At 51.6% G+C, this 130682-nt stretch overlaps 1 protein-coding gene across 1 annotated transcript; it reads left to right on the top strand.

Moving 5' to 3' along the window:
- Positions 1 to 29573: 29573 nt before the first annotated feature.
- On the top strand, positions 29574 to 111816 carry LOC140110384 (tubby protein homolog). Its single transcript, XM_072132206.1, has 11 exons — positions 29574 to 29633; positions 31249 to 31411; positions 74212 to 74352; positions 85116 to 85283; positions 97722 to 97843; positions 97945 to 98136; positions 100506 to 100618; positions 100692 to 100806; positions 102033 to 102131; positions 102341 to 102512; positions 110777 to 111816. Exons 2-11 carry the CDS (start codon positions 31297 to 31299, stop codon positions 110908 to 110910), a joined length of 1371 nt encoding a protein of 456 aa, XP_071988307.1. The 5' UTR covers positions 29574 to 29633; positions 31249 to 31296; the 3' UTR covers positions 110911 to 111816.
- The last annotated feature ends 18866 nt before the right edge of the window (positions 111817 to 130682 follow it).

Below are 130682 nucleotides of genomic sequence, written 5' to 3' on the forward strand. Positions count from 1 at the left end.
TTATGATAATGTATATGTTTTGGGGTAGATTTAGGGCTGGGGGTATGTTAGGGTCAGTGTTATGATAAGTATATGTTTTGGGGTAGATTTAGGGCTGGGGTATTGTTAGGGTCAGTGTTATGATAAGTATATGTTTTGGGGTAGATTTAGGGCTTGGGGGTATTGTTAGGGTCAGTGTTATGATAAGTATATGTTTTGGGGTAGATTTAGGGCTGGGTGTATTGTTCAGTGTTATGATAAGTATATGTTTTGGGTAGATTTAGGGCTGGGGGTATTGTTAGGGTCAGTGTTATGATAAGTTATATGTTTTGGGGTAGATTTAGGGCTGGGGGTATTGTTAGGGTCAGTGTTATGATAAGTATATGTTTTGGGGTAGATTTAGGGCTGGGGGTATTGTTAGGGTCAGTGTTATGATAAGTATATGTTTTGGGGTAGATTTAGGGCTGGGGGTATTGTTAGGGTCAGTGTTATGATAAGTATATGTTTTGGGGTAGATTTAGGGCTGGGGGTATTGTTAGGGTCAGTGTTATGATAAGTATATGTTTTGGGGTAGATTTAGGGCTGGGGGTATTGTTGGGTCAGTGTTATGATAAGTATATGTTTTGGGGTAGATTTAGGGCTGGGGGTATTGTTAGGGTCAGTGTTATGATAAGTATATGTTTTGGGGTAGATTTAGGGCTGGGGGTATTGTTAGGGTCAGTGTTATGATAAGTATATGTTTTGGGGTAGATTTAGGGCTGGGGTATGTTAGGGGTCAGTGTTATGATAAGTATATGTTTTGGGGTAGATTTAGGGCTGGGGGTATTGTTAGGGTCAGTGTTATGATAAGTATATGTTTTGGGTAGATTTAGGGCTGGGGGTATTGTTAGGGTCAGTGTTATGATAAGTATATGTTTTGGGGTAGATTTAGGGCTGGGGGTATTGTTAGGGTCAGTGTTATGATAAGTATATGTTTTGGGGTAGATTTAGGGCTGGGGTATTGTTAGGGTCAGTGTTATGATAAGTATATGTTTTGGGGTAGATTTAGGGCTGGGGGTATTGTTAGGGTCAGTGTTATGATAAGTATATGTTTTGGGGTAGATTTAGGGCTGGGGGTATTGTTAGGGTCAGTGTTATGATAAGTATATGTTTTGGGGTAGATTTAGGGCTGGGGTATTGTTAGGGGTCAGTGTTATGATAAGTATATGTTTTGGGGTAGATTTAGGGCTGGGGTATTGTTAGGGTCAGTGTTATGATAAGTATATGTTTTGGGGTAGATTTAGGGCTGGGGGTATTGTTAGGGTCAGTGTTATGATAAGTATATGTTTTGGGGTAGATTTAGGGCTGGGGGTATTGTTAGGGTCAGTGTTATGATAAGTATATGTTTTGGGGTAGATTTAGGGCTGGGGGTATTGTTAGGGGTCAGTGTTATGATAAGTATATGTTTTGGGGTAGATTTAGGGCTGGGGGTATTGTTAGGGTCAGTGTTATGATAAGTATATGTTTTGGGGTAGATTTAGGGCTGGGGGTATTGTTAGGGTCAGTGTTATGATAAGTATATGTTTTGGGGTAGATTTAGGGCTGGGGTATTGTTGGGGTCAGTGTTATGATAAGTATATGTTTTGGGGTAGATTTAGGGCTGGGGGTATTGTTAGGGTCAGTGTTATGATAAGTATATGTTTTGGGGTAGATTTAGGCTGGGGGTATTGTTAGGGGTCAGTGTTATGATAAGTATATGTTTTGGGGTAGATTTAGGGCTGGGGGTATTGTTGGGGTCAGTGTTATGATAAGTATATGTTTTGGGGTAGATTTAGGGCTGGGGGTATTGTTGGGGTCAGTGTTATGATAAGTATATGTTTTGGGGTAGATTTAGGGCTGGGGGTATTGTTGGGGTCAGTGTTATGATAAGTATATGTTTTGGGGTAGATTTAGGGCTGGGGGTATTGTTAGGGGTCAGTGTTATGATAAGTATATGTTTTGGGGTAGATTTAGGGCTGGGGGTATTGTTGGGGTCAGTGTTATGATAAGTATATGTTTTGGGGTAGATTTAGGGCTGGGGGTATTGTTAGGGGTCAGTGTTATGATAAGTATATGTTTTGGGGTAGATTTAGGGCTGGGGGTATTGTTGGGGTCAGTGTTATGATAAGTATATGTTTTGGGGTAGATTTAGGGCTGGGGGTATTGTTGGGGTCAGTGTTATGATAAGTATATGTTTTGGGGTAGATTTAGGGCTGGGGGTATTGTTGGGGTCAGTGTTATGATAAGTATATGTTTTGGGGTAGATTTAGGGCTGGGGGTATTGTTAGGGTCAGTGTTATGATAAGTATATGTTTTGGGGTAGATTTAGGGCTGGGGGTATTGTTGGGGTCAGTGTTATGATAAGTATATGTTTTGGGGGTAGATTTAGGGCTGGGGGTATTGTTGGGGTCAGTGTTATGATAAGTATATGTTTTGGGGTAGATTTAGGGCTGGGGGTATTGTTGGGGTCAGTGTTATGATAAGTATATGTTTTGGGGTAGATTTAGGGCTGGGGGTATTGTTGGGGTCAGTGTTATGATAAGTATATGTTTTGGGGTAGATTTAGGGCTGGGGGTATTGTTGGGGTCAGTGTTATGATAAGTATATGTTTTGGGGTTAGATTTAGGGCTGGGGGTATTGTTAGGGGTCAGTGTTATGATAAGTATATGTTTTGGGGTAGATTTAGGGCTGGGGGTATTGTTGGGGTCAGTGTTATGATAAGTATATGTTTTGGGGTAGATTTAGGGCTGGGGGTATTGTTGGGGTCAGTGTTATGATAAGTATATGTTTTGGGGTAGATTTAGGGCTGGGGGTATTGTTGGGGTCAGTGTTATGATAAGTATATGTTTTGGGGTAGATTTAGGGCTGGGGGTATTGTTAGGGTCAGTGTTATGATAAGTATATGTTTTGGGGTAGATTTAGGGCTGGGGTATTGTTGGGGTCAGTGTTATGATAAGTATATGTTTTGGGGGTAGATTTAGGGCTGGGGGTATTGTTAGGGTCAGTGTTATGATAAGTATATGTTTTGGGGTAGATTTAGGGCTGGGGGTATTGTTGGGGTCAGTGTTATGATAAGTATATGTTTTGGGGTAGATTTAGGGCTGGGGGTATTGTTAGGGTCAGTGTTATGATAAGTATATGTTTTGGGGTAGATTTAGGGCTGGGGGTATTGTTGGGGTCAGTGTTATGATAAGTATATGTTTTGGGGTAGATTTAGGGCTGGGGGTATTGTTGGGGTCAGTGTTATGATAAGTATATGTTTTGGGGTAGATTTAGGGCTGGGGGTATTGTTAGGGTCAGTGTTATGATAAGTATATGTTTTGGGGTAGATTTAGGGCTGGGGGTATTGTTGGGGTCAGTGTTATGATAAGTATATGTTTTGGGGTAGATTTAGGGCTGGGGGTATTGTTAGGGGTCAGTGTTATGATAAGTATATGTTTTGGGGTAGATTTAGGGCTGGGGGTATTGTTAGGGTCAGTGTTATGATAAGTATATATTTTGGGGGTAGATTTAGGGCTGGGGGTATTGTTGGGGTTAGTGTTATGATAAGTATATGTTTTGGGGTAGATTTAGGGCTGGGGGTATTGTTGGGGTCAGTGTTATGATAAGTATATGTTTTGGGGTAGATTTAGGGCTGGGGGTATTGTTGGGGTCAGTGTTATGATAAGTATATGTTTTGGGGTAGATTTAGGGCTGGGGGTATTGTTAGGGTCAGTGTTATGATAAGTAAATGTTTTGGGGTAGATTTAGGGCTGGGGTATTGTTAGGGTCAGTGTTATGATAAGTATATGTTTTGGGGTAGATTTAGGGCTGGGGGTATTGTTGGGGTCAGTGTTATGATAAGTATATGTTTTGGGGTAGATTTAGGGCTGGGGGTATTGTTAGGGTCAGTGTTATGATAAGTATATGTTTTGGGGTAGATTTAGGGCTGGGGTATTGTTAGGGTCAGTGTTATGATAAGTATTTGTTTTGGGGTTAGATTTAGGGCTGGGGGTATTGTTAGGGTCAGTGTTATGATAAGTATATGTTTTGGGGTAGATTTAGGGCTGGGGGTATTGTTAGGGTCAGTGTTATGATAAGTATATGTTTTGGGGTAGATTTAGGGCTGGGGGTATTGTTAGGGTCAGTGTTATGATAAGTATATGTTTTGGGGTAGATTTAGGGCTGGGGGTATTGTTGGGGTCAGTGTTATGATAAGTATATGTTTTGGGGTAGATTTAGGGCTGGGGTATTGTTGGGATCAGTGTTATGATAAGTATATGTTTTGGGGTAGATTTAGGGCTGGGGTATTGTTAGGGTCAGTGTTATGATAAGTATATGTTTTGGGGTAGATTTAGGGCTGGGGGTATTGTTAGGGTCAGTGTTATGATAAGTATATGTTTTGGGGTAGATTTAGGGCTGGGGTATTGTTGGGGTCAGTGTTATGATAAGTATATGTTTTGGGGTTAGTATTAGGGCTGGGGGTATTGTTGGGGTCAGTGCTTATGATAAGTATATGTTTTGGGGTAGATTTAGGGCTGGGGGTATTGTTAGGGTCAGTGTTATGATAAGTATATGTTTTGGGGTAGATTTAGGGCTGGGGGTATTGTTAGGGTCAGTGTTATGATAAGTATATGTTTTGGGGTAGATTTAGGGCTGGGGTATTGTTGGGGTCAGTGTTATGATAAGTATATGTTTTGGGGTAGATTTAGGGCTGGGGGTATTGTTGGGATCAGTGTTATGATAAGTATATGTTTTGGGGTAGATTTAGGGCTGGGGGTATTGTTGGGATCAGTGTTATGATAAGTATATGTTTTGGGGTAGATTTAGGGCTGGGGGTATTGTTAGGGTCAGTGTTATGATAAGTATATGTTTTGGGGTAGATTTAGGGCTGGGGGTATTGTTGGGATCAGTGTTATGATAAGTATATGTTTTGGGGTAGATTTAGGGCTGGGGGTATTGTTGGGATCAGTGTTATGATAAGTATATGTTTTGGGGTAGATTTAGGGCTGGGGGTATTGTTAGGGTCAGTGTTATGATAAGTATATGTTTTGGGGTAGATTTAGGGCTGGGGGTATTGTTGGGATCAGTGTTATGATAAGTATATGTTTTGGGGTAGATTTAGGGCTGGGGGTATTGTTGGGGTCAGTGTTATGATAAGTATATGTTTTGGGGTAGATTTAGGGCTGGGGGTATTGTTAGGGTCAGTGTTATGATAAGTATATGTTTTGGGGTAGATTTAGGGCTGGGGGTATTGTTAGGGTCAGTGTTATGATAAGTATATGTTTTGGGGTAGATTTAGGGCTGGGGGGTATTGTTAGGGTCATGAAATTTGTGTATGATAAGTATATGTTTTGGGCTTAGATTTAGGGCTGGGGGTATTGTTAGGGTCAGTGTTATGATAAGTATATGTTTTGGGGTAGATTTAGGGCTGGGGGTATTGTTAGGGTCAGTGTTATGATAAGTATATGTTTTGGGGTAGATTTAGGGCTGGGGGTATTGTTAGGGTCAGTGTTATGATAAGTATATGTTTTGGGGTAGATTTAGGGCTGGGGGTATTGTTAGGGTCAGTGTTATGATAAGTAAATGTTTTGGGGTAGATTTAGGGCTGGGGGTATTGTTAGGGTCAGTGTTATGATAAGTATATGTTTTGGGGTAGATTTAGGGCTGGGGTATTGTTGGGGTCAGTGTTATGATAAGTATATGTTTTGGGGTAGATTTAGGGCTGGGGGTATTGTTAGGGTCAGTGTTATGATAAGTATATGTTTTGGGGTAGATTTAGGGCTGGGGGTATTGTTAGGGTCAGTGTTATGATAAGTATATGTTTTGGGGTAGATTTAGGGCTGGGGTATTGTTGGGGTCAGTGTTATGATAAGTATATGTTTTGGGGTAGATTTAGGGCTGGGGTATTGTTAGGGTCAGTGTTATGATAAGTATATGTTTTGGGGTAGATTTAGGGCTGGGGGTATTGTTAGGGTCAGTGTTATGATAAGTATATGTTTTGGGGTAGATTTAGGGCTGGGGTATTGTTAGGGTCAGTGTTATGATAAGTATATGTTTTGGGGTAGATTTAGGGCTGGGGGTATTGTTAGGGTCAGTGTTATGATAAGTATATGTTTTGGGGTAGATTTAGGGCTGGGGGTATTGTTAGGGTCAGTGTTATGATAAGTATATGTTTTGGGGTAGATTTAGGGCTGGGGGTATTGTTGGGGTCAGTGTTATGATAAGTATATGTTTTGGGGTAGATTTAGGGCTGGGGGTATTGTTAGGGTCAGTGTTATGATAAGTATATGTTTTGGGGTAGATTTAGGGCTGGGGTATTGTTGGGGTCAGTGTTATGATAAGTATATGTTTTGGGGTAGATTTAGGGCTGGGGGTATTGTTGGGGTCAGTGTTATGATAAGTATATGTTTTGGGGTAGATTTAGGGCTGGGGGTATTGTTAGGGTCAGTGTTATGATAAGTATATGTTTTGGGGTAGATTTAGGGCTGGGGGTATTGTTGGGGTCAGTGTTATGATAAGTATATGTTTTGGGGTAGATTTAGGGCTGGGGGTATTGTTAGGGTCAGTGTTATGATAAGTATATGTTTTGGGGTAGATTTAGGGCTGGGGTATTGTTAGGGTCAGTGTTATGATAAGTATATGTTTTGGGGTAGATTTAGGGCTGGGGGTATTGTTGGGGTCAGTGTTATGATAAGTATATGTTTTGGGGTAGATTTAGGGCTGGGGGTATTGTTGGGGTCAGTGTTATGATAAGTATATGTTTTGGGGTAGATTTAGGGCTGGGGGTATTGTTGGGGTCAGTGTTATGATAAGTATATGTTTTGGGGTAGATTTAGGGCTGGGGTATTGTTGGGGTCAGTGTTATGATAAGTATATGTTTTGGGGTAGATTTAGGGCTGGGGGTATTGTTGGGGTCAGTGTTATGATAAGTATATGTTTTGGGGTAGATTTAGGGCTGGGGGTATTGTTGGGGTCAGTGTTATGATAAGTATATGTTTTGGGGTTAGATTTAGGGCTGGGGTATTGTTGGGGTCAGTGTTATGATAAGTATATGTTTTGGGGTTAGATTTAGGGCTGGGGGTATTGTTGGGGTCAGTGTTATGATAAGTATATGTTTTGGGGTAGATTTAGGGCTGGGGTATTGTTGGGGTCAGTGTTATGATAAGTATATGTTTTGGGGTAGATTTAGGGCTGGGGTATTGTTAGGGTCAGTGTTATGATAAGTATATGTTTTGGGGTAGATTTGGGGCTGGGGGTATTGTTAGGGTTAGTGTTATGATAAGTATATGTTTTGGGGTAGATTTAGGGCTGGGGTATTGTTGGGGTCAGTGTTATGATAAGTATATGTTTTGGGGTAGATTTAGGGCTGGGGTATTGTTGGGGTCAGTGTTATGATAAGTATATGTTTTGGGGTAGATTTAGGGCTGGGGTATTGTTAGGGTCAGTGTTATGATAAGTATATGTTTTGGGGTAGATTTAGGGCTGGGGGTATTGTTGGGGTCAGTGTTATGATAAGTATATGTTTTGGGGTAGATTTAGGGCTGGGGGTATTGTTAGGGTCAGTGTTATGATAAGTATATGTTTTGGGGTAGATTTAGGGCTGGGGTATTGTTGGGGTCAGTGTTATGATAAGTATATGTTTTGGGGTAGATTTAGGGCTGGGGGTATTGTTGGGGTCAGTGTTATGATAAGTATATGTTTTGGGGTAGATTTAGGGCTGGGGATATTGTTAGGGTCAGTGTTATGATAAGTATATGTTTTGGGGTAGATTTAGGGCTGGGGATATTGTTAGGGTCAGTGTTATGATAAGTATATGTTTTGGGGTAGATTTAGGGCTGGGGTATTGTTGGGGTCAGTGTTATGATAAGTATATGTTTTGGGGTAGATTTAGGGCTGGGGGTATTGTTGGGGTCAGTGTTATGATAAGTATATGTTTTGGGGTAGATTTAGGCTGGGGTATTGTTGGGGTCAGTGTTATGATAAGTATATGTTTTGGGGCTTAGATTTAGGGCTGGGGTATTGTTAGGGTCAGTGTTATGATAAGTATATGTTTTGGGGTAGATTTAGGGCTGGGGTATTGTTAGGGTCAGTGTTATGATAAGTATATGTTTTGGGTTAGATTTAGGGCTGGGGTATTGTTAGGGTCAGTGTTATGATAAGTATATGTTTTGGGGTAGATTTAGGGCTGGGGGTATTGTTAGGGTCAGTGTTATGATAAGTATATGTTTTGGGCTTAGATTTAGGGCTGGGGGTATTGTTAGGGTCAGTGTTATGATAAGTATATGTTTTGGGGTAGATTTAGGGCTGGGGGTATTGTTAGGGTCAGTGTTATGATAAGTAAATGTTTTGGGGTAGATTTAGGGCTGGGGGTATTGTTGGGGTCAGTGTTATGATAAGTATATGTTTTGGGGTAGATTTAGGGCTGGGGGTATTGTTAGGGTCAGTGTTATGATAAGTATATGTTTTGGGGTAGATTTAGGGCTGGGGTATTGTTAGGGGTCAGTGTTATGATAAGTATATGTTTTGGGGTAGATTTAGGGCTGGGGGTATTGTTGGGGTCAGTGTTATGATAAGTATATGTTTTGGGGTAGATTTAGGGGCTGGGGGTATTGTTAGGGTCAGTGTTATGATAAGTATATGTTTTGGGGTTAGATTTAGGGCTGGGGTATTGTTGGGGTCAGTGTTATGATAAGTATATGTTTTGGGGTTAGTATTAGGGCTGGGGGTATTGTTAGGGTCAGTGTTATGATAAGTATATGTTTTGGGGTAGATTTAGGGCTGGGGTATTGTTAGGGTCAGTGTTATGATAAGTATATGTTTTGGGGTAGATTTAGGGCTGGGGGTATTGTTGGGGTCAGTGTTATGATAAGTATATGTTTTGGGGGTAGATTTAGGGCTGGGGGTATTGTTAGGGTCAGTGTTATGATAAGTATATGTTTTGGGGTAGATTTAGGGCTGGGGGTATTGTTGGGGTCAGTGTTATGATAAGTATATGTTTTGGGGTAGATTTAGGGCTGGGGGTATTGTTGGGGTCAGTGTTATGATAAGTATATGTTTTGGGGTTAGATTTAGGGCTGGGGGTATTGTTAGGGTCAGTGTTATGATAAGTATATGTTTTGGGGTAGATTTAGGGCTGGGGGTATTGTTGGGTCAGTGTTATGATAAGTATATGTTTTGGGGTAGATTCTAGGGCTGGGGGTATTGTTGGGGTCAGTGTTATGATAAGTATATGTTTTGGGTAGATTAGGGCTGGGGGTATTGTTAGGGTCAGTGTTATGATAAGTATATGTTTTGGGGTAGATTTAGGGCTGGGGGTATTGTTGGGGTCAGTGTTATGATAAGTATATGTTTTGGGGTAGATTTAGGGCTGGGGGTATTGTTGGGGTCAGTGTTATGATAAGTATATGTTTTGGGGTAGATTTAGGGCTGGGGGTATTGTTAGGGTCAGTGTTATGATAAGTATATGTTTTGGGGTAGATTTAGGGCTGGGGTATTGTTAGGGTCAGTGTTATGATAAGTATATGTTTTGGGGTAGATTTAGGGCTGGGGGTATTGTTGGGGTCAGTGTTATGATAAGTATATGTTTTGGGGTAGATTTAGGGCTGGGGGTATTGTTGGGGTCAGTGTTATGATAAGTATATGTTTTGGGGTAGATTTAGGGCTGGGGTATTGTTAGGGTCAGTGTTATGATAAGTATATGTTTTGGGGTAGATTTAGGGCTGGGGGTATTGTTGGGGTCAGTGTTATGATAAGTATATGTTTTGGGGTAGATTTAGGGCTGGGGGTATTGTTAGGGTCAGTGTTATGATAAGTATATGTTTTGGGGTAGATTTAGGGCTGGGGTATTGTTAGGGTCAGTGTTATGATAAGTATATGTTTTGGGGTAGATTTAGGGCTGGGGATATTGTTAGGGTCAGTGTTATGATAAGTATATGTTTTGGGGTAGATTTAGGGCTGGGGGTATTGTTGGGGTCAGTGTTATGATAAGTATATGTTTTGGGGTAGATTTAGGGCTGGGGGTATTGTTAGGGTCAGTGTTATGATAAGTATATGTTTTGGGGTAGATTTAGGGCTGGGGTATTGTTGGGGTCAGTGTTATGATAAGTATATGTTTTGGGGTAGATTTAGGGCTGGGGTATTGTTGGGGTCAGTGTTATGATAAGTATATGTTTTGGGGTAGATTTAGGGCTGGGGATATTGTTGGGGTCAGTGTTATGATAAGTATATGTTTTGGGGTAGATTTAGGGCTGGGGGTATTGTTGGGGTCAGTGTTATGATAAGTATATGTTTTGGGGTAGATTTAGGGCTGGGGATATTGTTGGGGTCAGTGTTATGATAAGTATATGTTTTGGGGTAGATTTAGGGCTGGGGGTATTGTTGGGGTCAGTGTTATGATAAGTATATGTTTTGGGGTAGATTTAGGGCTGGGGTATTGTTGGGGTCAGTGTTATGATAAGTATATGTTTTGGGGTAGATTTAGGGCTGGGGTATTGTTAGGGTCAGTGTTATGATAAGTATATGTTTTGGGGTAGATTTAGGGCTGGGGGTATTGTTAGGGTCAGTGTTATGATAAGTATATGTTTTGGGGTAGATTTAGGGCTGGGGTATTGTTAGGGTCAGTGTTATGATAAGTATATGTTTTGGGGTAGATTTAGGGCTGGGGGTATTGTTGGGGTCAGTGTTATGATAAGTATATGTTTTGGGGTAGATTTAGGGCTGGGGGTATTGTTAGGGTCAGTGTTATGATAAGTATATGTTTTGGGGTAGATTTAGGGCTGGGGGTATTGTTGGGGTCAGTGTTATGATAAGTATATGTTTTGGGGTAGATTTAGGGCTGGGGTATTGTTAGGGTCAGTGTTATGATAAGTATATGTTTTGGGGTAGATTTAGGGCTGGGGGTATTGTTGGGGTCAGTGTTATGATAAGTATATGTTTTGGGGTAGATTTAGGGCTGGGGGTATTGTTAGGGTCAGTGTTATGATAAGTATATGTTTTGGGGTAGATTTAGGGCTGGGGGTATTGTTGGGGTCAGTGTTATGATAAGTATATGTTTTGGGGTAGATTTAGGGCTGGGGTATTGTTAGGGTCAGTGTTATGATAAGTATATGTTTTGGGGTAGATTTAGGGCTGGGGGTATTGTTAGGGTCAGTGTTATGATAAGTAAATGTTTTGGGGTAGATTTAGGGCTGGGGGTATTGTTAGGGTCAGTGTTATGATAAGTATATGTTTTGGGGTAGATTTAGGGCTGGGGGTATTGTTGGGGTCAGTGTTATGATAAGTATATGTTTTGGGGTAGATTTAGGGCTGGGGGTATTGTTGGGGTCAGTGTTATGATAAGTATATGTTTTGGGGTAGATTTAGGGCTGGGGGTATTGTTAGGGTCAGTGTTATGATAAGTATATGTTTTGGGGTAGATTTAGGGCTGGGGGTATTGTTAGGGTCAGTGTTATGATAAGTATATGTTTTGGGGTAGATTTAGGGCTGGGGGTATTGTTGGGGTCAGTGTTATGATAAGTATATGTTTTGGGGTAGATTTAGGGCTGGGGGTATTGTTAGGGTCAGTGTTATGATAAGTATATGTTTTGGGGTAGATTTAGGGCTGGGGTATTGTTGGGGTCAGTGTTATGATAAGTATATGTTTTGGGGTAGATTTAGGGCTGGGGTATTGTTGGGGTCAGTGTTATGATAAGTATATGTTTTGGGGTAGATTTAGGGCTGGGGTATTGTTAGGGTCAGTGTTATGATAAGTATATGTTTTGGGGTAGATTTAGGGCTGGGGTATTGTTAGGGTCAGTGTTATGATAAGTATATGTTTTGGGGTAGATTTAGGGCTGGGGTATTGTTAGGGTCAGTGTTATGATAAGTATATGTTTTGGGGTAGATTTAGGGCTGGGGGTATTGTTAGGGTCAGTGTTATGATAAGTATATGTTTTGGGGTAGATTTAGGGCTATCGTGGGGTTGAGGTTTGTGTTATCCCCAGGATTGTTTTCAGAGTTAGTTTTGGGTCTGGGATTAGGATTATTTTTAGGATTGGTGTTGGGGTTAGTTTTCGGGCCTGTGTTATTTGGAGTTTCTTATGACGACTATCCCATAGTGAGGCCTTGGAGCAGCTCCGGTCACTGGAGGTTTGGTGTCAGATTTGAGGGGCTGCTGTTGGACCCATGGCCATTCCCACACTATTCCCTATGTAAATTCCCTTTGTATCCTGAGCCTCCATTGTCTTTATGCTCTGGTGCGATCGGTGGATTTGGTGTTTTATTTGTCGTTCTCAGTGTGAAGGGTTAATCCTGGCCGGTCGCTGGGGATAATATTTGGGGTTCGGGGCTGCTCCTCATATACATCCACTTCCTTGGGAAGGATCTTCCTGCGGTTTCCAGGGTGATCCGCGCGTCGCTATATATAATCTGTAATATAATCAGAATAATCCGACACCTTGATATTCCCAGGAATCACCGCTATTAACCCTACATGTGCTGTGGGGGGGGGGGGGGGGACTTGATGCTAGTGATGGTCTGGGGTCCAGCACATTATAACTGCTGGCATCGGTTCTGTAGGTTTGTTCTTAAGTTGAATTTGTATGTAAGTCGAAACTGTAAAAAATTGTAAATCCAGAAAAATTTTTTTTTTTGCCCCAGTGACAATTGAAATTTCAAAATTATTTGCTGTAATTGGACCAAGGATGATCAACAAACCCTGATTATTGCAGCCTGGGACTATAGTAACTGTCGCGGGTGTTCCTGCGACCCATATCGCGGGTCCTGGGCTCACCCGTGCCCCTCGCTGCCCACAGGCAAAGTGCCAGCGCCTCCCACCTGTCCCCGCTCCCGAGTCCTGTCCCCGCTCCCGAGTCCTAGGGCGTGCACACCGGCTTTGGGAAGTTTAAAGGGCCAGCGCACCATTAATTGGCGCTGGTCATTTTCCCAGAGGGCTATATAAACCTGCCCCTCCCATCACACCCGGCCGGATCATTGTGCCTCAAAACAGCTCCCTAGTGATTCGGCTAGTAGCACCTCCCGCGGAGGTCCAGTGGATCCACGAATCCCGGATCCTGACAGTGACATCCAGAGACTTCACCAGAGGTCACAGGGGGCAGAGACCTCCTCCATCAGCGCCCCTCCCTGGTGGCTGTCACTATCCTCACCCGGGCCGGCAGAACCGCAGCCAGATGACATAGCCGCTTGTCCTGCAGGGGGCCCACTGTACGGCACCGGACTTTCCTCCTCCGTCTGACTCTCAGGCTGAAGCCCCATCAGCCGCCTCTGCTTCTCCTTCTCCATCTCCCGGAACCGCTCATCATTAAGGATCTTTTCTTTAAATGGACCGCTCCTCTCTAGCAGATACGCCTTCCTCTCCTCCAAGGCCTGGATGTCAGTCTGGAGCCTGGATATCTCTGCCAGAATCTGCTCCTTCTTCCTCTTTGGGGCAGAGCTTGCCCTGGCATGGGCGCACCTGAGCTCCTCCCGCAGTCTCCTCACCGTCTTGCTGGCTTCTTCGTACTCAGAGAGGTGGCCCAGAGCCCGGGAGGCATAGCTGGAAATAGACTCCCAGGTCCTCAGCATTCCCCAGCCCTCTTCACTGAGGTCAGCCTCACCTCTCTGAGCACTCAGCTTTTCCGTGGTATCCAGCTTTCCAGAGGTCTTGCTGCTTTTAGGAGCCTTGGGAGTTGGAGCAGCATTGCTGCTGTTCTTTGCGGATCTTCTCACCCCTTCCACAGTGCTGGTCGGTAGCTGGGTAGCCGTGCCCAGCCTCTCATACTCCAGAGAGCGCACCTTCACCAGGAGGAGAGGACAGACTAAGGGACACTAAGGAGAGAGGCCCTCCCCGTGCCCAGCCTCTCATACTCCAGAGAGCGCACCTTCACCAGGAGGGGAGAGGACAGACTAAGGGACACTAAGGAGAGAGGTCCTCCCCGTGCCCAGCCTCTCATACTCCAGAGAGCGCACCTTCACCAGGAGGGGAGAGGACAGACTAAGGGACACTAAGGAGAGAGGCCCTCCCCGTGCCCAGCCTCTCATACTCCAGAGAGCGCACCTTCACCAGGAGGGAGAGGACAGACTAAGGGACACTAAGGAGAGAGGCCCTCCCCGTGCCCAGCCTCTCATACTCCAGAGAGAGCACCTTCACCAGGAGGGAGAGGACAGACTAAGGGACACTAAGGAGAGAGGCCCTCCCCGTGCCCAGCCTCTCATACTCCAGAGAGCCCACCTTCACCAGGAGGGAGAGGACAGACTAAGGGACACTAAGGAGAGAGGCTCTCCCCGTGCCCAGCCTCTCATACTCCAGAGAGAGCACCTTCACCAGGAGGGAGAGGACAGACTAAGGGACACTAAGCAGAGAGGCTCTCCCCGTGCCCAGCCTCTCATACTCCAGAGAGAGCACCTTCACCAGGAGGGAGAGGACAGACTAAGGGACACTAAGGAGAGAGGCCCTCCCCGTGCCCAGCCTCTCATACTCCAGAGAGCGCAGCTTCACCAGGAGGGAGAGGACAGACTAAGGGACACTAAGGAGAGAGGCCCTCCCCGTGCCCAGCCTCTCATACTCCAGAGAGCGCACCTTCACCAGGAGGGAGAGGACAGACTAAGGGACACTAAGCAGAGAGGCTCTCCCCGTGCCCAGCCTCTCATACTCCAGAGAGAGCACCTTCACCAGGAGGGAGAGGACAGACTAAGGGACACTAAGGAGAGAGGCCCTCCCCGTGCCCAGCCTCTCATACTCCAGAGAGCGCAGCTTCACCAGGAGGGAGAGGACAGACTAAGGGACACTAAGGAGAGAGGCCCTCCCCGTGCCCAGCCACTCATACTTCAGAGAGCGCACCTTCACCAGGAGGGGGGAGAGGACAGACTAAGGGACACTAAGGAGAGAGACCCTCCCCGTGCCCAGCCTCTCATACTCCAGAGAGCGCACCTTCACCAGGAGGGGAGAGGACAGACTAAGGGACACTAAGGAGAGAGGCCCTCCCCGTGCCCAGCCTCTCATACTCCAGAGAGCGCACCTTCACCAGGAGGGGGGAGAGGACAGACTAAGGGACACTAAGGAGAGAGGCCCTCCCCGTGCCCAGCCTCTCATACTCCAGAGAGCGCACCTTCACCAGGAGGGGAGAGGACAGACTAAGGGACACTAAGGAGAGAGGCCCTCCCCGTGCCCAGCCTCTCATACTCCAGAGAGAGCACCTTCACCAGGAGGGAGAGGACAGACTAAGGGACACTAAGGAGAGAGGCCCTCCCCGTGCCCAGCCTCTCATACTCCAGAGAGCGCACCTTCACCAGGGGGGAGAGGACAGACTAAGGGACACTAAGGAGAGAGGTCCTCCCCGTGCCCAGCCTCTCATACTCCAGAGAGAGCACCTTCACCAGGAGGGAGAGGACAGACTAAGGGACACTAAGGAGAGAGGCCCTCCCCGTGCCCAGCCTCTCATACTCCAGAGAGCGCACCTTCACCAGGAGGGGAGAGGACAGACTAAGGGACACTAAGGAGAGAGGCCCTCCCCGTGCCCAGCCTCTCATACTCCAGAGAGCGCACCTTCACCAGGAGGGAGAGGACAGACTAAGGGACACTAAGGAGAGAGGCCCATCCCCGTGCCCAGCCTCTCATACTCCAGAGAGCGCACCTTCACCAGGGGGGAAAGGACAGACTAAGGGACACTAAGGAGAGAGGCCCTCCCCGTGCCCAGCCTCATACTCCAGAGAGTGCACCTTCACCAGGAGGGGAGAGGACAGACTAAGGGACACTAAGGAGAGAGGTCCTCCCCGTGCCCAGCCTCTCATACTCCAGAGAGCGCACCTTCACCAGGAGGGGGGAGAGAACAGACTAAGGGACACTAAGGAGAGAGGCCCTCCCTGTGCCCAGCCTCTCATACTCCAGAGAGCGCACCTTTACCAGGAGGGGAGAGGACAGACTAAGGGACACTAAGGAGAGAGGTCCTCCCCGTGCCCAGCCTCTCATACTCCAGAGAGCGCACCTTCACCAGGAGGGAGAGGACAGACTAAGGGACACTAAGGAGAGAGGCCCTCCCCGTGCCCAGCCTCTCATACTCCAGAGAGCGCACCTTCACCAGGAGGGGAGAGGACAGACTAAGGGACACTAAGGAGAGAGGTCCTCCCCGTGCCCAGCCTCTCATACTCCAGAGAGCGCACCTTCACCAGGAGGGAGAGGACAGACTAAGGGACACTAAGGAGAGAGGCCCTCCCCGTGCCCAGCCTCTCATACTCCAGAGAGCGCACCTTCACCAGGAGGGAGAGGACAGACTAAGGGACACTAAGGAGAGAGGCCCTCCCCGTGCCCAGCCTCTCATACTCCAGAGAGCGCACCTTCACCAGGAGGGGAGAGGACAGACTAAGGGACACTAAGGAGAGAGGCCCTCCCCGTGCCCAGCCTCTCATACTCCAGAGAGCGCACCTTCACCAGGAGGGAGAGGACAGACTAAGGGACACTAAGGAGAGAGGCCCTCCCCGTGCCCAGCCTCTCATACTCCAGAGAGCGCACCTTCACCAGGTCACCCAGAATGTTCCTAACCACCTCATCCACCGGGAGGATTTTACGCTGCGTCGATACTAAGCACCGTGCGTTCCACGTGTGGTACCTGACCACTAGACTGACTAGGAATAACGTGCAGCGGTCCCGGGCACCCAGGCCTCTGAATGCTCCATAGGCCCACTCCGCATAGGAGAGACCGGCCAACCCGGGCCAATGTTTGGAAGCGCCCACCCGGTTGTACACCTCTGTGTTATAGGGGCACTGAAGCAGGAAGTGGTCCATGCTCTCCAGCAGGCCACCGCACTCCTCCCGGGGACAACCCCTTTCCTCAGAGCTCCTACACTTCAGATTGTCCCTCACACACAGCTTACCATGGAAGCAGCGCCAAGTCACGTCCCAAAACTTCAAGGGGATCCTGATGGAATTCAAAAGACCTAAACCCACCCCCAGATCCCGACTTGGGCAATCCCTGAGGGCCAGAGGCTTCTGGAAACGGGCAAACAGAACCCTCTTGTCAAGGACTTTCCTCGACAAGGTCCTGATCTCCTTCAGAACCGGGATAGCTGAAGCCAGAAGATGCCCATGCGGCGTGTGGAGATCCTTCACTCTCCCTCCTGTATCTCATTCCTGGAACAAGGGCCGAAACCATCACAAAGTTATTCACTAGGAACACCACAGGGTTGACCATACACAACCCTCCTTGTCTCCTCGTGCGGTAAGTAACCTCCCTCTTGATTAGGTTCAGCCTATTCCCCCATAACAGCTGGAAGAACAGACTGTAGACCCGAGTCCAGAGGGGTTCTGGCAACATGCACACACTGCCCAGATATATCAGCAATGGGAGCATGTAGGTTCTGATCAGGTTAACCCTTTCCCTGAGGGTCAAAGACCAACCCTTCCACTGGTCCACCTTCTGAGCGGCGATCTTAAGCCTGCCGTCCCAGTTTTGCATGGGGTAATCACCCTGGCCAAATTCGATGCCGAGAACTTTGGCAGAGTCCTGGGGCCCTGGAAGAGTGTCCGGGAGATCAAAGCCTGGATCCCCCTCTCCCAGCCAGAGACTCTCACACTTATCCCGGTTGATCTTGGACCCAGAAGCCTCTGAGTAGCGGTCAACCTCTGACATCACCCATTGCGCCTCCCCTCCCGAGGACACGAAAATGGTGACATCATCGGCATACGCTACCACCCTTAGAGTGGCTTCCGGTGCTGCCCGGTCCATCCCGACTCCCACCAACGGCCCACGATCAACCCTCCTAAGGAATGGGTCAATCGCGAACACGTATAAAAGTGGGCTCAGAGGACAACCCTGGCGAACACCAGACCCGACCTCAAAAGAGCGGCCAATCCAACCGTTCACAAGCGGGAAACTCTCTGCCCCTGCGTACAAAACTTTCAGCCAATTGACAAACTCCCCCGGCAGGCCATACCTCAGAAGGACAGACCAGAGGTACTCGTGGTTAACCCGATCAAACGCTTCTTGCTCCAGCGGTGACTGCTGCATGCTGTGCGGAAGTCACTGCCCCAAACCCACCTCCTCATGAATACGCCGGACCGCTTAGAGCATGGTCCGGCGGTTGTTCTGTACAGCGCAGTGGTGTTAGTTAGCGTTATTGGAAGTCTCTGATAACCCTAACAGTGTAACGCTGCGGCGTTTGTTTTAGCACCAGGAGCTGCGCACTTTAGTAACATCTCCTAGTGCAGTTTCTCGGGGTGACAGCTCCTCTTTAAACGGTCCACTGTTCTTGCAAATGAAGGTCTTTCTGGTATTCATCTTATCAATCTCTGCCTTCAGGCGATTAATCTCTCCTTTAACTTCCGTCTTGCGCTTCTTTGGCGCTGTGTTTGCCCTGGCGCGGGCACATCGCAGCTCCTCCCGGAGCCTCCGGATGGTCTTAGTCGCCTCTTCGTACTCACAGAGGTGGCTCTGGACCCGGGAGGCATAGGTGGACAAAGACTCCCGGGGCCCCTGCACCGCCCAGCCTCCCCCCGCATGGTCAGCCTTACCTCTGTGAGCACTCCGCTTCATGGCTCCAGCCCCGGAAGGAGCGCTGTCACCCGCACCATCATGGACATCAAGCTTCTGGGTTCTCCGCTTCTCAGGGGGAGTAGGAGCCGCATTGCTGCGACTCCGGGTGGAACGTCTCACCCCTGAGTCCTCCATAGCGCTGGCCGGTAGCTGGCTACCCCTGCCCCCCGCCGGCCTGGCTCGGGAAGCAGGAGCCTAGGAGTCGGCTCCCTCGCTCATCCCCAGGAACCTAACTCCCTCCCTGGGAGAAGAGAGAGCAGGCCCTGGGTGGTAGATGGAACTTGCTTGGAGCTCACACACCCAGGATCAGAGCTGCACTCACTATTCTGCTGCTGGTGCAGTCACCGTGTACGGCTGTATTATGTGCATAGATGCTTTCCTGCAGCAGATGGAGTTTCTGGGTGCAGGTATCGGAGCTGTGCTGTCGTTACAGTGTTGCTGTGTGGGCATAAAGCAGCTTTTATTCTCACTACAATAGAACTTTTTTCCAAATGTGAGTCGTGACGCCTCAGTCGGTGGTTAATCACCCGGCACTCGTGTCCTGCGCTCTGCACATCCTCACCACCTATAGTAACATCGCTCTGGGAATAGACGCGGAGGGGGGCAGATACATGGACCCCAGTTATCCTACGCCGGGCTCCATCTGACGGCTGGTGACACGTGCAGCGGGGGAGGAGCCATTAATAACTGGGGTGAAGCTCCTGGAGTCCGAGCAGCAGGTGATACGTGTATCCGAGTCCTGCCACAGAGGATGGAAAATGTAGCAACTGTCCAGGCCACGCCCTCTCCACATGCTCATTTCCCGCCCCTTTTTTGGCACAATGCTGGGGTGCACCTTTAGTCATGAGTTGAGATGATAGGAGTGTGATAGGAGATTAGATTGTGAGCTCTCGGTGTCAGGGATGATGGGAGTAATACATGTGTGTGATAGGAGATTAGATTGTGAGCTCTCGGTGTCAGGGATGATAGGAGTAATACATGTGTGTGATAGGAGATTAGATTGTGAGCTCCTGGGGTCAGGGATGATAGGAGTAATACATGTGTGTGATAGGAGATTAGATTGTGAGCTCTCGGTGTCAGGGATGATGGGAGTAATACATGTGTGTGATAGGAGATTAGATTGTGAGCTCCTGGGGTCAGGGATGATGGGAGTGATACATGTGTGTGATAGGAGATTAGATTGTGAGCTCCTGGGGTCAGGGATGATGGGAGTAATACATGTGTGTGATAGGAGATTAGATTGTGAGCTCCTGGGGTCAGGGATGATGGGAGTAATACATGTGTGTGATAGGAGATTAGATTGTGAGCTCTCGGTGTCAGGGATGATGGGAGTAATACATGTGTGTGATAGGAGATTAGATTGTGAGCTCCTGGGGTCAGGGATGATGGGAGTAATACATGTGTGTGATAGGAGATTAGATTGTGAGCTCCTGGGGTCAGGGATGATGGGAGTAATACATGTGTGTGATAGGAGATTAGATTGTGAGCTCTCGGTGTCAGGGATGATAGGAGTAATACATGTGTGTGATAGGAGATTAGATTGTGAGCTCCTGGGGTCAGGGATGATGGGAGTGATACATGTGTGTGATAGGAGATTAGATTGTGAGCTCCTGGGGTCAGGGATGATAGGAGTAATACATGTGTGTGATAGGAGATTAGATTGTGAGCTCTCGGTGTCAGGGATGATGGGAGTAATACATGTGTGTGATAGGAGATTAGATTGTGAGCTCCTGGGGTCAGGGATGATGGGAGTAATACATGTGTGTGATAGGAGATTAGATTGTGAGCTCTCGGTGTCAGGGATGATGGGAGTAATACATGTGTGTGATAGGAGATTAGATTGTGAGCTCCTGGGGTCAGGGATGATAGGAGTAATACATGTGTGTGATAGGAGATTAGATTGTGAGCTCCTGGGGTCAGGGATGATGGGAGTGATACATGTGTGTGATAGGAGATTAGATTGTGAGCTCTCGGTGTCAGGGATGATGGGAGTGATACATGTGTGTGATAGGAGATTAGATTGTGAGCTCTCGGTGTCAGGGATGATGGGAGTAATACATGTTTGTGATAGGAGATTAGATTGTGAGCTCCTGGGGTCAGGGATGATGGGAGTGATACATGTGTGTGATAGGAGATTAGATTGTGAGCTCCTGGGGTCAGGGATGATAGGAGTAATACATGTGTGTGATAGGAGATTAGATTGTGAGCTCTCGGTGTCAGGGATGATGGGAGTAATACATGTGTGTGATAGGAGATTAGATTGTGAGCTCCTGGGGTCAGGGATGATAGGAGTAATACATGTGTGTGATAGGAGATTAGATTGTGAGCTCCTGGGGTCAGGGATGATGGGAGTGATACATGTGTGTGATAGGAGATTAGATTGTGAGCTCCTGGGGTCAGGGATGATGGGAGTAATACATGTGTGTGATAGGAGATTAGATTGTGAGCTCCTGGGGTCAGGGATGATAGGAGTAATACATGTGTGTGATAGGAGATTAGATTGTGAGCTCCTGGGGTCAGGGATGATGGGAGTGATACATGTGTGTGATAGGAGATTAGATTGTGAGCTCTCGGTGTCAGGGATGATGGGAGTAATACATGTGTGTGATAGGAGATTAGATTGTGAGCTCTCGGTGTCAGGGATGATGGGAGTGATACATGTGTGTGATAGGAGATTAGATTGTGAGCTCCTGGGGTCAGGGATGATGGGAGTAATACATGTGTGTGATAGGAGATTAGATTGTGAGCTCCTGGGGTCAGGGATGATGGGAGTGATACATGTGTGTGATAGGAGATTAGATTGTGAGCTCCTGGGGTCAGGGATGATGGGAGTGATACATGTGTGTGATAGGAGATTAGATTGTGAGCTCCTGGGGTCAGGGATGATGGGAGTAATACATGTGTGTGATAGGAGATTAGATTGTGAGCTCCTGGGGTCAGGGATGATGGGAGTAATACATGTGTGTGATAGGAGATTAGATTGTGAGCTCCTGGGGTCAGGGATGATAGGAGTAATACATGTGTGTGATAGGAGATTAGATTGTGAGCTCCTGGGGTCAGGGATGATGGGAGTGATACATGTGTGTGATAGGAGATTAGATTGTGAGCTCCTGGGGTCAGGGATGATGGGAGTAATACATGTGTGTGATAGGAGATTAGATTGTGAGCTCCTGGGGTCAGGGATGATGGGAGTAATACATGTGTGTGATAGGAGATTAGATTGTGAGCTCCTGGGGTCAGGGATGATGGGAGTGATACATGTGTGTGATAGGAGATTAGATTGTGAGCTCCTGGGGTCAGGGATGATGGGAGTGATACATGTGTGTGATAGGAGATTAGATTGTGAGCTCCTGGGGTCAGGGATGATGGGAGTAATACATGTGTGTGATAGGAGATTAGATTGTGAGCTCCTGGGGTCAGGGATGATAGGAGTAATACATGTGTGTGATAGGAGATTAGATTGTGAGCTCCTGGGGTCAGGGATGATAGGAGTAATACATGTGTGTGATAGGAGATTAGATTGTGAGCTCCTGGGGTCAGGGATGATGGGAGTGATACATGTGTGTGATAGGAGATTAGATTGTGAGCTCCTGGGGTCAGGGATGATGGGAGTGATACATTGGGGCACATGTACTTACCCGTCCGCTGGTCACAGTGCATTGTCTTAAAACTGTTCCATAAACTGCTGGGCCCTTCTCACTTTATGGATCCCCATATCAGGGGGACTTTCATTACAGCCAAGGACCCCTCGCTGAGTTGGATACATATGTGCACCTCTCATGGAGTTACTAGCACAGACCTAACGTTTATTATTATTATTATTATTATGATGTGTAATATGGAATTTACCAACCATCAACACGCACGGCTGTATGCTCAATGAGATCGACCATGCTTATCCTATAAAAGGTAGAAAAACTACAGACCCTTAGTAAATGTATCACTCCCATCATCCCTAACCCTAGGAGATGACAATCTAATCTCCTCTCACACACAATGGGGCTTATTTACTAACGGTCCGTGGCTGCACTTTCACTGGTTTTTCTAACGTTTTCGGGATTAGCGCCACTGGGACAGGTATTTAACTAGAGATTGTGTTGCACACGATCGGATTGTGGCGCACCTGTGCTGCCTCCATGTGACAGAAATCATGGGGGGTGGCCGCTGGATGATCCGACTGATTTGGACTGAGCGCGAGATTTAACTTGTATATTGGGTCGCAAGCCCAAGCACTTACATGCACCAGGAAGAAGAAGGTGAACTCCGGGGACCTGAGCGGGGAAGGGACACATGCAGGATATCAGGTGCAGGATCTTAGTGACTCACCGCACATCGTATTATACACGGACAATGCACTTACATGCACCAGGAAGAAGAAGGTGAACTCCGGGGACCTGAGCGGGGAAGCGACACATGCAGGATATCGGGCGCACGATCTTAGTGACTCCCCGCACAGCGCATTATACACGGACAATGCACTTACATGCACCAGGAAGAAGAAGGAGAACTCCGGGGACCTGAGCGGGGAAGCGACACATGCAGGATATCGGGTGCAGGATCTTAGTGACTCCCCGCACAGCGCATTATACACGGACAATGCACTTACATGTACCAGGAAGAAGAAGGTGAACTCCTGGGACCTGAGCGGGGAAGCGACACATGCAGGATATCGGGTGCAGGATCTTAGTGACTCCCCGCACAGCACATTATACACGGACAATGCACTTACATGCACCAGGAAGAAGAAGGTGAACTCCAGGGACCTGAGCGGGGAAGCGACACATGCAGGATATTGGGCGCAGGATCTTAGTGACTCCCCGCACAGCGCATTATACACGGACAATGCACTTACATGCACCAGGAAGAAGAAGGTGAACTCCAGGGACCTGAGCGGGGAAGCGACACATGCAGGATATCGGGTGCAGGATCTTAGTGACTCCCCGCACAGCGCATTATACACGGACAATGCACTTACATGCACCAGGAAGAAGAAGGTGAACTCCAGGGACCTGAGCGGGGAAGCAACACATGCAGGATATCGGGTGCAGAATCTTAGTGACCCCCCGCACAGCGCATTATACACGGACAATGCACTTACATGCACCAGGAAGAAGAAGGTGAACTCCTGGGACCTGAGCGGGGGAAGTGACACATGCAGGATATCAGGAGCAGGATCTTAGTGACTCCCCGCACAGCGCATTATACACGGACAATGCACTTACATGCACCAGGAAGAAGAAGGTGAACTCCGGGGACCTGAGCGGGGAAGTGACACATGCAGGATATCGGGTGCAGGATCTTAGTGACTCCCTGCACAGCACATTATACACGGACAATGCACTTACATGCACCAGGAAGAAGAAGGTGAACTCCGGGGACCTGAGCGGGGAAGTGACACATGCAGGATATCGGGTGCAGGATCTTAGTGACTCCCCGCACAGCGCATTATACACGGACAATGCACTTACATGCACCAGGAAGAAGAAGGTGAACTCCTGGGACCTGAGCGGGGGAAGCGACACATGCAGGATATCAGGAGCAGGATCTTAGTGACTCCCCGCACAACGCATTATACACGGACAATGCACTTACATGCACCAGGAAGAAGAAGGTGAACTCCAGGGACCTGAGCGGGGAAGCGACACATGCAGGATATCGGGCGCAGGATCTTAGTGACTTCCCGCACAGCGCATTATACACGGACAATGCACTTACATGCACCAGGAAGAAGGTGAACTCCAGGGACCTGAGCGGGGAAGCGACACATGCAGGATATCGGGTGCAGGATCTTAGTGACTCCCCGCACAGCGCATTATACACGGACAATGCACTTACATGCACCAGGAAGAAGAAGGTGAACTCCTGGGACCTGAGCGGGGGAAGCGACACATGCAGGATATCAGGAGCAGGATCTTAGTGACTCCCCGCACAGCGCATTATACACGGACAATGCACTTACATGCACCAGGAAGAAGAAGGTGAACTCCGGGGACCTGAGCGGGGAAGCGACACATGCAGGATATCGGGTGCAGGATCTTAGTGACTCCCTGCACAGCACATTATACACGGACAATGCACTTACATGCACCAGGAAGAAGAAGGTGAACTCCGGGGACCTGAGCGGGGAAGTGACACATGCAGGATATCGGGTGCAGGATCTTAGTGACTCCCCGCACAGCGCATTATACACGGACAATGCACTTACATGCACCAGGAAGAAGAAGGTGAACTCCTGGGACCTGAGCGGGGGAAGCGACACATGCAGGATATCAGAAGCAGGATCTTAGTGACTCCCCGCACAACGCATTATACACGGACAATGCACTTACATGCACCAGGAAGAAGAAGGTGAACTCCAGGGACCTGAGCGGGGAAGCGACACATGCAGGATATCGGGCGCAGGATCTTAGTGACTCCCCGCACAGCGCATTATACACGGACAATGCACTTACATGCACCAGGAAGAAGAAGGTGAACTCCGGGGACCTGAGCGGGGAAGCGACACATGCAGGATATCGGGTGCAGGATCTTAGTGACTCCCCGCACAGCGCATTATACACAGACAATGCACTTACATGCACCAGGAAGAAGAAGGTGAACTCCAGGGACCTGAGCGGGGAAGCGACACATGCAGGATATCGGGCGCAGGATCTTAGTGACTCCCCGCACAGCGCATTATACACGGACAATGCACTTACATGCACCAGGAAGAAGAAGGTGAACTCCAGGGACCTGAGCGGGGAAGCGACACATGCAGGATATCGGGTGCAGGATCTTAGTGACTCCCCGCACAGCGCATTATACACGGACAATGCACTTACATGCACCAGGAAGAAGAAGGTGAACTCCGGGGACCTGAGCGGGGAAGCGACACATGCAGGATATCGGGTGCAGGATCTTAGTGACTCCCCGCACAGCGCATTATACACGGACATTGGGGCAGATTTACTTACCCGTTCCCGTTGTCCGACGAGGATTCGGGTCTGCCGCAATTCCCTAAGATCGTGCGGCCGAGTTCCTGCATCCGCCGGAATTCACCTGCTTCTTCCCAGTTAAATGTGGCGCAAAACGGACAAAGTCGGGAAACCTGCCAAAAATGCGGTCCGCGGACCCTTAGTAAATGTGCCAAAGTGTGTCATAGGAGATTAGATTGTCAGCTCCTGGGGCCGGGATGCTGGGGGTGATAGGATATTAGATTGTCAGCTCCTGGGGTCGGGGATGATGGGGGTGATAGGAGATTAGATTGTCAGCTCCTGGGGCCGGGGATGATGGGGGTGATAGGATATTAGATTGTCAGCTCCTGGGGCCGGGGATGATGGGGGTGATAGGATATTAGATTGTCAGCTCCTGGGGCCGGGGATGATGGGGGTGATAGGATATTAGAGTGTTAGCTCCTGGGGCCCGGGATGCTGGGGGTGATAGGAGATTAGATTGTTAGCTCCTGGGGCCGGGGATGATGGGGGTGATAGGATATTAGATTGTCAGCTCCTGGGGCTGGGGGTGATAGGATATTAGATTGTTAGCTCCTGGGGCCGGGGATGATGGGGGTGATAGGATATTAGATTGTCAGCTCCTGGGGCCGGGGATGATGGGGGTGATAGGATATTAGAGTGTTAGCTCCTGGGGCCGGGGATGCTGGGGGTGATAGGAGATTAGATTGTTAGCTCCTGGGGCCGGGGATGATGGGGGTGATATGAGATTAGATTGTCAGCTCCTAGGCCCGGGGATGATGGGGGTGATATGAGATTAGATTGTCAGCTCCTGGTGCCGGGGATGCTGGGGGTGATAGGATATTAGAGTGTTAGCTCCTGGGGCCGGGGATGATGGGGGTGATATGAGATTAGATTGTCAGCTCCTGGGGCCATGGATGATGGGGGTGATATGAGATTAGATTGTCAGCTCCTGGGGCCGGGGATGATGGGGGTGATAGGAGATTAGATTGTCAGCTCCTGGGGCCGGGGATGATGGGGGTGATAGGATATTAGAGTGTCAGCTCCTGGGGCCGGGGATGATGGGGGTGATAGGATATTAGATTGTCAGCTCCTGGGGCCGGGGATGATGGGGGTGATAGGATATTAGAGTGTTAGCTCCTGGGGCCGGGGATGCTGGGGGTGATAGGATATTAGAGTGTTAGCTCCTGGGGCCGGGGATAATGGGAGTGATAGGAGATTAGATTGTCAGCTCCTGGGGCCGGGGATGCTGGGGGTGATAGGATATTAGAGTGTCAGCTCCTGGGGCCGGGGATGATGGGGGTGATAGGATATTAGAGTGTTAGCTCCTGGGGCCGGGGATGCTGGGGGTGATAGGATATTAGATTGTCAGCTCCTGGGCCCGGGGATGCTGGGGGTGATAGGATATTAGAGTGTCAGCTCCTGGGGCCGGGGATGATGGGGGTGATAGGATATTAGATTGTCAGCTCCTGGGGCCGGGGATGATGGGGGTGATAGGATATTAGAGTGTCAGCTCCTGGGCCGGGGATGCTGGGGGTGATAGGATATTAGATTGTCAGCTCCTGGGCCCGGGGATGCTGGGGGTGATAGGATATTAGAGTGTCAGCTCCTGGGGCCGGGGATGATGGGGGTGATAGGATATTAGAGTGTCAGCTCCTGGGGCCGGGGATGATGGGGGTGATAGGATATTAGATTGTCAGCTCCTGGGGCCGGGGATGATGGGGGTGATAGGATATTAGAGTGTCAGCTCCTGGGCCGGGGATGCTGGGGGTGATAGGATATTAGATTGTCAGCTCCTGGGCCCGGGGATGCTGGGGGTGATAGGATATTAGAGTGTTAGCTCCTGGGCCCGGGGATGCTGGGGGTGATACACTGAGTCTCGCTATCAATGGCCTCCTTCATGCTGCAGTCAGTGACTGGGGGTCTGTTCCCGCTCCCCCCCCCGGTGCTGCTCATGAATGTTCAGTATTGAGGGTCCGGATTTCTCTTGGATCAGATCCTTAAGGCGTTTGTGTGGCGGCAGGTGCAGAGGAAGGGGAGAGGATTGTGGCCCCCCAGACCCGGAGACATGAATGGGGGCCACATGAGGTAATGCGCTTCCTTCCTGGGGGCGTCTTATGTCCAGGAACACAAGGAAGTGTTGTATCCGAGAAAGCCCCCCAGCCAGCAGGAAGCCCCCCCCCACCAGCTATGGGGGCGGCCCCAACCCCCTGGGGTGTAATGATGGGTCTGCTGTACAGAATTGCCATTCAGCCCCTGGAAAAGCTGGGTCAATCCCTGCTCTGTATCCTGATCAGTCATTCGGATCTGTGTATTATTCATACTTGTACTAATATAAGAACAGGATGGGACCCCCAGAGCCCCCCACATGGAGCACAAGGCGGGGGGGGGGGGGGGGGGGGTCACATGATACATTGTTTATTACAGCTGAGTCTTTGTAGCTTTGTGTCCTTCTTCAGCCTCAGGATCCCAGAGATCCGCGGGGCCCCCGATACGTGATGTCTGCTGCGCTGCATAAAGTAAGTGCCCCCCAATAGATAAGGAATCCCCGGAAAATTGTGGCTTTCCAGGACTTCTATTAATGCAGTAGAATTGGGGCCCCCGGTTTTCCTCTAGCGCCCCCTGTAGAGCAGGTGCTGGATGATTGCAAAACACACATGAATGCAAATGAGTTCAGGCCCCGCCCCCGCGGAGCTGGAGATTGGTTTTCCTGCTTACAGGTCACTTCTGCTGCCCCTAGTGGCCGCTGCGTGTTTGACTCGTTCAGGTCCCTTCCTTCTTGGCTGCTGGTACTTGTAGTCCTCCGGCATCAGACATGGAGGGGTTAATGTTCGGGCGCTCGGTATTCTCCAGGGTCTCTGTCTTCTCTCTCGCTGACACGTTGCAGACCCTCCGTATCATCTAATGCACAAAGATCTAATAATCCACAAGACGAGATCTCTGAGCGCCCAATTATCTGCCAGCCCATTATACAGATAACAATCAGTCTGTCCGGGCCCCGGGCCCTCAGGGGGAGGGGCCACCGCGCTGACATTCACCTCCCTACATAATGGATCCGATGAAATGACAGAACCAAGGGGGGTCCAGCACAGAACCAAGAGGGGTCCAACACAGAACCAAGGGGGGTCCAGCACAGAACCAAGGGGGGTCCAGCACAGAACCAAGAGGGGCCCAACACAGAACCAAGGGGGGTCCAGCACAGAACCAAGAGGGGTCCAGCACAGAACCAAGAGGGGCCCAACACAGAACCAAGAGGGGTCCAGCACAGAACCAAGAGGGGCCCAACACAGAACCAAGAGGGGTCCAGCACAGAACCAAGAGGGGTCCAGCACAGAACCAAGAGGGGCCCAACACAGAACCAAGGGGGGTCCAGCACAGAACCAAGAGGGGTCCAGCACAGAACCAAGAGGGGCCCAACACAGAACCAAGGGGGGTCCAGCACAGAACCAAGGGGGTCCAGCACAGAACCAAGGGGGAGGTCCAGCACAGAACCAAGAGGGGTCCAGCACAGAACCAAGGGGGGTCCAACACAGAACCAAGAGGGGTCCAGCACAGAACCAAGAGGGGCCCAACACAGAACCAAGGGGGGTCCAGCACAGAACCAAGGGGGGTCCAGCACAGAACCAAGGGGGAGGTCCAGCACAGAACCAAGGGGGTCCAGCACAGAACCAAGGGGGAGGTCCAGCACAGAACCAAGGGGGCCCAGCACAGAACCAAGGGGGTCCAGCACAGAACCAAGGGGGGTCCAGCACAGAACCAAGGGGGAGGTCCAGCACAGAACCAAGGGGGAGGTCCAGCACAGAACCAAGGGGGTCCAGCACAGAACCAAGGGAGGTCCAGCACAGAACCAAGGGGGTCCAGCACAGAACCAAGGGGGGTCCTACACAGAACCAAGAGGGGTCCAACACAGAACCAAGGGGGGGTCCAGCATAGAACCAACAGGGGTCCAGCACAGAACCAAGAGGGGTCCAACACAGAACCAAGGGGGTCCAGCACAGAACAGATCACGGGGGCCCCGCATATTCTGGGGTGTCGTGTCGGATTTGTTTGCTCCTGGTTGTAATGTGACATCGATGTGACATCATCCGTGCTCTGATACTTCCTAATATTATAATTATCCGAAAATGCATCTTGTGTTTGTATTTACAGCGTTCTGGATGATGAGAGCAGTAGTCTACGGCAGCAGAAGCTCGACAGGCAGGTGAGTCCCACGACAACATGGACTGATCAATAACAAGTCTGAAGTATAGAATGTTATCATTAGGGATGTCATGAGCAGGGGCGGGGCTGTGACCACCTCTCAGGCAGGGGGCGGGGCTGTGACCACCTCTCAGGCAGGGGGTGGGTCTGTGACCACCTCTCAGGCAGGGGGCGGGGCTGCGACCACCTCTCAGGCAGGGGGCGGGGCTGTGACCACCTCTCAGGCAGGGGGCGGGTCTGTGACCACCTCTCAGGCAGGGGGCGGGGCTGTGACCACCTCTCAGGCAGGGGGCGGGTCTGTGACCACCTCTCATGCAGGGGGCGGGGCTGTGACCACCTCTCAGGCAGGGGGTGGGTCTGTGACCACCTCTCAGGCAGGGGGCGGGGCTGCGACCACCTCTCAGGCAGGGGGCGGGGCTGTGACCACCTCTCAGGCAGGGGGCGGGTCTGTGACCACCTCTCAGGCAGGGGGCGGGGCTGTGACCACCTCTCAGGCAGGGGGCGGGTCTGTGACCACCTCTCATGCAGGGGGCGGGGCTGTGACCACCTCTCAGGCAGGGGGCGGGGCTGCGACCACCTCTCAGGCAGGGGGCGGGGCTGTGACCAACTTTCAGGCAGGGGGCGGGGCTGTGACCACTCAGGCAGGGGGCGGGGCTGTGACCACCTCTCAGGCAGGGGGCGGGTCTGTGACCACCTCTCAGGCAGGGGGCGGGGCTGTGACCACCTCTCAGGCAGGGGGCGGGTTTGTGACCACCTCTCATGCAGGGGGCGGGGCTGTGACCACCTCTCAGGCAGGGGGCGGGTCTGTGACCACCTCTCAGGCAGGGGGCGGGTCTGTGACCACCTCTCAGGCAGGGGGCGGGGCTGTGACCACCTCTCAGGCAGGGGGCGGGGCTGTGACCACCTCTCATGCAGGGGGCGGGGCTGTGTCCACCTCTCAGGCAGGGGGCGGGTCTGTGACCACCTCTCAGGCAGGGGGCGGGGCTGTGACCACCTCTCAGGCAGGGGGCAGGGCTGTGACCTCCTCTCAGGCAGGGGGCGGGGCTGTGACCACCTCTCAGGCAGGGGGCGGGTCTGTGACCACCTCTCAGGCAGGGGGCGGGGCTGTGACCACCTCTCAGGCAGGGGGCGGGGCTGTGACCACCTCTCAGGCAGGGGGCGGGGCTGTGACCACCTCTCAGGCAGGGGGCGGGGCTGTGACCACCTCTCAGGCAGGGGGCGGGGCTGTGACCACCTCTCAGGCAGGGGGTGGGTCTGTGACCACCTCTCAGGCAGGGGGCGGGGCTGCGACCACCTCTCAGGCAGGGGGCGGGGCTGTGACCACCTCTCAGGCAGGGGGCGGGGCTGTGACCACCTCTCAGGCAGGGTGCGGGGCTATGACTACCTCACGGGCAGGGGGCAGGGCTATTACTACCTCACGGGCAGGGAAGGGGCTGTGACCACCTCACAGGCAGGGGGCGGGGCTGTGACCACCTCTCAGGCAGGGGGCGGGGCTGTGACCACCTCACAGGCAGGGGGCGGGGCTGTGACCACCTCTCAGGCAGGGGGCGGGGCTGTGACCACCTCTCATGCAGGGGGCGGGGCTGTGACTACCTCTCTCTTCTCCCCTCTTGCAGCGCGCTCTTTTAGAACAGAAGCAGAAGAAGAAGCGTCAGGAGCCGCTGATGGTTCAGTCTAACGTGGACGGGCGGACGCGGACTCGCAGGATGAAGCAGTCGGAGGAGCAGGCGCCGCTGGTGGAGTCCTACCACAGCAGTAACAGCAGCACCATCTATCATGGTGAGTCCCCAATGTGTCCATCACCACCGCTGCTACAGCTCCACAGTATGGCGCCCCCTACCGGACCCCCTGGACGCATTTGGACTATATTACAATAAGACCACGCCCCCATTCCTCAAGACCACGCCCCCACCCCTCTTTGTTGGATGAGTCGCTGTGGGACAATAAAAGGTGTAAAAGGCTTTAGGAATGTGATTGTCCCCCATTATATCTACATTCAGTCATTTATAGATGTCACATTATCCACACTCATAATAATACAATATCTGGGAAATGATTATAATCAGGATTTAGGATTTGTATATGGAAGTACCATCATCTGGCAAGATCAATAAACAGCAGGATCAGTAATCAGCAAGTTCAGTATCTGTCATGATCAGTAATCAGTAGGATCAGTAACCAGCAGGATCAGTAACCAGCAGGATCAGTAATCAGCAGGATCAGTAACCAGCAGGATCAGTAATCAGCAGGATCAGTAACCAGCAGGATCAGTAACCAGCAGGATTAGTAACCACCAGGACTAGTAACCAGCAGGATCAGTAACCAGCAGGATCAGTAACCACCAGGACTAGTAACCAGCAGGATCAGTAACCAGCAGGATTAGTAACCACCAGGACTAGTAACCAGCAGGATCAGTAATCAGCAGGATCAGTAACCAGCAGATTCAGTAATCACCAGGATCAGTAATCAGCAGGATCAGTAACCAGCAGGATCAGTAATCAGCAGGATCAGTAATCAGCAGGATCAGTAACCAGCAGGATCAGTAACCAGTAGGATCAGTAACCAGCAGGATCAGTAACCAGCAGGATCAGTAATCAACAGGATCAGTAACCAGCAGGATCAGTAATCAGCAGGATCAGTAACCAGTAGGATCAGTAACCAGCAGGATTAGTAACCAGCAGGATCAGTAACCAGCAGGATCAGTAATCAGTAGGATCAGTATCTGTCAGGATCAGTAATCAGCAGGATCAGTAACCAGCAGGATCAGTAATCAGCAGGATCAGTAACCAGCAGGATCAGTAATCAGCAGGATCAGTAACCAGTAGGATCAGTAACCAGCAGGATTAGTAACCAGCAGGATCAGTAACCAGTAGGATCAGTAACCAGCAGGATCAGTAATCAGCAGGATTAGTAACCAGCAGGATTAGTAACCAGCAGGATCAGTAACCAGCAGGATTAGTAACCAGTACGATCAGTAACCAGCAGGATCAGTAACCAGCAGGATCAGTAACCAGCAGGATTAGTAACCAGCAGGATCAGTAACCAGCAGGATCAGTAATCAGCAGGATCAGTAACCAGCAGGATCAGTAACCAGCAGGATTAGTAACCAGCAGGATCAGTAACCAGCAGGATCAGTAATCAGCAGGATCAGTAACCAGCAGGATCAGTAACCAGCAGGATTAGTAACCAGCAGGATCAGTAACCAGCAGGATCAGTAACCAGCAGGATTAGTAACCACCAGGATTAGTAACCAGCAGGATCAGTAACCAGCAGGATCAGTAACCAGTAGGATCAGTAACCAGCAGGATTAGTAACCACCAGGATTAGTAACCAGCAGGATCAGTAACCAGTAGGATCAGTAACCAGCAGGATCAGTAACCAGCAGGATCAGTAATCAGCAGGATCAGTAACCAGCAGGATCAGTAACCATCAGGATCAGTAACCAGTAGGATTAGTAACCAGCAGGATTAGTAACCAGCAGGATCAGTAACCATCAGGATTAGTAACCAGCAGGATCAGTAACCAGCAGGATCAGTAACCAGCAGGTTCAGTATCTGTCAGGATCAGTAACCAGCAGGATCAGTAATCAGCAGGATCAGTAACCAGCAGGATCAGTAATCAGCAGGATCAGTAACCAGCAGGATCAGTAACCAGCAGGTTCGGTATCTGTCAGGATCAGTAACCTGCAAGATCAGTAATCAGCAGGATCAGTAACCAGCAGGATCAGTAACCAGCAGGATCAGTAACCAGCAGGATCAGTAATCAGCAGGATCAGTAACCAGTAGGATCAGTAACCAGCAGGATTAGTAACCAGCAGGATCAGTAACCAGCAGGATCAGTAATCAGTAGGATCAGTATCTGTCAGGATCAGTAATCAGCAGGATCAGTAACCAGCAGGATCAGTAATCAGCAGGATCAGTAACCAGCAGGATCAGTAATCAGCAGGATCAGTAACCAGTAGGATCAGTAACCAGCAGGATTAGTAACCAGCAGGATCAGTAACCAGTAGGATCAGTAACCAGCAGGATCAGTAATCAGCAGGATTAGTAACCAGCAGGATCAGTAACCAGCAGGATCAGTAATCAGCAGGATCAGTAACCAGTACGATCAGTAACCAGCAGGATCAGTAACCAGCAGGATCAGTAACCAGCAGGATTAGTAACCAGCAGGATCAGTAACCAGCAGGATCAGTAATCAGCAGGATCAGTAACCAGCAGGATCAGTAACCAGCAGGATTAGTAACCAGCAGGATCAGTAACCAGCAGGATCAGTAATCAGCAGGATCAGTAACCAGCAGGATCAGTAACCAGCAGGATTAGTAACCAGCAGGATCAGTAACCAGCAGGATCAGTAACCAGCAGGATTAGTAACCACCAGGATTAGTAACCAGCAGGATCAGTAACCAGCAGGATCAGTAACCAGCAGGATTAGTAACCACCAGGATTAGTAACCAGCAGGATCAGTAACCAGTAGGATTAGTAACCAGCAGGATCAGTAACCAGCAGGATCAGTAACCAGCAGGATCAGTAACCATCAGGATTAGTAACCAGCAGGATCAGTAACCATCAGGATTAGTAACCAGCAGGATCAGTAACCAGCAGGATCAGTAACCAGCAGGTTCAGTATCTGTCAGGATCAGTAACCAGCAGGATCAGTAATCAGCAGGATCAGTAACCAGCAGGATCAGTAATCAGCAGGATCAGTAACCAGCAGGATCAGTAACCAGCAGGTTCGGTATCTGTCAGGATCAGTAACCTGCAAGATCAGTAATCAGCAGGATCAGTAACCAGCAGGATCAGTAACCAGCAGGTTCAGTATCTGTCAGGATCAGTAACCAGCAGGATCAGTAACCAGCAGGATCAGTAATCAGCAGGATCAGTAACCAGCAGGATCAGTAACCAGCAGGATCAGTAATCAGCAGGATCAGTAACCAGCAGAATCACTAACCAGCAGGATCAGTAATCAGCAGGATCAGTAACCAGCAGGATCAGTAATCAGCAGGATCAGTAACCAGCAGGATCAGTAATCAGCAATGTACATACGAGCAGTACCAGTAAGCAGCCGGTTATGGAGTTGGTCTAGTTACATGGTGGTCACCCAGTTGTAATAGTGGTTCTCTGGTTATAGTCATAGCCGTTCTTCAGCTGTAGTAATGGTGGTATTCCAGTTGTTGTCTTGAAGGTCCTCTGGTTGTAGTCATGTATGGTTCTCTGGTTACACATCTATGTGCCTGGAGAGATGTGTAATCAGAACTCACACTGCTGTGCTCTGCGCTCTCTGCAGCCAGTGTTATGTATTGTGCCTGGAGAGATGTGTAATCAGAACTCACACTGCTGTGCTCTGTGCTCTCTGCAGCCAGTGTTATGTATTGTCCCTGGAGAGATGTGTAATCAGACCTCACACTGCTGTGCTCTGTGCTCTCTGCAGCCTGTGTTATGTATTGTCCCTGGAGAGATGTGTAATCAGACCTCACACTGCTGTGCTCTGTGCTCTCTGCAGCCAGTGTTATGTACTGTCCCTGGAGAGATGTGTAATCAGACCTCACACTGCTGTGCTCTGTGCTCTCTGCAGCCAGTGTTATGTACTGTCCCTGGAGAGATGTGTAATCAGACCTCACACTGCTGTGCTCTGTGCTCTCTGCAACCAGTGTTATGTATTGTCCCTGGAGAGATGTGTAATCAGACCTCACACTGCTGTGCTCTGTGCTCTCTGCAGCCAGTGTTATGTATTGTCCCTGGAGAGATGTGTAATCAGACCTCACACCGCTGTGCTCTGTGCTCTCTGCAGCCAGTGTTATGTACTGTCCCTGGAGAGATGTGTAATCAGACCTCACACCGCTGTGCTCTGTGCTCTCTGCAGCCAGTGTTATGTATTGTCCCTGGAGAGATGTGTAATCAGACCTCACACTGCTGTGCTCTGTGCTCTCTGCAGCCAGTGTTATGTATTGTCCCTGGAGAGATGTGTAATCAGACCTCACACTGCTGTGCTCTGTGCTCTCTGCAGCCAGTGTTATGTATTGTCCCTGGAGAGATGTGTAATCAGACCTCACACTGCTGTGCTCTGTGCTCTCTGCAGCCAGTGTTATGTATTATCCCTGGAGAGATGTGTAATCAGACCTCACACTGCTGTGCTCTGTGCTCTCTGCAGCCAGTGTTATGTATTGTCCCTGGAGAGATGTGTAATCAGACCTCACACTGCTGTGCTCTGTGCTCTCTGCAGCCAGTGTTATGTACTGTCCCTGGAGAGATGTGTAATCAGACCTCACACTGCTGTGCTCTGTGCTCTCTGCAGCCAGTGTTATGTATTGTCCCTGGAGAGATGTGTAATCAGACCTCACACTGCTGTGCTCTGTGCTCTCTGCAGCCAGTGTTATGTACTGTCCCTGGAGAGATGTGTAATCAGACCTCACACTGCTGTGCTCTGTGCTCTCTGCAGCCAGTGTTATGTATTGTCCCTGGAGAGATGTGTAATCAGACCTCACACTGCTGTGCTCTGTGCTCTCTGCAGCCAGTGTTATGTATTGTCCCTGGAGAGATGTGTAATCAGACCTCACACTGCTGTGCTCTGTGCTCTCTGCAGCCAGTGTTATGTACTGTCCCTGGAGAGATGTGTAATCAGACCTCACACTGCTGTGCTCTGTGCTCTCTGCAGCCAGTGTTATGTACTCTCCCTGGAGAGATGTGTAATCAGACCTCACACTGCTGTGCTCTGTGCTCTCTGCAGCCAGTGTTATGTATTATCCCTGGAGAGATGTGTAATCAGACCTCACACTGCTGTGCTCTGTGCTCTCTGCAGCCAGTGTTATGTATTGTCCCTGGAGAGATGTGTAATCAGACCTCACACTGCTGTGATCTGTGCTCTCTGCAGCCAGTGTTATGTATTGTCTCTGGAGAGATGTGTAATCAGACCTCACACTGCTGTGCTCTGTGCTCCCTATAGCCAGTGTTATGTATTGTCCCTGGAGAGATGTGTAAGCAGAACTCACACCGCTGTGCTCTGTGCTCTCTGCAGCCAGTGTTATGTACTGTCCCTGGAGAGATGTGTAATCAGACCTCACACCGCTGTGCTCTGTGCTCTCTGCAGCCAGTGTTATGTATTGTCCCTGGAGAGATGTGTAATCAGACCTCACACTGCTGTGCTCTCTGCAGCCAGTGTTATGTATTGTCCCTGGAGAGATGTGTAATCAGACCTCACACTGCTGTGTTCTGTGCTCTCTGCAGCCAGTGTTATGTATTATCCCTGGAGAGATGTGTAATCAGACCTCACACTGCTGTGCTCTGTGCTCTCTGCAGCCAGTGTTATGTATTGTCCCTGGAGAGATGTGTAATCAGACCTCACACTGCTGTGCTCTGTGCTCTCTGCAGCCAGTGTTATGTACTGTCCCTGGAGAGATGTGTAATCAGACCTCACACTGCTGTGCTCTGTGCTCCCTGCAGCCAGTGTTATGTATTATCCCTGGAGAGATGTGTAATCAGACCTCACACTGCTGTGCTCTGTGCTCTCTGCAGCCAGTGTTATGTATTGTCCCTGGAGAGATGTGTAATCAGACCTCACACTGCTGTGCTCTGTGCTCTCTGCAGCCAGTGTTATGTACTGTCCCTGGAGAGATGTGTAATCAGACCTCACACTGCTGTGCTCTGTGCTCTCTGCAGCCAGTGTTATGTATTGTCCCTGGAGAGATGTGTAATCAGACCTCACACTGCTGTGCTCTGTGCTCTCTGCAGCCAGTGTTATGTACTGTCCCTGGAGAGATGTGTAATCAGACCTCACACTGCTGTGCTCTGTGCTCTCTGCAGCCAGTGTTATGTATTGTCCCTGGAGAGATGTGTAATCAGACCTCACACTGCTGTGCTCTGTGCTCTCTGCAGCCAGTGTTATGTATTGTCCCTGGAGAGATGTGTAATCAGACCTCACACTGCTGTGCTCTGTGCTCTCTGCAGCCAGTGTTATGTACTGTCCCTGGAGAGATGTGTAATCAGACCTCACACTGCTGTGCTCTGTGCTCTCTGCAGCCAGTGTTATGTACTCTCCCTGGAGAGATGTGTAATCAGACCTCACACTGCTGTGCTCTGTGCTCTCTGCAGCCAGTGTTATGTATTATCCCTGGAGAGATGTGTAATCAGACCTCACACTGCTGTGCTCTGTGCTCTCTGCAGCCAGTGTTATGTATTGTCCCTGGAGAGATGTGTAATCAGACCTCACACTGCTGTGATCTGTGCTCTCTGCAGCCAGTGTTATGTATTGTCTCTGGAGAGATGTGTAATCAGACCTCACACTGCTGTACTCTGTGCTCCCTATAGCCAGTGTTATGTATTGTCCCTGGAGAGATGTGTAAGCAGACCTCACACTGCTGTGCTCTGTGCTCTCTGCAGCCAGTGTTATGTATAGTCTCTGGAGAGATGTGTAATCAGACCTCACACTGCTGTGCTCTGTGCTCTCTGCAGCCAGTGTTATGTATTGTCCCTGGGGAGATGTGTAATCAGACCTCACACTGCTGTGCTCTGTGCTCTCTGCAGCCAGTGTTATGTATTGTCCCTGGAGAGATGTGTAATCAGACCTCGCACTGCTGTGCTCTGTTCTCTCTGCAGCCAGTGTTATGTATTATCCCTGGAGAGATGTGTAATCAGACCTCACACTGCTGTGCTCTGTGCTCTCTGCAGCCAGTGTTATGTATTGTCCCTGGAGAGATGTGTAATCATACCTCACACTGCTGTGCTCTGTGCTCTCTGCAGCCAGTGTTATGTACTGTCCCTGGAGAGATGTGTAATCAGACCTCACACTGCTGTGCTCTGTGCTCTCTGCAGCCAGTGTTATGTACTGTCCCTGGTGAGATGTGTAATCAGACCTCACACTGCTGGAAAAGTCTTCAGGAATAGGACAACAGCCTGGTAGTAGGAGCAGCCCGGTAGTAGGAGCAGCCCGGCAGTAGATGCAGCCCGGCAGTAGGTGCAGCCCGGCAGTAGGTGCAGCCCGGTAGTAGGTGCAGCCCGGTAGTAGGAGCAGCCCGATAGTGGGAGCAGCCCGGTAGTAGATGCAGCCCGGCAGTAGATGCAGCCCGGTAGTAGGAGCGGACTGGTGGTAGGAGCAGCCTGGTGGTAGGAGCAGCCCAGTAGTAGGAGCAGCCCGGTAGTAGGTGCAGCCCGGTAGTAGATGCAGCCCGGTAGTAGGTGCAGCCCGGTAGTAGGAGCAGCCCGGTAGTAGGAGCAGCCCGGTGGTAGGAGCAGCCCGGTAGTAGGTGCAGCCCGGTAGTAGGTGCAGCCCGTTAGTAGGTGCAGCCCGTTAGTAGGAGCAGCCCAGTAGTAGGAGCAGCCCGGTAGTAGATGCAGCCCGGTAGTAGGTGCAGCCCGGTAGTAGATGCAGCCCGGGAGAAGATGCAGCCCGGTAGAAGATACAGCCCGGTAGTAGGAGCAGCCCGGCAGAAGGAGCAGCCCGGCAGAAGGAGCAGCCCGGCAGTAGGTGCAGCCTGGTAGTAGATGCAGCCCGGAAGTAGGAGCAGCCCGGTAGTAGGAGCAGCCCGGTAGTAGGAGCAGCTTGGTAGTAGGAGCAGCCCGGCAGTAGGTGCAGCTCGGATGCAGCCCGGCAGTAGATGCAGCCCGGTAGTAGGAGCGGCCTGGTGGTAGGAGCAGCCTGGTGGTAGGAGCAGCCCAGTAGTAGGAGCAGCCCGGTAGTAGGTGCAGCCCGGTAGTAGATGCAGCCCGGTAGTAGGTGCAGCCCGGTAGTAGATGCAGCCCGGTAGTAGGTGCAGCCCAGTAGTAGGTGCAGCCCAGTAGTAGGAGCAACCCGGTAGTAGGAGCAGCCCGGTGGTAGGAACAGCCCGGTAGTAGGTGCAGCCCGGTAGTAGGTGCAGCCCGGTAGTAGGTGCAGCCCGGTAGTAGATGCAGCCCGGTAGTAGGTGCAGCCCAGTAGTAGGTGCAGCCCAGTAGTAGGAGCAACCCGGTAGTAGGAGCAGCCCGGTGGTAGGAACAGCCCGGTAGTAGGTGCAGCCCGGTAGTAGGTGCAGCCCGGTAGTAGGTGCAGCCCGGTAGTAGGAGCAGCCCAGTAGTAGGAGCAGCCCGGTAGTAGATGCAGCCCGGTAGTAGATGCAGCCCGGGAGAAGATGCAGCCCGGTAGAAGATACAGCCCGGTAGTAGATGCAGCCCGTTAGTAGGAGCAGCCCGGCAGTAGGAGCAGCCCGGCAGTAGGTGCAGCCCGGTAGTAGATGCAGCCCGGAAGTAGGAGCAGCCCGGTAGTAGGAGCAGCCCGGTAGTAGGAGCAGCCCGGTAGTAGGAGCAGCCCGGCAGTAGGTGCAACCCGGCAGTAGGTGCAGCCCGGTAGTAGGTGCAGCCCGGTAGTAGGAGCAGCCCGGTAGTAGGAGCGGCCTGGTTGTAGGAGCAGCCTGGTGGTAGGAGCAGCCCAGTAGTAGGAGCAGCCCGGTAGTAGGTGCAGCCCGGTAGTAGAAGCAGCCCGGTAGTAGGAGCAGCCCGGCAGTAGGTGCAGCCCGGTAGTAGGTGCAGCCCGGTAGTAGGAGCAGCCCGGTAGTGGGAGCAGCCCGGTAGTAGATGCAGCCCGGCAGTAGATGCAGCCCGGTAGTAGGAGCGGCCTGGTGGTAGGAGCAGCCTGGTGGTAGGAGCAGCCCAGTAGTAGGAGCAGCCCGGTAGTAGGAGCAGCCCGGTAGTAGGAGCAGCCCGGTGGTAGGAGCAGCCCGGTAGTAGGTGCAGCCCGGTAGTAGATGCAGCCCGGTAGTAGGTGCAGCCCGGTAGTAGGAGCAGCCCGGTGGTAGGTGCAGCCCGGTAGTAGGTGCAGCCCGGTAGTAGGTGCAACCCGGTAGTAGGAGCAGCCCAGTAGTAGGTGCAGCCCGGTAGTAGATGCAGCCCGGTAGTAGATGCAGCCCGGGAGAAGATGCAGCCCGGTAGAAGATGCAGCCCGGTAGTAGGAGCAGCCCGGTAGTAGATGCAGCCCGTTAGTAGGAGCAGCCCGGCAGTAGGAGCAGCCCGGCAGTAGGTGCAGCCCGGTAGTAGATGCAGCCCGGAAGTAGGAGCAGCCCAGTAGTAGGAGCAGCCCGGTAGTAGGAGCAGCCCGGTAGTAGGAGCAGCCCGGCAGTAGGTGCAGCCCGGCAGTAGGTGCAGCCCGGTAGTAGGTGCAGCCCGGTAGTAGGAGCAGCCCGGTAGTGGGAGCAGCCCGGTAGTAGATGCAGCCCGGCAGTAGATGCAGCTCGGTAGTAGGAGCGGCCTGGTGGTAGGAGCAGCCTGGTGGTAGGAGCAGCCCAGTAGTAGGAGCAGCCCGGTAGTAGGTGCAGCCCGGTAGTAGATGCAGCCCGGTAGTAGGTGCATCCCGGTAGTAGGTGCAGCCCGGTAGTAGGAGCAGCCCAGTAGTAGGAGCAGCCCGGTGGTAGGAGCAGCCCGGTAGTAGGTGCAGCCCGGTAGTAGGTGCAGCCCGGTAGTAGGTGCAGCCCGGTAGTAGGAGCAGCCCAGTAGTAGGAGCAGCCCGGTAGTAGATGCAGCCCGGTAGTAGGTGCAGCCCGGTAGTAGATGCAGCCCGGTAGTAGATGCAGCCCGGGAGAAGATGCAGCCCGGTAGAAGATGCAGCCCGGTAGTAGGAGCAGCCCGGTAGTAGATGCAGCCCGTTAGTAGGAGCAGCCCGGTAGTTGGAGCAGCCAGGCAGTAGGAGCAGCCCGGTAGTTGGAGCAGCCCGGCAGTAGGAGCAGCCCGGCAGTAGGTGCAGCCCGGTAGTAGATTCAGCCCAGAAGTAGGAGCAGCCCGGTAGTAGGAGCAGCCCGGTAGTAGGAGCAGCCCGGCAGTAGGTGCAGCCCGGCAGTAGGTGCAGCCCGGTAGTAGGTGCAGCTCGGTAGTAGGAGCAGCCCGGTAGTAGGAGCGGCCTGGTGGTAGGAGCAGCCTGGTGGTAGGAGCAGCCCAGTAGTAGGAGCAGCCCGGTAGTAGGTGCAGCCCGGTAGTAGAAGCAGCCCGGTAGTAGGAGCAGCCCGGCAGTAGATGCAGCCCGGCAGTAGGTGCAGCCCGGCAGTAGGTGCAGCCCGGTAGTAGGTGCAGCCCGGTAGTAGGAGCAGCCCGGTAGTGGGAGCAGCCCGGTAGTAGATGCAGCCCGGCAGTAGATGCAGCCCGGTAGTAGGAGCGGCCTGGTGGTAGGAGCAGCCTGGTGGTAGGAGCAGCCCAGTAGTAGGAGCAGCCCGGTAGTAGGTGCAGCCCGGTAGTAGATGCAGCCCGGTAGTAGGTGCAGCCCGGTAGTAGGTGCAGCCTGGTAGTAGGAGCAGCCCGGTAGTAGGAGCAGCCCGTTGGTAGGAGCAGCCCGGTAGTAGGTGCAGCCCGGTAGTAGGTGCAGCCCGGTAGTAGGTGCAACCCGGTAGTAGGAGCAGCCCAGTAGTAGGAGCAGCCCGGTAGTAGATGCAGCCCGGTAGTAGGTGCAGCCCGGTAGTAGATGCAGCCCGGTAGTAGATGCAGCCCGGGAGAAGATGCAGCCCGGTAGAAGATGCAGCCCGGTAGGAGGAGCAGCCCGGTAGTAGATGCAGCCCGTTAGTAGGAGCAGCCCGGCAGTAGGAGCAGCCCGGCAGTAGGTGCAGCCCGGTAGTAGATGCAGCCCGGAAGTAGGAGCAGCCCAGTAGTAGGGTCAGCCCGGTAGTAGATGCAGCCCGGTAGTAGATGCAGCCCGGGAGAAGATGCAGCCCGGTAGAAGATGCAGCCCGGTAGTAGGAGCAGCCCGGTAGTAGGAGCAGCCCGGTAGTAGGAGCAGCCCGGCAGTAGGAGCAGCCCGGCAGTAGGTGCAGCCCGGTAGTAGATGCAGCCCGGAAGTAGGAGCAGCCCAGTAGTAGGAGCAGCCCGGTAGTAGGAGCAGCCCGGTAGTAGGAGCAGCCCGGCAGTAGGTGCAGCCCGGCAGTAGGTGCAGCCCGGTAGTAGGTGCAGCCCGGTAGTAGGAGCAGCCCGGTAGTGGGAGCAGCCCGGTAGTAGATGCAGCCCGGCAGTAGATGCAGCCCGGTAGTAGGAGCGGCCTGGTGGTAGGAGCAGACTGGTGGTAGGAGCAGCCCAGTAGTAGGAGCAGCCCGGTAGTAGGTGCAGCCCGGTAGTAGATGCAGCCCGGTAGTAGGTGCATCCCGGTAGTAGGTGCAGCCCGGTAGTAGGAGCAGCCCGGTAGTATGAGCAGCCCGTTGGTAGGAGCAGCCCGGTAGTAGGTGCAGCCCGGTAGTAGGTGCAGCCCGGTAGTAGGAGCAGCCCAGTAGTAGGAGCAGCCCGGTAGTAGATGCAGCCCGGTAGTAGGTGCAGCCCGGTAGTAGATGCAGCCCGGTAGTAGATGCAGCCCGGGAGAAGATGCAGCCCGGTAGAAGATGCAGCCCGGTAGTAGGAGCAGCCCGGTAGTAGATGCAGCCCGTTAGTAGGAGCAGCCCGGTAGTTGGAGCAGCCCGGCAGTAGGAGCAGCCCGGCAGTAGGTGCAGCCCGGTAGTAGATGCAGCCCGGAAGTAGGAGCAGCCCGGTAGTAGATGCAGCCCGTTAGTAGGAGCAGCCCGGTAGTTGGAGCAGCCCGGCAGTAGGAGAAGCCCGGCAGTAGGAGCAGCCCGGCAGTAGGAGCAGCCCGGCAGTAGGTGCAGCCCGGTAGTAGGAGCAGCCCGGTAGTAGGTGCAGCCCGGTAGTAGGAGCAGCCCGGTAGTAGGAGCAGCCCGGTAGTAGGTGCAGCCCGGTAGTAGATGCAGCCCGGGAGAAAATGCAGCCCGGGAGAAGCCCGGTAGTAGGTGCAGCCCAGTAGTAGATGTAGGCCGGTAGTAGGTGCAGCCCGGTAGTAGGAGCAGCCCGGTAGTAGATGCAGCCCAGTAGTAGATGCAGCCCGGTAGTAGCTGCAGCCCGGTAGTAGATGCAGCCCGGAAGTAGGAGCAGCCCGGTAGTTGGAGCAGCCGGGCAGTAGGAGCAGCCCGGCAGTAGGAGCAGCCCTGCAGTAGGTGCAGCCCGGTAGTAGGAGCAGCCCGGCAGTAGGTGCAGCCCGGTAGTAGGAGCAGCCCGGTAGTAGGTGCAGCCCGGTAGTAGATGCAGCCCGGGAGAAGATGCAGCCCGGGAGAAGCCCGGTAGTAGATGTAGGCCGGTAGTAGATGTAGGCCGGTAGTAGGAGCAGCCCGGTAGTAGGAGCAGCCCGGTAGTAGGAGCAGCCCGGTAGTAGATGCAGCCTGGGAGAAGATGCAGCCCGGTAGAAGATGCAGCCCGGGAGATGCCCGGTAGTAGGTGCAGCCCGGTAGTAGATGTAGGCTGGTAGTAGGTGCAGCCCGGTAGTAGGAGCAGCCCGGTAGTAGGAGCAGCCCAGTAGTAGGTGCAGCCCGGTAGTAGTAGCAGCCCGGTTGTAGGAGCAGCCCGGTAGTAGGAGCAGCCCGGTTGTAGGAGCAGCCCGGTTGTAGGAGCAGCCCGGTAGTTGGAGCAGCCCGGCAGTAGGAGCAGCCCGGCAGTAGGTGCAGCCCGGTAGTAGATGCAGCCCGGAAGTAGGAGCAGCCCGGTAGTAGATGCAGCCCGTTAGTAGGAGCAGCCCGGTAGTTGGAGCAGCCCGGCAGTAGGAGAAGCCCGGCAGTAGGAGCAGCCCGGCAGTAGGAGCAGCCCGGCAGTAGGTGCAGCCCGGTAGTAGGAGCAGCCCGGTAGTAGGTGCAGCCCGGTAGTAGGAGCAGCCCGGTAGTAGGAGCAGCCCGGTAGTAGGTGCAGCCCGGTAGTAGATGCAGCCCGGGAGAAAATGCAGCCCGGGAGAAGCCCGGTAGTAGGTGCAGCCCAGTAGTAGATGTAGGCCGGTAGTAGGTGCAGCCCGGTAGTAGGAGCAGCCCGGTAGTAGATGCAGCCCAGTAGTAGATGCAGCCCGGTAGTAGCTGCAGCCCGGTAGTAGATGCAGCCCGGAAGTAGGAGCAGCCCGGTAGTTGGAGCAGCCGGGCAGTAGGAGCAGCCCGGCAGTAGGAGCAGCCCGGCAGTAGGTGCAGCCCGGTAGTAGGAGCAGCCCGGCAGTAGGTGCAGCCCGGTAGTAGGAGCAGCCCGGTAGTAGGTGCAGCCCGGTAGTAGATGCAGCCCGGGAGAAGATGCAGCCCGGGAGAAGCCCGGTAGTAGATGTAGGCCGGTAGTAGATGTAGGCCGGTAGTAGGAGCAGCCCGGTAGTAGGAGCAGCCCGGTAGTAGATGCAGCCTGGGAGAAGATGCAGCCCGGTAGAAGATGCAGCCCGGGAGATGCCCGGTAGTAGGTGCAGCCCGGTAGTAGATGTAGGCTGGTAGTAGGTGCAGCCCGGTAGTAGGAGCAGCCCGGTAGTAGGAGCAGCCCAGTAGTAGGTGCAGCCCGGTAGTAGTAGCAGCCCGGTTGTAGGAGCAGCCCGGAAGTAGGAGCAGCCCGGTTGTAGGAGCAGCCCGGTTGTAGGAGCAGCCCGGTAGTAGGAGCAACCCGGCAGTAGGAGCCGCCCGGCAGTAGGTGCAGCCCAGTAGTAGGAGCAGCCCGGCAGTAGGTGCAGCCCGGGAGTAGGAGCAGCCCGGGAGAAGATGCAGCCCAGTAGTAGATGCAGGCTGGTAGTAGATGCAGCCCGGTAGTAGGTGCAGCCCGGTAGTAGGAGCAGCCTGGTGGTAGGAGCAGCCCAGTAGTAGGAGCAGCCCGGTAGTAGGTGCAGCCCGGTAGTAGATGCAGCCTGGTAGTAGATGCAGCCCGGTAGTAGATGCAGCCCGGAAGTAGGAGCAGCCCGGTAGTAGATGCAGCCGGTTAGTAGGAGCAGCCCGGTAGTAGGAGCAGCCCGGTACTTGGAGCAGCCCGGTAGTAGATGCAGCCCGTTAGTAGGAGCAGCCCGGTAGTTGGAGCAGCCCGGCAGTAGGAGCAGCCCGGCAGTAGGAGCAGCCCGGCATTAGGTGCAGCCCGGTAGTAGGAGCAGCCCGGCAGTAGTTGCAGCCCGATAGTAGGTGCAGCCCGTTAGTAGATGCAGCCCGGGAGAAGATGCAGCCCGAGAGAAGCCCGGTATTAGATGTAGGCCGGTAGTAGATGTAGGCCGGTAGTAGGAGCAGCCGGGTAGTAGATGCAGCCCGGTAGTAGGAGCAGCCCGGTAGTAGGAGCAGCCCGGTAGTAGATGCAGCCTGGGAGAAGATGCAGCCCGGTAGAAGATGCAGCCCGGGAGAAGCCCGGTAGTAGATGTAGGCTGGTAGTAGGTGCAGCCCGGTAGTAGGAGCAGCCTGGTAGTAGGAGCAGCCCGGTAGTAGGTGCAGCCCGGTAGTAGGAGCAGCCCGGTTGTAGGAGCAGCCCGGTTGTAGGAGCAGCCCGGTAGTTGGAGCAACCCGGTAGTAGGAGCAGCCTGGCAGTAGGAGCAGCCCGGCAGTAGGAGCAGCCCAGTAGTAGATGCAGCCCGTTAGTAGGAGCAGCCCGGTAGTTGGAGCAGCCCTGCAGTAGGTGCAGCCCGGTAGTAGGAGCAGCCCGGGAGAAGATGCAGCCCGGGAGAAGCCCGGTAGTAGGTGCAGCCCGGTAGTAGGAGCAGCCCGGTAGTAGATGCAGCCCGTTAGTAGGAGCAGCCCGGCAGTAGGAGCAGCCCGGCAGTAGGTGCAGCCCGGTAGTAGATGCAGCCCGGAAGTAGGAGCAGCCCGGTAGTAGGAGCAGCCCGGTAGTAGGAGCAGCCCGGTAGTAGAAGCAGCCCGGCAGTAGATGCAGCCCGGCAGTAGGTGCAGCCCGGCAGTAGGTGCAGCCCGGTAGTAGGTGCAGCCCGGTAGTAGGAGCATCCCGGTAGTGGGAGCAGCCCGGTAGTAGATGCAGCCCGGCAGTAGATGCAGCCCGGTAGTAGGAGCAGCCCGGTAGTAGGAGCAGCCCGGTAGTAGGAGCAGACCGGCAGTAGGTGCAGCCCGGTAGTAGGTGCAGCCCGGTAGTAGATGCAGCCCGGTAGTAGGAGCAGCCTGGTGGTAGGAGCAGCCCGGTAGTAGGAGCAGCCTGGTGGTAGGTGCAGCCCGGTAGTAGGAGCAGCCCGGTAGTAGGTGCAGCCCGGTATTTGGAGCAGCCCGGTAGTAGGAGCAGCCCGGTAGTAGGTGCAGCCCGGTAGTAGGTGCAGCCCCGTAGTAGATGCAGCCCGGTAGTAGGAGCAGCCCGATAGTAGGTGTATCCCGGTAGTAGCTGCAGCCCGGTAGTAGGAGCAGCCCGGCAGTAGGAGCAGCCCGGTAGTAGGAGCAGCCCGGTAGTAGGAGCAGCCTGGTAGTAGGTGCAGCCCGGTAGTAGGTGCAGCCCCGTAGTAGATGCAGCCCGGTAGTAGGAGCAGCCCGGTAGTAGGTGTATCCCGGTAGTAGCTGCAGCCCGGTAGTAGGAGCAGCCCGGCAGTAGGAGCAGCCCGGTAGTAGGAGCAGCCCGGTAGTAGGAGCAGCCTGGTGGTAGGAGCAGCCCGGTAGTAGGTGCAGCCCGGTAGTAGGTGCAGCCCGGTAGTAGGAGCAGCCCGGTAGTAGGTGCAGCCCGGTAGTAGGAGCAGCCTGGTGGTAGGAGCAGCCCGGTAGTAGGAGCAGCCTGGTGGTAGGAGCAGCCCGGTAGTAGGTGCAGCCCGGTAGTAGGTGCAGCCCGGTAGTAGGAGCAGCCCGGTAGTAGGTGCAGCCCGGTAGTAGATGCAGCCCGGTAGTAGGTGCAGCCCGGTAGTAGGAGCAGCCCGGTAGTAGGAGCAGCCCGGTAGTAGGTGCAGCCCGGGAGAAGCCCGGTAGTAGGAGCAGCCCGGTAGTAGAAGCAGCCCGGCAGTAGATGCAGCCCGGCAGTAGGTGCAGCCCGGCAGTAGGTGCAGCCCGGTAGTAGGTGCAGCCCGGTAGTAGGAGCAGCCCCGTAGTACATGCAGCCCGGTAGTAGGAGCAGCCCGGTAGTAGGTGTATCCCGGTAGTAGCTGCAGCCCGGTAGTAGGAGCAGCCCGGCAGTAGGAGCAGCCTGGTGGTAGGAGCAGCCCGGTAGTAGGAGCAGCCTGGTGGTAGGAGCAGCCCGGTAGTAGGTGCAGCCCGGTAGTAGGTGCAGCCCGGTAGTAGGAGCAGCCCGGTAGTAGGTGCAGCCCGGTAGTAGGAGCAGCCTGGTGGTAGGAGCAGCCCGGTAGTAGGAGCAGCCTGGTGGTAGGAGCAGCCCGGTAGTAGGTGCAGCCCGGTAGTAGGTGCAGCCCGGTAGTAGGAGCAGCCCGGTAGTAGGTGCAGCCCGGTAGTAGATGCAGCCCGGTAGTAGGTGCAGCCCGGTAGTAGGTGCAGCCCGGTAGTAGGAGCAGCCCGGTAGTAGGAGCAGCCCGGTAGTAGGTGCAGCCCGGTAGTAGATGCAGCCAGGTAGTAGATGCAGCCCGGGAGAAGCCCGGTAGTAGGTGCAGCCCGGTAGTAGGTGCAGCCCGGTAGTAGATGCAGCCCGGTAGTAGGTGCAGCCCGGGAGAAGCCCGGTAGTAGGAGCAGCCCGGTAGTAGGAGCAGCACGGTAGTAGGAGCAGCCCGGTAGTAGATGCAGCCCGGGAGAAGCCCGGTAGTAGGTGCAGCCCGCTAGTAGATGTAGGCTGGTAGTAGGTGCAGCCCGGTAGTAGGAGCAGCCCGGTAGTAGGTGTAGCCCGGTAGTAGGAGCAGCCTGGTAGTAGGTGCAGCCCTGAAGTAGATGCAGCCCGGTAGTAGGAGCAGCCCGGCAGTAGGTGCAGCCCGGTAGTAGGTGCAGCCCGGTAGTAGCTGCAGCCCAGTAGTAGCTGCAGCCCGGTAGTAGGAGCAGCCCGGTAGTAGGAGCAGCCCGGTAGTAGGTGCAGCCCGGTAGTAGATGCAGCCCGGGAGAAGTCCGGTAGTAGGTGCAGCCCGGTAGTAGATATAGGCTGGTAGTAGGTGCAGCCCGGTAGTAGGAGCAGCCCGGTAGTAGGAGCAGCCCGGTAGTAGGTGCAGCCCGGTAGTAGGTGCTGCCCGGTAGTAGGTGCAGCCCGGTAGTAGGAGCAGCCCGGTAGTAGGTGCAGCCCGGTAGTAGGTGCAGCCCCGTAGTAGATGCAGCCCGGTAGTAGGAGCAGCCCGGTAGTAGGTGTATCCCGGTAGTAGCTGCAGCCCGGTAGTAGGAGCAGCCCGGCAGTAGGAGCAGACCGGCAGTAGGTGCAGCCCGGTGGTAGGAGCAGCCTGGTGGTAGGAGCAGCCCGGTAGTAGGAGCAGCCTGGTGGTAGGAGCAGCCCGGTAGTAGGTGCAGCCCGGTAGTAGGTGCAGCCCGGTAGTAGGAGCAGCCCGGTAGTAGGTGCAGCCCGGTAGTAGATGCAGCCCGGTAGTAGGTGCAGCCCGGTAGTAGGTGCAGCCCGGTAGTTGGAGCAGCCCGGTAGTAGGAGCAGCCCGGTATTAGGTGCAGCCCGGTAGTAGATGCAGCCAGGTAGTAGATGCAGCCCGGGAGAAGCTTGGTAGTAGGTGCAGCCCGGTAGTAGGTGCAGCCCGGTAGTAGATGCAGCCCGGGAGAAGATGCAGCCTGGTAGTAGGTGCAGCCCGGTAGTAGGAGCAGCCCGGTAGTAGGAGCAGCCCGGTAGTAGGTGCAGCCCGGTAGTAGATGCAGCCAGGTAGTAGATGCAGCCCGGGAGAAGCCCGGTAGTAGGTGCAGCCCGGTAGTAGATGTAGGCTGGTAGTAGGTGCAGCCCGGTAGTAGGAGCAGCCCGGCAGTAGGAGCAGCCCGGTAGTAGGTGCAGCCCTGTAGTAGATGCAGCCCGGTAGTAGGAGCAGCCCGGCAGTAGGTGCAGCCCGGTAGTAGGAGCAGCCCGGTAGTAGGAGCAGCCCGGCAGTAGGAGCAGCCCGGCAGTAGGTGCAGCCCGGTAGTAGGAGCAGCCCGGTAGTACTAGCAGCCGGGTAGTAGGTTCAGCGCGGTAGTAGATGCAGCCCGGGAGAAGATGTAGCCCGGGAGAAGCCCGGTAGTAGGTGCAGCCCAGTAGTAGATATAGGCTGGTAGTAGGTGCAGCCCGGTAGTAGGAGCAGCCCGGTAGTAGATGCAGCCCGTTAGTAGATGTAGGCTGGTAGTAGGTGCAGCCCGGTAGTAGATGAAGCCCGGCAGTAGGTGCAGCCCGGTAGTAGATGCAGCCCGGTAGTAGGTGCAGCCCGGTAGTAGGTGCAGCCCGGTAGTAGATGCAGCCCGTTAGGAGGTGCAGCCCGGTAGTAGGTGCAGCCCGTTAGGAGGTGCAGCCCGGTAGTAGGTGCAGCCCGGTAGTAGCTGCAGCCCGGTAGTAGCTGCAGCCCGGTAGTAGGAGCATCCCGGTAGTAGGTGCAGCCCGGTAGTAGATGCAGCCCGGGAGAAGCCCGTTAGTAGGTGCAGCCCGGCAGTAGATGTAGGCTGGTAGTAGGTGCAGCCCGGTAGTAGGAGCAGCCCGGTAGTAGGAGCAGCCCGGTAGTAGGAGCAGCCCGGTAGTAGGAGCAGCCCGGTAGTAGGTGCAGCCCGGTAGTAGGAGCAGCCCGGTAGTAGGAGCAGCCCGGTAGTAGGTGCAGCCCGGGAGAAGATGCAGCCCGGGAGAAGATGAAGCCCGGCAGAAGCCCGGTAGTAGGTGCAGCCCTGTAATAGGAGCAGCCCGGTAGTAGGTGCAGCCCGCTAGTAGATGTAGGCTGGTAGTAGGTGCAGTGCGGTAGTAGGAGCAGCCCAGTAGTAGGAGCAGCCCGGTAGTAGGAGCAGCCCGGTAGTAGGTGCAGCCCAGTAGTAGGAGCAGACCGGTAGTAGGAGCTGCCCGGTAGTAGGTGCAGCCCGGTAGTAGGAGCAGCCCGGTAGTAGGTGCAGCACTGTAGTAGATGCAGCCCGGTAGTAGGTGGTGCCCGGTAGTAGGTGCAGCCCTGTAGTAGATGCAGCCCGGTAGTTGGAGAAGCCCGGTAGTAGGTGTATCCCAGTAGTAGCTGCAGCCCGGTAGTAGGAGCAGCCCGGCAGTAGGACCAGCCTGGCAGTAGGAGCAGCCCGGCAGTAGGTGCAGCCCGGTAGTAGGAGCAGCCCGGTAGTAGGAGCAGCCGGGTAGTAGGTGCAGCCCGGTAGTAGATGCAGCCCGGGAGAAGCCCGGTAGTAGGTGCAGCCCGGTAGTAGATGTAGGCTGGTAGTAGGTGCAGCCCGGTAGTAGGAGCAGCCCTGTAGTAGATGCAGCCCAGTAGTAGATGCAGCCCGGTAGTAGGAGCAGCCCGGTAGTAGGTGCAGCCCGGTAGTAGATGCAGCCCGGGAGAAGATGCAGCCCGGGAGAAGCCCGGTAGTAGATGTAGGCTGGTAGTAGATGTAGGCCGGTAGTAGGAGCAGCCCGGTAGTAGGAGCAGCCCGGTAGTAGGAGCAGCCCGGTAGTAGATGCAGCCTGGGAGAAGATGCAGCCCGGTAGAAGATGCAGCCCGGGAGATGCCCGGTAGTAGGTGCAGCCCGGTAGTAGATGTAGGCTGGTAGTAGGTGCAGCCCGGTAGTAGGAGCAGCCCGGTAGTAGGAGCAGCCCAGTAGTAGGTGCAGCCCGGTAGTAGTAGCAGCCCGGTAGTAGGAGCAGCCCAGTAGTAGGTGCAGCCCGGTAGTAGTAGCAGCCCGGTTGTAGGAGCAGCCCGGTAGTAGGAGCAGCCCGGTTGTAGGAGCAGCCCGGTTGTAGGAGCAGCCCGGTAGTAGGAGCAGCCCGGCAGTAGGAGCAGCCCGGCAGTAGGTGCAGCCCAGTAGTAGGAGCAGCCCGGCAGTAGGTGCAGCCCGGGAGTAGGAGCAGCCCGGGAGAAGATGCAGCCCGGTAGTAGATGCAGGCTGGTAGTAGATGCAGCCCGGTAGTAGGTGCAGCCCGGTAGTAGGAGCAGCCTGGTGGTAGGAGCAGCCCAGTAGTAGGAGCAGCCCGGTAGTAGGTGCAGCCCGGTAGTAGATGCAGCCTGGTAGTAGATGCAGCCCGGTAGTAGATGCAGCCCGGAAGTAGGAGCAGCCCGGTAGTAGATGCATCCCGTTAGTAGGAGCAGCCCGGTAGTAGGAGCAGCCCGGTACTTGGAGCAGCCCGGTAGTAGATGCAGCCCGTTAGTAGGAGCAGCCCGGTAGTTGGAGCAGCCCGGCAGTAGGAGCAGCCCGGCAGTAGGAGCAGCCCGGCATTAGGTGCAGCCCGGTAGTAGGAGCAGCCCGGCAGTAGGTGCAGCCCGATAGTAGGTGCAGCCCGGTAGTAGATGCAGCCCGGGAGAAGATGCAGCCCGAGAGAAGCCCGGTATTAGATGTAGGCCGGTAGTAGATGTAGGCCGGTAGTAGGAGCAGCCGGGTAGTAGATGCAGCCCGGTAGTAGGAGCAGCCCGGTAGTAGGAGCAGCCCGGTAGTAGATGCAGCCTGGGAGAAGATGCAGCCCGGTAGAAGATGCAGCCCGGGAGAAGCCCGGTAGTAGATGTAGGCTGGTAGTAGGTGCAGCCCGGTAGTAGGAGCAGCCTGGTAGTAGGAGCAGCCCGGTAGTAGGTGCAGCCCGGTAGTAGGAGCAGCCCGGTTGTAGGAGCAGCCCGGTTGTAGGAGCAGCCCGGTAGTTGGAGCAACCCGGTAGTAGGAGCAGCCTGGCAGTAGGAGCAGCCCGGCAGTAGGAGCAGCCCAGTAGTAGATGCAGCCCGTTAGTAGGAGCAGCCCGGTAGTTGGAGCAGCCCTGCAGTAGGTGCAGCCCGGTAGTAGGAGCAGCCCGGGAGAAGATGCAGCTCGGAAGAAGCCCGGTAGTTGGTGCAGCCCGGTAGTAGGAGCAGCCCGGTAGTAGGAGCAGCCCGGTAGTAGGTGCAGCCCGGTAGTAGGAGCAGCCCGGTAGTAGGAGAAGCCCGGTAGTAGGAGCAGCCCGGTTGTTGGAGCAGCCCGGTAGTAGGAGCAGCCTGGCAGTAGGAGCAGCCCGGCAGTAGGAGCAGCCCAGTAGTAGGAGGAGCCCAGCAGTAGGTGCAGCCCGGTAGTAGGAGCAGCCCGGGAGAAGCCCGGTAGTAGGTGTAGCCCGGTAGTAGATGTAGGCCGGTAGTAGGTGCAGCCCGGTAGTAGGAGCAGCCGGTTGTAGATGCAGCCCGGTAGTAGATGCAGCCCGGTAGTAGGAGCAGCCTGGTGGTAGGAGCAGCCCAGTAGTAGGAGCAGCCCGGTAGTAGGAGCAGCCCAGTAGTAGGAGCAGCCCGGTAGTAGGTGCAGCCCAGTAGTAGATGCAGCCCGGTAGTAGGTGCAGCCCGGTAGTAGGTGCAGCCCGGTAGTAGGAGCAGCCCGGTAGTAGATGCAGCCCGTTAGTAGGAGCAGCCCGGCAGTAGGAGCAGCCCGGCAGTAGGTGCATCCCGGTAGTAGATGCAGCCCGGAAGTAGGAGCAGCCCGGTAGTAGGAGCAGCCCGGTAGTAGGAGCAGCCCGGTAGTAGAAGCAGCCCGGCAGTAGATGCAGCCCGGCAGTAGGTGCAGCCCGGCAGTAGGTGCATCCCGGTAGTAGGTGCAGCCCGGTAGTAGGAGCATCCCGGTAGTGGGAGCAGCCCGGTAGTAGATGCAGCCCGGCAGTAGATGCAGCCCGGTAGTAGGAGCAGCCCGGTAGTAGGAGCAGCCCGGTAGTAGGAGCAGACCGGCAGTAGGTGCAGCCCGGTAGTAGGTGCAGCCCGGTAGTAGATGCAGCCCGGTAGTAGGAGCAGCCTGGTGGTAGGAGCAGCCCGGTAGTAGGAGCAGCCTGGTGGTAGGTGCAGCCCGGTAGTAGGAGCAGCCCGGTAGTAGGTGCAGCCCGGTAGTAGGAGCAGCCCGGTAGTAGGAGCAGCCCGGTAGTAGGTGCAGCCCGGTATTAGGTGCAGCCCCGTAGTAGATGCAGCCCGGTAGTAGGAGCAGCCCGGTAGTAGGAGCAGCCCGGTAGTAGGTGTATCCCGGTAGTAGCTGCAGCCCGGTAGTAGGAGCAGCACGGCAGTAGGAGCAGCCTGGTGGTAGGAGCAGCCCGGTAGTAGGAGCAGCCTGGTGGTAGGAGCAGCCCGGTAGTAGGTGCAGCCCGGTAGTAGGTGCAGCCCGGTAGTAGGAGCAGCCCGGTAGTAGGTGCAGCCCGGTAGTAGGAGCAGCCTGGTGGTAGGAGCAGCCCGGTAGTAGGAGCAGCCTGGTGGTAGGAGCAGCCCGGTAGTAGGTGCAGCCCGGTAGTAGGTGCAGCCCGGTAGTAGGAGCAGCCCGGTAGTAGGTGCAGCCCGGTAGTACATGCAGCCCGGTAGTAGGTGCAGCCCGGTAGTAGGTGCAGCCCGGTAGTAGGAGCAGCCCGGTAGTAGGAGCAGCCCGGTAGTAGGTGCAGCCCGGTAGTAGATGCAGCCAGGTAGTAGATGCAGCCCGGGAGAAGCCCGGTAGTAGGTGCAGCCCGGTAGTAGGTGCAGCCCGGTAGTAGATGCAGCCCGGTAGTAGGTGCAGCCCGGGAGAAGCCCGGTAGTAGGAGCAGCCCGGTAGTAGGAGCAGCACGGTAGTAGGAGCAGCCCGGTAGTAGATGCAGCCCGGGAGAAGCCCGGTAGTAGGAGCAGCCCGGTAGTAGAAGCAGCCCGGCAGTAGATGCAGCCCGGCAGTAGGTGCAGCCCGGCAGTAGGTGCAGCCCGGTAGTAGGTGCAGCCCGGTAGTAGGAGCATCCCGGTAGTGGGAGCAGCCCGGTAGTAGATGCAGCCCGGCAGTAGATGCAGCCCGGTAGTAGGAGCAGCCCGGTAGTAGGAGCAGCCCGGTAGTAGGAGCAGACCGGCAGTAGGTGCAGCCCGGTAGTAGGTGCAGCCCGGTAGTAGGTGCAGCCCGGTAGTAGATGCAGCCCGGTAGTAGGAGCAGCCTGGTGGTAGGAGCAGCCCAGTAGTAGGAGCAGCCTGGTGGTAGGTGCAGCCCGGTAGTAGGAGCAGCCCGGTAGTAGGTGCAGCCCGGGAGTAGGAGCAGCCCGGTAGTAGGAGCAGCCCGGTAGTAGGTGCAGCCCGGTAGTAGGTGCAGCCCCGTAGTAGATGCAGCCCGGTAGTAGGAGCAGCCCGGTAGTAGGTGTATCCCGGTAGTAGCTGCAGCCCGGTAGTAGGAGCAGCCCGGCAGTAGGAGCAGCCTGGTGGTAGGAGCAGGCCGGTAGTAGGAGCAGCCTGGTGGTAGGAGCAGCCCGGTAGTAGGTGCAGCCCGGTAGTAGGTGCAGCCCGGTAGTAGGAGCAGCCCGGTAGTAGGTGCAGCCCGGTAGTAGGAGCAGCCTGGTGGTAGGAGCAGCCCGGTAGTAGGAGCAGCCTGGTGGTAGGAGCAGCCCGGTAGTAGGTGCAGCCCGGTAGTAGGTGCAGCCCGGTAGTAGGAGCAGCCCGGTAGTAGGTGCAGCCCGGTAGTAGATGCAGCCCGGTAGTAGGTGCAGCCCGGTAGTAGGTGCAGCCCGGTAGTAGGAGCAGCCCGGTAGTAGGAGCAGCCCGGTAGTAGGTGCAGCCCGGTAGTAGATGCAGCCAGGTAGTAGATGCAGCCCGGTAGAAGCCCGGTAGTAGGTGCAGCCCGGTAGTAGGTGCAGCCCGGTAGTAGATGCAGCCCGGTAGTAGGTGCAGCCCGGGAGAAGCCCGGTAGTAGGAGCAGCCCGGTAGTAGGAGCAGCACGGTAGTAGGAGCAGCCCGGTAGTAGATGCAGCCCAGGAGAAGCCCGGTAGTAGGTGCAGCCCGCTAGTAGATGTAGGCTGGTAGTAGGTGCAGCCCGGTAGTAGGAGCAGCCCGGTAGTAGGTGTAGCCCGGTAGTAGGAGCAGCCCGGTAGTAGGAGCAGCCTGGTAGTAGGTGCAGCCCTGAAGTAGATGCAGCCCGGTAGTAGGAGCAGCCCGGCAGTAGGTGCAGCCCGGTAGTAGGTGCAGCCCAGTAGTAGCTGCAGCCCAGTAGTAGCTGCAGCCCGGTAGTAGGAGCAGCCCGGTAGTAGGAGCAGCCCGGTAGTAGGTGCAGCCCGGTAGTAGATGCAGCCCGGGAGAAGCCCGGTAGTAGGTGCAGCCCAGTAGTAGATATAGGCTGGTAGTAGGTGCAGCCCGGTAGTAGGAGCAGCCCGGTAGTAGGTGCAGCCCGGTAGTAGGTGCTGCCCGGTAGTAGGTGCAGCCCGGTAGTAGGTGCAGCCCGGTAGTAGGAGCAGCCCGGTAGTAGGAGCAGCCCGGTAGTAGGAGCAGACCGGCAGTAGGTGCAGCCCGTTAGTAGGTGCAGCCCGGTAGTAGGTGCAGCCCGGTAGTAGATGCAGCCCGGTAGTAGGAGCAGCCTGGTGGTAGGAGCAGCCCGGTAGTAGGAGCAGCCTGGTGGTAGGTGCAGCCCGGTAGTAGGAGCAGCCCGGTAGTAGGTGCAGCCCGGTAGTAGGAGCAGCCCGGTAGTAGGAGCAGCCCGGTAGTAGGTGCAGCCCGGTAGTAGGTGCAGCCCCGTAGTAGATGCAGCCCGGTAGTAGGAGCAGCCCGGTAGTAGGTGTATCCCGGTAGTAGCTGCAGCCTGGTAGTAGGAGCAGCCCGGCAGTAGGAGCAGACCGGCAGTAGGTGCAGCCCGGTGGTAGGAGCAGCCTGGTGGTAGGAGCAGCCCGGTAGTAGGAGCAGCCTGGTGGTAGGAGCAGCCCGGTAGTAGGTGCAGCCCGGTAGTAGGTGCAGCCCGGTAGTAGGAGCAGCCCGGTAGTAGGAGCAGCCCGGTAGTAGGTGCAGCCCGGTAGTAGATGCAGCCCGGTAGTAGGTGCAGCCCGGTAGTAGGTGCAGCCCGGTAGTAGGAGCAGCCCGGTAGTAGGAGCAGCCCGGTATTAGGTGCAGCCCGGTAGTAGATGCAGCCAGGTAGTAGATGCAGCCCGGGAGAAGCCCGGTAGTAGGTGCAGCCCGGTAGTAGGTGCAGCCCGGTAGTAGATGCAGCCCGGGAGAAGATGCAGCCCGGTAGTAGGTGCAGCCCGGTAGTAGGAGCAGCCCGGTAGTAGGAGCAGCCCGGTAGTAGGTGCAGCCCGGTAGTAGATGCAGCCAGGTAGTAGATGCAGCCCGGGAGAAGCCCGGTAGTAGGTGCAGCCCGGTAGTAGATGTAGGCTGGTAGTAGGTGCAGCCCGGTAGTAGGAGCAGCCCGGCAGTAGGAGCAGCCCGGTAGTAGGAGCAGCCCGGTAGTAGGTGCAGCCCGGTAGTAGGTGCAGCCCGGTAGTAGATGCAGCCCGGTAGTAGGAGCAGCCCGGTAGTAGGAGCAGCACGGTAGTAGATGCAGCCCGGTAGTAGATGCAGCCCGGGAGAAGCCCGGTAGTAGGTGCAGCCCGCTAGTAGATGTAGGCTGGTAGTAGGTGCAGCCCGGTAGTAGGAGCAGCCCGGTAGTAGGTGTAGCCCGGTAGTAGGAGCAGCCCGGTAGTAGGAGCAGCCCGGTAGTAGGTGCAGCCCTGTAGTAGATGCAGCCCGGTAGTAGGAGCAGCCCGGCAGTAGGTGCAGCCCGGTAGTAGGAGCAGCCCGGCAGTAGGAGCAGCCCGGCAGTAGGTGCAGCCCGGTAGTAGGAGCAGCCCGGTAGTACTAGCAGCCGGGTAGTAGGTTCAGCCCGGTAGTAGATGCAGCCCGGGAGAAGATGCAGCCCGGGAGAAGCCCGGTAGTAGGTGCAGCCCAGTAGTAGATATAGGCTGGTAGTAGGTGCAGCCCGGTAGTAGGAGCAGCCCGGTAGTAGATGCAGCCCGTTAGTAGATGTAGGCTGCTGGAAGGTGCAGCCCGGTAGTAGATGAAGCCCGGCAGTAGGTGCAGCCCGGTAGTAGATGCAGCCCGGTAGTAGGTGCAGCCCGGTAGTAGGTGCAGCCCGGTAGTAGATGCAGCCCGTTAGGAGGTGCAGCCCGGTAGTAGGTGCAGCCCGTTAGGAGGTGCAGCCCGGTAGTAGGTGCAGCCCGGTAGTAGCTGCAGCCCGGTAGTAGCTTCAGCCCGGTAGTAGGAGCAGCCCGGTAGTAGGAGCAGCCCGGTAGTAGGTGCAGCCCGGTAGTAGATGCAGCCCGGGAGAAGCCCGTTAGTAGGTGCAGCCCGGTAGTAGATGTAGGCTGGTAGTAGGTGCAGCCCGGTAGTAGGAGCAGCCCGGTAGTAGGAGCAGCCCGGTAGTAGGAGCAGCCCGGTAGTAGGTGCAGCCCGGTAGTAGGTGCAGCCCCGTAGTAGATGCAGCCCGGTAGTAGGAGCAGCCCGGTAGTAGGTGTATCCCGGTAGTAGCTGCAGCCCGGTAGTAGGAGCAGCCCGGCAGTAGGAGCAGACGGGCAGTAGGTGCAGCCCGGTGGTAGGAGCAGCCTGGTGGTAGGAGCAGCCCGGTAGTAAGAGCAGCCTGGTGGTAGGAGCAGCCCGGTAGTAGGTGCAGCCCGGTAGTAGGTGCAGCCCGGTAGTAGGAGCAGCCCGGTAGTAGGAGCAGCCCGGTAGTAGGTGCAGCCCGGTAGTAGATGCAGCCCGGTAGTAGGTGCAGCCCGGTAGTAGGTGCAGCCCGGTAGTAGGAGCAGCCCGGTAGTAGGAGCAGCCCGGTATTAGGTGCAGCCCGGTAGTAGATGCAGCCAGGTAGTAGATGCAGCCCGGGAGAAGCCCGGTAGTAGGTGCAGCCCGGTAGTAGGTGCAGCCCGGTAGTATATGCAGCCCGGGAGAAGATGCAGCCTGGTAGTAGGTGCAGCCCGGTAGTAGGAGCAGCCCAGTAGTAGGAGCAGCCCGGTAGTAGGTGCAGCCCGGTAGTAGATGCAGCCAGGTAGTAGATGCAGCCCGGGAGAAGCCCGGTAGTAGGTGCAGCCCGGTAGTAGATGTAGGCTGGTAGTAGGTGCAGCCCGGTAGTAGGAGCAGCCTGGCAGTAGGAGCAGCCCGGTAGTAGGAGCAGCCCGATAGTAGGTGCAGCCCGGTAGTAGGTGCAGCCCGGTAGTAGATGCAGCCCGGTAGTAGGAGCAGCCCGGTAGTAGGAGCAGCACGGTAGTAGATGCAGCCCGGTAGTAGATGCAGCCCGGGAGAAGCCCGGTAGTAGGTGCAGCCCGCTAGTAGATGTAGGCTGGTAGTAGGTGCAGCCCGGTAGTAGGAGCAGCCCGGTAGTAGGTGTAGCCCGGTAGTAGGAGCAGCCCGGTAGTAGGAGCAGCCCGGTAGTAGGTGCAGCCCTGTAGTAGATGCAGCCCGGTAGTAGGAGCAGCCCGGCAGTAGGTGCAGCCCGGTAGTAGGAGCAGCCCGGTAGTAGGAGCAGCCCGGCAGTAGGAGCAGCCCGGCAGTAGGTGCAGCCCGGTAGTAGGAGCAGCCCGGTAGTACTAGCAGCCGGGTAGTAGGTTCAGCCCGGTAGTAGATGCAGCCCGGGAGAAGATGCAGCCCGGGAGAAGCCCGGTAGTAGGTGCAGCCCAGTAGTAGATATAGGCTGGTAGTAGGTGCAGCCCGGTAGTAGGAGCAGCCCGGTAGTAGATGCAGCCCGTTAGTAGATGTAGGCTGGTAGTAGGTGCAGCCCGGTAGTAGATGAAGCCCGGCAGTAGGTGCAGCCCGGTAGTAGATGCAGCCCGGTAGTAGGTGCAGCCCGGTAGTAGGTGCAGCCCGGTAGTAGATGCAGCCCGTTAGGAGGTGCAGCCCGGTAGTAGGTGCAGCCCGTTAGGAGGTGCAGCCCGGTAGTAGGTGCAGCCCGGTAGTAGCTGCAGCCCGGTAGTAGCTGCAGCCCGGTAGTAGGAGCAGCCCGGTAGTAGGTGCAGCCCGGTAGTAGATGCAGCCCGGGAGAAGCCCGTTAGTAGGTGCAGCCCGGTAGTAGATGTAGGCTGGTAGTAGGTGCAGCCCGGTAGTAGGAGCAGCCCGGTAGTAGGAGCAGCCCGGTAGTAGGAGCAGCCCGATAGTAGGTGCAGCCCGGTAGTAGGAGCAGCCCGGTAGTAGGAGCAGCCCGGTAGTAGGTGCAGCCCGGGAGAAGATGCAGCCCGGTAGAAGATGCAGCCCGGGAGAAGCCCGGTAGTAGATGTAGGCTGGTAGTAGGTGCAGCCCGGTAGTAGGAGCAGCCTGGTAGTAGGAGCAGCCCGGTAGTAGGTGCAGCCCGGTAGTAGGAGCAGCCCGGTTGTAGGAGCAGCCCGGTTGTAGGAGCAGCCCGGTAGTTGGAGCAACCCGGTAGTAGGAGCAGCCTGGCAGTAGGAGCAGCCCGGCAGTAGGAGCAGCCCAGTAGTAGATGCAGCCCGTTAGTAGGAGCAGCCCGGTAGTTGGAGCAGCCCTGCAGTAGGTGCAGCCCGGTAGTAGGAGCAGCCCGGGAGAAGATGCAGCTCGGAAGAAGCCCGGTAGTTGGTGCAGCCCGGTAGTAGGAGCAGCCCGGTAGTAGGAGCAGCCCGGTAGTAGGTGCAGCCCGGTAGTAGGAGCAGCCCGGTAGTAGGAGAAGCCCGGTAGTAGGAGCAGCCCGGTTGTTGGAGCAGCCCGGTAGTAGGAGCAGCCTGGCAGTAGGAGCAGCCCGGCAGTAGGAGCAGCCCAGTAGTAGGAGGAGCCCAGCAGTAGGTGCAGCCCGGTAGTAGGAGCAGCCCGGGAGAAGCCCGGTAGTAGGTGCAGCCCGGTAGTAGATGTAGGCCGGTAGTAGGTGCAGCCCGGTAGTAGGAGCAGCCCGGTTGTAGATGCAGCCCGGTAGTAGATGCAGCCCGGTAGTAGGAGCAGCCTGGTGGTAGGAGCAGCCCAGTAGTAGGAGCAGCCCGGTAGTAGGAGCAGCCCAGTAGTAGGAGCAGCCCGGTAGTAGGTGCAGCCCAGTAGTAGATGCAGCCCGGTAGTAGGTGCAGCCCGGTAGTAGGTGCAGCCCGGTAGTAGGAGCAGCCCGGTAGTAGATGCAGCCCGTTAGTAGGAGCAGCCCGGCAGTAGGAGCAGCCCGGCAGTAGGTGCATCCCGGTAGTAGATGCAGCCCGGAAGTAGGAGCAGCCCGGTAGTAGGAGCAGCCCGGTAGTAGGAGCAGCCCGGTAGTAGAAGCAGCCCGGCAGTAGATGCAGCCCGGCAGTAGGTGCAGCCCGGCAGTAGGTGCATCCCGGTAGTAGGTGCAGCCCGGTAGTAGGAGCATCCCGGTAGTGGGAGCAGCCCGGTAGTAGATGCAGCCCGGCAGTAGATGCAGCCCGGTAGTAGGAGCAGCCCGGTAGTAGGAGCAGCCCGGTAGTAGGAGCAGACCGGCAGTAGGTGCAGCCCGGTAGTAGGTGCAGCCCGGTAGTAGATGCAGCCCGGTAGTAGGAGCAGCCTGGTGGTAGGAGCAGCCCGGTAGTAGGAGCAGCCTGGTGGTAGGTGCAGCCCGGTAGTAGGAGCAGCCCGGTAGTAGGTGCAGCCCGGTAGTAGGAGCAGCCCGGTAGTAGGAGCAGCCCGGTAGTAGGTGCAGCCCGGTAGTAGGTGCAGCCCCGTAGTAGATGCAGCCCGGTAGTAGGAGCAGCCCGGTAGTAGGAGCAGCCCGGTAGTAGGTGTATCCCGGTAGTAGCTGCAGCCCGGTAGTAGGAGCAGCACGGCAGTAGGAGCAGCCTGGTGGTAGGAGCAGCCCGGTAGTAGGAGCAGCCTGGTGGTAGGAGCAGCCCGGTAGTAGGTGCAGCCCGGTAGTAGGTGCAGCCCGGTAGTAGGAGCAGCCCGGTAGTAGGTGCAGCCCGGTAGTAGGAGCAGCCTGGTGGTAGGAGCAGCCCGGTAGTAGGAGCAGCCTGGTGGTAGGAGCAGCCCGGTAGTAGGTGCAGCCCGGTAGTAGGTGCAGCCCGGTAGTAGGAGCAGCCCGGTAGTAGGTGCAGCCCGGTAGTACATGCAGCCCGGTAGTAGGTGCAGCCCGGTAGTAGGTGCAGCCCGGTAGTAGGTGCAGCCCGGTAGTAGGAGCAGCCCGGTAGTAGGTGCAGCCCGGTAGTAGATGCAGCCAGGTAGTAGATGCAGCCCGGGAGAAGCCCGGTAGTAGGTGCAGCCCGGTAGTAGGTGCAGCCCGGTAGTAGATGCAGCCCGGTAGTAGGTGCAGCCCGGGAGAAGCATGGTAGTAGGAGCAGCCCGGTAGTAGGAGCAGCACGGTAGTAGGAGCAGCCCGGTAGTAGATGCAGCCCGGGAGAAGCCCGGTAGTAGGAGCAGCCCGGTAGTAGAAGCAGCCCGGCAGTAGATGCAGCCCGGCAGTAGGTGCAGCCCGGCAGTAGGTGCAGCCCGGTAGTAGGTGCAGCCCGGTAGTAGGAGCATCCCGGTAGTGGGAGCAGCCCGGTAGTAGATGCAGCCCGGCAGTAGATGCAGCCCGGTAGTAGGAGCAGCCCGGTAGTAGGAGCAGCCCGGTAGTAGGAGCAGACCGGCAGTAGGTGCAGCCCGGTAGTAGGTGCAGCCCGGTAGTAGGTGCAGCCCGGTAGTAGATGCAGCCCGGTAGTAGGAGCAGCCTGGTGGTAGGAGCAGCCCAGTAGTAGGAGCAGCCTGGTGGTAGGTGCAGCCCGGTAGTAGGAGCAGCCCGGTAGTAGGTGCAGCCCGGGAGTAGGAGCAGCCCGGTAGTAGGAGCAGCCCGGTAGTAGGTGCAGCCCGGTAGTAGGTGCAGCCCCGTAGTAGATGCAGCCCGGTAGTAGGAGCAGCCCGGTAGTAGGTGTATCCCGGTAGTAGCTGCAGCCCGGTAGTAGGAGCAGCCCGGCAGTAGGAGCAGCCTGGTGGTAGGAGCAGGCCGGTAGTAGGAGCAGCCTGGTGGTAGGAGCAGCCCGGTAGTAGGTGCAGCCCGGTAGTAGGTGCAGCCCGGTAGTAGGAGCAGCCCGGTAGTAGGTGCAGCCCGGTAGTAGGAGCAGCCTGGTGGTAGGAGCAGCCCGGTAGTAGGAGCAGCCTGGTGGTAGGAGCAGCCCGGTAGTAGGTGCAGCCCGGTAGTAGGTGCAGCCCGGTAGTAGGAGCAGCCCGGTAGTAGGTGCAGCCCGGTAGTAGATGCAGCCCGGTAGTAGGTGCAGCCCGGTAGTAGGTGCAGCCCGGTAGTAGGAGCAGCCCGGTAGTAGGAGCAGCCCGGTAGTAGGTGCAGCCCGGTAGTAGATGCAGCCAGGTAGTAGATGCAGCCCGGTAGAAGCCCGGTAGTAGGTGCAGCCCGGTAGTAGGTGCAGCCCGGTAGTAGATGCAGCCCGGTAGTAGGTACAGCCCGGGAGAAGCCCGTTAGTAGGTGCAGCCCGGTAGTAGATGTAGGCTGGTAGTAGGTGCAGCCCGGTAGTAGGAGCAGCCCGGTAGTAGGAGCAGCCCGGTAGTAGGAGCAGCCCGATAGTAGGTGCAGCCCGGTAGTAGGAGCAGCCCGGTAGTAGGAGCAGCCCGGTAGTAGGTGCAGCCCGGGAGAAGATGCAGCCCGGTAGAAGATGCAGCCCGGGAGAAGCCCGGTAGTAGATGTAGGCTGGTAGTAGGTGCAGCCCGGTAGTAGGAGCAGCCTGGTAGTAGGAGCAGCCCGGTAGTAGGTGCAGCCCGGTAGTAGGAGCAGCCCGGTTGTAGGAGCAGCCCGGTTGTAGGAGCAGCCCGGTAGTTGGAGCAACCCGGTAGTAGGAGCAGCCTGGCAGTAGGAGCAGCCCGGCAGTAGGAGCAGCCCAGTAGTAGATGCAGCCCGTTAGTAGGAGCAGCCCGGTAGTTGGAGCAGCCCTGCAGTAGGTGCAGCCCGGTAGTAGGAGCAGCCCGGGAGAAGATGCAGCTCGGAAGAAGCCCGGTAGTTGGTGCAGCCCGGTAGTAGGAGCAGCCCGGTAGTAGGAGCAGCCCGGTAGTAGGTGCAGCCCGGTAGTAGGAGCAGCCCGGTAGTAGGAGAAGCCCGGTAGTAGGAGCAGCCCGGTTGTTGGAGCAGCCCGGTAGTAGGAGCAGCCTGGCAGTAGGAGCAGCCCGGCAGTAGGAGCAGCCCAGTAGTAGGAGGAGCCCAGCAGTAGGTGCAGCCCGGTAGTAGGAGCAGCCCGGGAGAAGCCCGGTAGTAGGTGCAGCCCGGTAGTAGATGTAGGCCGGTAGTAGGTGCAGCCCGGTAGTAGGAGCAGCCCGGTTGTAGATGCAGCCCGGTAGTAGATGCAGCCCGGTAGTAGGAGCAGCCTGGTGGTAGGAGCAGCCCAGTAGTAGGAGCAGCCCGGTAGTAGGAGCAGCCCAGTAGTAGGAGCAGCCCGGTAGTAGGTGCAGCCCAGTAGTAGATGCAGCCCGGTAGTAGGTGCAGCCCGGTAGTAGGTGCAGCCCGGTAGTAGGAGCAGCCCGGTAGTAGATGCAGCCCGTTAGTAGGAGCAGCCCGGCAGTAGGAGCAGCCCGGCAGTAGGTGCATCCCGGTAGTAGATGCAGCCCGGAAGTAGGAGCAGCCCGGTAGTAGGAGCAGCCCGGTAGTAGGAGCAGCCCGGTAGTAGAAGCAGCCCGGCAGTAGATGCAGCCCGGCAGTAGGTGCAGCCCGGCAGTAGGTGCATCCCGGTAGTAGGTGCAGCCCGGTAGTAGGAGCATCCCGGTAGTGGGAGCAGCCCGGTAGTAGATGCAGCCCGGCAGTAGATGCAGCCCGGTAGTAGGAGCAGCCCGGTAGTAGGAGCAGCCCGGTAGTAGGAGCAGACCGGCAGTAGGTGCAGCCCGGTAGTAGGTGCAGCCCGGTAGTAGATGCAGCCCGGTAGTAGGAGCAGCCTGGTGGTAGGAGCAGCCCGGTAGTAGGAGCAGCCTGGTGGTAGGTGCAGCCCGGTAGTAGGAGCAGCCCGGTAGTAGGTGCAGCCCGGTAGTAGGAGCAGCCCGGTAGTAGGAGCAGCCCGGTAGTAGGTGCAGCCCGGTAGTAGGTGCAGCCCCGTAGTAGATGCAGCCCGGTAGTAGGAGCAGCCCGGTAGTAGGAGCAGCCCGGTAGTAGGTGTATCCCGGTAGTAGCTGCAGCCCGGTAGTAGGAGCAGCACGGCAGTAGGAGCAGCCTGGTGGTAGGAGCAGCCCGGTAGTAGGAGCAGCCTGGTGGTAGGAGCAGCCCGGTAGTAGGTGCAGCCCGGTAGTAGGTGCAGCCCGGTAGTAGGAGCAGCCCGGTAGTAGGTGCAGCCCGGTAGTAGGAGCAGCCTGGTGGTAGGAGCAGCCCGGTAGTAGGAGCAGCCTGGTGGTAGGAGCAGCCCGGTAGTAGGTGCAGCCCGGTAGTAGGTGCAGCCCGGTAGTAGGAGCAGCCCGGTAGTAGGTGCAGCCCGGTAGTACATGCAGCCCGGTAGTAGGTGCAGCCCGGTAGTAGGTGCAGCCCGGTAGTAGGTGCAGCCCGGTAGTAGGAGCAGCCCGGTAGTAGGTGCAGCCCGGTAGTAGATGCAGCCAGGTAGTAGATGCAGCCCGGGAGAAGCCCGGTAGTAGGTGCAGCCCGGTAGTAGGTGCAGCCCGGTAGTAGATGCAGCCCGGTAGTAGGTGCAGCCCGGGAGAAGCATGGTAGTAGGAGCAGCCCGGTAGTAGGAGCAGCACGGTAGTAGGAGCAGCCCGGTAGTAGATGCAGCCCGGGAGAAGCCCGGTAGTAGGAGCAGCCCGGTAGTAGAAGCAGCCCGGCAGTAGATGCAGCCCGGCAGTAGGTGCAGCCCGGCAGTAGGTGCAGCCCGGTAGTAGGTGCAGCCCGGTAGTAGGAGCATCCCGGTAGTGGGAGCAGCCCGGTAGTAGATGCAGCCCGGCAGTAGATGCAGCCCGGTAGTAGGAGCAGCCCGGTAGTAGGAGCAGCCCGGTAGTAGGAGCAGACCGGCAGTAGGTGCAGCCCGGTAGTAGGTGCAGCCCGGTAGTAGGTGCAGCCCGGTAGTAGATGCAGCCCGGTAGTAGGAGCAGCCTGGTGGTAGGAGCAGCCCAGTAGTAGGAGCAGCCTGGTGGTAGGTGCAGCCCGGTAGTAGGAGCAGCCCGGTAGTAGGTGCAGCCCGGGAGTAGGAGCAGCCCGGTAGTAGGAGCAGCCCGGTAGTAGGTGCAGCCCGGTAGTAGGTGCAGCCCCGTAGTAGATGCAGCCCGGTAGTAGGAGCAGCCCGGTAGTAGGTGTATCCCGGTAGTAGCTGCAGCCCGGTAGTAGGAGCAGCCCGGCAGTAGGAGCAGCCTGGTGGTAGGAGCAGGCCGGTAGTAGGAGCAGCCTGGTGGTAGGAGCAGCCCGGTAGTAGGTGCAGCCCGGTAGTAGGTGCAGCCCGGTAGTAGGAGCAGCCCGGTAGTAGGTGCAGCCCGGTAGTAGGAGCAGCCTGGTGGTAGGAGCAGCCCGGTAGTAGGAGCAGCCTGGTGGTAGGAGCAGCCCGGTAGTAGGTGCAGCCCGGTAGTAGGTGCAGCCCGGTAGTAGGAGCAGCCCGGTAGTAGGTGCAGCCCGGTAGTAGATGCAGCCCGGTAGTAGGTGCAGCCCGGTAGTAGGTGCAGCCCGGTAGTAGGAGCAGCCCGGTAGTAGGAGCAGCCCGGTAGTAGGTGCAGCCCGGTAGTAGATGCAGCCAGGTAGTAGATGCAGCCCGGTAGAAGCCCGGTAGTAGGTGCAGCCCGGTAGTAGGTGCAGCCCGGTAGTAGATGCAGCCCGGTAGTAGGTGCAGCCCGGGAGAAGCCCGGTAGTAGGAGCAGCCCGGTAGTAGGAGCAGCACGGTAGTAGGAGCAGCCCGGTAGTAGATGCAGCCCAGGAGAAGCCCGGTAGTAGGTGCAGCCCGCTAGTAGATGTAGGCTGGTAGTAGGTGCAGCCCGGTAGTAGGAGCAGCCCGGTAGTAGGTGTAGCCCGGTAGTAGGAGCAGCCCGGTAGTAGGAGCAGCCTGGTAGTAGGTGCAGCCCTGAAGTAGATGCAGCCCGGTAGTAGGAGCAGCCCGGCAGTAGGTGCAGCCCGGTAGTAGGTGCAGCCCAGTAGTAGCTGCAGCCCAGTAGTAGCTGCAGCCCGGTAGTAGGAGCAGCCCGGTAGTAGGAGCAGCCCGGTAGTAGGTGCAGCCCGGTAGTAGATGCAGCCCGGGAGAAGCCCGATAGTAGGTGCAGCCCAGTAGTAGATATAGGCTGGTAGTAGGTGCAGCCCGGTAGTAGGAGCAGCCCGGTAGTAGGTGCAGCCCGGTAGTAGGTGCTGCCCGGTAGTAGGTGCAGCCCGGTAGTAGGTGCAGCCCGGTAGTAGGAGCAGCCCGGTAGTAGGAGCAGCCCGGTAGTAGGAGCAGACCGGCAGTAGGTGCAGCCCGTTAGTAGGTGCAGCCCGGTAGTAGGTGCAGCCCGGTAGTAGATGCAGCCCGGTAGTAGGAGCAGCCTGGTGGTAGGAGCAGCCCGGTAGTAGGAGCAGCCTGGTGGTAGGTGCAGCCCGGTAGTAGGAGCAGCCCGGTAGTAGGTGCAGCCCGGTAGTAGGAGCAGCCCGGTAGTAGGAGCAGCCCGGTAGTAGGTGCAGCCCGGTAGTAGGTGCAGCCCCGTAGTAGATGCAGCCCGGTAGTAGGAGCAGCCCGGTAGTAGGTGTATCCCGGTAGTAGCTGCAGCCTGGTAGTAGGAGCAGCCCGGCAGTAGGAGCAGACCGGCAGTAGGTGCAGCCCGGTGGTAGGAGCAGCCTGGTGGTAGGAGCAGCCCGGTAGTAGGAGCAGCCTGGTGGTAGGAGCAGCCCGGTAGTAGGTGCAGCCCGGTAGTAGGTGCAGCCCGGTAGTAGGAGCAGCCCGGTAGTAGGAGCAGCCCGGTAGTAGGTGCAGCCCGGTAGTAGATGCAGCCCGGTAGTAGGTGCAGCCCGGTAGTAGGTGCAGCCCGGTAGTAGGAGCAGCCCGGTAGTAGGAGCAGCCCGGTATTAGGTGCAGCCCGGTAGTAGATGCAGCCAGGTAGTAGATGCAGCCCGGGAGAAGCCCGGTAGTAGGTGCAGCCCGGTAGTAGGTGCAGCCCGGTAGTAGATGCAGCCCGGGAGAAGATGCAGCCCGGTAGTAGGTGCAGCCCGGTAGTAGGAGCAGCCCGGTAGTAGGAGCAGCCCGGTAGTAGGTGCAGCCCGGTAGTAGATGCAGCCAGGTAGTAGATGCAGCCCGGGAGAAGCCCGGTAGTAGGTGCAGCCCGGTAGTAGATGTAGGCTGGTAGTAGGTGCAGCCCGGTAGTAGGAGCAGCCCGGCAGTAGGAGCAGCCCGGTAGTAGGAGCAGCCCGGTAGTAGGTGCAGCCCGGTAGTAGGTGCAGCCCGGTAGTAGATGCAGCCCGGTAGTAGGAGCAGCCCGGTAGTAGGAGCAGCACGGTAGTAGATGCAGCCCGGTAGTAGATGCAGCCCGGGAGAAGCCCGGTAGTAGGTGCAGCCCGCTAGTAGATGTAGGCTGGTAGTAGGTGCAGCCCGGTAGTAGGAGCAGCCCGGTAGTAGGTGTAGCCCGGTAGTAGGAGCAGCCCGGTAGTAGGAGCAGCCCGGTAGTAGGTGCAGCCCTGTAGTAGATGCAGCCCGGTAGTAGGAGCAGCCCGGCAGTAGGTGCAGCCCGGTAGTAGGAGCAGCCCGGCAGTAGGAGCAGCCCGGCAGTAGGTGCAGCCCGGTAGTAGGAGCAGCCCGGTAGTACTAGCAGCCGGGTAGTAGGTTCAGCCCGGTAGTAGATGCAGCCCGGGAGAAGATGCAGCCCGGGAGAAGCCCGGTAGTAGGTGCAGCCCGGCAGTAGGAGCAGCCCGGTAGTAGGAGCAGCCCGGTAGTAGGTGCAGCCCGGTAGTAGGTGCAGCCCGGTAGTAGATGCAGCCCGGTAGTAGGAGCAGCCCGGTAGTAGGAGCAGCACGGTAGTAGATGCAGCCCGGTAGTAGATGCAGCCCGGGAGAAGCCCGGTAGTAGGTGCAGCCCGCTAGTAGATGTAGGCTGGTAGTAGGTGCAGCCCGGTAGTAGGAGCAGCCCGGTAGTAGGTGTAGCCCGGTAGTAGGAGCAGCCCGGTAGTAGGAGCAGCCCGGTAGTAGGTGCAGCCCTGTAGTAGATGCAGCCCGGTAGTAGGAGCAGCCCGGCAGTAGGTGCAGCCCGGTAGTAGGAGCAGCCCGGCAGTAGGAGCAGCCCGGCAGTAGGTGCAGCCCGGTAGTAGGAGCAGCCCGGTAGTACTAGCAGCCGGGTAGTAGGTTCAGCCCGGTAGTAGATGCAGCCCGGGAGAAGATGCAGCCCGGGAGAAGCCCGGTAGTAGGTGCAGCCCAGTAGTAGATATAGGCTGGTAGTAGGTGCAGCCCGGTAGTAGGAGCAGCCCGGTAGTAGATGCAGCCCGTTAGTAGATGTAGGCTGCTGGAAGGTGCAGCCCGGTAGTAGATGAAGCCCGGCAGTAGGTGCAGCCCGGTAGTAGATGCAGCCCGGTAGTAGGTGCAGCCCGGTAGTAGGTGCAGCCCGGTAGTAGATGCAGCCCGTTAGGAGGTGCAGCCCGGTAGTAGGTGCAGCCCGTTAGGAGGTGCAGCCCGGTAGTAGGTGCAGCCCGGTAGTAGCTGCAGCCCGGTAGTAGCTTCAGCCCGGTAGTAGGAGCAGCCCGGTAGTAGGAGCAGCCCGGTAGTAGGTGCAGCCCGGTAGTAGATGCAGCCCGGGAGAAGCCCGTTAGTAGGTGCAGCCCGGTAGTAGATGTAGGCTGGTAGTAGGTGCAGCCCGGTAGTAGGAGCAGCCCGGTAGTAGGAGCAGCCCGGTAGTAGGAGCAGCCCGGTAGTAGGTGCAGCCCGGTAGTAGGTGCAGCCCCGTAGTAGATGCAGCCCGGTAGTAGGAGCAGCCCGGTAGTAGGTGTATCCCGGTAGTAGCTGCAGCCCGGTAGTAGGAGCAGCCCGGCAGTAGGAGCAGACCGGCAGTAGGTGCAGCCCGGTGGTAGGAGCAGCCTGGTGGTAGGAGCAGCCCGGTAGTAAGAGCAGCCTGGTGGTAGGAGCAGCCCGGTAGTAGGTGCAGCCCGGTAGTAGGTGCAGCCCGGTAGTAGGAGCAGCCCGGTAGTAGGAGCAGCCCGGTAGTAGGTGCAGCCCGGTAGTAGATGCAGCCCGGTAGTAGGTGCAGCCCGGTAGTAGGTGCAGCCCGGTAGTAGGAGCAGCCCGGTAGTAGGAGCAGCCCGGTATTAGGTGCAGCCCGGTAGTAGATGCAGCCAGGTAGTAGATGCAGCCCGGGAGAAGCCCGGTAGTAGGTGCAGCCCGGTAGTAGGTGCAGCCCGGTAGTATATGCAGCCCGGGAGAAGATGCAGCCTGGTAGTAGGTGCAGCCCGGTAGTAGGAGCAGCCCAGTAGTAGGAGCAGCCCGGTAGTAGGTGCAGCCCGGTAGTAGATGCAGCCAGGTAGTAGATGCAGCCCGGGAGAAGCCCGGTAGTAGGTGCAGCCCGGTAGTAGATGTAGGCTGGTAGTAGGTGCAGCCCGGTAGTAGGAGCAGCCTGGCAGTAGGAGCAGCCCGGTAGTAGGAGCAGCCCGATAGTAGGTGCAGCCCGGTAGTAGGTGCAGCCCGGTAGTAGATGCAGCCCGGTAGTAGGAGCAGCCCGGTAGTAGGAGCAGCACGGTAGTAGATGCAGCCCGGTAGTAGATGCAGCCCGGGAGAAGCCCGGTAGTAGGTGCAGCCCGCTAGTAGATGTAGGCTGGTAGTAGGTGCAGCCCGGTAGTAGGAGCAGCCCGGTAGTAGGTGTAGCCCGGTAGTAGGAGCAGCCCGGTAGTAGGAGCAGCCCGGTAGTAGGTGCAGCCCTGTAGTAGATGCAGCCCGGTAGTAGGAGCAGCCCGGCAGTAGGTGCAGCCCGGTAGTAGGAGCAGCCCGGTAGTAGGAGCAGCCCGGCAGTAGGAGCAGCCCGGCAGTAGGTGCAGCCCGGTAGTAGGAGCAGCCCGGTAGTACTAGCAGCCGGGTAGTAGGTTCAGCCCGGTAGTAGATGCAGCCCGGGAGAAGATGCAGCCCGGGAGAAGCCCGGTAGTCGGTGCAGCCCAGTAGTAGATATAGGCTGGTAGTAGGTGCAGCCCGGTAGTAGGAGCAGCCCGGTAGTAGATGCAGCCCGTTAGTAGATGTAGGCTGGTAGTAGGTGCAGCCCGGTAGTAGATGAAGCCCGGCAGTAGGTGCAGCCCGGTAGTAGATGCAGCCCGGTAGTAGGTGCAGCCCGGTAGTAGGTGCAGCCCGGTAGTAGATGCAGCCCGTTAGGAGGTGCAGCCCGGTAGTAGGTGCAGCCCGTTAGGAGGTGCAGCCCGGTAGTAGGTGCAGCCCGGTAGTAGCTGCAGCCCGGTAGTAGCTGCAGCCCGGTAGTAGGAGCAGCCCGGTAGTAGGTGCAGCCCGGTAGTAGATGCAGCCCGGGAGAAGCCCGTTAGTAGGTGCAGCCCGGTAGTAGATGTAGGCTGGTAGTAGGTGCAGCCCGGTAGTAGGAGCAGCCCGGTAGTAGGAGCAGCCCAGTAGTAGGAGCAGCCCGATAGTAGGTGCAGCCCGGTAGTAGGAGCAGCCCGGTAGTAGGAGCAGCCCGGTAGTAGGTGCAGCCCGGGAGAAGATGCAGCCCGGGAGAAGATGAAGCCCGGGAGAAGCCCGGTAGTAGGTGCAGCCCTGTAATAGGAGCAGCCCGGTAGTAGGTGCAGCCCGCTAGTAGATGTAGGCTGGTAGTAGGTGCAGTGCGGTAGTAGGAGCAGCCCAGTAGTAGGAGCAGCCCGGTAGTAGGAGCAGCCCGGTAGTAGGTGCAGCCCGGTAGTAGGAGCAGACCGGTAGTAGGAGCAGCCCGGTAGTAGGTGCAGCCCGGTAGTAGGAGCAGCCCGGTAGTAGGTGCAGCACTGTAGTAGATGCAGCCCGGTAGTAGGTGGTGCCCGGTAGTAGGTGCAGCCCTGTAGTAGATGCAGCCCGGTAGTTGGAGAAGCCCGGTAGTAGGTGTATCCCAGTAGTAGCTGCAGCCCGGTAGTAGGAGCAGCCCGGCAGTAGGACCAGCCTGGCAGTAGGAGCAGCCCGGCAGTAGGTGCAGCCCGGTAGTAGGAGCAGCCCGGTAGTAGGAGCAGCCGGGTAGTAGGTGCAGCCCGGTAGTAGATGCAGCCCGGGAGAAGCCCGGTAGTAGGTGCAGCCCGGTAGTAGATGTAGGCTGGTAGTAGGTGCAGCACGGTAGTAGGAGCAGCCCTGTAGTAGATGCAGCCCAGTAGTAGATGCAGCCCGGTAGTAGGAGCAGCCCGGTAGTAGGAGCAGCCCGGTGGTAGGAGCAGCCCGGTAGTAGGAGCAGCCCGGTAGTAGGTGCAGCCCGGTAGTAGGAGCAGACCGGTAGTAGGAGCTGCCCGGTAGTAGGTGCAGCCCGGTAGTAGGAGCAGCCCGGTAGTAGGTGCAGCCCTGTAGTAGATGCAGCCCGGTAGTAGGAGCTGCCCGGTAGTAGGTGCAGCCCTGCAGTAGATGCAGCCCGGTAGTTGGAGCAGCCTGGTAGTAGGTGTATCCCGGTAGTAGCTGCAGCCCGGTAGTAGGAGCAGCCCGGCAGTAGGAGCAGCCCGGCAGTAGGAGCAGCCCGGCAGTAGGTGCAGCCCGGTAGTAGGAGCAACCCGGTAGTAGGAGCAGCCGGGTAGTAGGTGCAGCCCGGTAGTAGATGCAGCCCGGGAGAAGCCCGGTAGTAGGTGCAGCCCGGTAGTAGATGTAGGCTGGTAGTAGGTGCAGCCCGGTAGTAGGAGCAGCCCTGTAGTAGATGCAGCCCAGTAGTAGATGCAGCCCGGTAGTAGGAGCAGCCTGGTAGTAGGAGCAGCCCGGTAGTAGGTGCAGCCCGGTAGTAGATGCAGCCCGGTAGTAGGTGCAGCCCGGTAGTAGGAGCAGCCCGGTGGTAGGAGCAGCCCGGTGGTAGGAGCAGCCCGGTAGTAGGAGCAGCCTGGTAGTAGGTGCAGCCCGGTAGTAGGTGCAGCCCGGTAGTAGGAGCAGCCCGGTAGTAGGTGCAGCCCGGTAGTAGATGCAGCCCGGGAGAAGCCCGGTAGTAGGTGCAGCCCGGTAGTAGATGTAGGCTGTTAGTAGGTGCAGCCCGGTAGTAGGAGCAGCCCGGTAGTAGGAGCAGCCCGGTAGTAGGAGCAGCCCGGTAGTAGGTGCAGCCCGGTAGTAGGTGCAGCCCGGGAGAAGATGCAGCCCGGGAGAAGCCCGGTAGTAGGTGCAGCCCGGTAGTAGGAGCAGCCCGGTAGTAGATGCAGCCCAGGAGAAGCCCGGTAGTAGCTGCAGCCCGTTAGTAGATGTAGGCTGGTAGTAAGTGCAGCCCGGTAGTAGATGTAGGCTGGTAGTAGGAGCAGCCCGGTAGTAGGAGCAGCCCGGTAGTAGGAGTAGCCCGGTAGTAGGTGCAGCCCCGTAGTAGGTGCAGCCCCGTAGTAGGAGCAGCCCGGTAGTAGGAGCAGCCCGGTAGTAGGTGCAGCCCGGTAGTAGGAGCAGCCCTGTAGTAGGTGCAGCCCAGTAGTAGGTGCAGCCCGGGAGAAGATGCAGCCCGGGAGAAGCCGGGTAGTAGATGCAGGCTGGTAGTAGATGCAGCCCGGTAGTAGATGCAGCCTGGTAGTAGGTGCAGCCCGGTAGTAGGGGCAGCCCGGTAGTAGATGCAGGCCGCTAGTAGGAGCAGGCCGCTAGTAGGAGCAGCCCGGTAGTAGGTGCAGCCCGGTAGTAGATGCAGCCCGGTAGTAGTAGCAGCCCGGTAGTAGGTGCAGCCCGGTAGTAGGTGCAGCCCGTTAGTAGGTGCAGCCCCGTAGTAGATGCAGCCCGGTAGTAGGAGCAGCCCGGTAGTAGGAGCAGCCCGATAGTAGGTGCAGCCCGGCAGTAGATGCAGCCCGGTAGTAGGTGCAGCCCGGTAGTAGGAACAGCCCGATAGTAGGAGCAGCCCGGTAGTAGGTGCAGCCCGGTAGTAGGAGCAGCCAGGTAGTTGGAGCAGCCCGGTAGTTGGAGCAGCCCGGCAGTAGGAGCAGCCCGGCAGTAGGAGCAGCCCGGCAGTAGGTGCAGCCCGGTAGTAGGTGCAGCCCGTTAGTAGGTGCAGCCCCGTAGTAGATGCAGCCCGGTAGTAGGAGCAGCCCGGTAGTAGGAGCAGCCCGATAGTAGGTGCAGCCCGGCAGTAGATGCAGCCCGGTAGTAGGTGCAGCCCGGTAGTAGGAACAGCCCGATAGTAGGAGCAGCCCGGTAGTAGGTGCAGCCCGGTAGTAGGTGCAGCCCGGGAGAAGATGCAGCCCGGGAGAAGCCGGGTAGTAGATGCAGGCTGGTAGTAGATGCAGCCCGGTAGTAGATGCAGCCTGGTAGTAGGTGCAGCCCGGTAGTAGGGGCAGCCCGGTAGTAGATGCAGGCCGCTAGTAGGAGCAGCCCGGTAGTAGGAGCAGCCCGTTAGTAGGTGCAGCCCGGTAGTAGATGCAGCCCGGTAGTAGTAGCAGCCCGGTAGTAGGTGCAGCCCGGTAGTAGGTGCAGCCCGTTAGTAGGTGCAGCCCCGTAGTAGATGCAGCCCGGTAGTAGGAGCAGCCCGGTAGTAGGAGCAGCCCGATAGTAGGTGCAGCCCGGCAGTAGATGCAGCCCGGTAGTAGGTGCAGCCCGGTAGTAGGAACAGCCCGATAGTAGGAGCAGCCCGGTAGTAGGTGCAGCCCGGTAGTAGGAGCAGCCCGGTAGTTGGAGCAGCCCGGTAGTTGGAGCAGCCCGGCAGTAGGAGCAGCCCGGCAGTAGGAGCAGCCCGGCAGTAGGTGCAGCCCGGTAGTAGGTGCAGCCCGTTAGTAGGTGCAGCCCCGTAGTAGATGCAGCCCGGTAGTAGGAGCAGCCCGGTAGTAGGAGCAGCCCGATAGTAGGTGCAGCCCGGCAGTAGATGCAGCCCGGTAGTAGGTGCAGCCCGGTAGTAGGAACAGCCCGATAGTAGGAGCAGCCCGGTAGTAGGTGCAGCCCGGTAGTAGGAGCAGCCCGGTAGTTGGAGCAGCCCGGTAGTTGGAGCAGCCCGGCAGTAGGAGCAGCCCGGCAGTAGGAGCAGCCCGGCAGTAGGTGCAGCCCGGTAGTAGGAGCAGCCCGGTAGTAGGAGCAGCCCGGTAGTAGGTGCAGTCCGGTAATAGGTGCGACCCGGTATTAGGTGCAGCCCGGTAGTGACCTGTGCTCCCCGGGGTGAGGACCCCCACACTGACTGCTGTCATGTGACCTGTGCTCCCCGGGGTGAGGACCCCCACACTGAGCGCTGTCATGCTGGTGGGTGACCTGGTAGTAATGTCCCCTCTCTTTGTCCCCCGATGTGCACACGGAGCAGTGCATGAGGCCGAGCAGGAGGACACACAGGGAGCGGCCGAGCCCCAACCTCCAAAATCTACTAAAAAGACCAAGGCGACCGCCGTCACCACCAGCTGCCCGAGCGGTAGCAACAGGAAGGAGAGGAAAGGAAAGCAGAAAGGTCAGATGCACGGTGCCCCCTGCATGACCCCAGCACAGCATGACCCACAGACCTGCACAGCATGACCCCCAGCCCTGCACAGCATGACCCCCAGACCTGCATGACTCGTCATCATCACCTGTACACATAACACTACAGCCACCATTAGGGGGAGATCACTTCATACAGATTATACACCACCACTAGGAGGGGATCACTACATACAGATTATACACCACCACTAGGGGGAGATCACTACATACAGATTATACACCACCACTAGGAGGAGATCACTACATACAGATTATACACCACCACTAGGGGGAGATCACTACATACACATTATACACCACCACTAGGAGGAGATCACTACATACACATTATACACCACCACTAGGGGGAGATCACTACATACACATTATACACCACCACTAGGGGGAGATCACTACATACACATTATACACCACCACTAGGGGGAGATCACTACATACACATTATACACCACCACTAGGGGGAGATCACTACATACACATTATACACCACCACTAGGGGGAGCTCACTACATACACATTACACACCACCACTAGGAGGAGCTCACTACATACACATTACACACCACCACTAGGGGGAGATCACTACATACAGATTATACACCACCACTAGGGGGAGATCACTACATACAGATTATACACCACCACTAGGAGGAGATCACTACATACAGATTATACACCACCACTAGGAGGAGATCACTACATACACATTATACACCACCACTAGGGGGAGATCACTACATACAGACTATACACCACCACTAGGAGGAGATCACTACATACACATTATACACCACCACTAGGGGGAGATCACTACATACACATTATACACCACCACTAGGAGGAGATCACTATATACAGATTATACACCACCACTAGGGGGAGATCACTACATACACATTATACACCACTACTAGGGGGAGATCACTACATACACATTATACACCACCACTAGGAGAAGATCACTACATACACATTATACACCACCACTAGGGGGAGATCACTACATACACATTATACACCACCACTAGGGGGAGATCACTACATACACATTATACACCACCACTAGGGGGAGATCACTACATACACATTATACACCACCACTAGGGGGAGCTCACTACATACACATTATACACCACCACTAGGGGGAGCTCACTACATACACATTATACACCACCACTAGGAGGAGATCACTACATACAGATTATACACCACCACTAGGGGGAGATCACTACATACAGATTATACACCATCACTAGGGGGAGATCACTACATACACATTATACACCACCACTAGGGGGAGATCACTACATACAGATTATACACCACCACTAGGAGGAGATCACTACATACACATTATACACCACCACTAGGGGGAGATCACTACATACACATTATACACCACCACTAGGGGGAGATCACTACATACACATTATACACCACCACTAGGGGGAGATCACTACATACAGATTATACACCACCACTAGGAGGAGATCACTACATACAGATTATACACCACCACTAGGAGGAGATCACTGCATACACATTATACACCACCACTAGGGGGAGATCACTACATACACATTATACACCACCACTAGGAGGAGATCACTACATACACATTATACACCACCACTAGGGGGAGATCACTACATACAGATTATACACCACCACTAGGGGGAGATCACTACATACACATTATACACCACCACTAGGAGGAGATCACTACATACACATTATACACCACCACTAGGGGGAGATCATTACATACACATTATACACCACCACTAGGGGGAGATCACTACATACAGATTATACACCACCACTAGGAGGAGATCACTACATACAGATTATACACCACCACTAGGAGAAGATCACTATATACAGATTATACACCACCACTAGGGGGAGATCGCTACATACAGATTATACACCACCACTAGGGGGAGATCACTACATACACATTATACACCACCACTAGGAGGAGATCACTACATACACATTATACACCACCACTAGGGGGAGATCATTACATACACATTATACACCACCACTAGGGGGAGATCACTACATACAGATTATACACCACCACTAGGAGGAGATCACTACATACAGATTATACACCACCACTAGGAGGAGATCACTACATACAGATTATACACCACCACTAGGGGGAGATCGCTACATACAGATTATACATCACCACTAGGGGGAGATCACTACATACAGATTATACACCACCACTAGGGGGAGATCACTACATACAGATTATACACCACCACTAGGAGGAGATCACTACATACACATTATACACCACCACTAGGAGGAGATCACTACATACAGATTATACACCACCACTAGGGGGAGATCACTACATACAGATTATACACCACCACTAGGAGGAGATCACTACATACAGATTATACACCACCACTAGGGGGAGATCACTACATACAGATTATGCACCACCACTAGGAGGAGATCACTACATACACATTATACACCACCACTAGGAGGAGATCACTACATAAAGATTATACACCACCACTAGGAGGAGATCACTACATACAGATTATACACCACCACTAGGGGGAGATCACTACATACACATTATACACCACCACTAGGGGGAGATCACTACATAAAGATTATACACCACCACTAGGGGGAGATCACTACATACACATTATACACCACCACTAGGGGGAGATCACTACATACACATTATACACCACCACTAGGGGGAGATCACTACATAAAGATTATACATCACCACTAGGGGGAGATCACTACATACAGATTATACACCACCACTAGGGGGAGATCACTACATACACATTATACACCACCACTAGGGGGAGATCACTACATACAGATTATACACCACCACTAGGAGGAGAACACTACATACAGATTATACACCACCACTAGGGGGAGATTACTACATACACATTATACACCACCACTAGGAGGAGATTACTACATACAGATTATACACCACCACTAGGGGGAGATCACTACATACACATTATACACCACCACTAGGGGGAGAACACTACATACAGATTATACACCACCACTAGGGGGAGATCACTACATACACATTATACACCACCACTAGGGGGAGATCACTACATACAGATTATACACCACCACTAGAGGGAGATCACTACATACACATTATACACCACCACTAGGAGGAGATCACTACATACACATTATACACCACCACTAGGGGGAGCTCACTACATACAGATTATACATCACCACTAGGAGGAGATCACTACATACACATTATACACCACCACTAGGGGGAGCTCACTACATACAGATTATACACCACCACTAGGAGGAGATCACTACATACACCTTATACACCACCACTAGGGGGAGATCACTACATACAGATTATACACCACCACTAGGGGGAGATCACTACATACACATTATACACCACCACTAGGGGGAGATCACTACATACACATTATACACCACCACTAGGAGGAGATCACTACATACACATTATGCACCACCACTAGGGGGAGATCACTACATACACATTATACACCACCACTAGGGGGAGATCACTACATACACATTATACACCACCACTAGGAGGAGATCACTACATACAGATTATACACCACCACTAGGGGGAGATCACTACATACAGATTATACACCACCACTAGGAGGAGATCACTACATACAGATTATACACCACCACTAGGGGGAGATCACTACATACAGATTATACACCACCACTAGGGGGAGCTCACTATATACAGATCATACACCACCACTAGGAGGAGATCACTACATACACATTATACACCACCACTAGGGGGAGATCACTACATACACATTATACACCACCACTAGGAGGAGATCACTACATACACATTATACACCACCACTAGGGGGAGCTCACTACATACACATTATACACCACCACTAGGAGGAGATCACTACATACAGATTATACACCACCACTAGGGGGAGCTCACTACATACAGATTATACACCACCACTAGGGGGAGATCACTACATACAGATTATACACCACCACTAGGGGGAGATCACTACATACAGATTATACACCACCACTAGGAGGAGATCACTACATACAGATTATACACCACCACTAGGGGGAGATCACTACATACACATTATACACCACCACTAGGGGGAGATCACTACATACACATTATACACCACCACTAGGGGGAGATCACTACATACACATTATACACCACCACTAGGGGGAGATCACTACATACACATTATACACCACCACTAGGGGGAGATCACTACATACACATTATACACCACCACTAGGAGGAGATCACTACATACAGATTATACACCACCACTAGGGGGAGCTCACTACATACAGATTATACACCACCACTAGGAGGAGATCACTACATACAGATTATACACCACCACTAGGGGGAGATCACTACATACAGATTATACACCACCACTAGGGGGAGATCACTACATACAGATTATACACCACCACTAGGAGATCACTACATACAGATTATACACCACCACTAGGGGGAGATCACTACATACACATTATACACCACCACTAGGGGGAGATCACTACATACAGATTATACACCACCACTAGGGGGAGATCACTACATACACATTATACATCACCACTAGGAGGAGATCACTACATACATATTATACACCACCACTAGGGGGAGATCACTACATACAGATTATACACCACCACTAGGGGGAGATCACTACATACAGATTATACACCACCACTAGGGGGAGATCACTACATACACATTATACACCACCACTAGGGGGAGATCACTACATACACATTATACACCACCACTAGGGGGAGATCACTACATACACATTATACACCACCACTAGGGGGAGATCACTACATACACATTATACACCACCACTAGGAGGAGATCACTACATACAGATTATACACCACCACTAGGGGGAGCTCACTACATACAGATTATACACCACCACTAGGAGGAGATCACTACATACAGATTATACACCACCACTAGGGGGAGATCACTACATACAGATTATACACCACCACTAGGGGGAGATCACTACATACAGATTATACACCACCACTAGGAGGAGATCACTACATACAGATTATACACCACCACTAGGGGGAGATCACTACATACACATTATACACCACCACTAGGGGGAGATCACTACATACAGATTATACACCACCACTAGGAGGAGCTCATTACATACAAATTATACACCACCACTAGGAGGAGCTCATTACATACATATTATACACCACCACTAGGGGGAGATCACTACATACAGATTATACACCACCACTAGGGGGAGATCACTACATACAGATTATACACCACCACTAGGGGGAGATCACTACATACACATTATACACCACCACTAGGAGGAGATCACTACATACACATTATACACCACCACTAGGGGGAGATCACTACATACAGATTATACACCACCACTAGGAGGAGATCACTACATACAGATTATACACCACCACTAGGAGGAGATCACTACATACAGATTATACACCACCACTAGGGGGAGATCACTACATACACATTATACACCACCACTAGGGGGAGATCACTACATACAGATTATACACCACCTCTAGGGGGAGATCACTACATACACATTATACACCACCACTAGGGGGAGATCACTACATACAGATTATACACCACCACTAGGGAGAGATCACTACATACACATTATACACCACCACTAGGGGGAGATCACTACATACACATTATACACCACCACTAGGGGGAGATCACTACATACACATTATAAACCACCACTAGGGGGAGATCACTTCATACAGATTATACACCACCACTAGGGGGAGATCACTACATATAGATTATACACCACCACTAGGAGGAGATCACTACATACACATTATACACCACCACTAGGGGGAGCTCACTACATACAGATTATACACCACCACTAGGGGGAGATCACTACATACACATTATACACCACCACTAGGGGGAGCTCACTACATACACATTATACAGCACCACTAGGAGGAGATCACTACATACAGATTATACACCACCACTAGGAGGAGATCACTACATACACATTATACACCACCATTAGGGGGAGATCACTACATACAGATTATACACCACCACTAGGAGGAGATCACTACATACAGATTATACACCACCACTAGGGGGAGATCACTACATACAGATTATACACCACCACTAGGAGGAGATCACTACATACAGATTATACACCACCACTAGGGGGAGCTCACTACATACAGATTATACACCACCACTAGGGGGAGATAACTACATACAGATTATACACCACCACTAGGGGGAGATCACTACATACAGATTATACACCACCACTAGGAGGAGATTACTACATACACATTATACATCACCACTAGGGGGAGATCACTACATACACATTATACACCACCACTAGGGGGAGATCACTACATACAGATTATACACCACCACTAGGAGGAGATCACTACATACAGATTATACACCACCACTAGGGGGAGATCACTACATACACATTATACACCACCACTAGGGGGAGATCACTACATACACATTATACACCACCACTAGGAGGAGATCACTACATACACATTATACACCACCACTAGGGGGAGATCACTACATACACATTATACACCACCACTAGGAGGAGATCACTACATACAGATTATACACCACCACTAGGGGGAGATCACTACATACACATTATACACCACCACTAGGAGGAGATCACTACATACACATTATACACCACCACTAGGGGGAGATCACTACATACACATTATACACCACCACTAGGGGGAGATCACTACATACAGATTATACACCACCACTAGGGGGAGCTCACTACATACACATTATACACCACCACTAGGGGGAGATCACTACATACACATTATACACCACCACTAGGGGGAGATCACTACATACAGATTATACACCACCACTAGGAGGAGCTCACTACATACACATTATACACCACCACTAGGGGGAGATCACTACATACACATTATACACCACCACTAGGAGGAGATCACTACATACAGATTATACACCACCACTAGGAGGAGATCACTACATACACATTATACACCACCACTAGGGGGAGATCACTACATACACATTATACACCACCACTAGGAGGAGATCACTACATACACATTATACACCACCACTAGGGGGAGATCACTACATACACATTATACACCACCACTAGGAGGAGATCACTACATACAGATTATACACCACCACTAGGAGGAGATCACTACATACACATTATACACCACCACTAGGGGGAGATCACTACATACACATTATACACCACCACTAGGAGGAGATCACTACATACACATTATACACCACCACTAGGGGGAGATCACTACATACACATTATACACCACCACTAGGGGGAGATCACTACATACACATTATACACCACCACTAGGAGGAGATCACTACATACACATTATACACCACCACTAGGGGGAGATCACTACATACACATTATACACCACCACTAGGAGGAGATCACTACATACACATTATACACCACCACTAGGGGGAGATCACTACATACACATTATACACCACCACTAGGAGGAGATCACTACATACAGATTATACATCACCACTAGGGGGAGATCACTACATACACATTATACACCACCACTAGGGGGAGATCACTACATACACATTATACACCACCACTAGGGGAAGATCACTACATACACATTATACACCACCACTAGGAGGAGATCACTACATACAGATTATACACCACCACTAGGGGGAGATCACTACATACACATTATACACCACCACTAGGAGGAGATCACTACATACAGATTATACACCATCACTAGGGGGAGACCACTACATACACATTATACACCCCCACTAGGAGGAGATCACTACATACACATTATACACCACCACTAGGGGGAGATCACTACATACACATTATACACCACCACTAGGAGGAGATCACTATATACAGATTATACACCACCACTAGGGGGAGATCACTACATACAGATTATACACCACCACTAGGAGGAGACCACTACATACACATTATACACCACCACTAGGGGGAGATCACTACATACAGATTATACACCACCACTAGGGGGAGATCACTACATACACATTATACACCACCACTAGGAGGAGATCACTACATACAGATTATACACCACCACTAGGAGGAGATCACTACATACAGATTATACATCACCACTAGGGGGAGATCACTACATACACATTATACACCACCACTAGGGGGAGATCACTACATACACATTATACACCACCACTAGGGGAAGATCACTACATACACATTATACACCACCACTAGGGGGAGATCACTACATACACATTATACACCACCACTAGGGGGAGATCACTACATACACATTATACACCACCACTAGGAGGAGATCACTACATACACATTATACACCACCACTAGGGGGAGATCACTACATACACATTATACACCACCACTAGGAGGAGATCACTACATACAGATTATACACCACCACTAGGAGGAGATCACTACATACACATTATACACCACCACTAGGGGGAGATCACTACATACACATTATACACCACCACTAGGGGGAGATCACTACATACACATTATACACCACCACTAGGGGGAGATCACTACATACACATTATACACCACCACTAGGAGGAGATCACTACATACAGATTATACACCACCACTAGGAGGAGATCACTACATACAGATTATACACCACCACTAGGAGGAGATCACTACATACACATTATACACCACCACTAGGGGGAGATCACTACATACACATTATACACCACCACTAGGGGGAGATCACTACATACACATTATACACCACCACTAGGAGGAGATCACTACATACACATTATACATCACCACTAGGGGGAGATCACTACATACACATTATACACCACCACTAGGGGGAGATCACTACATACACATTATACACCACCACTAGGAGGAGATCACTACATACACATTATACACCACCACTAGGGAAGATCACAGTATACAGATTATACATCACCACTAGGGGGAGATCACTACATACACATTATACACCACCACTAGGGGGAGATCACTACATACACATTATACACCACCACTAGGGGGAGATCACTACATACACATTATACACCACCACTAGGGGGAGGTCACTACATACAGATTATACATCACCACTAGGGGGGATCACTACATACAGATTATACACCACCACTAGGAGGAGATCACTACATACACATTATACACCACCACTAGGGGGAGCTCACTACATACACATTATACACCACCACTAGGGGGAGATCACTACATACACATTATACACCACCACTAGGAGGAGATCACTACATACACATTATACACCACCACTAGGAGGAGATCACTACATACACATTATACACCACCACTAGGAGGAGATCACTACATACAGATTATACACCACCACTAGGAGGAGATCACTACATACACATTATACACCACCACTAGGGGGAGATCACTACATACATATTATACACCACCACTAGGAGGAGATCACTACATACACATTATACACCACCACTAGGGGGAGATCACTACATACACATTATACACCACCACTAGGGGGAGCTCACTACATACACATTATACACCACCACTAGGGGGAGATCACTACATACACATTATACACCACCACTAGGGGGAGATCACTACATACACATTATACACCACCACTAGGAGGAGATCACTACATACACATTATACACCACCACTAGGGGGAGATCACTACATACAGATTATACACCACCACTTGGGGGAGATCACTACATACAGATTATACACCACCACTAGGAGGAGATCACTACATACACATTATACATCACCACTAGGAGGAGCTCACTACATACACATTATACACCACCACTAGGAGGAGATCACTACATACACATTATACATCACCACTAGGGGGAGATCACTACATACACATTATACACCACCACTAGGAGGAGATCACTACATACACATTATACACCACCACTAGGGGGAGCTCACTACATACACATTATACACCACCACTAGGGGGAGATCACTACATACACATTATACACCACCACTAGGGGAGATCACTACATACACATTATACACCACCACTAGGAGGAGATCACTACATACACATTATACACCACCACTAGGAGGAGATCACTACATACACATTATACACCACCACTAGGGGGAGCTCACTACATACACATTATACACCACCACTAGTGGTAGACATTTTCGGTGTCTGCCGTTGTGTTGGACTGTAGACAGGATTAGTCCGTTAGGGTAAAGCTCATAGTCTCCTGCCTGTTGCATGGGGGGGGGGGGGGGGGGCATTGTCTGGATATTTCCTGCTGTTTGTGGTCATGTGACGTGTCTGCAGTGGATGTGGATATGTTGTGTCCCTGTACACGTGGGGAATGTGTTACATTATTTCCTCTTGTTATTTGGTGAGTTTTATTTTGTTGTGTCCGGTATCAGTGGAGCTGGTGTCTTATGGATTTGCACTATGGGAAGGGGGCGCCCCAGCCAGCAGGGGGCAGTAGTGATATAACTGCCTGCTCAGTGCCCGGTGTCTGCCCCTCAGGTATCGATGGCCCCGCCGCTGCCTTCCCGGATGAGGCGGCAGATTCGGGGAGTCACGTGCAGATACTCACAGTCGGTCAGTCCAACCACGAGGAGGAGGAGGGAGAAACAACGGCCAGCGGCCAACAGCAGAGCAAACAGGACCTGAGGGTGACCATGCAGAAGAAAGGTGAGTCCTCCGCCAGCCTAGGGGGGCTACAGGGGGCCGGGGCAGGAGATCACCAGGATCTCTGGGTATCTGCCAGGGATTTATTTTATTTTATTTCAAATTCACACATACATACATTACACACACACATACATTACACACATATACATTACACACACATACATACATTACACACACACATACATTACACACATATACATTACACACACATACATACATTACACACACACATACATACATTACACACATATACATTACACACACATATACATTACACACACATATACATTACACACACACATACATTACACACATATACATTACACACACATATACATTACACACACATATACATTACACACACATACATACATTACACACACACATACATTACACACATATACATTACACACACATATACATTACACACACATATACATTACACACACACATACATTACACACATATACATTACACACACATATACATTACACACACATATACATTACACACACATATACACATTACACACACATACACATTACACACACATATACATTACACACACATATACATTACACACACATACATACATTACACACACATACATTACACACACATATACATTACACACACATATACACATTACACACACATACATACATCACACATACATACATTACACACACACATATACATTACACACACATACATACATTACACACACACATACATTACACACATATACATTACACACACATACATACATTACACACACACATACATTACACACACATACATACATTACACACACATACATTACACACACATACATACATTACACACAGATACATTACACACATATACATACATTACACACACACATATACATTACACACAGATACATTACACACACATATACATCACACATACATGCATTACACACACACATACATTACACACATATACATTACACACACATACATACATTACACACACACATACAGTACACACATATACATTACACACACATACATACATTACACACACACACATACATTACACACATATACATTACACACACATGCATAAATTACACACACATACATACATTACACACACACATATACATTACACACAGATACATTACACACACATATACATCACACATACATACATTACACACACACATACATCACACATACATACATCACACACATATACATTACACACACATATACACATTACACACATATACATTACACACGCATACATACATTACACACACATACATACATTACACACACATACAAACATTACACACACATATACATTACACACATATATACATTACACACACATACATTACACACATATACATTACACACACATACAAACATTACACACACACACATACATTACACACACACATATACATTACAAACATATACATTACACACACATATACATCACACATATACATTACACACACATACATACATTACACATACATACATACATTACACACACACATATACATTACACACACATACATTACACACACATTTACATCACACATACATACATTACACACATACATACATTACACACATTTACACACACATATACATTACACACACATACATTACACATACATACATCACACACATATACATTACACACACATATACACATTACACACATACATACATTACACACACATACATTACACACATATACATTACACACGCATACATACATTACACACACACATATACATTACACACATATACATTACACACACATACATACATTACACACACATACATACATTACACACACATATACATTACACACACATACATACATTACACACACATACAAACATTACACACACATATACATTACACACATATATACATTGCACACACATACATTACACACATATACATTACACACACATACATACATTACACACATACATACATACATTACACACACACATATACATTACACACATATACATTACACACACATATACATCACACATATACATTACACATACATACATTACACATACATACATACATTACACACACACATATACATCACACATACATTGCACACATACATACATTACACATACATACATCACACACATATACATTACACACACATACATACATTACACACATACATACATACATTACACACACACATATACATTACACACATATACATTACACACACATATACATCACACATATACATTACACATACATACATTACACATACATACATACATTACACACACACATATACATCACACATACATACATTGCACACATACATACATTACACATACATACATCACACACATATACATTACACACATACATACATCACACACATATACATTACACACATACATACATCACACACATATACACATTACACACATACATACATTACACACACATACATACATTACACACACATACATTACACACACATATGCATTACATACATATACATCACACATACATTACACACACATATACATTACATACATATACATCACACATACATACATTACACGCACATATACATTACACACATATATACATTACACACACATACATTACACACACATATACATCACACATACATACATTACACACACATACATACATTACACACATATATACATTACACACATACATTACACACACATATACATCACACATACATACATTACACACATTTACACACACATATACATTACACACACATATACACATTACACACACACATACATTACACACACATACATCACACACATATACATTACACACATATACATTACACTTTACTTCCAAATACACACATATACATATATATACATATTTATATATATACACAGCACGGAGGAGGAGTCTGCTCTCAGTTTCCTGTATTTTCCTGACTATAATAATTGTAGATTCGCACTGAAGGCGTCAGACCCTCTGACTTATCACATGTGGGATTATATTCTCACCAAACAGTGTGAGACCCCGGAGACTCTCTTATACCCCCCGGTCCTTGTGCTGTGCTCACTGCTCTGCACAGTCTGGGCTTCTCTCCACAGATACAAGAGGGAGTCACCTGGAGAGGTACAAGAGGGAGTCACCTGGAGAGAGAGAGATACAAGAGGGAGTCACCTGGAGAGGTACAAGAGGGAGTGACCTGGAGAGGTGCAAGAGGGAGTCACCAGGAGAGGTGCAAGAGGGAGTCACCTGGAGAGAGAGATACAAGAGGGAGTCACATGGAGAGATACAAGAGGGAGTCACCTGGAGAGAGAGAGATACAAGAGGGAGTCACCTGGAGAGAGAGATACAAGAGGGAGTCACATGGAGAGATACAAGAGGGAGTCACCTGGAGAGATACAAGAGGGAGTCACCTGGAGAGATACAAGAGGTAGTCACCCAGAGAGATCTCCATCAGTCCTGGAGGAGATCCCAGAGATACAAGAGGTAGCCCCCTGGAGAGGTACAAGAGTCAGTCCCCTGGAGAGATAAAAGAGGGAGTCACCTGGAGAGATAAAAGAGGTAGTCACCTGGAGAGATACAATAGGTAGTCACCTGGAGAGATACAAGAGGTAGTCACCTGGAGAGATACAAGAGGTAGTCACCTGGAGAGGTACAAGAGGTAGTCACCTGGAGAGATGCAAGAGGGAGTCACCTGGAGAGATAAAAGAGGTAGTCACATGGAGAGATAATAGAGGTAGGCACCTGGAGGGGTACAAGAGGGAGTCACCTGGAGACATACAAGAGGGAGTCACCTGGAGACATACAAGAGGGAGTCACCTGAAGACATACAAGAGGTAGTCACCTGGAGAGATACAAGAGGTAGTCACCTGGAGGGGTACAAGAGGGAGTCACCTGGAGGGGTACAAGAGGGAGTCACCTGGAGACATACAAGAGGGAGTCACCTGGAGGGGTACAAGAGGGAGTCACCTGGAGAGATACAAGAGGTAGTCACCTGGAGACATACAAGAGGTATCCACCTGTAGAGATACAAGAGGTAGTCACCCAGAGAGATCTCCATCAGTCCTGGAGGAGATCCCAGAGATACAAGAGGTAGCCCCCTGGAGAGGTACAAGAGTCAGTCCCCTGGAGAGATAAAAGAGGGAGTCACCTGGAGAGATAAAAGAGGTAGTCACCTGGAGGGGTTCAAGAGGTAGTCACCTTGAGACATACAAGAGGGAGTCACCTGGAGAGATACAAGAGGTAGTCACCTGGAGACATACAAGAGGTGGTCACCTGCAGAGATACAAGAGGTAGTCACCTGCAGAGATACAAGAGGTTGTCACCTGGAGAGATGTGTGGATGTGCCGTCCAGTTCTTTTTCTCTCCCCATGTTGATAAACATAATCCTCCCCGGGCGCTCGCTATACACAGATCCCCTCACTCACCACTAGGACATAAAGTACACAGCGTTCCAGGCACAGAGGTCAGGGCTGCACTCTCCTGCCTCCTCTCTCAGCTCTGCTCAGCAGCTGTATCCCGCCTGATTTGGCTGCTGCCACCACCTGTGTCCAAGGTGCCGGACAACACAACCTCTGCATTAGCCTTGCATAGTAGGAAAACCCAGGGGAAACATACCGCCCATCCACAGTTATCCCCTCAGTGTCTCACAACACATATACATTACATACATACACACATCACATATACATTACATACACACATCACATATACACACATATACATTACATACATACACACATCACATATACACACATATACATTACATACACACACATCACATATACACACATATACATTACATACACACACATCACATATACACACATATACATTACATACACACACATCACATATACACACATATACATTACATACACACATCACATATACACACATATATATTACATACACACATCACATATACACACATATATATTACATACACACATCGCATATACACACGTATATATTACATACACACACATCACATATACATTACATACATACACACATCACATATACACACATATACATTACATACACACATCACATATACATTACATACATACACACATCACATATACACACGTATATATTACATACACACACATCACATATACATTACATACACACATCACATATACACACATATACATTACATACACACATCACATATACACACATATACATTACATACACACACATCACATATACACACATATATATTACATACACACATCACATATACACACATATATATTACATACACACATCACATATACACACATATATATTACATACACACATCACATATACACACATATATATTACATACACACATCACATATACATTACATACACACATCACATATACACACATATACATTACATACACACATCACATATACACACATATACATTACATACATACACACATCACATATACACACATATACATTACATACACACACACATCACATATACACACATATACATTACATACATACACACATCACATATACACATATATACAGTACATACATACACACATCACATATACACACATATACATTACATACATACACACATCACATATACACACATATACATTACATACATACACACATCACATATACACACATATACATTACATACAGACACATCACATATACACACATATACATTACATACACACATCACATATACACACATATACATTACATACACACATCACATATACACACATATACATTACATACATACACACATCACATATGCACACATATACATTACATACACACACATCACATATACACACATATACATTACATACATACACACATCACATATACACATATATACAGTACATACATACACACATCACATATACACACATATACATTACATACATACACACATCACATATACACACATATACATTACATACATACACACATCACATATACACACATATACATTACATACACACACATCACATATACACACATATACATTACATACATACACACATCACATATACACATATATACAGTACATACATACACACATCACATATACACACATATACATTACATACATACACACATCACATATACACACATATACATTACATACATAAACACATCACATATACACACATATACATTACATACAGACACATCACATATACACACATATACATTACATACACACATCACATATACACACATATACATTACATACACACATCACATATACACACATATACATTACATACATACACACATCACATATGCACACATATACATTACATACACACACACATCACATATACACACATATACATTACATACATACACACATCACATATACACATATATACAGTACATACATACACACATCACATATACACACATATACATTACATACATACACACATCACATATACACACATATACATTACATACAAACACACATCACATATACACACATATATACATTACATACATACACACATCACATATACACACATATACATTACCAGCCTCCACTCAGAGAGACAACACTCGCAGCTCTGCTTAGCGGCTTTATGCAGGCTGATTAGGCTGTTCCCACCACCTGTGTCCAAGGTGCTGGACAACACAACCTCAGCACTCAGGCCTCGCATTGTATGAAAACCTAGGGGAAACATACCGCCCATCCACAGTTACCCCTTCAGTGTCTCACAACACATATACATTACATACACACACACATCACATATACACACATATACATTACATACATACACACATCACATATACACATATATACAGTACATACATACACACATCACATATACACACATATACATTACATACATACACACATCACATATACACACATATACATTACATACATAAACACATCACATATACACACATATACATTACATACAGACACATCACATATACACACATATACATTACATACACACATCACATATACACACATATACATTACATACACACATCACATATACACACATATACATTACATACATACACACATCACATATGCACACATATACATTACATACACACACACATCACATATACACACATATACATTACATACATACACACATCACATATACACATATATACAGTACATACATACACACATCACATATACACACATATACATTACATACATACACACATCACATATACACACATATACATTACATACATACACACATCACATATACACACATATATACATTACATACATACACACATCACATATACACACATATACATTACCAGCCTCCACTCAGAGAGACAACACTCGCAGCTCTGCTTAGCGGCTTTATGCAGGCTGATTAGGCTGTTCCCACCACCTGTGTCCCAGGTGCAGGACAACACAACCTCAGCACTAAGGCCTCGCATTGTATGAAAACCTAGGGGAAACATACCGCCCATCCACAGTTACCCCTTCAGTGTCTCACATACCCTCCCCCTCTGTTTGACCCTGTGGGGGCGAACACTTTTGGCCATCAGACAGTGGGTACGAGACAGGGCATCGGCATTCCCATGCAGCTTTCCTGCTCGATGTTCCACCGTGAACTTGAAATTCTGCAGCATTAGGAACCACCTTGTTACCCTGGCGTTCCTCTCTTTGGCCTGACTCATCCAGGTTAGGGGAGAGTGATCAGTCACTAGAGTAAACTGTCGCCCTATCAAGTAATACCTCAGGGATTCCAGAGCCCATTTTATCGCCAAGCACTCCCTCTCAACTATGCTATAGTTCTTCTCAGGAGGTGTGAGCTTGCGGCTCAGGAATGTCACAGGATGTTCCTCACCCTCCACTACTTGGGACAGGACAGCCCCTAGGCCCGCGTCAGTCTGCACAATAAAGGTCTTGGTGAAGTTAGGGGTGATCAGTACCGGTCCGTCGCACAAAACCGTCTTAAGTCGCTGAAACGCCCCCTCAGCCTCTTCACTCCACTTTACCATCACCGCCCTGCTACCCTTGGTCAGGTCAGTCAGGGGTGCCGCTATGGTAGCAAAATCGGGGATAAATCGGCGATAATAGCCCACTATGCCTAGGAAAGCCCTCACTTGCTTCTTGCTCAAAGGTCGTGGCCACTGCTGGATCGCCTCCACTTTATTTACTTGGGGTTTGATGACACCTCGCCCAATACGGTACCTCAGGTAACGGGCCTCTTCCAGACCCAGTGCACATTTTTGGGGGTTCGCTGTCAACCCTGCTGCCCTCAGGGAGTCTACCACTGCTTGCACCTTGGCCAGGTGACTCTCCCAATTGTTACTATAGACTATGATGTCATCCAGGTAGGCCGAGGCATATCTCCGGTGAGGTTTTAGGACGAGATCCATTAACCTCTGGAATGTGGCGGGAGCCCCATGTAGCCCAAAGGGGAGTACCACGTACTGAAAAAGCCCATCAGGGGTAACAAACGCGGTCTTCTCTTTAGCCCTGTCAGTAAGGGGTACCTGCCAATACCCTTTCGTCAGGTCAAGGGTGGAGAAGAACCTAGCCTGTCCAAGTCGTTCTATCAACTCGTCAACCCTGGGCATGGGATAAGAATCAAATTTGGACACCTCGTTCAACTTCCTAAAGTCATTGCAGAACCGTAGGGAACCATCAGGTTTGGGAACCAACACAATAGGACTCGACCAGTCACTTTTAGACTCCTCGATAACTCCCAGGTCTAACATCTGCCTGACTTCTTCGGATATGGCAAGCCGGCGCGCTTCAGGGACCCGGTAGGGTTTTTGGTGTACCCGGATGTGGGGTTCGGTTATGATGTCATGCTTGATGACTGAAGTACGTCCCGGTAACTTAGAGAACACATCAACGTTTCGGAGCACAAACTCCTTCGCTTCCTGAACCTGGGCCCTGGAGAGGGACTCCGAGATCCGTACTTCAGGCACCTTGGCATCGGGTACACCTACCTCGGGTGTCACCTTCTTGGGGACAGACGCTTTTTCTACTCCCATGGCCATCAGGGACTCTCTTTCCCTCCATGGCTTTAGGAGGTTCACGTGGTATATCTGTTCGGGTTTCCTCCTCCCCGGCTGAGATACCCTGTAGGTTACCTTCCCCACTTTCTCCATGACCTCATATGGTCCTTGCCATTTCGCCAAGAACTTGCTCTCAACGGTGGGCACCAGAACTAGCACTCTATCGCCCGGGTTAAAGGTCCTGAGTCTGGCTGATCTATTGTAGACCCTAGACTGGGCCTCTTGTGCCCTTGTCATGTGCTCCTTTACAAGGGGCATTACCGCCGCTATGCGGTCCTGCATAAAGGAGACGTGTTCAATCACACTACGGTGGGGGGTCCTCTCCTGTTCCCAGGTCTCCTTAGCTACGTCCAGGAGTCCACGCGGGGAACGGCCATATAATAGCTCAAAGGGTGAGAAACCTGTGGAGGACTGGGGAACTTCACGTATGGCAAACATCAAATAAGGCAACAAACAATCCCAGTCCTTCCCATCCTTGCTGACCACCCTCTTTAGCATCCCCTTCAAGGTCTTATTAAACCTCTCGACCAGGCCATCTGTCTGAGGGTGATATACAGAGGTGCGGAGCTGTTTAACCTGCAGTAACTTACACATCTCCTTCATTACCCTAGACATGAATGGGGTACCCTGGTCAGTCAAGATTTCCTTGGGGAGGCCTGTGCGTGAGAACACCTGGAACAGCTCCCTAGCAATGTTTTTGGAGGAGGTGTTCCTTAACGGGATTGCCTCCGGGTACCGCGTAGCGTAGTCCAGGATAACCAGGATGTATTGGTGCCCCCTTGAGGATTTGACTATGGGGCCAACCAAATCCATTGCAATCCGTTCAAATGGTACCTCTATGATTGGTAACGGGACCAGAGGACTCCTGAAGTGGGACACTGGGGCAGTAAGTTGACACTCAGGGCAGGAGCTACAATACCGGTTTACCTCCTCCCACACCCCGGGCCAGAAAAATCTCTGCAGGATCCTCTCTCGGGTCTTCTCAGCACCTAAGTGCCCTCCCAGCACATGTTTGTGTGCCAACTCTAGCACCAGCCTACGGTGAGATTGGGGTACTACAAGTTGCTCAACCTCCTCACCCCGTATCTGGTCAACCCTGTACAACAGTTCCCCAACAATCACCATTCGGGGGTAGATTTTGTCAGCCCCTGACAGTCACCATTCGGGGGTACATACATGCACACATCTCATACACACATATACATTACATACACACATCACATATACACACATATACATTACATACATCACATATACACACATCACATACATAGACGCATCACATATACACACACATATACATTACATACATACACACATCACATACACACACATCACATATACATTACATACATAGACACATCACATATACGCACACATATACATTACATACATACACACATCACATATACACACATATACATTACATACATACACACATCACATATACACACATATACATTACATACACACACACATCACATATACACACATATACATTACATACACACATCACATATACACACATATATACATTACATACATACACACATCACATATACACACATATATACATTACATACATGCACACATCACATATACACACATATATACATTACATACATACACACATCACATATACACACATATGCATTACATACACACACATCACATATACACACATATACATTACATACACACATCACATATACACACACATATACATTACATACATGCACACATCACATATACACACATATACATTACATACATACACATCACATATACACACATATACATTACATACATACACACATCACATATACACACATATACATTACATACACACATCATATATACACACTTATACATTACATACACTCATCACATATACACACATATACATTACATATATATACACACATCAAATATACATTACATACATGCACACATCACATATACACACATATACATTACATACACACATCACATATACACACATATACATTACATACATGCACACATCACATATACACACATATACATTACATACATGCACACATCACATATACACACATATACATTACACACATCACATATACACACACATATACATTACATACATGCACACATCACATATACATTACATACATACACATCACATATACACACATATACATTACATACACACATCACATATACACACATATACATTACATACATCACATATACACACATCACATACATAGACGCATCACATATACACACACATATACATTACATACATACACACATCACATACACACACATCACATATACATTACATACATAGACACATCACATATACGCACACATATACATTACATACATACACACATCACATATACACACATATACATTACATACATACACACATCACATATACACACATATACATTACATACACACACACATCACATATACACACATATACATTACATACACACATCACATATACACACATATATACATTACATACATACACACATCACATATACACACATATATACATTACATACATGCACACATCACATATACACACATATATACATTACATACATACACACATCACATATACACACATATGCATTACATACACACACATCACATATACACACATATATATTACATACACACATCACATATACACACACATATACATTACATACATGCACACATCACATATACACACATATACATTACATACATACACATCACATATACACACATATACATTACATACATACACACATCACATATACACACATATACATTACATACACACATCATATATACACACTTATACATTACATACACTCATCACATATACACACATATACATTACATATATATACACACATCAAATATACATTACATACATGCACACATCACATATACACACATATACATTACATACACACATCACATATACACACATATACATTACATACATGCACACATCACATATACACACATATACATTACATACATGCACACATCACATATACACACATATACATTACACACATCACATATACACACACATATACATTACATACATGCACACATCACATATACATTACATACATACACATCACATATACACACATATACATTACATACACACATCACATATACACACACATATACATTACATACATACACATCACATATACACACATATACATTACATACACACATCACATATATACACACATATACATTACATACATACACACATTACATGCACACATATACATTACATACATACACATCACATATACACACATATACATTACATACATACACACATTGTACTCACCGTCCCTCCCTCATCTCCCCAGGAATATCCAGTAGTATGAACTTTGATGAGGAGGAGGATGAGGAGGACGAGGACAGCTCCAGCTCTTCTCAGCTCAACAGTAACACCAGACCGGGCTCCGCCACCAGCAAGAAGTCCAACAAGGTCCGTCACTTCCTCACTGCGGCTGCGGCCGGTAACATGTGATTGGCTGGGAGGCTTAAAGGGGTGGTCCACATTACAGGCTTCTCATTGTGTCCATGCAGGAGACAGCGTCGGCCCCCAGCCCCGCCACCAACGAGCCCTCCATCGATGTGGAGGACCTGGAGGAGTTCTCCATGCGGCCGGCTCCTCAGGGGGTGACCATCAAGTGCAGGATCACCAGAGACAAGAAGGGCATGGACCGCGGCATGTACCCCACCTACTACCTGCACCTGGAGCGGGAGGACGGTAAAAAGGTCAACATGACATCCACTTCCTGATATCCATCACCACATTGTGTGTCGTCCTACCGATCCGAGACTGTCCACGTCTCGCTGCCCCATCACCCTGTCTCCTCTAGGGTCAGGGTCTCCTCTGGGGTCAGGGTCTCCTCTGGGGTCAGGGTCTCCTCTAGAGTCAGGGTCTCCTCTGGGGTCAGGGTCTCCTCTAGGGTCAGGGTCTCCTCTGGGGTCAGGGTCTCCTCTGGGGTCAGGGTCTCCTCTAGGGTCAGGGTCTCCTCTAGGGTCATGGTCTCCTCTAGGGTCAGGGTCTCCTCTAGGGTCAGGGTCTCCTCTAGGGTCAGGGTCTCCTGTGGGGTCAGGGTCTCCTCTAGAGTCAGGGTCTCCTCTAGGGTCAGGGTCTCCTCTAGGGTCAGGGTCTCCTCTAGGGTCAGGGTCTCCTCTGGGGTCAGGGTCTCCTCTAGGGTCAGGGTCTCCTCTAGGGTCATGGTCTCCTCTAGGGTCAGGGTCTCCTCTAGGGTCAGGGTCTCCACTAGTGTCAGGGTCTCCTCTAGAGTCAGGGTCTCCTCTGGGGTCAGGGTCTCCTCTGGGGTCAGGGTCTCCTCTAGGGTCAGGGTCTCCTCTAGGGTCATGGTCTCCTCTAGGGTCAGGGTCTCCTCTAGGGTCAGGGTCTCCTCTGGGGTCAGGGTCTCCTCTAGGGTCAGGGTCTCCTCTAGGGTCATGGTCTCCTCTAGGGTCAGGGTCTCCTCTAGGGTCAGGGTCTCCTCTAGGGTCAGGGTCTCCTGTGGGGTCAGGGTCTCCTCTAGAGTCAGGGTCTCCTCAAGGCTCAAGGTATCCACTAGGGTCAGTGTCTCCTTTAGGCTCAGGGTTTACTCTGGGGTCAGTGTCTCCTTTAGGCTCAGGGTCTCCACTAGGGTCAGTGTCTCCTTTAGGCTCAGGGTTTACTCTGGGGTCAGGGTCTCCTCTAGGCTTAGGGTCTTCTCTGGGGTCAGGTCTCCTCTAGGCTTAGGGTCTTCTCTGGGGTCAGGTCTCCTCTAGGCTTAGGGTCTTCTCTGGGGTCAGGTCTCCTCTAGGCTCAGGGTCTTCTCTGGGGTCAGGTTGCCTCTAGGCTTAGGGTCTTCTCTGTGGTCAGGTCTCCTCTAGGCTTAGGGTCTTCTCTGGGGTCAAGTCTCCTCTAGGCTTAGGGTCTTCTCTGGGGTCAGGTCTCCTCTAGGCTTAGGGTCTTCTCTGGGGTCAGGTCTCCTCTAGACTTAGGGTCTTCTCTGGGGTCAGGTCTCCTCTAGGCTTAGGGTCTTCTCTGGGGTCAGGTCTCCTCTAGGCTTAGGGTCTTCTCTGGAGTCAGGTCTCCTCTAGGCTTAGGGTCTTCTCTGGGGTCAAGTCTCTAGGCTTAGGGTCTTCTCTGGGGTCAGGTCTCCTCTAGGCTTAGGGTCTTCTCTGGGGTCAGGTCTCCTCTAGGCTTAGGGTCTTCTCTGGGGTCAGGTCTCCTCTAGGCTTAGGGTCTTCTCTGGGGTCAGGTCTCCTCTAGACTTAGGGTCTTCTCTGGGGTCAGGTCTCCTCTAGACTTAGGGTCTTCCCTGGGGTCAGGTCTCCTCTAGGCTTAGGGTCTTCTCTGGGGTCAGGTCTCCTCTAGGCTTAGGGTCTTCTCTGGGGTCAGGTCTCCTCTAGGCTTAGGGTCTTCTCTGGGGTCAAGTCTCTAGGCTTAGGGTCTTCTCTGGGGTCAGGTCTCCTCTAGGCTTAGGGTCTTCTCTGGGGTCAGGTCTCCTCTAGACTTAGGGTCTTCTCTGGGGTCAGGTCTCCTCTAGACTTAGGGTCTTCTCTGGGGTCAGGTCTCCTCTAGACTTAGGGTCTTCTCTGGGGTCAGGTCTCCTCTAGGCTTAGGGTCTTCTCTGGGGTCAGGTCTCCTCTAGGCTTAGGGTCTTCTCTGGGGTCAGGTCTCCTCTAGGCTCAGGGTCTACTCTGGGGTCTGGGTCTCCTCTAGGCTCAGGGTCTCCTCTAGGCTTAGGGTCTTCTCTGGGGTCAGGTCTCCTCTAGGCTCAGGGTCTCCTCTAGGCTTAGGGTCTTCTCTGTGGTCAGGGTCTCCTCTAGGCTTAGGGTCTTCTCTGGGGCCAGGTCTCCTCTAGACTTAGGGTCTTCTCTGGGGTCAGGTCTCCTCTAGGCTTAGGGTCTTCTCTGGGGCCAGGTCTCCTCTAGGCTCAGGGTCTACTCTGGGGTCTGGGTCTCCTCTAGGCTCAGGGTCTCCACTAGGGTCAGTGTCTCCTCTAGGCTCAGGGTCTTCTCTGGGGTTAGGTCTCCATGGGGTCCCGGCTGCAGACCCTCCATCTCCCCCGGATGACCTGTGCGGCGCTGATCTTGATCATTTACTTTATGACCTTTTTGGATTTTTTCAGGTTTTTCTTTTGGCCGGAAGGAAACGGAAGAAGAGTAAAACCTCAAATTACCTCATCTCCATCGACCCGACCGACCTGTCCCGCGGCGGCGAGAGCTTCATCGGAAAACTGCGGTAATGTTATGTGCCATGAGGCGAGACGCTCTGCGGGGTCACATGCTTAGCACTAATCACATGATCGCTGCAGGTCCAACCTGATGGGCACAAAGTTCACCGTCTACGACAACGGCGTCAACCCCGTGAAGACCCCGTCCAGCCTGGAAGCCAGCAACCTGCGGCAGGAACTGGCAGCCATCTGCTATGTGAGTGCCCCTAATACCCCTAATGCCCCTGATCTGGAGATTATAGGGATATTGTGCAATCCTCCATGCTTGCTGTCACTGAATGTTACACCCATTTGTCACAGTAACTTGTAGCTTTTATGTAAAATGTTTCTAATAACAAACTACAAGGGGAACTCTAGATAATGTTTACAGGGTGGTGGGGGCCCTGGGTAGCGTGCCCCAGGATCCCTCTCATAATCCAGCCCTGGGTAGCATATATATATATATATATATAGGTGAATATTAATACTGCAGCAGGGGTAGATGTATCCACAGTGATATAGCGCCCTCTTGTGGTCAGGGAGATGATAGCAGTTGAGATACAAGCCGGAAGATGTCTCAGCCCTGAGTCCTTCTTATGAGCTTTCTAATAGCAAATATTCATTGATCTTCTGCTGCTCCATCCACCATAATCTGTGCTCAGCTCTGGATTAGATCATCTCAGCACTTTCCTCACCCACCCGGGTGCTGGCGGTGGTGTCCGGGTGTCTGTCCTGGATTAAACAGACAAAGCAAAATGTATTGGATATAAACCCCGAGCAATAAAACCCAAGTTATTTACCCTAAAACGTTTCACTGTAAACAAATGCAGATAAATAATCTCCACAATTAGATAATCTTCCTATAATAACAGATCACAAATGTTACAATGATCACTGATGACATCACAGGCTGCTAATACGGGTTGTCTGATGGCCACGCCCATCGTTGTGAACAGCGTCCTAGTCCTCAGTGTGACCTGTACACATGGACGGAGGTGACAAACGCTTTACTATCACATGTACAATCACAGGACAATAGTTACATTGTTTCTCTGTATTGATACTTAGAGGATTCACGATTTGTAGCGTCTTCTATAATAATATATTCCAATGGTGCAGCATAGAGATGAACGCTCTCGCCTCGGCGTCCTCCGATTCTGCATGCGCATGCGCGCTCCTCCGGTGCTAAGTCACCATCTGTGTGATAGGAGCAGAGGCTGCGGGGACCGATCACAGCGATGGTGATTCCTATATGTATCCATACAGGGAAACAATGTAACATGTCATACTCCGGATACAGACAAGACAATCATCTATGGTGAAGCATTTGTTACCTTATATACAGCGCTCATAGACTCTCTATACAGTGCGGTGATAGCGCCTCCTGCTGGAGGATGATTGGTTGTGGACATTGATGTTTCTCCCTCTTTTCTTGCTCCACAGGAAACCAATGTCTTGGGATTCAAGGGTCCCCGGAAGATGAGCGTCATCATCCCCGGCATGAACATGGACCATGAGCGCGTCTCCATCCGACCCCGCAACGTGAGTGCGACCCCTGACCTCCCCCTGGAGGGCGACCCCTGACCTCCCCCTGGAGGGCGACCCCTGACCTCCCCCTGGAGGGCGACCCCTGACCTCCCCCTGGAGGGCGACCCCTGACCTCCCCCTGGAGGGCGACCCCTGACCTCCCCCTGGAGGGCGACCCCTGACCTCCCCCTGGAGGGCGTCTCTCACTGAGTGCTGTATTACAGGAGCACGAGACGCTGCTCTCCCGCTGGCAGAACAAGAACACGGAGAGCGTCATCGAGCTGCACAACAAGACGCCCGTCTGGAACGACGACACCCAATCCTACGTCCTCAACTTCCACGGACGCGTCACCCAGGCCTCCGTCAAGAATTTCCAGATCATACACGACAACGACCGTAAGCGTGCTCCACTCACATCCAGAGCTGCGGGCATCATCCTATAGTTACACCATGTCTCATACTCCACTCACATCCAGAGCTGCGGGCATCATCCTATAGCTACACCATGTCTCATACTCCACTCACATCCAGAGCTGCGGGCATCATCCTATAGTTACACCATGTCTCATACTCCATTCACATCCAGAGCTGCGGGCATCATCCTATAGTTACACCATGTCTCATACTCCACTCACATCCAGAGCTGCGAGCATCATCCTATAGCTACACCATGTCTCATACTCCACTCACATCCAGAGCTGCGAGCATCATCCTATAGTTACACCATGTCTCATACTCCACTCACATCCAGAGCTGCGGGCATCATCCTATAGTTACACCATGTCTCATACTCCACTCACATCCAGAGCTGCGGGCATCATCCTATAGTTACACCATGTCTCTTACTCCACTCACATCCAGAGCTGCGGGCATCATCCTATAGTTACACCATGTCTCATACTCCACTCACATCCAGAGCTGCGGGCATCATCCTATGGCTACACCATGTCTCATACTTCACTCACATCCAGAGCTGCGAGCATCATCCTATAGTTACACCACGTCTCATACTCCACTCACATCCAGAGCTGCGGGCATCATCCTATAGTTACACCACGTCTCATACTCCACTCACATCCAGAGCTGCGGGCATCATCCTATAGTTACACCACGTCTCATACTCCACTCACATCCAGAGCTGCGGGCATCATCCTATAGTTACACCATGTCTCATACTCCACTCACATCCAGAGCTGCGGGCATCATCCTATAGTTACACCATGTCTCATACTCCACTCACCTCCAGAGCTGCGAGCATAATCCTATGGCTACACCATGTCTCATACTCCACTCACATCCAGAGCTGCGGGCATCATCCTATAGTTACACCATGTCTCATACTCCACTCACATCCAGAGCTGCGGGCATCATCCTATAGTTACACCATGTCTCATACTCCATTCACATCCAGAGCTGCGGGCATCATCCTATAGTTACACCATGTCTCATACTCCACTCACATCCAGAGCTGCGAGCATCATCCTATAGCTACACCATGTCTCATACTCCACTCACATCCAGAGCTGCGAGCATCATCCTATAGTTACACCATGTCTCATACTCCACTCACATCCAGAGCTGCGGGCATCATCCTATAGTTACACCATGTCTCATACTCCACTCACATCCAGAGCTGCGGGCATCATCCTATAGTTACACCATGTCTCTTACTCCACTCACATCCAGAGCTGCGGGCATCATCCTATAGTTACACCATGTCTCATACTCCACTCACATCCAGAGCTGCGGGCATCATCCTATGGCTACACCATGTCTCATACTCCACTCACATCCAGAGCTGCGGGCATCATCCTATGGCTACACCATGTCTCATACTCCACTCACATCCAGAGCTGCGGGCATCATCCTATAGCTACACCATGTCTCATACTCCACTCACATCCAGAGCTGCGAGCATCATCCTATAGTTACACCACGTCTCATACTCCACTCACATCCAGAGCTGCGGGCATCATCCTATAGTTACACCACGTCTCATACTCCACTCACATCCAGAGCTGCGAGCATAATCCTATGGCTACACCATGTCTCATACTCCACTCACATCCAGAGCTGCGGGCATCATCCTATAGTTACACCATGTATCATACTCCACTCACCTCCAGAGCTGCGGGCATCATCCTATAGTTACACCACGTCTCATACTCCACTCACATCCAGAGCTGCGGGCATCATCCTATAGTTACACCATGTCTCATACTCCACTCACCTCCAGAGCTGCGGGCATCATCCTATAGCTACACCATGTCTCATACTCCCCTCATATCCAGAGCTGCGAGCATCATCCTATAGTTACACCACGTCTCATACTCCACTCACATCCAGAGCTGCGGGCATCATCCTATAGCTACACCACGTCTCATACTCCACTCACATCCAGAGCTGCGGGCATCATCCTATAGTTACACCACGTCTCATACTCCACTCACATCCAGAGCTGCGGGCATCATCCTATAGTTACACCATGTCTCATACTCCACTCACATCCAGAGCTGCGGGCATCATCCTATAGTTACACCATGTCTCATACTCCACTCACCTCCAGAGCTGCGGGCATAATCCTATTGTTATACCTTGTCTAATACTCCACTCACATCCAGAGCTGCGGGCATCATCCTATAGTTACACCATGTCTCATACTCCACTCACATCCAGAGCTGCGGGCATCATCCTATAGTTACACCATGTCTCATACTCCACTCACATCCAGAGCTGCGAGCATCATCCTATAGTTACACCATGTCTCATACTCCACTCACATCCAGAGCTGCGGGCATCATCCTATAGTTACACCATGTCTCATACTCCACTCACATCCAGAGCTGCGGGCATCATCCTATAGTTACACCACGTCTCATACTCCACTCACATCCAGAGCTGCGGGCATCATCCTATAGTTACACCATGTCTCATACTCCACTCACATCCAGAGCTGCGAGCATCATCCTATAGTTACACCATGTCTGATACTCCACTCACATCCAGAGCTGCGGGCATCATCCTATAGTTACACCATGTCTCATACTCCACTCACCTCCAGAGCTGCGGGCATAATCCTATTGTTATACCTTGTCTAATACTCCACTCACATCCAGAGCTGCGGGCATCATCCTATAGTTACACCATGTCTCATACTCCACTCACATCCAGAGCTGCGGGCATCATCCTATAGTTACACCACGTCTCATACTCCACTCACATCCAGAGCTGCGGGCATCATCCTATAGTTACACCATGTCTCATACTCCACTCACATCCAGAGCTGCGGGCATCATCCTATAGTTACACCATGTCTCATACTCCACTCACCTCCAGAGCTGCGGGCATAATCCTATTGTTATACCTTGTCTAATACTCCACTCACATCCAGAGCTGCGGGCATCATCCTATAGTTACACCATGTCTCATACTCCACTCACATCCAGAGCTGCGGGCATCATCCTATAGTTACACCACGTCTCATACTCCACTCACATCCAGAGCTGCGGGCATCATCCTATGGCTACACCATGTCTCATACTCCACTCACATCCAGAGCTGCGGGCATCATCCTATAGTTACACCATGTCTCATACTCCACTCACATCCAGAGCTGCGAGCATCATCCTATAGTTACACCATGTCTCATACTCCACTCACATCCAGAGCTGCGGGCATCATCCTATAGTTACACCATGTCTCATACTCCACTCACATCCAGAGCTGCGGGCATCATCCTATAGTTACACCCGTCATCTGGGTATAGCTGTATCCTGGGGGCCCCGTCCTGTGTGTGTCCTGGGGGCCCCTGTCCTGTGTGTGTCCTGGGGGCCCCTGTCCTGTGTGTATCCTGGGGGCCCCCGTCCTGTGTGTATCCTGGGGGCCCCGTGCTCTGGGTGTTATCCTGGGGGCCCCTTTCCTGTGTGTATCCTGGGGGCCCCTGTCCTGTGTGTGTCCCTGGGCCCCGTCCTGTGTGTATCCTGGGGGCCCCTGTCCTGTGTTTATCCTGGGGGCCCCTGTCCTGTGTGTATCCTGGGGGCCCCTGTCCTGTGTGTATCCTGGGGGCCCCTGTCCTGTGTGTATCCTGGGGGCCCCTGTCCTGTGTGTATCCTGGGGGCCCCGTCCTGTTTGTGTCCCTGGGCCCCGTCCTGTGTGTATCCTGGGGGCCCCTGTCCTGTGTGTATCCTGGGGGGCCCCGTCCTGTGTGTGTCCCTGGGCCCCGTCCTGTGTGTGTCCCTGGGCCCCGTCCTGTGTGTATTCTGGGGGCCCCTGTCCTGTGTGTATCCTGGGGGGCCCTGTCCTGTGTGTATCCTGGGGGGCCCCGTCCTGTGTGTATTCTGGGGGCCCCTGTCCTGTGTGTATCCTGGGGGGCCCTGTCCTGTGTGTATCCGGGGCGGCCCCGTCCTGTGTGTATCCTGGGGGGCCCCGTCCTGTGTGTATCCTGGGGGGCCCGTCCTGTGTGTATCCTGGGGGGCCCCGTCCTGTGTGGGCCCCTGTGACCCCTCTCTCTGTCTTGCAGCTGATTACATAGTGATGCAGTTTGGTCCTGGGGCCCCGTCCTGTGTGTATCCTGGGGGGCCCCGTCCTGTGTGTACCCTGGGGGGCCCCCGTCCTGTGTGTATCCTGGGGGGCCCCCGTCCTGCGTGTATCCTGGGGGCCCCGTCCTGTGTGTATCCTGGGGGCCCCGTCCTGTGTGTATCCTGGGGGGCCCCCGTCCTGCGTGTATCCTGGGGGGCCCCGTCCTGTGTGGGCCCCTGTGACCCCTCTCTCTGTCTTGCAGCTGATTACATAGTGATGCAGTTTGGTCCTGGGGGCCCCGTCCTGTGTGTATCCTGGGGGGCCCCATCCTGTGTGGGCCCCTGTGACCCCTCTCTATGTCTTGCAGCTGATTACATAGTGATGCAGTTTGGTCCTGGGGCCCCGTCCTGTGTGTATCCTGGGGGCCCCCGTCCTGTGTGTATCTTGGGGGCCCCGTCCTGTGTGCTTCCTGGGGGGCCCCGTCCTGTGTGTATCCTGGGGGGCCCCGTCCTGTGTTTATCCTGGGGGGCCCCCGTCCTGTGTGTATCCTGGGGGCCCCGTCCTGTGTGTATCCTGAGGGGCCTCCGTCCTGTGTGTATCCTGGGGGCCCCCGTCCTGTGTGTATCCTGGGGGGCCCCGTCCTGTGTGTATCCTGGGGGGCCCCGTCCTGTGTGTATCCTGGGGGGCCCCGTCCTGTGTGTATCCTGGGGGGCCCCGTCCTGTGTGTATCCTGGGGGGCCCCGTCCTGTGTGTATCCTGGGGGGCCCCGTCCTGTGTGTATCCTGGGGGGCCCCCGTCCTGTGTGTATCCTGGGGGCCCCCATCCTGTGTGTATCCTGGGGGGCCCCGTCCTGTGTGTATCCTGGGGGGCCCCCGTCCTGTGTGTATCCTGGGGGCCCCCATCCTGTGTGTATCCTGGGGGGCCCCGTCCTGTGTGTATCCTGGGGGGCCCCCGTCCTGTGTGTATCCTGGGGGGCCCCCGTCCTGTGTGTATCCTGGGGGGCCCCCGTCCTGTGTGTATCCTGGGGGGCCCCCGTCCTGTGTGTATCCTGGGGTCCCCCGTCCTGTGTGTATCCTGGGGGGCCCCCGTCCTGTGTGTATCCTGGGGGGCCCCGTCCTGTGTGTATCCTGGGGGCCCCCATCCTGTGTGTATCCTGGGGGCCCCCGTCCTGTGTGTATCCTGGGGGCCCCCGTCCTGTGTGTATCCTGGGGGGCCCCGTCCTGTGTGTATCCTGGGGGGCCCCTGTCCTGTGTGTATCCTGGGGGGCCCCGTCCTGTGTGTATCCTGGGAGGCCCCGTCCTGTGTGTATCCTGGGGGGCCCCGTCCTGTGTGTATCCTGGGGGGCCCCGTCCTGCGTGTATCCTGGGGGGCCCCGTCCTGCGTGTATCCTGGGGGGCCCCGTCCTGCGTGTATCCTGGGGGGCCCCGTCCTGCGTGTATCCTGGGGGGCCCCGTCCTGCGTGTATCCTGGGGGGCCCCGTCCTGCGTGTATCCTGGGGGGCCCCGTCCTGCGTGTATCCTGGGGGGCCCCTGTCCTGTGTGTATCCTGGGGGGCCCCTGTCCTGTGTGTATCCTGGGGGGCCCCTGTCCTGTGTGTATCCTGGGGGGCCCCGTCCTGTGTGTATCCTGGGGGGCCCCGTCCTGAGTGTATCCTGGGGGGCCCCGTCCTGCGTGTATCCTGGGGGGCCCCGTCCTGCGTGTATCCTGGGGGGCCCCCGTCCTGTGTGTATCCTGGGGGCCCCCGTCCTGTGTGTATCCTGGGGGCCCCCGTCCTTTGTGTATCCTGGGGGGCCCCGTCCTGTGTGTATCCTGGGGGGCCCCGTCCTGTGTGGGCCCCTGTGACCCCTCTCTCTGTCTTGCAGCTGATTACATAGTGATGCAGTTTGGTCCTGGGGCCCCCAGTCCTGTGTGTATCCTGGGGGGCCCCCGTCCTTTGTGTATCCTGGGGGGCCCCGTCCTGTATGGGCCCCTGTGACCCCTCTCTCTGTCTTGCAGCTGATTACATAGTGATCCAGTTTGGTCCTGGGGGCCCCGTCCTGTGTGTATCCTGGGGGCCCCGTCCTGTGTGTATCCTGGGGGGCCCCGTCCTGTATGGGCCCCTGTGACCCCTCTCTCTGTCTTGCAGCTGATTACATAGTGATGCAGTTTGGTCCCCGGGCCCCGTCCTGTGTGTATCCTGGGGGGCCCCCGTCCTGTGTGTATCCTGGGGGGCCCCGTCCTGTGTGTATTCTGGGGGCCCCTGTCCTGTGTGTATCCTGGGGGGCCCTGTCCTGTGTGTATCCGGGGCGGCCCCGTCCTGTGTGTATCCTGGGGGGCCCCGTCCTGTGTGTATCCTGGGGGGCCCGTCCTGTGTGTATCCTGGGGGGCCCCGTCCTGTATGGGCCCCTGTGACCCCTCTCTCTGTCTTGCAGCTGATTACATAGTGATGCAGTTTGGTCCCCGGGCCCCGTCCTGTGTGTATCCTGGGGGGCCCCCGTCCTGTGTGTATCCTGGGGGGCCCCGCCCTGTGTGTATCCTGGGGGGCCCCGTCCTGCGTGGGCCCCTGTGACCCCTCTCTCTGTCTTGCAGCTGATTACATAGTGATCCAGTTTGGTCCTGGGGGCCCCGTCCTGTGTGTATCCTGGGGGGCCCCGTCCTGTGTGTATCCTGGGGGGCCCCGTCCTGTGTGTATCCTGGGGGGCCCCGTCCTGTGTGGGCCCCTGTGACCCCTCTCTCTGTCTTGCAGCTGATTACATAGTGATGCAGTTTGGTCCTGGGGGCCCCGTCCTGTGTGTATCCTGGGGGCCCCGTCCTGTGTGTATCCTGGGGGCCCCGTCCTGTGTGTATCCTTGGGGCCCCTGTCCTGTGTGGGCCCCTGTGACCCCTCTCTCTGTCTTGCAGCTGATTACATAGTGATGCAGTTTGGTCCTGGGGCCCCGTGCTCTGGGTGTTATCCTGGGGGCCCTGTCCTGTGTGTATCCTGGGGGGCCCCGTGCTCTGGGTGTTATCCTGGGGGCCCTGTCCTGTGTGTATCCTGGGGGCCCCGTCCTGTGTGTATCCTGGGGGCCCCGTCCTGTGTGTATCCTGGGGGCCCCCGTCCTGTGTGTATCCTGGGGGCCCCCGTCCTGTGTGTATCCTGGGGGCCCCCGTCCTGTGTGTATCCTGGGGGGCCCCCGTCCTGTGTGTATCCTGGGGGGCCCCCGTCCTGTGTGTATCCTGGGGGCCCCCGTCCTGTGTGTATCCTGGGGGCCCCCGTCCTGTGTGTATCCTGGGGGGCCCCGTCCTGTGTGTATCCTGGGGGGCCCCGTCCTGTGTGGGCCCCTGTGACCCCTCTCTCTGTCTTGCAGCTGATTACATAGTGATGCAGTTTGGTCCTGGGGCCCCGTGCTCTGGGTGTTATCCTGGGGGGCCCCGTCCTGTGTGTATCCTGGGGGGCCCCGTCCTGTGTGTATCCTGGGGGGCCCCGTCCTGTGTGGGCCCCTGTGACCCCTCTCTCTGTCTTGCAGCTGATTACATAGTGATGCAGTTTGGTCCTGGGGCCCCGTCCTGTGTGTATCCTGGGGGCCCCCGTCCTGTGTGGGCCCCTGTGACCCCTCTCTCTGTCTTGCAGCTGATTACATAGTGATGCAGTTTGGTCCTGGGGGCCCCGTCCTGTGTGTATCCTGGGGGCCCCCGTCCTGTGTGGGCCCCTGTGACCCCTCTCTCTGTCTTGCAGCTGATTACATAGTGATGCAGTTTGGTCCTGGGGCCCCGTGCTCTGGGTGTTATCCTGGGGGGCCCCGTCCTGTGTGTATCCTGGGGGGCCCCGTCCTGTGTGGGCCCCTGTGACCCCTCTCTCTGTCTTGCAGCTGATTACATAGTGATGCAGTTTGGTCCTGGGGCCCCGTCCTGTGTGTATCCTGGGGGCCCCCGTCCTGTGTGGGCCCCTGTGACCCCTCTCTCTGTCTTGCAGCTGATTACATAGTGATGCAGTTTGGTCCTGGGGGCCCCGTCCTGTGTGTATCCTGGGGGGCCCCGTCCTGTGTGGGCCCCTGTGACCCCTCTCTCTGTCTTGCAGCTGATTACATAGTGATGCAGTTTGGTCCTGGGGCCCCGTGCTCTGGGTGTTATCCTGGGGGGCCCCGTCCTGTGTGGGCCCCTGTGACCCCTCTCTCTGTCTTGCAGCTGATTACATAGTGATGCAGTTTGGTCGTGTGGCGGAGGACGTCTTCACCATGGACTACAATTACCCCATGTGCGCCCTCCAGGCCTTCGCCATCGCGCTCTCCAGCTTCGATAGTAAACTCGCCTGCGAGTAACGGGGGGACCCGCCCACTGGACTCCTCCGCAGCCAATCCCGGCGCCTCCTGCAGCCTCTCACCACTTTCTACAATTGTGTCATTTTATTTTTGTATTTGTTTCTATTGGTGTCGGCAGTGGGTGGGGGAGGGGTGATGCCCCCCGGGGGGGTGGGCCGGGGGTATCTGCTCTCTAGTGTCCCCCCTTCCCCCCCGGAGCACAAGGGACCAATGGAAACTCCACCCAAAATAATGTGAAAATGTGGATTTTTTATTCTGACTTCTATGTGGAACTTTCTGGTCTAGTCGAGATCTCTGCTTGCTGTGTCCTGCAGCCGTCAGTGTGATGCGCACTCCACGTCCTGCTGCCTGGAGCTGACACAATGTAACAAACCCTCAGCTGTGAGCAGACCTGCCCTTCCGATGTTTACAAATGATGTTTCCATTCCCTGACAGCAAGCGGTGGTGGCACCCGCTGGGAGATGTCACCCTGATCCTCACAGACGTCAGTGATGTGGAAAGTGACAATTTCTTGCAGGATTTCACTTCTTTTTCCGTTTCTTTGGCGACTCCTGGGACTGCAGCGGCGTCACCTACTGGCGGGGGCAGGTATCACAGGTCTAACTGCTAAGGGGCGGATTCCAGGCCGTGGTGGGAGGAGTTTCCCTACACTCAGACCCACCCCCCGCGTTTCGCCTTTTGTTACGGTTTTTACTTCTCTGTGTTTCTACTAACGCGGCGGCGACTTCCGATATTATTATTATTGTGCTGATTATAACGTTCTGTGTCCGGATTTCTAAGGTTAACCCTTCAGTGACTGGAGGCTCAAAGGACAAAAACCGCCGTTATGTACGCAAATTTTTTTGGCATCTGTTAAAAAAAAAAAAAAGAATATTTTGGAAGCGTAAAATATATTAAATAGAAGATCCGGACCCATCCTGCAGTCCTATGTAACACCACAGATAACACAGTGATATCTCTGAGTACAGATCATGTAGTAGATGTGTCCTGCAGTCCTATGTAACACCACAGATAACACAGTGATATCTCTGAGTACAGATCATGTAGTAGATGTGTCCTGCAGTCCTATGTAACACCACAGATAACACAGTGATATCCCTGAGTACAGATCATGTAGTAGCTGTGTCCTGCAGTCCTATGTAACACCACAGATAACACAGTGATATCTCTGAGTATAGATCATGTAGTAGATGTCACCTGCAGTCCTATGTAACACCACAGATAACACAGTGATATCTCTGAGTACAGATCATGTAGTAGATGTGTCCTGCAGTCCCATGTAACACCACAGATAACACAGTGATATCTCTGAGTACAGATCATGTAGTAGATGTGTCCTGCAGTCCTATGTAACACCACAGATAACACAGTGATATCTCTGAGTACAGATCATGTAGTAGATGTCACCTGCAGTCCTATGTAACACCACAGATAACACAGTGATATCTCTGAGTACAGATCATGTAGTAGATGTGTCCTGCAGTCCTATGTAACACCACAGATAACACAGTGATATCTCTGAGTACAGATCATGTAGTAGATGTGTCCTGCAGTCCTATGTAACACCACAGATAACACAGTGATATCTCTGAGTACAGATCATGTAGTAGATGTGTCCTGCAGTCCTATGTAACAGCACAGATAACACAGTGATATCTCTGAGTACAGATCATGTAGTAGATGTGTCCTGCAGTCCTATGTAACACCACAGATAACACAGTGATATCTCTGAGTATAGATCATGTAGTAGATGTGTCCTGCAGTCCTATGTAACACCACAGATAACACAGTGATATCTCTGAGTACAGATCATGTAGTAGATGTGTCCTGCAGTCCTATGTAACACCACAGATAACACAGTGATATCTCTGAGTACAGATCATGTAGTAGATGTGTCCTGCAGTCCTATGTAACACCACAGATAACACAGTGACATCTCTGAGTACAGATCATGTAGTAGATGTGTCCTGCAGTCCTATGTAACAGCACAGATAACACAGTGATATCTCTGAGTACAGATCATGTAGTAGATGTGTCCTGCAGTCCTATGTAACACCACAGATAACACAGTGATATCTCTGAGTACAGATCATGTAGTAGATGTGTCCTGCAGTCCTATGTAACACCACAGATAACACAGTGATATCTCTGAGTACAGATCATGTAGTAGATGTGGCCTGCAGTCCTATGTAACAGCACAGATAACACAGTGATATCTCTGAGTACAGATCATGTAGTAGATGTGACCTGCAGTCCCATGTAACACCACAGATAACACAGTGATATCTCTGAGTACAGATCATGTAGTAGATGTGACCTGCAGTCCTATGTAACACCACAGATAACACAGTGATATCTCTGAGTACAGATCATGTAGTAGATGTGTCCTGCAGTCCCATGTAACACCACAGATAACACAGTGATATCTCTGAGTACAGATCATGTAGTAGATGTGTCCTGCAGTCCTATGTAACACCACAGATAACACAGTGATATCTCTGAGTACAGATCATGTAGTAGATGTGTCCTGCAGTCCTATGTAACACCACAGATAACACAGTGATATCTCTGAGTACAGATCATGTAGTAGATGTGTCCTGCAGTCCTATGTAACACCACAGATAACACAGTGATATCTCTGAGTACAGATCATGTAGTAGATGTGTCCTGCAGTCCTATGTAACAGCACAGATAACACAGTGATATCTCTGAGTACAGATCATGTAGTAGATGTGTCCTGCAGTCCTATGTAACACCACAGATAACACAGTGATATCTCTGAGTATAGATCATGTAGTAGATGTGTCCTGCAGTCCTATGTAACACCACAGATAACACAGTGATATCTCTGAGTACAGATCATGTAGTAGATGTGTCCTGCAGTCCTATGTAACACCACAGATAACACAGTGATATCTCTGAGTACAGATCATGTAGTAGATGTGTCCTGCAGTCCTATGTAACACCACAGATAACACAGTGACATCTCTGAGTACAGATCATGTAGTAGATGTGTCCTGCAGTCCTATGTAACAGCACAGATAACACAGTGATATCTCTGAGTACAGATCATGTAGTAGATGTGTCCTGCAGTCCTATGTAACAGCACAGATAACACAGTGATATCTCTGAGTACAGATCATGTAGTAGATGTGTCCTGCAGTCCTATGTAACACCACAGATAACACAGTGATATCTCTGAGTACAGATCATGTAGTAGATGTGTCCTGCAGTCCTATGTAACACCACAGATAACACAGTGATATCTCTGAGTACAGATCATGTAGTAGCTGTGACCTGCAGTCCTATGTAACACCACAGATAACACAGTGATATCTCTGAGTACAGATCATGTAGTAGATGTGTCCTGCAGTCCTATGTAACACCACAGATAACACAGTGATATCTCTGAGTACAGATCATGTAGTAGATGTGTCCTGCAGTCCTATGTAACACCACAGATAACACAGTGATATCTCTGAGTACAGGTCATGTAGTAGATGTATCCTGCAGTCCTATGTAACAGCACAGATAACACAGTGATATCTCTGAGTACAGATCATGTAGTAGATGTGTCCTGCAGTCCTATGTAACACCACAGATAACACAGTGATATCTCTGAGCACAGATCATGTAGTAGATGTGCCCTGCAGTCCTATGTAACACCACAGATAACACAGTGATATCTCTGAGTACAGATCATGTAGTAGATGTGTCCTGCAGTCCTATGTAACACCACAGATAACACAGTGATATCTCTGAGTACAGATCATGTAGTAGATGTGTCCTGCAGTCCCATGTAACAGCACAGATAACACAGTGATATCTCTGAGTACAGATCATGTAGTAGATGTGCCCTGCAGTCCTATGTAACACCACAGATAACACAGTGACATCTCTGAGTACAGATCATGTAGTAGATGTGTCCTGCAGTCCCATGTAACACCACAGATAACACAGTGATATCTCGGAGTACAGATCATGTAGTAGATGTGTCCTGCAGTCCTATGTAACACCACAGATAACACACTGATATCTCTGAGTACAGATCATGTAGTAGATGTGTCCTGCAGTCCCATGTAACACCACAGATAACACAGTGATATCTCTGAGTACAGATCATGTAGTAGATGTGTCCTGCAGTCCTATGTAACACCACAGATAACACAGTGATATCTCTGAGTACAGATCATGTAGTAGATGTGTCCTGCAGTCCTATGTAACACCACAGATAACACAGTGATATCTCTGAGTACAGATCATGTAGTAGATGTGTCCTGCAGTCCTATGTAACACCACAGATAACACAGTGATATCTCTGAGTACAGATCATGTAGTAGCTGTGACCTGCAGTCCTATGTAACACCACAGATAACACAGTGATATCTCTGAGTACAGATCATGTAGTAGATGTGTCCTGCAGTCCTATGTAACAGCACAGATAACACAGTGATATCTCTGAGTACAGATCATGTAGTAGATGTATCCTGCAGTCCTATGTAACACCACAGATAACACAGTGATATCTCTGAGTACAGATCATGTAGTAGATGTGTCCTGCAGTCCTATGTAACACCACAGATAACACAGTGATATCTCTGAGTACAGATCATGTAGTAGATGTGTCCTGCAGTCCTATGTAACACCACAGATAACACAGTGATATCTCTGAGTACAGATCATGTAGTAGATGTGACCTGCAGTCCTATGTAACACCACAGATAACACAGTGATATCTCTGAGTACAGATCATGTAGTAGATGTGTCCTGCAGTCCTATGTAACACCACAGATAACACAGTGATATCTCTGAGTACAGATCATGTAGTAGCTGTGACCTGCAGTCCTATGTAACACCACAGATAACACAGTGATATCTCTGAGTACAGATCATGTAGTAGATGTGTCCTGCAGTCCTATGTAACAGCACAGATAACACAGTGATATCTCTGAGTACAGGTCATGTAGTAGATGTGACCTGCAGTCCCATGTAACACCACAGATAACACAGTGATATCTCTGAGTACAGATCATGTAGTAGATGTGTCCTGCAGTCCTATGTAACACCACAGATAACACAGTGATATCTCTGAGCACAGATCATGTAGTAGATGTGCCCTGCAGTCCTATGTAACACCACAGATAACACAGTGATATCTCTGAGTACAGATCATGTAGTAGATGTGTCCTGCAGTCCCATGTAACAGCACAGATAACACAGTGATATCTCTGAGTACAGATCATGTAGTAGATGTGTCCTGCAGTCCCATGTAACACCACAGATAACACAGTGATATCTCGGAGTACAGATCATGTAGTAGATGTGTCCTGCAGTCCTATGTAACACCACAGATAACACACTGATATCTCTGAGTACAGATCATGTAGTAGATGTGTCCTGCAGTCCCATGTAACACCACAGATAACACAGTGATATCTCTGAGTACAGATCATGTAGTAGATGTGTCCTGCAGTCCTATGTAACACCACAGATAACACAGTGATATCTCTGAGTACAGATCATGTAGTAGATGTGTCCTGCAGTCCTATGTAACACCACAGATAACACAGTGATATCTCTGAGTACAGATCATGTAGTAGATGTGTCCTGCAGTCCTATGTAACACCACAGATAACACAGTGATATCTCTGAGTACAGATCATGTAGTAGATGTGTCCTGCAGTCCTATGTAACAGCACAGATAACACAGTGATATCTCCGAGTACAGATCATGTAGTAGATGTGTCCTGCAGTCCTATGTAACACCACAGATAACACAGTGATATCTCCGAGTACAGATCATGTAGTAGATGTGTCCTGCAGTCCTATGTAACACCACAGATAACACAGTGATCTCTCTGAGTACAGATCATGTAGTAGATGTGTCCTGCAGTCCTATGTAACAGCACAGATAACACAGTGATATCTCTGAGTACAGATCATGTAGTAGATGTGTCCTGCAGTCCCATGTAACACCACAGATAACACAGTGATATCTCTGAGTACAGATCATGTAGTAGATGTGTCCTGCAGTCCCATGTAACACCACAGATAACACAGTGATATCTCTGAGTACAGATCATGTAGTAGATGTCACCTGCAGTCCTATGTAACACCACAGATAACACAGTGATATCTCTGAGTACAGATCATGTAGTAGATGTGTCCTGCAGTCCTATGTAACACCACAGATAACACACTGATATCTCTGAGTACAGATCATGTAGTAGATGTGTCTTGCAGTCCTATGTAACACCACAGATAACACAGGGATATCTCTGAGTACAGATCATGTAGTAGATGTGTCCTGCAGTCCCATGTAACAGCACAGATAACACAGTGATATCTCTGAGTACAGATCATGTAGTAGATGTGTCCTGCAGTCCTATGTAACACCACAGATAACACAGTGATATCTCTGAGTACAGATCATGTAGTAGATGTGTCCTGCAGTCCCATGTAACACCACAGATAACACAGTGATATCTCTGAGTACAGATCATGTAGTAGATGTGTCCTGCAGTCCTATGTAACAGCACAGATAACACAGTGATATCTCTGAGTACAGATCATGTAGTAGATGTGTCCTGCAGTCCCATGTAACACCACAGATAACACAGTGATATCTCGGAGTACAGATCATGTAGTAGATGTGTCCTGCAGTCCTATGTAACACCACAGATAACACAGTGATATGTCTGAGTACAGATCATGTAGTAGATGTGTCCTGCAGTCCTATGTAACACCACAGATAACACAGTGATATCTCTGAGTACAGATCATGTAGTAGGTGTGTCCTGCAGTCCTATGTAACACCACAGATAACACAGTGATATCTCTGAGTACAGATCATGTAGTAGATGTGTCCTGCAGTCCTATGTAACAGCACAGATAACACAGTGATATCTCTGAGTACAGATCATGTAGTAGATGTATCCTGCAGTCCTATGTAACACCACAGATAACACAGTGATATCTCTGAGTACAGATCATGTAGTAGATGTGTCCTGCAGTCCTATGTAACACCACAGATAACACAGTGATATCTCCGAGTACAGATCATGTAGTAGATGTGTCCTGCAGTCCTATGTAACACCACAGATAACACAGTGATATCTCCGAGTACAGATCATGTAGTAGATGTGACCTGCAGTCCCATGTAACACCACAGATAACACAGTGATATCTCTGAGTACAGATCATGTAGTAGATGTGTCCTGCAGTCCTATGTAACACCACAGATAACACAGTGATATCTCTGAGTACAGATCATGTAGTAGATGTGTCCTGCAGTCCTATGTAACAGCACAGATAACACAGTGATATCTCTGAGTACAGATCATGTAGTAGATGTGTCCTGCAGTCCTATGTAACACCACAGATAACACAGTGATATCTCTGAGTACAGATCATGTAGTAGATGTGTCCTGCAGTCCTATGTAACAGCACAGATAACACAGTGATATCTCTGAGTACAGATCATGTAGTAGATGTGTCCTGCAGTCCTATGTAACACCACAGGTAACACAGTGATATCTCTGAGTACAGATCATGTAGTAGATGTGTCCTGCAGTCCTATGTAACACCACAGATAACACAGTGATATCTCTGAGTACAGATCATGTAGTAGATGTATCCTGCAGTCCTATGTAACACCACAGATAACACAGTGATATCTCTGAGTACAGATCATGTAGTAGATGTGTCCTGCAGTCCTATGTAACACCACAGATAACACAGTGATATCTCTGAGTACAGATCATGTAGTAGATGTATCCTGCAGTCCTATGTAACACCACAGATAACACAGTGATATCTCTGAGTACAGATCATGTAGTAGATGTGTCCTGCAGTCCTATGTAACAGCACAGATAACACAGTGATATCTCTGAGTACAGATCATGTAGTAGATGTGTCCTGCAGTCCTATGTAACACCACAGATAACACAGTGATATCTCTGAGTACAGATCATGTAGTAGATGTGTCCTGCAGTCCTATGTAACACCACAGATAACACAGTGATATCTCTGAGTACAGATCATGTAGTAGATGTGTCCTGCAGTCCTATGTAACACCACAGATAACACAGTGATATCTCTGAGTACAGATCATGTAGTAGATGTGCCCTGCAGTCCTATGTAACACCACAGATAACACAGTGATATCTCTGAGTACAGATCATGTAGTAGATGTGTCCTGCAGTCCTATGTAACAGCACAGATAACACAGTGATATCTCTGAGTACAGATCATGTAGTAGATGTGTCCTGCAGTCCTATGTAACACCACAGATAACACAGTGATATCTCTGAGTACAGATCATGTAGTAGATGTGTCCTGCAGTCCTATGTAACACCACAGATAACACAGTGATATCTCTGAGTACAGATCATGTAGTAGATGTGTCCTGCAGTCCTATGTAACAGCACAGATAACACAGTGATATCTCTGAGTACAGATCATGTAGTAGATGTGTCCTGCAGTCCTATGTAACACCACAGATAACACAGTGATATCTCTGAGTACAGATCATGTAGTAGATGTGTCCTGCAGTCCTATGTAACAGCACAGATAACACAGTGATATCTCTGAGTACAGATCATGTAGTAGATGTGTCCTGCAGTCCTATGTAACACCACAGGTAACACAGTGATATCTCTGAGTACAGATCATGTAGTAGATGTGCCCTGCAGTCCTATGTAACAGCACAGATAACACAGTGATATCTCTGAGTACAGATCATGTAGTAGATGTGTCCTGCAGTCCCATGTAACAGCACAGATCACAGTGATATCTCTGAGTACAGATCATGTAGTAGATGTGTCCTGCAGTCCTATGTAACACCACAGATAACACAGTGATATCTCTGAGTACAGATCATGTAGTAGATGTGTCCTGCAGTCCTATGTAACAGCACAGATAACACAGTGATATCTCTGAGTACAGATCATGTAGTAGATGTGTCCCTGCAGTCCTATGTAACACCACAGATAACACAGTGATATCTCTGAGTACAGATCATGTAGTAGATGTGTCCTGCAGTCCCATGTAACACCACAGATAACACAGTGATATCTCTGAGTACAGATCATGTAGTAGATGTGTCCTGCAGTCCTATGTAACACCACAGATAACACAGTGATATCTCTGAGTACAGATCATGTAGTAGATGTGTCCTGCAGTCCCATGTAACAGCACAGATAACACAGTGATATCTCTGAGTACAGATCATGTAGTAGATGTGTCCTGCAGTCCCATGTAACACCACAGATAACACAGTGATATCTCTGAGTACAGATCAAGTAGTAGATGTGTCCTGCAGTCCTATGTAACACCACAGATAACACAGTGATATCTCTGAGTACAGATCATGTAGTAGATGTGTCCTGCAGTCCCATGTAACAGCACAGATAACACAGTGATATCTCTGAGTACAGATCATGTAGTAGATGTGTCCTGCAGTCCTATGTAACACCACAGATAACACAGTGATATCTCTGAGTACAGATCATGTAGTAGATGTGTCCTGCAGTCCCATGTAACACCACAGATAACACAGTGATATCTCTGAGTACAGATCATGTAGTAGATGTATCCTGCAGTCCCATGTAACACCACAGATAACACAGTGATATCTCTGAGTACAGATCATGTAGTAGATGTATCCTGCAGTCCTATGTAACACCACAGATAACACAGTGATATCTCTGAGTACAGATCATGTAGTAGATGTATCCTGCAGTCCTATGTAACACCACAGATAACACAGTGATATCTCTGAGTACAGATCATGTAGTAGATGTGTCCTGCAGTCCTATGTAACACCACAGATAACACAGTGATATCTCTGAGTACAGATCATGTAGTAGATGTGTCCTGCAGTCCTATGTAACACCACAGATAACACAGTGATATCTCTGAGTACAGATCATGTAGTAGATGTGTCCTGCAGTCCCATGTAACACCACAGATAACACAGTGATATCTCTGAGTACAGATCATGTAGTAGATGTGTCCTGCAGTCCCATGTAACACCACAGATAACACAGTGATATCTCTGAGTACAGATCATGTAGTAGATGTGTCCTGCAGTCCTATGTAACACCACAGATAACACAGTGATATCTCTGAGTACAGATCATGTAGTAGATGTGTCCTGCAGTCCTATGTAACACCACAGATAACACAGTGATATCTCCGAGTACAGATCATGTAGTAGATGTGTCCTGCAGTCCTATGTAACACCACAGATAACACAGTGATATCTCTGAGTACAGATCATGTAGTAGATGTGTCCTGCAGTCCTATGTAACAGCACAGATAACACAGTGATATCTCTGAGTACAGATCATGTAGTAGATGTGTCCTGCAGTCCTATGTAACACCACAGATAACACAGTGATATCTCTGAGTACAGATCATGTAGTAGATGTATCCTGCAGTCCTATGTAACACCACAGATAACACAGTGATATCTCTGAGTACAGATCATGTAGTAGATGTGTCCTGCAGTCCTATGTAACACCACAGATAACACAGTGATATCTCTGAGTACAGATCATGTAGTAGATGTGTCCTGCAGTCCTATGTAACACCACAGATAACACAGTGATATCTCTGAGTACAGATCATGTAGTAGATGTGTCCTGCAGTCCCATGTAACACCACAGATAACACAGTGATATCTCTGAGTACAGATCATGTAGTAGATGTGTCCTGCAGTCCTATGTAACACCACAGATAACACAGTGATATCTCTGAGTACAGATCATGTAGTAGATGTGTCCTGCAGTCCTATGTAACACCACAGATAACACAGTGATATCTCTGAGTACAGATCATGTAGTAGATGTGTCCTGCAGTCCTATGTAACACCACAGATAACACAGTGATATCTCTGAGTACAGATCATGTAGTAGATGTGTCCTGCAGTCCTATGTAACACCACAGATAACACAGTGATATCTCTGAGTACAGATCATGTAGTAGATGTGTCCTGCAGTCCTATGTAACACCACAGATAACACAGTGATATCTCTGAGTACAGATCATGTAGTAGATGTGTCCTGCAGTCCTATGTAACACCACAGATAACACAGTGATATCTCTGAGTACAGATCATGTAGTAGATGTGCCCTGCAGTCCTATGTAACACCACAGATAACACAGTGATATCTCTGAGTACAGATCATGTAGTAGATGTGTCCTGCAGTCCTATGTAACACCACAAATAACACAGTGATATCTCTGAGTACAGATCATGTAGTAGATGTGTCCTGCAGTCCCATGTAACACCACAGATAACACAGTGATATCTCCGAGTACAGATCATGTAGTAGATGTGTCCTGCAGTCCTATGTAACACCACAGATAACACAGTGATATCTCTGAGTACAGATCATGTAGTAGATGTGTCCTGCAGTCCTATGTAACAGCACAGATAACACAGTGATATCTCTGAGTACAGATCATGTAGTAGATGTGTCCTGCAGTCCTATGTAACACCACAGATAACACAGTGATATCTCTGAGTACAGATCATGTAGTAGATGTGACCTGCAGTCCTATGTAACAGCACAGATAACACAGTGATATCTCTGAGTACAGATCATGTAGTAGATGTGTCCTGCAGTCCTATGTAACAGCACAGATAACACAGTGATATCTCTGAGTACAGATCATGTAGTAGATGTGTCCTGCAGTCCCATGTAACACCACAGATAACACAGTGATATCTCTCTGAGTACAGATCATGTAGTAGATGTGACCTGCAGTCCTATGTAACACCACAGATAACACAGTGATATATCTCTGAGTACAGATCATGTAGTAGATGTGTCCTGCAGTCCCATGTAACACCACAGATAACACAGTGATATCTCTGAGTACAGATCATGTAGTAGATGTGTCCTGCAGTCCTATGTAACACCACAGATAACACAGTGATATCTCTGAGTACAGATCATGTAGTAGATGTGTCCTGCAGTCCTATGTAACACCACAGATAACACAGTGATATCTCTGAGTACAGATCATGTAGTAGATGTGTCCTGCAGTCCTATGTAACACCACAGATAACACAGTGATATCTCTGAGTACAGATCATGTAGTAGATGTGACCTGCAGTCCTATGTAACACCACAGATAACACAGTGATATCTCTCTGAGTACAGATCATGTAGTAGATGTGACCTGCAGTCCTATGTAACACCACAGATAACACAGTGATATCTCTGAGTACAGATCATGTAGTAGATGTGACCTGCAGTCCTATGTAACAGCACAGATAACACAGTGATATCTCTGAGTACAGATCATGTAGTAGATGTGTCCTGCAGTCCCATGTAACACCACAGATAACACAGTGATATCTCTGAGTACAGATCATGTAGTAGATGTGTCCTGCAGTCCTATGTAACACCACAGATAACACAGTGATATCTCTGAGTACAGATCATGTAGTAGATGTGTCCTGCAGTCCTATGTAACACCACAGATAACACAGTGATATCTCTGAGTACAGATCATGTAGTAGATGTGTCCTGCAGTCCTATGTAACACCACAGATAACACAGTGATATCTCTGAGTACAGATCATGTAGTAGATGTGTCCTGCAGTCCCATGTAACACCACAGATAACACAGTGATATCTCTGAGTACAGATCATGTAGTAGATGTGTCCTGCAGTCCCATGTAACACCACAGATAACACAGTGATATCTCTGAGTACAGATCATGTAGTAGATGTGTCCTGCAGTCCCATGTAACACCACAGATAACACAGTGATATCTCTGAGTACAGATCATGTAGTAGATGTGTCCTGCAGTCCTATGTAACAGCACACATAACACAGTGATATCTCTGAGTACAGATCATGTAGTAGATGTGTTCTGCAGTCCTATGTAACAGCACAGATAACACAGTGATATCTCTGAGTACAGATCATGTAGTAGATGTGTCCTGCAGTCCTATGTAACACTACAGATAACACAGTGATATCTCTGAGTACAGATAATGTAGTAGATGTGACCTGCAGTCCTATGTAACACCACAGATAACACAGTGATATCTCTGAGTACAGATCATGTAGTAGATGTGTCCTGCAGTCCTATGTAACACCACAGATAACACAGTGATATCTCTGAGTACAGATCATGTAGTAGATGTGTCCTGCAGTCCTATGTAACACCACAGATAACACAGTGATATCTCTGAGTACAGATCATGTAGTAGATGTGTCCTGCAGTCCTATGTAACACCACAGATAACACAGTGATACTCTCTGAGTACAGATCATGTAGTAGATGTGTCCTGCAGTCCTATGTAACACCACAGATAACACAGTGATATCCCTGAGTACAGATCATGTAGTAGATGTGTCCTGCAGTCCTATGTAACACCACAGATAACACAGTGATATCTCTGAGTACAGATCATGTAGTAGATGTGTCCTGCAGTCCTATGTAACACCACAGATAACACAGTGATATCTCTGAGTACAGATCATGTAGTAGCTGTGTCCTGCAGTCCTATGTAACACCACAGATAACACAGTGATATCTCTGAGTACAGATCATGTAGTAGATGTGTCCTGCAGTCCTATGTAACACCACAGATAACACAGTGATATCTCTGAGTACAGATCATGTAGTAGATGTGTCCTGCAGTCCTATGTAACACCACAGATAACACAGTGATATCTCTGAGTACAGATCATGTAGTAGATGTGTCCTGCAGTCCTATGTAACACCACAGATAACACAGTGATATCTCTCTGAGTACAGATCATGTAGCAGATGTGTCCTGCAGTCCTATGTAACACCACAGATAACACAGTGATATCTCTGAGTACAGATCATGTAGTAGATGTGTCCTGCAGTCCTATGTAACACCACAGATAACACAGTGATATCTCTGAGTACAGATCATGTAGTAGATGTGTCCTGCAGTCCTATGTAACACCACAGATAACACAGTGATATCTCTGAGTACAGATCATGTAGTAGATGTGTCCTGCAGTCCTATGTAACACCACAGATAACACAGTGATATCTCTGAGTACAGATCATGTAGTAGATGTGTCCTGCAGTCCTATGTAACACCACAGATAACACAGCGATATCTCTGAGTACAGATCATGTAGTAGATGTATCCTGCAGTCCTATGTAACAGCACAGATAACACAGTGATATCTCTGAGTACAGATCATGTAGTAGATGTGTCCTGCAGTCCTATGTAACACCACAGATAACACAGTGATATCTCTGAGTACAGATCATGTAGTAGATGTGTCCTGCAGTCCTATGTAACACCACAGATAACACAGTGATATCTCTGAGTACAGATCATGTAGTAGATGTGTCCTGCAGTCCTATGTAACACCACAGATAACACAGTGATATCTCTGAGTACAGATCATGTAGTAGATGTGTCCTGCAGTCCTATGTAACACCAAAGATAACACAGTGACATCTCTGAGTACAGATCATGTAGTAGATGTGTCCTGCAGTCCTATGTAACACCACAGATAACACAGTGATATCTCTGAGTACAGATCATGTAGTAGATGTGTCCTGCAGTCCCTATGTAACACCACAGATAACACAGTGATATCTCTGAGTACAGATCATGTAGTAGCTGTGTCCTGCAGTCCTATGTAACACCACAGATAACACAGTGATATCTCTGAGTACAGATCATGTAGTAGATGTGTCCTGCAGTCCTATGTAACACCACAGATAACACAGTGATATCTCTGAGTACAGATCATGTAGTAGATGTGTCCTGCAGTCCTATGTAACACCAAAGATAACACAGTGATATCTCTGAGTACAGATCATGTAGTAGATGTGTCCTGCAGTCCCATGTAACAGCACAGATAACACAGTGATATCTCTGAGTACAGATCATGTAGTAGATGTGTCCTGCAGTCCTATGTAACAGCACAGATAACACAGTGACATCTCTGAGTACAGATCATGTAGTAGATGTGTCCTGCAGTCCTATGTAACACCAAAGATAACACAGTGACATCTCTGAGTACAGATCATGTAGTAGATGTGTCCTGCAGTCCTATGTAACACCACAGATAACACAGTGATATCTCTGAGTACAGATCATGTAGTAGATGTGTCCTGCAGTCCTATGTAACACCAAAGATAACACAGTGACATCTCTGAGTACAGATCATGTAGTAGATGTGTCCTGCAGTCCTATGTAACACCACAGATAACACAGTGATATCTCTGAGTACAGATCATGTAGTAGATGTGACCTGCAGTCCTATGTAACAGCACAGATAACACAGTGATATCTCTGAGTACAGATCATGTAGTAGATGTGCCCTGCAGTCCTATGTAACACCACAGATAACACAGTGATATCTCTGAGTACAGATCATGTAGTAGATGTGTCCTGCAGTCCTATGTAACACCACAGATAACACAGTGATATCTCTGAGTACAGATCATGTAGTAGATGTGTCCTGCAGTCCCATGTAACACCACAGATAACACAGTGATATCTCTGAGTACAGATCATGTAGTAGATGTGTCCTGCAGTCCTATGTAACACCACAGATAACACAGTGATATCTCTGAGTACAGATCATGTAGTAGCTGTGTCCTGCAGTCCTATGTAACACCACAGATAACACAGTGATATCTCTGAGTACAGATCATGTAGTAGATGTGTCCTGCAGTCCTATGTAACACCACAGATAACACAGTGATATCTCTGAGTACAGATCATGTAGTAGATGTGTCCTGCAGTCCTATGTAACACCACAGATAACACAGTGATATCTCTGAGTACAGATCATGTAGTAGATGTGTCCTGCAGTCCTATGTAACACCACAGATAACACAGTGATATCTCTGAGTACAGATCATGTAGTAGATGTGTCCTGCAGTCCTATGTAACAGCACAGATAACACAGTGATATCTCTGAGTACAGATCATGTAGTAGATGTGTCCTGCAGTCCCATGTAACACCACAGATAACAGTGATATCTCTGAGTACAGATCATGTAGTAGATGTGTCCTGCAGTCCTATGTAACAGCACAGATAACACAGTGATATCTCTGAGTACAGATCATGTAGTAGATGTGTCCTGCAGTCCTATGTAACACCACAGATAACACAGTGGTATCTCTGAGCACAGATCATGTAGTAGATGTGTCCTGCAGTCCTATGTAACACCACAGATAACACAGTGATATCTCTGAGTACAGATCATGTAGTAGATGTGTCCTGCAGTCCCATGTAACACCACAGATAACACAGTGATATCTCTGAGTACAGATCATGTAGTAGATGTGTCCTGCAGTCCTATGTAACAGCACAGATAACACAGTGATATCTCTGAGTACAGATCATGTAGTAGATGTGTCCTGCAGTCCTATGTAACACCACAGATAACACAGTGATATCTCTGAGTACAGATCATGTAGTAGATGTGTCCTGCAGTCCTATGTAACACCACAGATAACACAGCGATATCTCTGAGTACAGATCATGTAGTAGATGTATCCTGCAGTCCTATGTAACAGCACAGATAACACAGTGATATCTCTGAGTACAGATCATGTAGTAGATGTGTCCTGCAGTCCTATGTAACACCACAGATAACACAGTGATATCTCTGAGTACAGATCATGTAGTAGATGTGTCCTGCAGTCCTATGTAACACCAAAGATAACACAGTGACATCTCTGAGTACAGATCATGTAGTAGATGTGTCCTGCAGTCCTATGTAACACCACAGATAACACAGTGATATCTCTGAGTACAGATCATGTAGTAGATGTGTCCTGCAGTCCTATGTAACACCAAAGATAACACAGTGACATCTCTGAGTACAGATCATGTAGTAGATGTGTCCTGCAGTCCTATGTAACACCACAGATAACACAGTGATATCTCTGAGTACAGATCATGTAGTAGATGTGTCCTGCAGTCCTATGTAACACCACAGATAACACAGTGATATCTCTGAGTACAGATCATGTAGTAGATGTGTCCTGCAGTCCTATGTAACACCACAGATAACACTGTGATATCTCTGAGTACAGATCATGTAGTAGATGTGTCCTGCAGTCCTATGTAACACCACAGATAACACAGTGATATCTCTGAGTACAGATCATGTAGTAGATGTATCCTGCAGTCCTATGTAACACCACAGATAACACTGTGATATCTCTGAGTACAGATCATGTAGTAGATGTGTCCTGCAGTCCTATGTAACACCAAAGATAACACAGTGACATCTCTGAGTACAGATCATGTAGTAGATGTGTCCTGCAGTCCTATGTAACACCACAGATAACACAGTGATATCTCTGAGTACAGATCATGTAGTAGATGTGTCCTGCAGTCCTATGTAACACCACAGATAACACAGTGATATCTCTGAGTACAGATCATGTAGTAGATGTCACCTGCAGTCATATGTAACACCACAGATAACACAGTGATATCTCTGAGTACAGATCATGTAGTAGATGTGACCTGCAGTCCTATGTAACACCACAGATAACACAGTGATATCTCTGAGTACAGATCATGTAGTAGATGTGACCTGCAGTCCTATGTAACACCACAGATAACACAGTGATATCTCTGAGTACAGATCATGTAGTAGATGTGTCCTGCAGTCCTATGTAACACCACAGATAACACAGTGATATCTCTGAGTACAGATCATGTAGTAGATGTGTCCTGCAGTCCTATGTAACAGCACAGATAACACAGTGATATCTCTGAGTACAGATCATGTAGTAGATGTGTCCTGCAGTCCTATGTAACACCACAGATAACACAGTGATATCTCTGAGTACAGATCATGTAGTAGATGTGTCCTGCAGTCCTATGTAACACCACAGATAACACAGTGATATCTCTGAGTACAGATCATGTAGTAGATGTGTCCTGCAGTCCTATGTAACACCACAGATAACACAGTGATATCTCTGAGTACAGATCATGTAGTAGATGTGTCCTGCAGTCCCATGTAACACCACAGATAACACAGTGATATCTCTGAGTACAGATCATGTAGTAGATGTATCCTGCAGTCCTATGTAACAGCACAGATAACACAGTGATATCTCTGAGTACAGATCATGTAGTAGATGTATCCTGCAGTCCTATGTAACACCACAGATAACACAGTGATATCTCTGAGTACAGATCATGTAGTAGATGTGACCTGCAGTCCTATGTAACAGCACAGATAACACAGTGATATCTCTGAGTACAGATCATGTAGTAGATGTGCCCTGCAGTCCTATGTAACACCACAGATAACACAGTGATATCTCTGAGTACAGATCATGTAGTAGATGTGTCCTGCAGTCCTATGTAACAGCACAGATAACACAGTGATATCTCTGAGTACAGATCATGTAGTAGATGTGTCCTGCAGTCCTATGTAACACCACAGATAACACAGTGATATCTCTGAGTACAGATCATGTAGTAGATGTGGCCTGCAGTCCTATGTAACACCACAGATAACACAGTGATATCTCTGAGTACAGATCATGTAGTAGATGTGTCCTGCAGTCCTATGTAACAGCACAGATAACACAGTGATATCTCTGAGTACAGATCATGTAGTAGATGTGTCCTGCAGTCCTATGTAACACCACAGATAACACAGTGATATCTCTGAGTACAGATCATGTAGTAGATGTGTCCTGCAGTCCTATGTAACACCACAGATAACACAGTGATATCTCTGAGTACAGATCATGTAGTAGCTGTGTCCTGCAGTCCTATGTAACACCACAGATAACACAGTGATATCTCTGAGTACAGATCATGTAGTAGATGTGTCCTGCAGTCCTATGTAACAGCACAGATAACACAGTGATATCTCTGAGTACAGATCATGTAGTAGATGTGTCCTGCAGTCCCATGTAACACCACAGATAACAGTGATATCTCTGAGTACAGATCATGTAGTAGATGTGTCCTGCAGTCCTATGTAACAGCACAGATAACACAGTGATATCTCTGAGTACAGATCATGTAGTAGATGTGTCCTGCAGTCCTATGTAACACCACAGATAACACAGTGGTATCTCTGAGCACAGATCATGTAGTAGATGTGTCCTGCAGTCCTATGTAACACCACAGATAACACAGTGATATCTCTGAGTACAGATCATGTAGTAGATGTGTCCTGCAGTCCCATGTAACACCACAGATAACACAGTGATATCTCTGAGTACAGATCATGTAGTAGATGTGTCCTGCAGTCCTATGTAACAGCACAGATAACACAGTGATATCTCTGAGTACAGATCATGTAGTAGATGTGTCCTGCAGTCCTATGTAACACCACAGATAACACAGTGATATCTCTGAGTACAGATCATGTAGTAGATGTGACCTGCAGTCCTATGTAACACCACAGATAACACAGTGATATCTCTGAGAACAGATCATGTAGTAGATGTGTCCTGCAGTCCTATGTAACACCACAGATAACACAGTGATATCTCTGAGTACAGATCATGTAGTAGATGTGTCCTGCAGTCCTATGTAACACCACAGATAACACAGTGATATCTCTGAGTACAGATCATGTAGTAGATGTGTCCTGCAGTCCCATGTAACACCACAGATAACACAGTGATATCTCTGAGTACAGATCATGTAGTAGATGTGTCCTGCAGTCCTATGTAACAGCACAGATAACACAGTGATATCTCTGAGTACAGATCATGTAGTAGATGTGTCCTGCAGTCCCATGTAACACC

This window comes from Engystomops pustulosus, unplaced genomic scaffold (assembly GCF_040894005.1).
Source record: "Engystomops pustulosus unplaced genomic scaffold, aEngPut4.maternal MAT_SCAFFOLD_267, whole genome shotgun sequence".
NCBI classification, from domain to species: Eukaryota; Metazoa; Chordata; class Amphibia; order Anura; family Leptodactylidae; genus Engystomops; species Engystomops pustulosus.

What these genes read in the sequence shown, in the direction of transcription:
- LOC140110384 (XM_072132206.1), top strand. Translation starts at nt 31,297, where the DNA reads ATGGTTCAGTCTAACGTGGACGGGCGGACGCGGACTCGCAGGATGAAG. An exon ending in CCAGCAAGAAGTCCAACAAG is followed by an intron (nt 97,844 to 97,944) that starts GTCCGTCACTTC and finishes GTGTCCATGCAG; the next exon opens with GAGACAGCGTCGGCCCCCAG. An exon ending in AACTGGCAGCCATCTGCTAT is followed by an intron (nt 100,807 to 102,032) that starts GTGAGTGCCCCT and finishes CTTGCTCCACAG; the next exon opens with GAAACCAATGTCTTGGGATT.